The sequence below is a fragment of the Podarcis raffonei genome, chromosome 16 (assembly GCF_027172205.1).
Source record: "Podarcis raffonei isolate rPodRaf1 chromosome 16, rPodRaf1.pri, whole genome shotgun sequence".
Lineage (NCBI taxonomy): Eukaryota > Metazoa > Chordata > Lepidosauria > Squamata > Lacertidae > Podarcis > Podarcis raffonei.
Genome location: NC_070617.1, coordinates 41,960,034 through 42,101,651, shown reverse-complemented (window position 1 = coordinate 42,101,651; position 141,618 = coordinate 41,960,034). Strand labels below are relative to the sequence as shown.

The 141,618-nt window shown below is 47.6% G+C and overlaps 4 protein-coding genes across 5 annotated transcripts in view; 3 read left to right on the top strand and 1 right to left on the bottom strand.

The window, feature by feature from the left end:
* Nucleotides 1-4,197, bottom strand: part of CRYBB1 (crystallin beta B1) — an 8,262-nt gene extending 4,065 nt beyond the window's left edge. For both annotated transcript variants that reach the window (XM_053369163.1, XM_053369164.1), the window contains exons 1-3: nucleotides 4,015-4,197; nucleotides 2,898-3,051; nucleotides 884-1,002 (exon numbers count right to left, since the gene is read on the bottom strand). In XM_053369163.1, the coding sequence (XP_053225138.1) occupies nucleotides 884-1,002; nucleotides 2,898-3,032 (254 nt within the window). In that variant the 5' untranslated portion in view covers nucleotides 3,033-3,051; nucleotides 4,015-4,197. The remainder of the gene's footprint in view (nucleotides 1-883; nucleotides 1,003-2,897; nucleotides 3,052-4,014) is intronic.
* A 124-nt stretch (nucleotides 4,198-4,321) lies between these two features.
* Nucleotides 4,322-11,123, top strand: CRYBA4 (crystallin beta A4). Its single transcript, XM_053369165.1, has 6 exons — nucleotides 4,322-5,339; nucleotides 6,230-6,284; nucleotides 7,132-7,250; nucleotides 7,940-8,081; nucleotides 9,468-9,610; nucleotides 10,170-11,123. The coding sequence occupies exons 1-6, from the start codon at nucleotides 5,272-5,274 to the stop codon at nucleotides 10,315-10,317; spliced, it is 675 nt and encodes a 224-aa protein (XP_053225140.1). The 5' UTR covers nucleotides 4,322-5,271; the 3' UTR covers nucleotides 10,318-11,123.
* Nucleotides 11,124-20,035: 8,912 nt separating this feature from the next.
* PITPNB (phosphatidylinositol transfer protein beta) lies at nucleotides 20,036-48,165 on the top strand. The gene is made up of 11 exons (XM_053368242.1): nucleotides 20,036-20,152; nucleotides 23,956-23,986; nucleotides 25,514-25,659; nucleotides 26,079-26,170; nucleotides 27,884-27,891; nucleotides 28,890-28,964; nucleotides 29,865-29,948; nucleotides 41,912-41,989; nucleotides 43,434-43,544; nucleotides 43,780-43,902; nucleotides 46,611-48,165. Exons 1-11 carry the CDS (start codon nucleotides 20,133-20,135, stop codon nucleotides 46,659-46,661), a joined length of 819 nt encoding a protein of 272 aa, XP_053224217.1. The 5' UTR covers nucleotides 20,036-20,132; the 3' UTR covers nucleotides 46,662-48,165.
* Nucleotides 48,166-72,028: 23,863 nt separating this feature from the next.
* MN1 (MN1 proto-oncogene, transcriptional regulator) lies at nucleotides 72,029-108,264 on the top strand. Its single transcript, XM_053368180.1, has 2 exons — nucleotides 72,029-75,626; nucleotides 107,912-108,264. Exons 1-2 carry the CDS (start codon nucleotides 72,275-72,277, stop codon nucleotides 108,094-108,096), a joined length of 3,537 nt encoding a protein of 1,178 aa, XP_053224155.1. The 5' UTR covers nucleotides 72,029-72,274; the 3' UTR covers nucleotides 108,097-108,264.
* Nucleotides 108,265-141,618: the final 33,354 nt, after the last annotated feature.

Genomic DNA, 141,618 nt, shown 5'->3' with positions numbered 1-141,618 from the left:
CACCAGTCACTGGAAACTGTTGGAAGGAGACTGGTCTTGCACTTGGGCTCTGCTTGTGGGCTTCCCATAATAAGCATCTGGCTTGCTACTCTGAAAACAGGATGTTGGACCAGATGGGCCTTGGGCCTGATCCAGCAGGCTCTTCTTCTGGGCTTATGTTTGGAGGTATAAAATGGCTGTAAAAGGGGATTTATTGCTTGCTTTGGGGGCATCAATTTTTGCTTGCTTTAACCAAAGGCATTCATTTTGTTCTCCCTTTCACTCCCACCTGTAGATTTGCATGCCTCCAAGGCTTCATCCAATTTTGCATGATTACTGTGTATTTAGATGCATAATTCCCAATTGCATTCAAGTGAGTTTACTTCGAGGTTAGTGTGCACAATGGACCCTCTCACCATGAGCTCTTCTCTGCCGCTTCCTCACAAAAAAAGCCCAGGTTGCTGCAATCTGGCACCCACTTACCTGGGAGTAAGCCCTATAAACCACAAAGAGACTTACTTTTGAGCAAACATGTCTGCTGAGTAGTAGAATCTGCAGAAAATAGCTTACATGGAGTACTTTATCTCAAGCTGAGATTTCAAGGAGACCCTAACAAGAAAGGGAAGGGGGGTGTATCCAAAGAGCTCATTTGTCAACCCCAACTCTGATTTCATTCATTGACTAGAAACACGAAAACATAGCAGCCTGCCTGGCTCATCTCACATAAAATAGGGGAGAGGTCTTATGTTGCTTCCTTGTTTTCTTTCTAGGAGGGTAGAGATTTACTTTTTTAAAAAGAAGGAAGAAAGCGAATCACCTGGGACTCCTATTGGCTATGGAGCCTAGCACATCCCCATCTCCAGCACCTGCCTCTCGATAACCCTGTTTGGCTGAGATCACTTACGGTCCAGAGGTTGCCAGGACACTGCGCACCCGGTCAAATCCATGGTCCCCCAGGTTCAGGCATGCACTGGTGAACTCCATCTGCTTGCCCTGGAAGTTCTCCTGGTCAAACACAATGATCTGAAAGAAGCAATATGAAACGTCTCCTGGGGGCGTTGGGGGAGAAGCACAAGCAGCAGTTATTAGAGGATTTGTTTCTTTATTTGCTATGGACATTTATAGTCTCTCATTCCCTGAAAGGTCCCAGGGCAGGCAGCACATATAGATTAAAGCTCCAGTTTGGCAATGTAACACCAGAACAAAATGCATCAACAGCACAGATGCGATTACAAGAAGATCCAGCCAGAATAGGTCATTTTGCTGCCCCAAATCAAAATATGAACCCTGAGAAGTCTGTGCCACGTCAGACGGGGCCAGCTGCCAGAGGGCTACTTACTGCTCCATTGACACCTTAAGGAATGAGTGCTCAGGGAGGGTGGCTTGAATGTCCAGGGATGCGGCAGAGGTGAGCTCTGGAGCCACATGTACCAGATTCAAATCCTTCAGCAGGGATTAAGGAACAGCATAAATCCAATTTTCATACTTTGTAGCTCACAAACTCCCTGCTGGGTTAATACAAGAACACATGCGTGTTTGCACACATGCATGCACACCCAAACACATATATCCCTGGTGTGCTTGGTGAGGAAATGGCCATGTAGTGAACTTTCTCTGCCACCCTCTGTTCTTCCTGTGTTTCCGCCACCCAGCTGCCTTATCTTCTTTTATTCCTGTCAGTTGCCAGAGCCCCCTTTCAATTTCCCATTTAATTCAGATTCTGGTAAGATGTTTCAGGGCGCCACGTCCAGGGTTGGTGCCTTTGCCTTACAGAGGAAAGACTAGTATGGTGAAGCTATTTTGTAAGGTTTCTATACAGAAAAAGCAAGCAGAGCATACGGGGAGGTGAATGCCAACCCCTCTGATAAGACAGCAGACCCTGGAGAAAGATGCAGTTCTTTATGATTTTTTGCTTTTCTTTACATGCCACTTTTTCTCCACGGACCTCAAGATAGCTTGCATTCCCCCCATATACACCTTGATCCTCACAAGAACCTAGTGGGCCAGGCTAGGCTGAGAGCCAAACCCCCTCCTAGCAGGCATTGGGTAGGGGGAAGACGTTCTGGGCACAGAAGCAGAGCCTTAGCAGTGGGTTGATTCTGCCCTGGTTTGTTCTGTGATGCCAGCCCACTATTTCTGTCTGAGGGGGGATAAAAGATGACAAGAGCGAGGCGAAGCCAACCAGTATCTTTGTGGTACAAGAAGTTACAGGATTTCAGCAGGAATTGTGGGCTAGGCACTGACTGAAAGTGAAGCAGTGTGACCAGCCCAAATCTTGTGAGGGTGCAAACAGTATTGGAAATGGGATTGCCCATGGCTCCCCCTGAGCATTGTGAATACAAATCACCCTGCATGCCCCATAGGAAGGATATCTAGAGGGGTCCCCAGGGGTGGAACCTGGGTCCCCCGTGGCTTCCCCAGTCCGAGGGGGGCATGTCATGGGCTCTTCCCCACGGCTGCCTGCTGTTTCTTTCAAGAGGTCAGGTGTGTTTGTCTGGGTGGAGAGAGTGAGCAGCCCTGCATAGGGAAGCTTTTTAAGGTTTCATGTTTCACTATGTTTTGATATATGCTGGAAGCTGCCCAGAGTGGCTGGGGCAACCCAGTCGGATGGGAGGGAGTACAAATCAATGGTTGTTGTTGTTATCACTTTCCTGAAGCTCTGGTGGCCATTCCATTGCAGCAGAGAGAAAGAGAGCTGCAAGTGTCTCCTCACCATTCTTTCCAGTTCTGGTCTACCAGCCACTGACCTAACCAAAGGATAGGGACTGGGCTTCCAGCAGGGCTCTCTTCCCTTCCCCTCCCAAGACAGGCCCAGACTGGATGCAGCACCGAAGGGACAGTCATGCGCCCTAAGGGATCAGGGCCTCCTCCCCATGTCCTGCCTCTCTACTCAGAATTGGCACCTTCTCCCAACTCACCCGGAAAGGTTCTGCAGAGGACTCTTCACCCTGACTGCTGGAATCGGGGGATGAGTTGGTGGATGGGGTGGGACTGTCTTTTTCCTTCCTGTCCATGTCATGGCTGGGAGGGGTGGTTCTTGTGCTTTCGGACATGGCCGTGTCTGGGTAAGACCTGAAATTGTAACACCTGTTCAGTTAGAAAGCACCTTTTCAGGTGCCTACCCTACATATCTGGAGCAGTCTCATGCCACCTCCTGCCCTTTCCTGCTGACTCCCTCTGGTTTCTCAAAAGAAAAGCACTTTTTGCATACTTTTCCACACAACTAATCATAAGCTGCAAATTAAAATACGACTGCTATCGTCCTGGGACACACTTCCTTACTGCAGGAGCATTCTGGTGAAATATGCTGTTACTTCTCCTTCCAATATCTAACTTGTGGGGCAGAGTTTGTCGCTTCCCAAAATTCATCTTGTCCTTTTGGTACTATTCTGTTTTCCACCCCTGCCTTTTGCTGCCAGTTCCTTTCTGCCCTTTCTTCAGGGCAGTGTGTGCTTTTCATCAATGCTCAGAGGAAAGAACCTAGGAAGGGCCTGCTGGATCAGGGCAATGGGGGACCACCTCACACAGCCTCCTGTTCTCGCAGTGGCCAACCAGAGGCGTCATTGGGAAACCCACAAGCAATGGAGTCCCAGAGCTCTCTGCCCTCCTGTGCTTTCTAGCAACTGGCATTCTGAAGCACAGCTGTCTGCAGCTGGGGACACAGCCATGATGGGTGCAGCCATTGATAGCCTTCCCTGCCTCCATGAATCTGCCCGGCACTCTTTCAAAGCCATCGAGGTTGGTGGCCATCACTGCCTCCTGCGGGAAGAACAACTTTCTGCTCCCTGTCCTGATAACATTTATTTGATCTGGTCCATCTTCCTGCTGCTCAGATCCTGAGCCATCTTTCCCGCTGCTTGAGGGACTGACGAGAAGGTTTCCATGGTGAAGGAAGTGAGCAAGAAAAGGGCTCTCCCCGGGAAATGAAGGCAGATCTCGTGCCTTGATGGGGTGGGACACACACACACACACACACAGTAGCCAGAAGCCCCCAGATGTCTCCAGGATGCAGGGCACCTTCCCTCCACCTCTTACCTGGGTTGCTGGTGCTTCGTGGTGGAGTGATTGGGCTGGTGTCGTGACTCCCCTGCATTTTATACACTCTCGTTTTATGCCCTAGCCAGGGCAAAGCCCAGGAGGACACAATGGAGATGCTTGGTCATCGGAGTCCTCCTCAAAGGCCACAGTCATCACATCTTGCAATGAGGGCACTCAGCTGGAAAACCACCAGATATCCACCCCAGCCCTGCCCTCTGCTCCACAATACCCGCCACCCCCACCCCCACCCCCGCCGCCGCCGCCACCAGACTGGTCCTCCCTCCCAAGCAGAGCAGTTGCTGATGAAGCAGCTTCCATTGTGGAGCTTGTGAAAAGGCCTTCCTGGGCTGAGGAATATTTTGCAACTCGGTCTGTATGCCAGGCTATAAATAGCATCCCAAGCAGGGCATGCAGCCCCAAGACCACCTACCCAACCTCCAGGCCTCCTGGACCAGCCAAGAGAGCCACGCAGTGAGGGAGACCCAGGTTCAAACCTTCATTGGCACCCTGGGTGGTTCTGAGCAGGTCCCCATCCCAGTTTCCCCTTTGTCCCACTCCACAGGGTTGTTGTGGCTTGTCAGTGCCATGAGGGAGGCATCCACAGAAGAACATAGGAAGAGTCCTGCTGGATCAGGCCAAAGGCCCATCTAGTCCACAATCCGCTCCTGCCTACGGTCAGTCAGACACCCACAAGGTGGGGGCTGATGGCAACTGGCATTGGAAAAGGTGCCCTGCCGCCAACAGTGGAGGCAGGACAAGCCATCGTGGCTGGTAGCCATTGATAGCCATTTCCTCCATGAATTTGTCTTGCCTCCTTCATAAGAGCTGGTGGCCGTTGCTACTTCCTGTGGGAAGGAGACCCAAAGTTTAACCAGGCGCTACTCCGTCTTGCACCTTCCAACATTCAGCTTCACCAGACCGCCCTGCTGGCTACTAGCATGATATAGGTGGCTTTCTCTCTATCCTCTTCCTCCACCTTACACACCATTTTGTAGGCATTCTGCTTATGCTCTGAGGCACTCCTCATCCCCTTGTTTCTGGGTCAAGCTTAGCATCAGGGAAATAGTAGTTCTGCACACAGGGGCTGCTCTGAACCCCACCATGTGCCCAGTGACTTTTTCCCTGTCTCCAGTTCCTGCGCTGAGAGGAAGAGAGGGAGAGTGACTGTGAGGGGTCGGGCTCTGGATGAGGCCAGCTTGATCCTCTGGGAGACAGACTTTTGTTCCGGCCTGTGCTGAGTCAGGGCATTTGGGGATGCACAGCGGATATAAAAATCCCTCTGGAGAAGAGCTGATGGGGAGAGTCTGGCTGGAGCTCACCAGGTAAGTGCGGTTGGAAGTCCCATGGGGGGCAGGCAGGCATGGCGCCGTTCGCTTCAACCCTAGAACAGGTTCAGGCAGACTTGGGTACAATCCTGGAACTAGCAACCCCAGGCAATGGGTGTGAACTATTGACTCGAGGAAGGATTGGATGTCATTTTCCGAGGGCAACGTGCCCTGATAGGTGTCTTAGTGGCAAGAAAGGGGAACCATACTCTGCACATGCTCTGTGGCAAACTCATCCGTAAGTGCTGTCTAGTGGTGAAAGAATCTGTCAATGTCGGTTCTCTTAGTTCCTCATTTTTTCCAACCTTAAATTTGGTTCTTCACATTTCTATAACAATTTGAAGGTTATCCTTTTTTTAAATCTTCATGTGTATTCTTAAGCATTTTAGTGCAAATTTCTTCTGCTAAAGATATTTATGTGAACAATTTTGACCAACGTACACATTTTGCAAGCAGTTTGCTCTAATAGAATACAACTGTGTATGCTATTTTCACAAATATATCCATTTTTAATGCACATTTCACCCTAATATTTGAATGTTTGAAAACTTTGGTTGGTTGGAAAACTTCATTGCAAAAATTCATATATGTGCAATTTCAAAGGGTAGGTCTGCGTTTGGTTCTCATCTTGTTAAGGAAAGTGTAAATGTGATAAAATGTGGTTTAAATGTGTCCTGAATTGAGTGTCTTCCCTGCCCTAGTCCTGGCTGAAGGCAGGTCCATTGAGTAATCGCTACTCTTGCCCTTTCCACATGTTTCTCCTTTATCCCAGCTTTTCCGTATTGGAAGGATGAGTGGTGTGGCCTGGAAAAGAGGTTTCCAGCGTTAACCTTAGTTCCCCAAGATGTCCTGTAACACCTTTGGCCCTGCACTTTTCTCCCCTACAGGGAAGCAGAGTCTACCATGAGTCATCACAGCGGAAAAGTCTCTGGACTTTGGAAGGTATGGAGCAATGAGCCATGTGTATAGCAGGGTTGTAGAGGAGTCCCAGGGAACAAACTTTTTTGCAAGGGGGGGGGCGGTATCAAGAAACTTTGAAGGCAGAGAACAGAAATTTGGGGCAGGTTGCTTGAAACCAATTAACAGAAGCAAATCATGTTATTTATCTTACACTTCCGATCTGCCAGGTGCTTCACTGCATTCATTGTGCTCTCCCCCCAAGTACCCTGTCAGTTAGGCTTGCAGCCGTCCCATTTTGCAGATGGAGAGCTGAGGCTTAGAGTGAGTGAATTCTTCAAGGCTAAACAAGGAGTCCAGGACAGGGAAGGACTTGAGCTCAGATGTTTCTGCACTAAGGAGGGATCATATGGTGTAGTGATTTGGGAGCACTTGGCTCAGGCCTGTATTCAAATCCCCTCAAAATCTCCCTTCCCCTCCCTCCTACTTCACTGGCTCTTCTGGGGATAAGATGAGGTCATTTGCATTCATGTGCTTCCTCGTGTTTGCTCACGCAGGCAGGTGCTTCTCCCCAGAGGTGCTGCTTGTGGGGTTGAATGCGGACGCATGCCTTCATATACGACTGTGGCGGGCATTGAGTGTGTGGCTTCTTCCACTCACCCCTGCACTCTGGTAAAGGGGGTCAGGGTCACTTCTGGCTGCTCCTGACCCTTCTCTCGACCAAGCCTTCAACCCTCCAGTGAGGAATGAGAGACCCTCACCCACCAGTGCCCCTTCAATCCTGCCAGTCTGAGGGCAGATCTCTGAGCAGCGACAGCAGGTTCTCTGGTGGGCTTTCCTCCCTGCTCCCCCCTCCCCAGGACCCTGAGCCCCCACCCTCGTCTCTTCTCAGATTGTGGCCTGGGACGAGCCCGCCTTCCAGGGCCGGAAGCATGAGTTCACCTCTGAGTGCTACGACATCACATTGTGTGGCTTCGACAATGTCTGCTCAGCCCGCGTTGAGAGCGGCACGTGAGTTGGCTCCCTACTGCTTCCCAGAACCCTTGCCCACTTTCTTGCTTTTCCTGGGACCCCTTCACCCCACTGCCCCTGCCTCGTCCTCACCTTCGCTCTGGTGGTGAATGCCTCACTCACACGTCGTTTGTGGACCTTGCTGAGCTTCAGAGCCTGACTCCTTTCCTCAGAGTTCCTAGCAGGTAAATCCCTGAGGCTTGCAACCCTAGACCTGCTCAGATGGGGAGTGTTGTGCAGTGGTTAGTGCTGAGCTGGGACGTTGGGAGACCAGGGTTCAAGTCTCTGCTCAGCCACAAGGCTCCGCTGGGTGACCATGGGTCCATCACAGTCTCTCAGCCTAACCTACCTCACAGGGTTGTTGTGAGGATGGTATGGGGAGCGCTTTGGAGGAAAGAAGGAGGGATATAAATGTAGTGAATCAATAAAATAGCTCCAGCTGCCTTGGAGAGTGAATGTGCACAGGACTATGCTGTGTGCAGCGGGGAGAGAGTGCGCCTGGCCTGTCTTGTGCATTCACGCCAATGTCTGCACACAAACATTCCGGCACCATGCAGGGCGCAGCCGGATGATGCTTTTCTAGCCTGCTGGGGCCAAGCTTTGTTTGCAGAATGTTCCTTCCCCCCTCATCCCCCAAGCTAAGCCTGCACCTTCCTGGCTACAGAGGCCCACCTCCTTTCTCCCCACAGGTGGGTCGGCTTTGAGCACCCCGGTTTCCAGGGGCAGCAGTTTGTGCTGGAGCAAGGCGACTACCCCTGCTGGGAAGCCTGGAGCGGAAGCAATGCCTACCATGCCCACCGGCTGAGCTCCTTCCGGCCCGTCTCCTGTGCGGTGAGCAACTGGGGTGGGCCAGCAGGAGGCTGCCTGGAGGGAGTTGTAGCCCAGGCTGCCTGAGGGTGGCAGGGTGCCGGCCTTGCATGCAGACGGTCCCAGGCTCAGTCCCTGGCAGCATCTCTAGGGAGGGCCAGCGAAAGACCCTGCCTGAAACCTGCAGAGCCTCTGCCTGCCTGCGCATGCAATACTGAGCAGGCGGACCAAGGTTTAGACTCCAAATTATGTTCCTCGGTGAGAATAGGGTTGCTCTGCTGAGGAATCATAGAAATGTAGAGTTGGAAGGGGCCCCAAGGGCCATCTAGTCCAACCCCCTGGAATGCAGGAATCTCAGCTAAAGCCTCCATGACAGGTGGCCATACATCCTTTGCTTAGAAACCGCAAAGAAAGGAGAGTCCACCACCTTCCCTGGGAGACTGTTCCACTGTCAACCAGCTCTTACAGTCAAACAGTTATTCCTGGTGTTTAGTCAGAATCTCCTTTCTTGGAACCTGAAGCCAGGGGTCCAAGTCCTCCCCTCTGACTTGCTAAGCTCAGCTTTTTTATTTTGCTAACAAACTTAAGATGAGCCAGGCAGAATCAGACTCAGGTGGGTCCATCTAGCTGAGCATCCTACATCCCGCAGTGGCTGAGCCAAGGAGCCTACCCAGCAGCCCTGAAGGTAGCATCCTCTTCATCTTGTTTAGTCCCAGCAGCTGTTACTCAGAGATAGACTGCTTCTAAACCTGGGGGTTAAGAATGTTGCTTCTCCATGAATTTCCCTCATTCCCTTTGAAAGCCTTCTGGACCAGCAGGCATCACCATGTCTCAGACAGGAGCTAATGGTTGAAGTAAATCACTGAGAAGTCCCTCCTGTGGTCTGCCCTGGGTCTACTGCCAAAGAACTTCATAGCTTTGTGCCAACAAGCCCACTGGAACCCAGCTGTCAGCCACACTGCCTTAGAGGTCACAGGGAAAGTCAAAACCGACCAAGTTTGTCTGGTGGCTTTAGAAACCAAGCCCTGCACTACTGACATCTGGAGAGGCAGGAGGTAGCTCAGCCAAGCCTCTCATCCCTCCAGGAGAAGCGTCAGTAGGAGGAAGCAGCCAGCATCTCCTTGACACAGGAACGCAGCCCTTGGGGTGCCAGTGGGCTGCCGGGCTTTCGTCATTCCTGACTAAGGGCCACACTGGCCTGGCGGGAATTGTTCACATCCAGCATCTGAAGGACTGTAGGTTGCCCACCTGCGCCTTGACAGATTTGGCTCCTTGGCTGTAGAGGCCCAAGAGCTGCAGGACAGACATGGTGGCTGGTATTATTATTGATATTGATATTGTTGTTATTTGCATTTATTAATAATGAGGAGTCCAGGCCAGTGCATAAGATGATGTTTTTGCCCTGCACAGAATCACCAGGAGAGCAAGATGACCATATTTGAGCAGGAAAATTTTATGGGACGCAAAGGGGAGCTGAGTGATGACTACCCATCTCTCAAGGCGATGGGCTGGGGCAGCAATGAGGTGGGGTCCCTCCGTGCGAGTTCTGGAGCGTAAGTACTTTTTGGGGGCCCTGCCAAGTACTCCTCTTCCATTTGTTTCTCAGGGCTGGAACTGAGGGTCACATTTCTCAGGGCGAGTTTCAAAGGAGAGCTGAGCTAGCATATTGCAACGTTTTCATGTCCCTGGACTTGTCTTTGGTAGAGAAAGGGCTTCCTCCTCCTTTCTGCAAGGGATTGATTGATTGATAGCAATAGGATGGAGCCAATACGACTTTGCACAACAAGGCCTGGTGGCCTGGCCTGTGACATTACCTTCTGGTGTTTCTGTGGGCCCTCTGGTCTGAAGAAGGCAGCTCCCTGAACCCAGCAGAGCGGAGGCCTTGCCATTCTTAGGGGCCTCTGCTCCCTAAGAATAAACAGCAGCAGGGAATTCTATGCGGATGAGGATGGTGTGTGGCCTTGCAAAATCAGAGTTTTCTCGCAGCCTCCAAACACCCCCTGCCCTCCGAGCACTTTGAGGGAGTCCTGAGCCCCTGGCTGCCCTGCTCTGTGCTGGCTTGAGCTCCCCACAAATCAGCTGATTTATCCCCCCTCCTTTCTGTCTCCTCAGATGGGTATGCTTCCAGTTCCCTGGGTACCGGGGCTTCCAGTACGTCGTGGAGAGCGATTGCCATGGGGGCGAATACAAGCATGTCCGGGAACTGGGATCTCATGCTCAGACCTCCCAGGTGCAATCCATTCGCCGAGTGCAGCACTGAGCAAGCCCCATGCAGCGTCTGCCACTTGCCTGGCCCCTGGGTGGGTCTGCCAAGCCGAGGGTTACTTCATCCTGTGCTCCCCTTGCCTTGCGCTGGCACAGTGGAATAATTAACTGCCAGGCCACAGCAAGGATTTCCTCCGATGGTGTGTTGTCAAGTGCATTTGTTTAAACTCTTCTGAATATCTGGCTGTCACAGGCAGAGAGAAAAAGCCAAGGATCTCTACCCATCTAATGTTGTAACCCAAGGCATCTGGAAGGCTCTCAGAAGGCATTGCCTACTCCCACCTCCCCCAAACCCTTGAACACCACAACTCTCAGGAGGCTGCAGTCTCCCTTTCATGCCAGTGGTGTGGCATCTTCCCTAGGGAGCACTTCTCCCTCCCTTCCCACCCCTATTCCATCACCAGGCCAAGGAAAGTTTCACATATAAGCCAGAGAGATGCCAGCCAGCAATGGCTCTGAAGCAATTATAGGGCTGCTCCTTCAACTCAGACAACTGTCAAATATTCGCAAAGGGGTGGTAGAAGCATTGTGCTGATAAGAGTTTCACTCTTTGGGGTGGCGTGGGGGGTAGGAAAGGGGTGCGTGGGAGAGAAATTTTGCACAGTGAAATTGCTTGGTTTGTGCATGAACTTCACTGCTTTAAGGTCGGATTCCACTGCAGTAATCAGGAGACATTTCCTTACAAGAGAGATTGGGGTGGGAGTTGGAGATGATCCCTGGGGAATGGCTGAGGGAACTCCATCAGGAAATGAGTGTTGGCTGAAACTGCTAATAAAGTCACCATACTAACGACTGTCTCAATACATTGACCTCAAACTTATTGCTGCCACAAGCATGGATGGATCGGAATGGGGTGCTTGTAGAAGAGAAGGGAGGGTCCTGAGCGTGAGGCCTGAATGTGTTCAGAGGCAGTCTACCTGTGAAGAACAGCATGGGCATACTACACACCATACCTGCTTGGGAGGGGACACAGCATGAAATAGGATCTCCCATTGTCTTGATCCAGCTGCGGGACTTTTTTATTATAACATTTTTATTAAATTTTCAAGAAAAATAACAAAAACAAAAAACACACAATAAGAAATACAATAACCAAAATATATACAAAACAATATCAAATCGATAAAATGGGATTCTCCGAATCCCGTGACTCCCCTCTCCCCCCACCCACTGCATATCATTTCTACTCCAAATTATTATTATTTACCTCAGATTTTCTGTACTATTTCTAAAATTACAAGTGTTTTTAAAATCCTGCCAATGTATTAACCTGTTTACAATACTTTTGCAAAAGCATAATAAACATTTCCCATTCTTTTTAAAATTTCTTGTCATCTTGATTTCTGAGCTTTCCAGTTAGTTTCTAGTCCAGTAACTTGGTTTGCCAATCTTCTTTGGTTGGGACCGCTTCCTCTTTCCATCTTTGGGCTAACAGTATCCGGGCAGCCGTCGTAGCATACAGAAACTTTTTTTTTCTGGTCTTTTGGAATTTCTGCTCCTACAATACCTAATAAAAAGACTTCTGGTTTTTTTTAACAAAGGTTACTCTAAACATTTATTTCATTTCATTATAAATCATTTCCCAAAAGTTTTTAACCTTCCTACATTCCCACCACATGTATAACGTACCCTCTGTTTCTTTACATTAACAACACTTATTAGATCTTTTTGCTAATTTAACCGGGGTTAGATACCACCGATACATAATTTTCATATAATTCTCTTTCAGCAGAGTACATGCAGTAAATTTCATATCTGTCTTCCAAAGCCTTTCCCAATCCGCCATTAATATATTATGTCCCACATCTTTCACTCATTTTATCATAACACATTTGACCTGTTCCTCTTTGGTGTCCAACTCCCAAGAGCAGATTGTAGATTTTTGACAGCACTTTTGTACTACCTTCTACTATTTCTCTTTGAAGTCTTGACACTTCATAACTAAATTCTTTCTTTTTATCATTTTAAAGTGTTTCATTTAATTTAAAATATTGTAACCATCTGTTACTTTTTCTCTAACGTCTTCAAAATCTTTTAATTTTAATTGGTTGTCCTCATATTCACTTTTTTCATAGATATTACTTCTAATGGGGAAAGCCACCATGGTGTTTTCTGTTCTAATAGATCTTTGTATTTCTCCCAGACTTAAAGAATCAAGTTTATTATTATATGATTATAAAAACTTTTGTGGCCTTATGATACCATAGATACGCAGCAGCAAGAGATTAAGCCAGCAGCAAGAGATTTCACAAAGGCTGCTGGGGAGTTCTGTTGCCACCCATCTTGAGTCTGGGCCCCTCCAGCCACTCCTGAGTTGAGGTGCTTCTTCAGACCTTGGAGGCACCTGATCTTCCACCTGCCAGCTTGCAGAGTGTGGGCAGCCCAGTCAGAAAACAGGTCCATTTAGCTTAGTGTTGCCGACACTGGCCGGCAACAAAGGCTCTCCAGGGTTTCAGGGAAGAGTCTCTCCTTGTTCTACCTGGAGCTGCTGCTGGGGACCAACCTTAGGAACTTTGCTTTCTTCCCAGGTGGCAAACGCTTCCATCTGCTAGCCTTTGTGGGCTGTCGAGCTTCCCAATGATATAGCTGCTGGCCCCCTCTGATAAGGGCGAGGCCAACATGCCCACCCCCATCCCATAACCACACTGGCCAATTTCCAGCTGGACTGTGACTATACTTGGCCATGATGAGGCCAGAGGGGGCTGAAGACTTGGAGTCTGCTGCCGACAGCTCCCTGCACAGTGCAAGTTGCTAGTCACCCTGACCTCTGGTGGGAGTGGATTCCACGGTTCATTGATGCCATGTGTGAAGAAGTCCTTCTTCTTGCCTGTCCTGAATTGTCCAAGATTCTGCTCCATTGGATGACTCCTTGGGGTTCTAGCATTACAAGTAAGCAGAGAAAGGTTTTTCTCTGCTCACATTCTCCACTCTGTGCATCATTTTACACATCTGTCATGCCCACAATTTACTTTTTCTAAACTAAAAGGGCCAAATGTTGTAACCTTGCCATACAAGGGATCTGCTCTAGTTCCTCAAGCATATCAGCTACCCTTTTCTGAACCTTTCCTAGCTCTTTCCCATGTGCTATTATACATTTTAAAGCACTGTCCCTCCAGTAAGCCTGACATTTGGTTTCTTTTTAAATCATCAAGCTTTATGCCCTCAAGTGCACATGTGTGGTCCAGTGCTGGAGGGCTTTGATGTTCCAAGGATCTCTGTCACCCTTTTCTCTTTGGGGGTGTTGGGTAAGGTTTAAAGGGGAGGTGGATGGAGAGCTCTTACCAACAGTGTGCTGCTCACTTCTAGCTTGGCTCAACGCTTGCGATGCAGACATCAGCTACAGGCACAGAAACTATGATGGCGACTTCAGAACTATGGTTTCTGCCCATACATACAAATTTGATTTGATTGCTTGATTAGTCCAGCTCATGAGATTAATCAGCTAAGGATTCTTTCATCATGCAATTGCCTTACTTCTAGCTTTCCACAAGTGATTTTGGGGACAGAAGTTGTGGGAGGCAAAAGAGTTGCAGGGTGGGGAATGGTGGAAGAATCTCTACAGATGCAAAAGGCCAGTCATGTAGGGGAAGGACCAGTTGAGGTTAAAAAGCCAAGCTGTGAGCCAGGAAGCTCCCAGTTCCAATCTTGCAATGGTCCTCTTTCCTTGGAAGTTTTTAAGCAGACGGCCATGTCACAGATGCTTTAGCTGAGATTCCTGCATTGCAGGTGACTAGATGACTCTTGTGGTCCCTTCCAGCTCTACAATTCTATGATTCTATGCTGTTTCCCCAACAATCCCACAAACATTTCAGGACAAATCCTCCTCTTCATCACTGCTGCAATGCAACCTGCCACCTTGGCATTCTGTTAGTTTCGCAGTCTGTTTACTCACCCCTGATAAATTTGTCTTCAGCACTCATGGGGGGGGAGTGAGGGGGTGTGTATCTTCCCTGGGCTGAATGACATGATTTTGACCCAACCCATTAATTAATAGCTCATTAGGAGCCCAAATTTGTGATAGATCAGCAGTGGACTTGGCACACTGGCTTAATTTAATGATTTCTTGCATTACTTTGCTAATCATCTTTAGTCTGATTCAATTCATCTCAATGTGACCACGCTAATTTCTAATTAGGGCTGAAATGCCAATGCTGCATATGAACTGCAGGCAACCGTCTTAAGGCAACGGCCGAGGACCCTCTTTTGCCGGCCAAGTTCCTCTCTGGCAAGGTGTATTTGCATGCTGATGGTGCAAGCAGCCCCCTCTGGCCGCTTCCTTCTTTTCGCTCCTTGCTTGCCGCTTGTCTTGGGAGGGGGGGAAATGTGCAAATGGGTCTCAGCTGCTGAGCTTCTCAGGGAAGGCAGGAAACTTTGCGAGAAAAGTACGCCTGCTAATTCAAAACATTTATGTTAGCCGATATAAATTTATTTAGTGCCATAAATTACATAATTGAATTTTTATTTCCTTCATATATTTGAGTGAAATAACTAATATTTTGAGTCGGCTTGGCCTGCAGATGTCTTTCACAGATGTCTTTCCTGTAATATTATGCCTGTATAAAGCTGACATTTAAACGGTTTAATAAATGAGCAGTTGTTTGACTTGTTTCAGATTCAATACATTCTGGAATATTAATAAAATACATTTCATAAGGCAGCTCAATAGACCATTGCCATACAAAGACCATGATTTATTAGTGATACTTTTGCTATTAGGGAGGGACAGATACTCAAAATGTCATTAAGGTTAAAATAATAATCAATCACACTAATTAGACTCTATTTTTCATATGCAAATATAATTAAGCATACACTTCCCAATAACTTTAAAGAGAATTATTGGAGCGGCGGAAAGGGTGCTGGAGAGAGGGAAGGAGAGAGGGGTCCCCTTTTGCACTAATGGAGCAACCGTTTCCCCACTTGAACATGCAAACAAAACCACTTTGTGTTTTTCCCATAACTCAAAAAAATTCAGGCAGCATCAGGGAATAACGAGGCCTTCAGGGGAAGCTGCTTTGGGGAAGCAGAGGTAAATTCTGAAGTGCAGGAGCCATAATGAGAGGCCCCGACAGCAGCCACAGAACCATGGAGAATGCAAAAATGTAGCCAGCTGCTCCGATCATGTGTATAAGACCCACACACCCTAAACAGCAGCAACGCCATAACATCCCAAGATCACAACCCTACACATTGTTTCCGGGGAGGAAGCTCAACAGACCTCAGATACATCGACTTCTGACTGCTAAAGTGCAGCTTGTAAAGCACAGTGAGCTTTAGCAAAAGATCTTCAGCTAGCTGAAATGTAACCTTTAGCTTTTAATTAGAAGTGCAAACAACCCAGCGAACATGTGTTAATCATTAAAACTGCAAGCATGAAGTAGGAACCCCTTCAAAGAAAAGAGGGGTCCAGCCTCTATCTGACTGTCTTCCTCATCCTCCTTCCATGCTAATCAGTCATAAACAATAGTAAAGCTTAAAAGCCTCATCAAGACCTGATTCACAGAGCCAGGAGGGTCTGCGAGGCAGCATGGCACTCCAGCAGATGACACCATTACCCCCGCGCTGAAAAAAATCCCAGACCTGCTCTCCTGCTCTGCACAACAACATGACAGAGGTGGCTAAAAATCAACAGGGAGAGATAGAGGACCGCAGAGGAGGAAGCTGCAAGTGATTTATTTGCCCTAACAAATGAACCAATCCACGTTACTGTTCTTCAGGGGCAAAATGGTTTATTTGCCAGTTATGTAAAAAAATGCTGTTTTAATGCAGGTCCTGCCTCTGAGGACTGCTAAAGGCAGGAGAGCAACTCTCTGCCACTGTTGTGAGCTTGGGTAGTTGGAATGTAGGACAATTGATGAAAGCCTTCCTTGTATTGTTTTGAAATACATTCATATGTTAGCAACATAACTACCCTTCTACCTCTTCTGTGCTGTCCAAAACTGTCTCACTGCCACATGCGCCAGAGCAGCCTGTGCTACTTTGGACCGTGTCCCTATTTGAATTCCCCTGCGAGGATGGAGGAGTGTTCCTCATAGTCAACAAAAGAGTGGCGAATTCAGTTCGGATGACCATCATATCTACTACTGTGGCCAAGAAACCCGTAAAAGAAATGGAGTGGTCCTCATAGTCAACAAAAGAGTGACAAAAGCTGTACTGGGATGCAATCTCAAAAATGATAGAATGATCTCGATATGAATCCAAGGCAGACCTTTTAACATCACAGTAATCCAAGTTTATGCACCAACTACTGGTGCTGAAGAAACTGAAATTGACCAATTCTATGAAGACTTACAACACCTTATAGAAATGACACCAAAGAAGGATGTGCTTCTCATTATAGGGGATTGGAATGCTAAAGTAGGGAATCAAGAGATAAAAGGAACAACTGGCAAGTTTGGAGTTCAAAACGAAGCAGGGCAAAGGCTAATTGAGTTTTGCCAAGAGAACAAGCTGGTCATCACAAACACGCTTTTCCAACAACACAAGAGACGACTCTACACATGGACATCACCAGATGGGCAGCATCAAAATCAGATTGATTATATTCTCTGCAGCCAAAAATGGAGCTCTATACAGCCAGCAAAAACAAGACTTGGAGATGACTGTGGCTCAGATCATCAGCTCCTTACAGCAAAATTCAAGCTTAAACTGAAGAAAGTAGGAAAAATCACTGTGCCGGTAAGATACAATCTAAATCAAATCCCTTATGAATACACAGTGGAAGTGAGGAACAGGTTTAAGGATTTAGATTTGGTGGACAGAGTGCCTGAAGAACTATGGATGGAGGCTCACAACATTATACAGGAGGCAGCAACGAAAACCATCCCAATGAAAAGGAAATGCAAGAAAGCAAAGTGGCTGTCCATCGAGGCCTTACAAATAGCAGGGGAGAGAAGGCAAGCAAAATGCGAGGGAGATAGTGAAAGATACAGGAAATTGAATGCAGATTTCCAAAAAATAGCAAGGAGAGACAAGAAGGCCTTCTTAAACGAGCAATGCAAAGAAATAGAGGAAAACAATAGAATGGGAAGAACCAGAGATCTGTTCAAGAAAATTGGAGATATGAAAGGAACATTTCATACAAAGATTACCATAATAAAGGACAAAAGTGGTAAGGACCTAACAGAAGCAGAAGACATCAAGAAGAGGTGGCAAGAATACAAAGAGGAATTATACCAGAAAGATATGGATGGCTCGTACACCCCAGGTAGTGTGGTTGCTGACCTTGAGCCAGACATCCTGGAGAGTGAAGTCAAATGGGCCTTAGAAAGCACTGCTAATAACAAGGCCAGTGGAAGTGATGATATTCCAGCTGAACTATTTAAAATTTTAAACGATGATGCTGTTAAGGTGCTACACTCAATATGCCAGCAAGTTTGGAAAACTCAGCAGTGGCCAGAGGATTGGAGAAGATCAGTCTACATCCCAATCCCAAAGAAGGGCAGTTCCAAAGAATGCACCAACTACTGCACAATTGCACTCATTTCACACGCTAGCAAGGTTATGCTTAAAATTCTACAAGGCAGGCTTAAGAAGTATGTGGACCAAGAACTCCCAGAAGTGCAAGCTGGATTTCGAAGGGGCAGAGGAACCAGAGACCAAATTGCAAACATACGCTGGAATATGGAGAAAGCTGCAGAGTTCCAGAAAGACGTCTACTTCTGTTTCATTGACTATGCAAAAGCCTTTGACTGTGTCGACCACAGCAAACTATGGCAAGTTCTTAAAGAAATGGGAGTGCCTGATCACCACATCTGTCTCCCAAGAAATCTCTATGTGGGACAAGAAGCTACAGTTAGAACTGGATATGGAACAACTGATTGATTCAAAATTGGGAAAGGAGTATGACAAGGCTGTATATTGTCTCCCTGCTTATTTAACTTATATGCAGAATTCATCATGCGAAAGGCTGGGCTGGATGAATCCGAAGCCGGAATTAAGATTGCCGGAAGAAATATCAACAACCTCAGATATGCTGATGACACAATCATGATGGCAGAAAGTGAGGAGGAATTAAAGAACCTTTTATTGACGGTGAAAGAGGAGAGCGCAAAATATGGTTTGAAGCTCAACATCAAAAAAACTAAGATCATGGCCACTGGTCCCATCACCTACTGGCAAATAGAAGGGGAAGAAATGGAGGCAGTGAGAGAATTTACTTTCTTGGGCTCCATGATCACGGCAGATGGTGACAGCAGCCACGAAATTAAAAGACGCCTGCTTCTGGGGAGAAAAGCAATGACAAACCTAGACAGCATCTTAAAAAGCAGAGACATCATCTTGCCAACAAAGGTCCGTATAGTAAAAGCTATGGTTTTCCCAGTAGTGATGTATGGAAGTGAGAGCTGGACCATAAAGAAGGCTGATCGCTGAAGAATTGATGCTTTTGTATTCTGGTGCTGGAGGAGACTCTTGAGAGTCCCATGGACTGCAAGAAGATCAAACGTATCCATTCTTCAGGAAATCAGCCCTGAGTGCTCACTGGAAGGACAGATCCTGAAGCTGAGGCTCCAATACTTTGGCCACCTCATGAGAAGAGAAGACTCCCTGGAAAAGACCCGGATGTTGGGAAAGATGGAGGGCACAAGGAGAAGGGGACAGAGGATGAGATGATTGGTGTTCTTGAAGCTACCAGCATGAGTTTGATCAAACTGCGGGAGGCAGTGGAGGACAGAAGTGCCTGGCGTGCTCTGGTCCATGGGGTCACGAAGAGTCGGACACGACTAAACAGCAACAAGCGAGGAAGGAGGACTCTGCATTTCTCGGTCCAAATCCCACAGATCAGTATTCTGCGGGTAATCAGAGAGCCCTGTTTAGTTATGCTATAAAAATGTGGGGTTGTTCTTTGGGTCTATATATTCTCCGTGGGTGTATATATTCCATATATTCTCCGTGAGTGGCCTATATATTCCCGGTGTGTGTCGCTTGTTTCTGGGGCGATGCTCAGCGCCCTTTGGCTTGGCAAAGGTCTTTATGAAGCGTCTCTGAAGGGACTCGCGGCATAGAAGCAAAGAACGGTAGAGCTGGAAGGGACCCCAAGTATCTTCTAGTCCAACCTCCTGCAGTGCAGGAATAGGCAGGCGTCCCAGGCGGGGAGTCGACCGACAACCGGCGTGTTCTCAGCTTTAGCCAGCGGAGGAGGCCAAGGCAGCAAAGACTCGGAAGCGCCAAAGCTGCTTCGTGTAAATCACAGAAACCATGACGACTACTACGAATTATTATTCTTATTATTATGATTTCCATCCGCGGTCCCGTTCTCCGCCCACCGCCGGGACGCCTCTCCCCCGAGAGCCGCCTCCCGCCGGGGCCGGAGGGCTCCGCCCGCTGGGAGGAAGCGAGGGCGGAGAGGGGCTCAGCGCCACCCGGGCCTCCAGCCGCCTGCTCCCCGGCGCCCCGGCAGGGCTGGCCCGGACGGGGCCCGGAAGCCGCTCCGTTGGGCGGCCGGATGTCCGCCTCGGCTCGCTGCGAGTCACTTCCGGCCGCGCTCCGCTCCCCGCCCGGCCTCCGGGCGCCGGGTGGCGCTGGTTGGCTAGAACCGGGGCGCCCTTGTCATTGGCTGGAGACAACGGCCCGTCCGCTCGCGCGTTCCGCCAATGAGCGAATGCGTCGGGACGCTGTGGGGCGGGCGGACACTCCCGGCCCTCGTGCCTTCCCAAGTCCCGCTCCTATTGGTGGGTCAGCTCGGCAAGGTCACGACGGCGATTGGCTGCTCTCTTCGGGGCGGGGAGCAACTCCCGGAAGGTGCGCGGTGCGCTATGGGCAGGAGGCGCCGGTCGCGCCTGCGCGTTGGCCTCCTGTCTGCGGGGGAAGATGGTGCTCATCAAGGAATTGTGAGTGGCCGGAGCGGGGAGGGGGAGGGGGGTCCTTCCTCCGGCCTCGCCCCCCCAGCGCCGCCCCCGCCCGACTCCCTCCCGGCGAAGCCCCGAGGCGCTCAGGGGAGCCAGGCGGAGGGAGGCGAGGGCGGCGGCGGCCGGCCCTGGGGCGCCTCCTGCGCTTCTCGGTGGCTTCTGCGCGGTTGGGGGGGAGAGCGCTAGTCTTGAAGTCCAGGCCGGGCCGGCTTGTATTTTGCTAGCTGGCCGGGTTTCGTATGGGCTTCTCCGTGAGAGAGAAACTCGGTCGAGCAGAAGGGGAAGATCGCTGGGAAGGCAAGTCGCCTCCACTCCTGGCGAGCCCAGGGGCCGCACCTGCGGGGATGGGTTGATGCCAGTTCCCCTAAGAAAAGCAACAGCTTCAATTCCAGACAATGTCAGATGGTATTTAACTAGAAGAAACGCGAACTTTCTGTCTGGAGGCAGGGATATTATTTTCCTATCCATGTGGAGCTTTGCTCACTCATAAGGAACTTGGGGAGGGCGTTTAAGACCCATTTTGAAACGTATGTTGAGTGGGATACATAAAGTTAAGCAGAATTTAGATCCTTCTGAGCCTTGCTGGACACATTATCCTGTAGAGTGAGCTGCTTTGGGTTGTTCCTATTTTATTTCAGGGAATACAGGATCCAGTGAGCATCTTGTGCTATTGACTGGGCAGCACTTGCGTTATAGAATTCCTGTAATGTACCTGAATGTTTTGTATTGGAGCCAAACTTCATTACAGGGTTGCAGTCACAAACACTTTTGTTTACAGAAAGGTAGCCGTGTTGGTCTGCCATAGTCAAAACAAAAATTTTTTTCCCTTCCAGTAGCCCCTTAAAGACCAACTAAGTTAGTTCTTGGTATGAGCTTTCGTGTGCATGCACACTTCTTCAGATACACTTCTTCAGATACACACTTCTTCAGATAAACACTTTTGTGGAAAGGTTTATCCACAGGGATGATAGTTGATTCCAAACCCCAGTGGTGAAATGTGAAGTTATCATCTAGGTTTAATCAGTGATACTGAAGAAATGAGCCCTTAGGCATGCTTCACTAAGTTCATTGATGCAATCCAGTGTTTGGATCTGTGCAGGAGAGAGTTTTGCATCCTGCTGAACCTATTACTTTAGCTAGGAGTTGTCTTTTTTTAGTCTCTGCTGTTCAATGATGCGTGGGGGAAGGGGGAAAGAGGTGGAGGGGGAATGGGGGTTGGGGTTGGGTGGCAAGGCTTCTACAGTCATACCTCAGGTTGAAGTAGCTTCGGGTTGAGCTTTTTTGGGTTGAGCTTTTTCAGGTTGCGCTCCGCGGCGACCCAGAAGTAACGGAATGCGCTACTTCCGGGTTTCGCCGCTTGCACATGCGCAGACACTCAAAATGACGTCATGCGCGGAAGCAGCAAATCGCGACCCAAGCAGACGCGGGCTGCATTCGCTTCAGGATGCGAACGGGGCTCCGGAACGGAACGCATTCGTATCCAGAGGTACCACTGTATTCTACTTAGTGAATGTGGGGGTTTTGTGTCAGCATCAGTTGTGTGGGTTCTCTTTACTATTCGCTTGTGGTGAGAGAGTTTAGGGGTGGCCCAGGGTGTGGTTGTCTTTGATTGACTGTAGTGAAATCTGTTTTTGTGTGTGAGTGGGGTGTGTGTGTGTGGTTTTGGATCAGGTTAGCCAGATTGATTTGTATGCTGTTGGTGGGTTCTTGCTGTTATCTTGTTGTGTATGTGATAAAGGGTAACTATGCCGGGGTGAAGACGTCTTCTTCGATTTGTCCCCATGGCAGTTTCAGTTTGTTGGTTAGTTTTTCTAATAAGACTGTTTTGCATACTATTTGATACCATTACTCCTGACAGGTCTCTCCAGTGTCAGGGTTTGATGCTTCTGGCTGCTGAGAGTAGGTGGGTTATGAGCTCCTTGTGATGTGAGTGGGCATTGTCTTGGAAGATGTTTAGTAGGGCCAGTTCTGGGGTGACTTGTAATACTTGCTTAGTTATTTTGCATATTTCTTGTATGATTGATGTCCATAAGAGTTGGATTTTAGGACGTTCCCATCACATGTGGAGGTATGTGCCTGTGGAGGTGCATCCTCTCCAGCATTTTGGTGAGGCTCCGGGGCGTATTATTGTTCGTGGTTTTAGGTACCACCTATAAGTGAGTTTCAGAGTGAGTTCTTTTCTTTTCACTGATACAGATTTAAAGGGAAGTTTAGACCACATTCTGGTCCATTGGGTGGGGTTAATCTCAAAGCCTATGTCATCCCCCCATTGTTTTTTAATTACATTTAGGGGTTTTGTGGGATTTTGGAGTAGTATTTTGTATATTGCGGATACCATCCCTTTGCCATGTTTTCGAAGGTTGTCAGGGGCCTAGTTGCTGCTGGCTTTACTACTGGATTGTTTAAGAGGGCATGTAATTGGTGGTGTGTTAGCCAGGCCATTTGGGTGTCCCCTAGTTTGTCTTGTATTTTTTGTGTTGATATGGGTTTATTTTTGTAGAAATCTGTTAGGTGGTATAAGCTTTGGTTTGCCAGGTTTTTATCTGGAGGTTTTGTGCCTTCCCATCTCTAGGTATCCTAAACTGGATCGGTTGAGTGGGCATGGTTTATAGTGTTTCCACTCCTACCTCCAGATATTTAGTGGCACATTTTCACAAGCCCACCATTAAAGTGGAACTAAATAGCTGTAGAAAAAATAACCTGGTGCCCAGGCAATCAGATCCAGTGTTGCCTCTGGTGGAGGGGAAGGGAGAAAAACCCAGGAAAGAAGATCGCCCATATCCTTGCAGTTCTCTGAAGGGGTGTCTGCCTTTGGTGCTTCCCCTTATGAGGACCTGGCATTAGTGACAAGCCCAGTCAAAATCCCTGGAAGTCAGAGGGTGGGGGGACTGAAGTGGCAGATTAAGCTGAAAAGGGCTGAAGGGAAAAGGAGCCAGGGGAGTCTTTCCCCACAACCCTGCTGCTTATCTCTTTCTCAGACATGTGAGAAAAACAGCACCCCCATAAAATTGCATATTTACTTATATGTATATATCTGTATATATAATTAACTATATTGGGACGCGGGTGGCACTGTGGGTTAAACCACAGAGCCTAGGACTTGCCAATCAGAAGGTTGACGGTTCGAATCCCCATGACGGGGTGAACTCCCGTTGCTCGGTCCCTGCTCCTGCCGACCTAGCAGTTCGAAAGCACACAGTGCAAGTAGATAAATAAGTGCTGCTCCGGCAGGAAGGTAAACGGCATTTCCATGTGCTGCTCTGGTTTGCCAGAAGCGGCTTAGTCATTGCTGGCTACATGACCCAGAAGCTGTCTGCGGACAAATGCCGGCTCCCTCGGCCAGTAAAGCGAGATGAGCGCCGCAACCCCAGAGTCCGCGACTGGACCTAACAGTCATGGGTCCCTTTACCTTTAATTAACTATATTAATAGTATATATTAAATATATTGAACACTTTAATTTACAGTATGAAAATTTAATTCAGTATATGGCCCACAGGTTCTGTGTCAAAGTCCTCTCGCAGCCCACTTGGTATGAAAAGTTGGATAGCCCTTTTCTAGAACAAAAAACACTGCAAAGCTTATTAGCCAATTCTTGTTTGTTTTCAGGGCAGGATTTGAGCTTTCTTGTAGTTGAGTGAAACTGTTCCACCCCTTGCACCAAGAAACTGTTTTATCTGCAAACATAAATCCTTAGCCAGCCTTGTACTGTTGTGGACTCTTCCTCTTGCCAGCCCTCTTTCGAAGTTGTCTTACATGCATGGCCTCTTCTCTTTTGTCTTTCAGCCGTGTGGTCCTGCCCTGCTCTGTCCAAGAGGTACGTGTGTCCCTGCCCCGTTCCCCTGGTGATCAAATTTTTATTTGGATTGAATCAAGTTAGAAGCTGCCTGCTGCTTTTCCTGGCAATGGTTGCCCCATCCTTCCGAAAATGGATCGGCTGTCACCGCCCAGAGAAGTGTCACCAATCCTTTGCTTCTCACAAGGGCCTGGCAGCTGCTTCCTTGTTATTTGGGATTATGTGACTCTGGTTACTGGTGAAGATATGAGTTTCCAGCCAGCTCTCGACTCCCCTTCAGCCCAGGAAGATGAGGGTGTGAAAAGGGGCTGTGGTTCCTCCTGGCCCTGTGCTTGGATGGGCAAGGCAGTTCGACAGGCAAACATTTATCTGCCTTTGAAGATGGTTCAGCTGCCTGCCTGGATGTTTGTGTTCAGAGGACATGAAACTGGTTCTGTGTCAGATACTTTGGCTACCTGCTTTCTTCTGTGATAAATTGAGCCTTAAAGCCGCAAGCCAGGAGTGCCAGTCCTGCAGCCTGTGGGCCAGATTTAGCCAACCATATCATAGGAAGTGGCTGGCAAATGCCAGCTTTATACTCAGAGTAGAAATAGTCCTCTGTCTGCTTGTTAATAGTGAAATGCAGTATTGCTAGCCACCTCATCTCTTAAGTGGGTGTGTGGAGAAAGGCTTCTTTTTAATTTGCACAGAATGATTTACAAAACAAAAGGCAGCGTTTCCAGACATACCCAAGTGCTGGATTGGGGTGGGCTAGAAATGCCCGTTGGGGTTGGGAGTGGGTGCTTTGCTCCTGCATAACTGGTGAGTTTATATATTTGTGTGTGTATATGCATTTATATTGGCTGTGTCTGCCACTGGGGTGTGGCCCTTTAAAAAATGACTGGCTGTCAGTGCCACCCTTGGGCCCCCATTCCTCCCTGAATGCCTTGGGGTCAGAGTGCTTAAGGCTCACCTGCCCAAGTGCCAAGCACCATCACAGAGGCTCTGCTACTAGGTCGGTTACCATTGGTGGATACAAAAGACAGAGTCCTTTTCAGTGGAGGCTACAGATCTGTGCATGTCCCTCCCTCCCAGAAGGAGGTCTGTCTCTGACTTCTTCCCTGACTGCTTCTAAGTGGGCTTTAAACATGATATTTTAACCTGCCTTTAGCTGAAGCTTTAAACTAACATGTTCATTGATCTTTGTTGGGAATTGTTTTGCTTTTTTAAAAATTAGACATGTTGTAAAATGTTCTTAAGAACGAGTGTAAGCCGTCTTGGGAAACAGTTTTCTCTTGAGCCTTAGCAGAGATCTCTTGGTGAATGGTAGTCCTGTATGTGGGGTGCCAGGAGAACCTCTGGCCGTATTGGAGCATGGGGTTTTATTGGCCAAAGAACAGAGCATTGTGGGGACAACAGCAAGGGGAACTCTTGTGGGGTTTCCCTTATGCTGGGCTTTCCCAGCTGTTCCATAAATATCACAGTTATGTGTGGTGGGCTGCTGAAAGATACGAGGCACTTCACAAAAAAAGAATCTTAACATTCCTTTCTCCTCCCCCCCCCCCTTAGTATCAAGTTGGACAACTTTATTCTGTGGCTGAAGCCAGTAAAAATGAAACTGGTGGTGGTGAAGGGATCCAAGTCTTAACCAACGAGCCTTATGAGAAGGATGGCGAAAAAGGACAGTATACGCACAAGATTTACCACCTGAAGAGGTAAGAGAAGGGGCTGCTTGCAGAGAGGTGTGCCTGAAAGAGTGGGGACTCAGCCTTAATCCCTGATAGGCAGCCTGGGGGCTACAGGAGCTTCCCTTTCTGAGTGCCCCCCTCAGCTTCCACTCTTGAGGGCACGACAGATATCAGCAGCTGGGGTGGGCTGGAGAGACATCCTCCTTCGGACTTGATGACCTTTCCTTGTCCACCATACCTCCCTCCCTCCGACCTTGTTGGCAATGCGACACTCTTGGAAAGAGGCAGAGCTGAGCCCCTGACTTTAGTACAACTGTATTTGCCATTGCTGAGGCTGTGCATGCCATAGAATGTGTTTGTGTAAGGGATGCCTCTTGGAGCAGGTGCCTGGACCATACTTCACTTGGCAAGGCTCACATCTGACATCCCACTTTGGTTTGTTGCAGCAAAGTTCCTGGGTTTGTGCGGATGTTTGCTCCAGAAGGTTCGTTGGTCTTCCATGAAAAGGCCTGGAATGCCTATCCTTACTGCAGGACGAGTGAGTCTCCTTTCCCCATTCTTTGGCTATGTGGTTTCAAAGGTATTCAAGCAAAACACCACTGTGGGGCCGGGCCAGGCAGGAAAATAATCTGCCACTTCGGTCCCCCACCTCCACCCTCTGACTTCCAGGGATTTTGACTGGGCTTGTCACTAATGCCAGGTCCTCATAAGGGGAAGCGCCAAAGGCCTGAACCCTTCATAGAACTGCAAGGATATGGGCGATCTCAAACTCTTCAGAGTTGTCTGCAACTGGGATTGCTTTCATTGGAGTTGTGGCTCAGTTCTGACCTGTCTGAAGTTATAAAGAGCTGCTTTCTCGGGCGGGGGGCAGGTTGCTTGTGACCGTGGCTCATGCAGTGTGTGCCTTAGCCTGGACCTGATGCTGCAGGAGCCACATGTGTCTGTGAGAGATCGCACCAAGCACCAATCAAACAAGGGGTTCTTAAGCTGTGGTGTCCAGAGGGGCTTTTTTGCAGTTTGCAGTGCTTTGTTTTATTTGTTTTTAGCTCATATCTTTTCATGATGCCTGCTTTGATGCTGTTTGTATTTTAGTATTTCACAAGTAACCTTGAATACGGTTTTTTTAGAGTGGCCAACCTGCCTTTTCACAATGCAGCCACCAGAATTGAACACAGTATTCCAAGTTCACCATAACAGCATTATGATGTGGTGGTGGTTGTTTTTTAAGTTAAATCACTCTCATTTATTAAGTTAAAAAGCACCAACATTTCATTGAGGCCTAAGCTCTTCCTCCATCACAAACTCAAATCTGGCTGCAATTTTTGAAAAGGATCTTGACTTCTAAAAAAGGATCCAGCATTTAGGGAATTCCAAGATGCAGGATAGAGACACGTTCAGAGCAGGCTAACAACCTCAAGGGATCCCTCTCTGACGTTTGGGAGATCTCTCCTCTCCCAGGGTTCTCTTCTTGCAAGCCTAAGAGGGGGAATGAGCAGCAGGGGTGGCTGCCCCAGCGATGGGAGAGAGGGTGGGGATGGACTGGGGGTGTCAAGGGCCATGGCAATCCAGCTGAGGATGAGGAGGGAACCACCATAAGGTGCTGCCTTGGTCAGGACCAGGTCCCCTGTCACTGTGTAGTAATACAGGGCGCCGGAGAACATGCCCAGGGGTAGGGGGCTGCCAGCCATCAAGGGATAGCGGCTGTGGGGCACAGCCAGGAGACCAGGCTGTGGAGGAAGTGATATTTGTTGGCTGTCTCATAGAGCTCTTTTAAGTAGACATCCTGGTCACTCTGAGGGAAACCATGAGCCCTGTAGGTGGCTGCCCTGACTGCCGCAGTCCCACTCAGTGCTCCAAGCCATCGGGAAAAAACCCCAGCGCCTACAGCCATTCTTATCCCCAAGTGAAAATGTATCCACAGCATTATGATGTTGACGTTATTTTAGATCTCTATCACATCAAGTTTTATTTATGTAGGTTGTATACTGCCCTATACCCGTAGAGCGCAGGGTGGTTCACAACATAAAATTGCAATACAAAAAAAAATACATAATAAAAACAAAGACAACCTAATAACCCCCCTAGTACTTTCTAGCCCTCAGGTACAGAAGCTGTTCTTAGGCAAAAGTTACTTATATTTGTTGTGAGACCAGCAATTTCACCCTTGAGTTCTGTAAATAAGAATGTTGAGATACATTCATACCTGTTTGTCTCCCTTTTCTTTTTCTTTCCATGTCTTGGTGGGCTTCAGTTGTAACGGTGAGTACTATGTTTCTCTTGGCTTGTGAATAGGCTGAACTGTTGGCACCTTTGAAGCTTTTTAGCTCTTCTCGGTTGAATGTAGGCACCTGGGTCCTCAGTGTGAGGTCCCTCTATGAGGGGTTCAATCTTTCAGGTGCAGTCCTGCTTCTATGATAGTACTCAGCAGTAGAGTACCACCCCTCCCCATGACAGCCATTTTGTGCTGGTGCCCACAATGCTTTTATCAAGGTATGAGTACAGGCACCTCATTTTTTTAAAAAAAAAAACAGCACTCTTACCTTTCTCTGAAAATGGTTTCCCTCCTTCACAGCCTTCAATCAGCAACACATGCCACATTCAGCTCTGTGAGAGCTAAACTGGGGGGTGGGGTGGGTCAGACAAAAGTTTTAGTCTGTGGTGTGTTTAACACTTCCCCACTTGCCATCACAATACAGCTAAAATAATAAAGTGGGGTGACGTTCTGGAGCTTGCCTGTTTGGGCATTGCTCATGGAGTTCCATGTTTATTTTATGTAGGTATTGCCCAATAGTTAGGCAGCTTACAGTAACAATAATATAAAATGCTAAACAGTAAAATAAAAAGCAGGGAATTTAATTAGGCCAACCTCAAAACAAAACACTCCATTGGTGGTCTGCCTACAAATGTTTGCCTGCCCTGTTACGCAGGAGGGTTAGGGAGGGTGGAGAAAGGTGCTTTGCCCTACCTGCTCTGGGCAGTGCTCTCCTGTGAATCTGCTGTTGTGGGGTATAGGGAGGGGACATTTGCAGGAAAGAATCTGGTTGGTTGGAAGCTTCAAGCATTCTCCTGCTTCCTGACAGTTCTCTTCCTCCACCACACATGTACTTGCCTTTGAGTTGGGGGTGGGAATCAGGTTTGCCTCCCCCCATCCCTGATTGCCTCTCTAAAGACCAGATGGATATATTGCAAAAGACTGGAAGAGGATTTACAAATGAACCACATTAGTTACTGCCTTATTTATCTTTTATCTTTGATAGAATGAATATATGAAAGATGACTTCTTCATCAAAATTGAGACTTGGCATAAATCAGATTTGGGAACATCTAACAATGTAAGTTGGAGAGCCACATTTTGCCACCACCTTGTTTGGGCAAGGCCTTTACTGCTGCTGCTTCTTTGCCAGACAGCAGACTCCAGAGCTTGACAGCCACTAAGCAACGCTAGGGGTGGGGAGCACGGGGGTTCATACCAAAGCAAATGTTTCTCCCCTACCCTGAGTGCTCAGACTGTACTTCAGCCTCTGGCTCCATCCAACTCTGGTACAGTGGTACCTCGGGTTAAATACTTAATTTGTTCCAGAGGTCCGTACTTAACCTGAAACTGTTCTTAACCTGAAGCACCACTTTAGCTAATGGGGCCTCCTGCTGCTGCCGCGCCACCGGAGCATGATTTCTGTTCTCATCCTGAAGCAAAGTTCTTAACCTGAACCACTATTTCTGGGTTAGCGGAGTCTGTAACCTGAAGCGTATGTAACCTGAGGTCCTACTGTATTTTAAACGTGTATGTATACTGACGTTTAGCAATTAGTTCAAGGTAGTTAAGAAATCTCTAAAACAAGCACATCAACAATAAATACATGCAAAAAACCCAGCAGATAAATGCTCGTTCAGTTTAAAATACTAAAGTTAATTTTTAAAATGTTTTTAAATGCTCAGGGTGAAAGAAAGTTACATTAAATGTGAAACTAACTCCCTTTAAAATGAGACATGCATGTTCCTCTCAAAATGGTCTCACGCCCTCCTTTTGCCTTGTTGTGTTTGCAGCCAGTGGTCCATATTGGGTGGGTGAGCTGCAGCCTGACAGTGGCCCCAGTCAGAGGGAAATGGATTCACATTGACTCTACCCTCAAGGCCACATTGTAGGATCTCTTCCTCCTTTGAGCCAGGAGGGCATTATTGGGGAAACTCTTAGTTGCTGCCCAGGTTGACCCCATTTCCTCTCCTCCCTGCAGGTGCACGACTTAGATCCAAATACATGGAAGAACGTGGAAGTTGTCCACATTGACATTGCTGACAGTAGCCAAGTCGAGCCTGGAGTAAGTGGCCTCATGCAGCTGCGGATCACACAACTCAGGGTGCTGCAGACACTTCTGGTGGGGTTAATCACATGGGCCTGTGGAAGGCTTTTTTTCCCTGGATCAGTGCCTTCATTGAAACTTTTTGCTGTTTTTGTGCTAGTCCACCTGCCCTGCTTGGCTTGGCATCTGCTGTATCTGAAGGGCAGAAGCACCTCTAGCCTTGTTTCTGCCCCTTCCTCCCCCAGGCCTCACAGTGACCAGCAGTGGGGTGGGGGTGGAGATTCTCCAGCATTTTCCCTCCACGTCCTTGCACTGTGTTGGGGGGGGGGGAATGCATTCAGGTGCCTTCTTAGCTTGCAAATGTGCCTCTTCCCTCCCCCCCCCCATGCCCATTGTAATATGGGCTGAGGGAAGGGGAAGGAGTGTTCCTTTCTGAGTGCCAAGGACAATGTCACCACAGCAGACGAAGAAGAGAGGCCATTAAAGGCGAGGTAAATGGAGGCAGAAGCAGCCAGGTTTTTTTGGGGGGGGGCTGCTGGGACACCCACAGCACCAAAGGTGGGAACACCTCTGCAGAACAGATTTTTTAAAAAATTTAATTGTTGAAATGTTGGGAGTGCACAAGAGCTCTTCGGCGAGGGGATCCAGGCTGCAGGTTAGCTGCTTCAGCTGTAGAGAGTGAATGATCCATGTGCAGAACAACGTAGTACAGTTGTACCTTGGTTTTTGAACAGCTTAGTTCACAAACCACTTGGAATTCAAACACCGCAAACCTGGAAGTAGGTGTTCCGGTTTGCAAACTTTGCCTTGGAAGCCGAATGTCCGGCGCGGCTTCCAATTGGCTGCAGGACGTTCCTGCACCCAATCGGAAGCCGCACTTTGGTTTCCGAACATTTCGGAAGTCAAACGGACTTCAGGAATGCATTCTTTTTGAAAACCAAGGTTCGACTGTACTGTAATCCTGAACAGCTCTCCCCACTCTCCTCCTCCTCGCTCTGTGTTGCATTTAACACAGTTAACTCCTTTCTCTCCAAATGAATTATAGGAACCGCTCGCAAAAGTGAGGAATGATGACAGCCCCCATTTTCCCTCTGCAATTTGTCCCTACTTGGTAGTTGGAGGACTCGTGCATCCCAGTTGTGCTGTCCTAGCTCTACTTCAAGGTCTGGAAGCATTTGACCTTGGAAGGGCTTGCAGTTCCTGCACAGAATTGGGCCCTCACACCCCACTGCTCAGACCTCCCTTTGCTGGGCTTCTCTCTCCTCTTTTCATCAGGCTTAACCTTTGAAGCGACTTTTTTGTTCTTTTTGTTTCAGCACGGTCCGTGGAATGTTTTGCAACACTTGTCATATTTTGCCTTTCAAGTTCCTATGTTGGTTTGGAAAGGGGATCTCTCAGCAGTAAAGGCCCTTCCTGTTGCTTCCCCCCCTCCCCGGCCCCGGAGTGTTTTGTAGTAGAAAGAGCTCTTTGCTATCCTCTTCGAATCAGGCTGCAGCCTGGCTATTCTTGGTGCTGCAGACTTGGCTGAAAAGTGAGCAGCTAACCCTGTGAGGGGAGCACAGGGATTTTTTTTGCTCTCCAGCTGCTCATGTGCTGCTCACGTTATGCTTAGCATTCGGCCTTCGACTTGAGTGAACCTTGGCCAAACCATCTTTGCAAGGCGGTGCCTTTTGTTCCAAGGCTCTAATCAATGAGCAGCTGGCCCCAAGCTCTGTGCTCTTGAAGGTCCTAATGAAACTCAGATGCCAGCTCTTTGCCTCTCCAAATGTATACAAATGGTTCATTTGACATCTGCTGCTTTCTTAAGGTATAAATGGAAAGCTGGCCCCTTCTAATCATCTCCAGAGGTTTGTCTAAGCAGTTTTACGTGATTTGTATACAAAAGTCACTTCCCAAGAGAGGAGGAATCTTTTAAAGTGTAAGCAGAAGGAGACACACAATTAACTACAGAAAGGCCTCTGCTTTTGGAAGTGATTTGGAAGAAAATGAGCAGAGTGAAAACCCAGAAATTGAAATCAGCTTCTTGCCTTTCCTCTGTGCCCAGGGGCTGGGGGTTCTCTTGCTTGCCCCCTCTTCTGCCCAGGCCCAGGCCAGCTTCCCGGCACCATCTCCTTGGCTTTCCGTCTGGCAAGGGACCTGGGCCACAAGTTCAGGCCCATCCATGATGGTTCAGTCACTTGCATCACCTCCCTGTCAGTTGTCTTGGCTTCCCTCGCCATCCTAGGGCTGCCATCCTGATTGGATGGAGGAGGACCTCTGAGGAAGCTCTGCCCTCAGGGCCCTGTCATCTTAGCTAGCCTTTTTATCTGGACCACCCCTTTGGGTCTTCATTCAGCAAGCCAGCCTCATTGCGTCTTGCATGTGAACCATGAGCTACTGCTGCAGCTTCCAGGGTGTGGGGGTTCAAATGCACAAAGTGGGGAGCGTCTTCCAACAGTTTCCTCCCCTTGGCAATAGGCTTGTGGAGAGGAAGAAGGAGCAGCAGCAGCAGCACCCCCAGACACCAGAGCACGAACCACTGCCTGCCTTTCCTGAACTCCCTCCTGGGCAGTTGGCTAAAGGGCTAGCAAGGATCACCTTGATCCCTGCAGGGCTCCTTCCTTGGTGGTCTCTACAGCTCCTGGGAACCCCCTTGGCAGGACGGTCAAGAGCCCTGGCTGTTGTTCCACCTCCATGTGCTGCCCCTGCTGTTTTCCCCACGCAGACACACGCTGTGACAGGATCCTCCATCTGCCTCCCTCCACGCTGACTTGCATATTGAGTGAATCTTTTGAATGTGCTTCCTCTTGTTTTAACATTCCTGCTAATTTAGTTTTAATACATGAAATTAGGTTAAGAGAAGTGAGGAGCTGCAATCTTGCTGGAGGCGCCTGCTGTGGTTTGACATGAAGCCACGGCTGACTCTGGTTCCAGCACTTTTTAATGCTGTTCTTGAAAGGGCTCATTAGCATACATACATATATATATATATATATATATAATCCAGTGGTTGTTGTGGAAAGTGCTTCTGAGTGAATTGACAGTCTCTCTAACAATATGAAGAGCAGGATTTTTAACATTAAATGAAAACATATTGGAGAGAACAAGCCATTCCCATAACCTTGAAATACCACTGGGGCTCACCAGAGTTGCTCAGTATGCTTTTGGTTGTAAAAATGTTTTGCCAGCAGTTGGGAATCACCATCCTAGAGAAAAGGTGAATCCAACTGTGACAGCCTTCCAAAGGATCTGTAAAACTGCAGCAAGTCAAGCCCACTCCCCTTTCTAGGGAGCAGAAGCAAAGGGCAGCCGATTGACTCACGTTCCTGCCTGTCACGCCACAAAGGGGATAGTGTCCCCATTCTGCCCACCTGCCTACACACCAACACCCCCCCAAAGCTGCCTGTGGGTGGGGTTTCCCCTTTCTTCCTTGCTCCCCTTCTCCTTGTGCCCTCCATCTTTCCCAACATCAGGGTCTTTTCCAGGGAGTCTTCTCTTCTCATGAGGTGGCCAAAGTATAGGAGCCTCAGCTTCACAATCTGTCCTTCCAGTGAGCCCTCAGGGCTGATTTCCTGAAGAATGGATACGTTTGATCTTCTTGCAGTCCATGGGACTCTCCAGAGTCTCCTCCAGCACCATAATTCAAAAGCATCAATTCTTCGGCGATCAGCCTTCTTTATGGTCCAGCTCTCACTTCCATACATCACTACTGGGAAAACCATAGCTTTTACTATACGGACCTTTGTTGGCAAGGTGACGTCTCTACTTCTCAAGATGCTGTCTAGGCCTGTCATTGCCCTTCTCCCAAGAAGCAGGCGTCTTTTAATTTCGTGACTGCTGTCACCATCTGCCGTGATCATGGAGCCCAAGAAAGTAAAATCTCTCACTACCTCCATTTCTTCCCCTTCTATTTGCCAGTAGGTGATGGGACCAGTGGCCATGATCTTCGTTTTTTTGATGTTGAGCTTCAAACCATATTTTGTGCTCTCCTCTTTCACCCTCAATAAAAGGTTCTTTACTTCCTCCTCACTTTCTGCCATCAAGGTTGTGTCATCTGCATATCTGAGGTTGTTGATATTTCTTCCGGCAATCTTAATTCCAGCTTGGGATTCATCCAGCCCAGCCTTTCGCATGATGAATTCTACATATACGTTAAATAAGCAGGGAGACAATATACAGCCTTGTCGTACTCCTTTCCCAATTTTGATTTTTTTAAATTTTTTTTAATAAATATTTATTGAAATTTTCAAAAAATAAAGAAAAAAAAAACAATTAAAAACACATAAAATTTACATTTCTTACTATCAATAACCAATTTCCTTGACTTCCCCACACCTCCCCTTCTTGTATTCCAGTTCCAATTTTTACCTCAGCAAGTTCTTGTCCCCAAACTTTACCTTATTTTCTTTAATTCAAGTTAACCAATTTTAACTTATAAACCTCAATCTTTATGCATTAGTACTTATTCTTAAAAATCTTTTTCTAAGGTCGACCCCAATTCCCTTCCACGAATTCCCCATTTTTATGTTAGTGGCAAAACAAAATTAAATAAAACAGAATATAATTGTACACCCTTTGGATTCCCAAAGCCCCACCCCCCCTTTCCCGGTTTCGAACCCCAACAAAAGTCCATCAGTCCATCTGCTGTCAGCCTGGCGACCTCACGTCCGAGGCTCTTAATTCTCTCTCAATTCCTCTCTGCCGGTTTTTTTGATAGTCCTTTATATTGAACAACAAATCTCGAAGAAGCTCTGTCCCAATAAGGTCCATGTTTCTTCCAGCCAGGCCTCCATATTTAAAAGTGGAGCCAAAATCTTGTTTCTTGCTTCTCTTAAGTCCAAATGTCCCAAAAGCTCCAGTTTCCACTTTAGCCAGGTTTGTATTCCATAGGTCTTCAGATCTCCACATAAGGAGATCTCTCCATTCTCCATTCTTCAATTCAAACCAGATTTTCATCATCCTGATCTTATTTTCCTTTGTATCCATCTTAACCGGCCTCTGGCTCTCCTCAATCATCTGTGGCATTATAGCTCCTCCTTCCTTTTCCTTCAAATCATCATGTTTCTCTTTCATCACATTCTCAAATTTCTCAGATTTCTTTTCTTGTTCAGCTGCAGAAATTTTTAGTTCAACTGCAAAACTTTTTTGTTCAGCTGCAAAGACTTGAGTCAAGTCCCTCCCAGGCTCAGTAACCTTATTTACTGTTCCATTCAATATTGTAACATTTGTAGCCAAAACATCACTTTGTTCTTGTAACTTTCCCAAGAGAAAAAAAGTCCTCTCCAGTTCAGCCAGTGTTTTTCCACTTACAGCCATTCTTGTAATGTCCTGAACCCCCTCTAGAGGGGTTCTGGTTTCTTAGTATCTTCCAGTTCCAACCCAAAAGTCAAGTTAGCCTTTTCTTCTTTATTTTTAACAATTTGTTACCAAATTGTAACAAATATAACCAGCAAAGACAACAGAAACAAAGTTCTCCTTTTTCCCCAACTTTGACAGCTAGTTTGACAGCTGTCAAAGTCTTCTATGTCTCTTCCGCAGGCTCTCTCACCGATCGCTCCCGGGTCCTGGGGGAGGGGTGACAATTCCGCTCTCAATATTAGCTCTTATCCTCCAGCACAATCACTTATATTGCCAAAACGTGGAATTAATTGCTTTTATCCACAAAAGAGAAAGGTGTTCTCTCAACCTTAGTTATAAAATCCTTGCTTTAAGATGTTTACAAGGCGGGTAGGCGGACTTCCTCTTTGCACCTTACCCGGTCGTACCTAATTCCCCCCCCCAAAATTTCTCTTTTTAAGTCCAATTTCCGTATTACTCACGGGTTGTTACTTTTAGTCCAAATATTCAGAGAAAGAAGTCAGCGCTCTCCGTCCATGGCATGCGGCTTCACTCAGTAGGGGAAGCAGTCGACTCACAGCACCGCACCGCTCTCCGTCCCCCGTTCCGGAGCCTTTAAAAAGGCTCCTTTGCGGGTCGGGGGGGCGCAAATGGTGCCCGCCGAGTCACCAGGTCCACAGGCTTCAGCGCCTGTGGTTTCTGAGGGTCCCCGCGTCGCCGCCGCGGCAGTACCCGACCCCTGCTGAGCCGATTCCCTCCGGAGCTCGGAGGGAATCCGCCATTAGGCGATGGCGCTAACCCGGAAGTCCCTCCTTTCCCAATTTTGAACCAATCAGTTGTTCCATATCCAGTTCTAACTGTAGCTTCTTGTCCCACATAGAGATTTCTCAGGAGACAGATGAGGTGATCAGGCACTCCCATTTCTTTAAGAACTTGCCATAGTTTGCTGTGGTCGACATAGTCAATGAAGCAGAAGTAGACGTCTTTCTGGAACTCTCTAGCTTTCTCCATAATCCAGCGCATGTTTGCAATTTGGTCTCTGGTTCCTCTGCCCCTTCGAAATCCAGCTTGCACTTCTGGGAGTTCTTGGTCCACATACTTCTTAAGCCTGCCTTGTAGAATTTTAAGCATAACCTTGCTAGCGTGTGAAATGAGTGCAATTGTGCGGTAGTTGGTGCATTCTTTGGAACTGCCCTTCTTTGGGATTGGGATGTAGACTGATCTTCTCCAATCCTCTGGCCACTGCTGAGTTTTCCAAACTTGCTGGCATATTGAGTGTAGCACCTTAACAGCATCATCGTTTAAAATTTTAAATAGTTCAGCTGGAATACCATCATTTCCACTGGCCTTGTTATTAGCAGTGCTTTCTAAGGCCCATTTGACTTCACTCTCCAGGATGTCAGTATGTCAAGGATGTCAAGGTCAGCAACCACACTACCTGGGGTGTACGAGCCATCCATATCTTTCTGGTATAATTCCTCTTTGTATTCTTGCCACCTCTTCTTGATGTCTTCTGCTTCTGTTCGGTCCTTTCCACTTTTGTCTTTTATTATGGTAATCTTTGTACGAAATGTTCCTTTCATATTTCCAATTTTCTTGAACAGATCTCTGGTTTTTCCTTTCTATTGTTTTCCTTTATTTCTTTGCATTGCTCGTTTAAGAAGGCCTTCTTGTCTCTCCTTGCTATTCTTTGGAAATCTGCATTCAATTTCCTGTATCTTTCACTATCTCCCTCGCACTTTGCTTGCCTTCTCTCCCCTGCTATTTGTAAGGCCTCGTTGGACAGCCACTTTGCTTTTTTGCATTTCCTTTTCGTTGGGATGGTTTTCGTTGCTGCCTCCTGTATAATGTTACGAGCCTCCATCCATAGTTCTTCAGGCACTCTGTCCACCAAATCTAAATTCTTAAACCTGTTCCTCACTTCTACTGTGTATTCATAAGGGATTTGACATAGATTGTATCTTACTGGCCCAGTGGTTTTTCCTACTTTCTTCAGTTTAAGCTTCTATTTTGCTATAAGAAGCTGATGATCTGAGCCACAGTCAGCTCCAGGTTTTGTTTTTGCTTCTCCATCTTTGGCTGCAGAGAATATAATCAATCTGATTTCGATGCTGCCCACCTGGTGATGTCCATATGTAGAGTCGTCTCTTGTGTTGTTGGAAAAGAGTGTTTGTGATGACCAGCTTGTTCTCTTGGCAGAACTCTCTTAGCCTTTGCCCTGCTTCGTTTTGAACTCCAAGGCCAAACTTGCCAGTTGTTCCTTTTATCTCTTGATTCCCTACTTTAGCATTCCAATCCCCTATCATAAGCAGAACATCATTCTTTGGTGTCATTTCTATAAGGTGTTGTAAGTCTTCATAGAATTGGTCAATTTCAGTTCCTTCAGCACCAGTGGTTGGTGCATAAACTTGGATTACTGTGATGTTAAAAGGTCTGCCTTGGATTCATATCGAGATCATTCTATCATTTTTGAGATTGCGTCCCAGTACAGCTTTTGTCACTCTTTTGTTGACTATGAGGGCCACTCCATTTCTTTTACGGGTTTCTTGCCCACAGTAGTAGATATGATGGTCATCCGAACTGAATTCGCCCATTCCTGTCCATTTTAGTTCACTGATGCCCAGGATGTCAATATTTATTCTTGTCATCTCATTTTTGACCACATCCAACTTACCAAGGTTCATGGTTCTTACATTCCAGGTTCCTATGCAATATTTTTCTTTACAGCATTGGACTTTCCTTTCGCTTCCAGGCATATCCGCAACTGAGCGTCCTTTCGGCTTTGGCCCAGCCGCTTCATCAGCTCTGGATCTACTTGTACTTGTCCTCCGCTCTTCCTCAGTAGCATGTTGGATGCCTTCCGACCTGAGGGGCTCATCTTCCAGCGTCATAACTTTTATATGCCTGTTGCCTTTGTCCATGGAGTTTTCTTGGCAGGGATACTGGAGTGGCTTGCCGGTTCCTGCTCCAGGTGGATCACATTTGGTCAAAACTCTCCACTATGACCTGTCCATCTTGGGTGGCCCTGCACGGCATAGCTCATAGCTTCTCTGAGTTATTCAAGCCCCTTCGCCACGGCAAGGCAGTGATCCATGAAGGGGACAACAACAGTTAAAGGCCTTTTTTGCCACAAAAATGGCCTTCAAAATAGCTGCAAAACAAATCAGAATTGTAGAGTTGGAGGGGACCCCAAGGGTCATCTAGTCCAACCCCCTGCAATGCAGGAATCTCAACTAAAGCATCCATGACAGACAACCCTCCAACCTCTGATTAAAAACCCCCAAGGAAGGAGAGTCCACCACCTCTTGTGGACGTCCGTTCCACTGTCAAACAGATCTTAGTTTCAGAAAGTTTTTCCTGATGTTTAGTGAGAATCTCCTTTCTTGTACCTTGAAGGCATTGGTTCGAGTCCTCCCCTCTAGAGCAGGAGAAAACAAGCTTGCTCCCTCTTCCATGTGACAGCCCTTGACATATTTGAAGATGACTATCATGTTTCCTCAGTTTCCTCTTTACCAGGCTAAATATACCCAATTCCCTCAAGTGTTCCTCATAAAACTTGGTTTCCAGACCCTTGATCATCTTGGTCACCCTCCTCTGCACACCTTCCGGCTTTTTAAATTGTGGTGCCCAGAACTGGATACAGTCCTCCAGGTGTGGTCTGACTAAGGCAGAATAGAGTCAAACTATTAGTTCTCTTCATTTGGACACTATACTTCTGCTGATACACCAAAGAATGACATTAGTTTTTTCCACTGTTGCATCACACTGTTGGCTCATGTTAATCTTGTGGTCCACCAAAACCCCTAGATTCTTTCCACATATACTATTGACAATCCAGGTGTCCCCCATCTTATATTTGTGCAGATAGTTCTTCTCGCTTCAGTGTAAAACCTTACATTTGTTTCTATTGGAATTAATTTTGTTAGTTTGGGCCCAGTTCTCCAATCTGTTAAAGTCATATTGAATCCAGATTCTGCTTTCTGCGACATTAGCTAACCCTCCCAACTTGGTGTCATCTGCACATTTGATGTGCATTCCCTGAATTCCTTTCTCCAAGTTGTTGAACAACAAAGGGCCCAGAATTGAACCCTATGTCACCCCACCTGTCCCTTTTTTCCAGAATGATGAGGAACCATTAGTGAACACGCCTTAGGTTTGGTCAGCCAACCAGATACAAATTGAGGTATCATGGGGGACTTGTCAGAAGCTTTACTAAAATCAAGATGCATTAGGCCCTCAGCATTCCCCTGATCCACCAAGCTTCTAACTCATCAAAAGAAGAAATGAGATTCGCCTGGCATGATTTGTTCTTGAGAAACCCATGCTGGGTCTTAGTAATCACAGGGCTCACAGATCAACTGTTGAATTATCGGTTCTAGGACCTTTCCTGGTATCTGCATCAAGCTGACTGGTTGGTACTTACCTGTGTCTTCCTCCACCACCACCCCCTTTTGAAGATGGGGGCAACATTTACTCGTTTTCAGTCCACAGGGACCTCACCTGTTCTCCAAGAATTCTAAATAATTATAGACAGAAGCTCTGAGATTACATCTGCAAGCTCTTTTAGTACCTGTGGGTGCACCTCATTAGGCCCCGGAGATTTGAGTTCATTTAAAGAAGCCTAGTGTTTCCTTAGCACCTCTTTTCCTATCTTGGGCTGCAGCTCCCTCCTGGCATCGTTTACTCTGTTATCTCCAGGCATAGGTGCAACTCCTAGGGGCCATTGGAAGTGGCTTAAGTGCTGCTCTGCTGCCCAGGAGGGAGGCCTGCCCACAAGATGGTGCTCTCGTTGCCGGGCAAAGGAGGAGAAATCTGAAGCAACCAGCCATTGAAGATTTGCCTGGGCTGCACTGGTTTGATAATGAGATGAAGAGTCTGTAGTTGGTGGCAAGGAGAAGGCAACTGCTCAGCCACGTCTCTCTCCCATTCCCCAATAGCCTCCGAGTTGGCTCTGCTGGTCAGTTGCTTCTCTGTAACTCAGAATTAGGGCTGAGGTGATGTTTGCTCTGTGCTGTAGTTGTTGGACGCAGAAGGAAAAAATACATACCAAGAGTGATTGTGGCAATTGCACAGGAATCCCTTGGCTTCAAATGACTTAAGGCCAAGGTCCCAACTTGCACCTGGCCAGAGCCTGGCGTGTGCACCTAGAGCTGGGAGCAAATGCTGAGGGGGGGGGGGCAGCAGAACTCCCATCTTCCAAAACTGCTAATAGAGCATTTTGCTTTCTCTGGTATCCATGGGATTGATTCTTGCATACCTGTTCATCATCCTGATGGGGGCAGGGCGGTGGGGGGTCCCAGAGGCTGGACAGTCTTCCATTCTGTTGGTCATATGTTTGGACATGGATTTTTAAAGCCTGCTCACCCACTGGCATAAACAAGTCCAAAATGCTCTCCCTCAACAACAGATGTGACCATCTGTGATTCTGCAGTGTCGGGGGTGGGGGGACAAGACTTTTTTTGGAATGTGTTCACTTGCTGCCATCCTTGCTATCCTTCAGGCATCAAGTGAAGTCCAAACTTTTAAATGAACTTAGGATTCCTTAATGAGGCTTCCTAAATAAATAAATAACACCTGTGTGTAGAGATATTGATGGAAGATGCATTGGGAAGTCAGCTTAAGGGCGAGTCTTCTGGAAAAGTGGCCAGTATTGTGTTAAATTCCCCTTTTTAGGGGAATTAGTAAAGGTAAAGGTAAAGGTACCCCTGCCCGTACGGGCCAGTCTTGACAGACTCTAGGGTTGTGCGCCCATCTCACTCAAGAGGCCGGGGGCCAGCGCTGTCCGGAGACACTTCCGGGTCACGTGGGAGCGCACCCCGCCGCGGGGATTCGAACCGCCAACCTTTCGATCGGCAAGCCCTAGGCGCTGAGGCTTTTACCCACAGCGCCACCCGCGTCCCTGTTAGGGGAATTTAGGGGAATTAGCTGCTGCTAAATCAGGGGTCAGCAACCTTTTTCAGCTGTGGACTGAAATGTAGCTAAAGTGGGCCTCTGGAATTGGCCCATTCTGGGGTGGCATCACAGTTACACCAGGAAGGTGTTGATTCCCAGCAGTGTGTGAGGCTTTCTTCTTCTCTTCCCCTTGCAAGTTCAACACAATTTCCCCAGCTGTATTTTTTTATTGTTAGGCAAGGCGGTGCTAATGTTCTAACGAGATTTCACACCTTGGCTGGTAAAGTGGCCAGTTAGATGTGGGGGTTGCATGCTTAACCCTACACCCCAACCAAGTGGGCTCAGTTTTGAAATCATCTTCATGATGTTGTCCAGGGGTCAGCAAACTTTTTAGCAAGGGGCCGATCCGCTGTCCCTCAGACCTTGTGGGGGGGCTGGACTATTTTTTTGGGGGGGGAGAATGAATTCCTATGCCCCACAAATAACCCAGAGATGCATTTTAAGTAAAAGGACACATTCTACTCATGTAAAAACACCCTGATTCCCCGGACCCGTCTGCGGGCCGGATTTAGAAGGCAGTTGGGCCACATCTGGCCCCCGGACCTTAGGTTGCCTACCCCTGTACTAAATGAACAGAACACAGCTATACTCTCCTTTATTCTACAGCTTCTGTGGCTCCTACTTGATTGTTTTTTGGCAATGAAAAATGTTGCCTGAGTGCCCCCCCCAAAAAAACCCCATTCTAATTCCTCATTGGGCTTTTGATTTCACAGGACTACAAAGCTGATGAGGACCCAGCCTTGTTCCAGTCAGTCAAGACCAAGAGAGGCCCTTTGGGACCTAACTGGAAGGTAATACTATTTGACTTTTCTGTCCTAATCAACAGAAAAAGTCAACACGGAATAGCTCTTGAGCAGGGATTGCCAACCCAGCACCCACAAGTGCTATGGTCCTTTGGTGCCCCCAGGATGAACCATAATTCGTAAATTCCCAGCTTTTGTTTTAAAAAAGTTTCTAGCCTTTTTTAGAACCAGATATATGAAATAAAACATATAGACTATTACTGTTTTGGGGGGTTGAGAATCTAGCCTGCTGTACCTTTTCAGTGTTTTGCTTTGTGCCCCTCCCTCTGAGTCACCCCCTTTGGCCACGAGTGTGAGAGAGGGAGAGGTGTGCATCTGTTTGGTGTGTGTGAGAGAAGGACAAGAGCAAGTGTCTGGGTAGTTGGGGGGGGCATGGGGGGAGGTATGTCTGAATAGGTGGACTGTGAGAGTGAGGCACAGGTGTACAGGTGAAGCATTTGCCCTTGAGTGAGAGGCATGTTTGCCTGTGGTCTGTGTCTGGGCGAGGGAGGGAGGGAGGGATTTTTCTCCTGGCTGTGGCTTGAGGCCTGAATTGGGGGGTTGTAGGCATAGATCTCTTAAAGCTCCCTTCTCCTGTGAATGGATGAGAGTCAAGGCAAAACTGGCATGTTAGTTTTCTATCATGGTGCCGGATTTTTGAAGCATTCAGCATCCTAATTAATCCTAACTGCTTCCTATTAATCTGCAGCCACAGCAGGTAAACATGCTGGTTGCCTTTAAACTATTTAAACCTTGAATCTTCTGTGCATGTGGAATGTCTGACGTTTGATGCCCAGGGGCATCTCAAGGCGGGCGGGGGAGAGACTCCCTCCTCGGAAACCCTGGAGAACCATGGCTGCCGTTCCGTGGAGGCAATACTGAGCTAGAAGGGTCTGACTTGGCACAAGGCAGCTTCCTGTGTTCCTATGGGAACAGGGGTACTGTGAATATTAAATCTCTTTTGAGCCTTCTTTTGATATGAAATGGCACACCTGCTCTTGAACTGAATGTAGCATTGATAAAATATCGGTTCATTTATTCTGACTCTTTGCTGCCCTCACCTCTTCCGGGGCACCAGCATTTCTTGCTGTGTGGTAGGATATTGCCCAGCCTCCCCCAGCCTCCCTATCAGCCCTTTTCTCTGAGGAGGGTGACTGGCCTGTGTGTGAAAATGTGCACCAGCTAGAACTGCATTGCACAGCCATGTTGGAAGGAAGACTGCCCACTGGGACAGAGGCCTCCTGGGTGCATCTTAATCAGCCATCGAAAAGCACTGACAGTGAGGGCCCAAAGCAGCCTTGGAGAGGAAGTCCTGTTCCATAGAATTGTGGCTTGATTTTTTAGTAGGGATGACTTCAAGGTAAGACACTTCAATTCAGTTCCCAGAGTCTGCCTGATGCCTGTCAAACAGAAACGCCCCACTCACCTTCTTCTTTTGCTTCTCTGCAAACAGAAGGAGTTGTCTGCTGATGGAGACTGTCCGAAAATGTGTGCTTACAAGCTGGTGACAATCAAGTTTAAGTGGTGGGGACTGCAGAACAAAATAGAGAATTTTATTCAGAAGGTGAGAAGCTGGGAATGTTTGTCAGAGCTTGGAGGAGACAAGCTTCTCGCGTGTTGATTTGAATTGCTTGGTTTGACTTTGGAAGAATTGCCTTCTTGGGGGTAGATCTGCTTCTGGACTGTTCCCTTAGTCCTGTGAGAGAGGCAGCTATGAAGGCTGCAGGAGAAATAGAACAGCAGTTGCTTAGTGAACCTGAGGGACTGTGGCCTCAGCCTGCTTTTTTTTCTCTCTAAAGCAAGAAAAAAGGATATTTACCAACTTCCATCGCCAGCTCTTCTGCTGGATTGACAGGTGGATTGACCTCACGATGGAGGACATCCGGCGGATGGAGGATGAAACGCAGAGAGAGCTGGAAGCGGTAAGAGTGCTCTTGCAGAGGTTTCAGACTTGGCGCAGCTGCCATGTTCTGCTGCATTCAGGCCTTCTGGGAAATGCAGGACTGCACTTTGTTGGAGCATTACTGTGGTGGGAGAGACTGCTCAGCCCTCTGGAGGCTCACTCTTGAAGCAAAAAAGACAAGAGTGGCAAACAGAGCTTGTAGGCAGGCTGCTCACTTGAGCCAGCCCCCCTTTTTAAAAGGGCAAACCACAGATTGATGGGCTAGCTGCCTCTTTGACCAGGACATCCTGGCCAGTCTGCAGGGCTTTCCTTTCCCCTGTATGAAGTTTGGCTATTAAAACTTGCCTTGGCTTTTTGCTGGATATGTGTGCTTGTTCTGTACGCTTCTGAATTACTGCTGATGCTACTAACGCTACAAGGGACATCTCCCCATAGAGCAGAGTGGCTGAGAAACCTGAGGAAAGAGTCAGAGCAGGAAGGAAGATCCCCAAGAGAGCAAGGGGCTACTTGTTTCATGCCCCCTGGTGTCTGCCACATTCTTCTCCTGCTGCTCATTTGTTCAATCCTCCAGCGAACAAGGATTTTACAGTACATGTACATCATGGAGACTGTCCTGTGTTTCCTTTCTGTCCTTCCCTGTCATGTTGTTGCTGCCTGTCTCCTCTTGCGTGTCGCTTTGTGGGGCTCCCTCCATGGAGGTAAATGCAGGTTGCTCTTGGGCTCTGCACCGGGACCTCCAGCAGCCCATCCAGCCCTTGCTGCGGTGCTCCTTGAAGCTGCTGCCCTCTTCACAAGCATCTCTGTGTCTCTGGGCAGCCCACTTGCACAGATGCTTCCTCATGTGATCAGAGGCACGGGGGTGCTGAGGGGTGACAAGACTGCCTAGCCTGGAGGGAGGGGGGATGGGCTTTACGGACCTCTTGCCCCCTCAGGACCCGGTTTCTTGCCTTGCGCTCTTCTGGCCTTCCTCCTTCCTTGAAGGTCTCTGGCTGCCTTGGCTCATCTTTTCTTCAGCCAGCTTTTCTGTTTCTTCTTGACATCTTGTTGTGTGTGCTCCTTCTCTGATTCATCTCACCTCCTGCATCCCACCTTCTTTCTGTCCGTTGTGACTAACATCTTGCATCTGGTGGTTGTTTGCCCTTCATAGGAGGCCCCAGCAGGGGAGAGATGTTGCAGGACAGGTGTTTTCAACTGTTTTAGACCCAGGGACCACTTTTAACCCTAACATACATTTGGGGATCCATTTCTTAACCTTTTAATATATATTTGCTTGGTGGTAGTTCCTCCTCTTCTTTTTCCATTTCTCCTCCCCTGGGCAACTCGGAGTTTGCCGTTTGCTTGAACTGTGTGCTGTTGGTTGCAAATGGAGCGCTCTTCCTTCCTCTCACTTGCTTCAGGGCACAAGGCTATTTGATACTGGCTACCAGAGGCTTTTCTCTGACCAGTGTAATCCTTTCCAACTAAATCCTCCTCTGTTAACTGCCTAGTGGCTGACAGTTTTATTTTGCATCTAGATGCGTAAGAAGGGTTCCGTCCGAGGTACGTTGGCTGCCGATGTCTAGAGGAATCTTCTGTAGGGTCAGAGGCCAAATGAAGCTGTGTAAGTGACTTGGGTGCTGAGGATCTCACGCCTCTCCTGCCAAAGGACATTTCCTGCCAAGGGGAGTTACTGTATCACTCAAATGATGCCACAGTGCTCCTCTAGCCTCCTTTTCCACCTTTCCCAGCTCAGGCGCTGGCACCTCAATGCAGGCATTTCATTTGTTATTTACTTTACTTAAAAGAGTTATAGCCCACCTTTCATGATGATGAGGTACAGCATAATATAAATGATAAAGAACTGATCAGTAAAACAAAAAAATAATTCTTTAAGATGCCAGTAAACAAAAGGTGATGAAAACAGTTGCAGAAAAGAAGAAGCTAAAAACCTAAAAAGCCTTGGTAAGGAGGCGCATTTTCACTTGGGGATCTGGTGTGCCTGTCAGGGGAGGGCATTTCGCCAGCCAACATGGCGACACACTCCAGGGCAAAGGCATCTCCTCAGAGCGACACACTCTGGGTCCTTGCTTCACCCCAACAGTGAGTGGCTTTTCTTGTGAACGTGACAGCTGTGGTTTTATATCAGAATGTTAAAAAACAAACAAACCCCACCCTCACCCCAGTAGCAGATACTTTCCTGCCACACCCTAGATATACCCTAGACAGAGCTATCTGGGTCGCTCAGGACTTTGCTCTGAAGTAGGAGCAGCACTAAAAACTTGGTGGTTAAACTGGAAAAGAAGTAACAGGCTGCAGGCCTTTCCTCATTTTGCAAGGTGTATCTGAGCCATAGTCACACTCTAGGCTGTTTCTCTCAAGTTAGCATGTTTGGGCTCCCGAGGAATTCCAGGAAGGCCAGATCTTCCTACTGAATGAACTACAGCCTCTTGAGCCCCAAAGTTTGGCCTTCATACCTAAATGCACAACATCAGGATCTCTTATTCTGAGTGGGACACCCTGCAAATCGCTGAATGCTGCTTCAATTGTAAATTGACATTCACATCAGCTTCACAACATTCCTTTATCTTGGTGGTTTAGCTGCACGATGTAAAGATGGCTTCCCTGGAGAAATGTTCAAGAGCATTTGTCTGTCTCTCTGTCTGTCTGTCTGTCTGCCTGTCTATCTGTCTATCAGTGAAAACTGGTCACTGACTGACGGACTCTTTCCCCCCCTCTCCCCCCATACAGTTGCGTAACCAAGGTGAAGTGAGAGGGACAAGTGCTGCCAATGACGAATGAAGACCGATCTGTGCTCAAGTCGCATACATGGCGTGTTGATACAACTGTGTGTGTGTGCATGTGGGTGCATGATTTTTGCACGTGCAATCATGCATGCACATGCACACGCTCACACACACATATGGTGTGCATTTGTACAGAGAGACCGCTGCAGTTTCTCCAAGGTACTGAATCTCTTCCAAAAAAGACAGAAGCTGCTTTCATTATGTATACCCAAAGCAAATAAAGCCACCTAGTGTCATTTAAGAGAGGAAGAGATTGTTGAATTATGCTAATTGGTATGTTTCAAGACTGTTGATGCTGGACCAATTCTTTCCCTCTTGTTTTATGCCTGTCTTGAGTGTCTCTTCCTGCTAGGACATGCCTTGTCTTTTATGCTTAGGTTTGGATCAGAAGTTAATTCCCCATTTTGTGTTTCCTTCATGATTTTGTAATAGGAACTCTGAATGTATTTATAGCTATTTATTTCTAGATTGTCACTATCTTGGAATCAAATCAGAACTGTTTATTGGCAGTAAGGATCATTTCCCCCTCTATTGAGTGAAAAATACAAACACAACTTTTATCTGTCTGCTGCAAAAGGATCTGTCTTATTGGAGTTTTCTACATTGGAAAATCAAGTGTTTCTTCATTATAATTGGCAAAATAAGAAAATGCTTATAAGTCATAAGTATCAGGAGTAAAGGCATTACTGAAACCTTGTCAGTTCTGTCCTTAAGCATAAATTACCATAAAAGCAAAGCGCCCAAAAAGAGCCAAAGCGGCTGCTTTCTGGAAAGGTTGCCTTTTCCAACAGTTTCGTTCGGAAGCTATGCAGAAGTTCAGGAGTTTTGCACCAAGCACATGATCACATAAAGCTGGCACTCCATAGAAATTTCTTAAAGCTGTTTTCAGTTGAGGAAGGTGAATTGTATCTTGGATATAACTATCACAGTGCTTAGTAGCTCAGCAGCAAATATTCCAGGACCCCAAGCAAGCTTAGAGTTTGGGTTTGGCTTTCTGTTTGAGAACTAATGGACTTTTGTTTGTTTGGTCGAAAGGCGCTGAGGTCTGATGAGCTCACCCTCTTTTTGAATGAGGCAAGCATGCCACTGGCTTGTGCGGGGGGAGGCACTTAAAGTGCAATAGAAGCTTGCTGCATTTTCATCTGGAGCCTGACCTTTCCAGAATTATGGTGCTTCTTCATCACCCCACCAGATGATTAGCTTTGTAAATATATAAATACTGTTTTTAAGAGACTTGCTCCTCTAGGCTTGTTGCTCATAAAATAATCCAAGGGCTGGCTTTTCCCATGCAAGAGTCTGCTCCCACCAATACAAAGGAGAGCCCCAATACCTGCCCCAAACAGCAAGTTACACAATGCATCAGTTGTGTGGGTTTGGTTGGGGGGGGGCGGTTCATAATAAACAAAGAGGGGGAACTTTGTAGCGAATGTAAAACTTAGTTTACTTCTGCAGTTTCTAAACTGTATTAAGAAAATTTAAATAAATTTGCTCAGAAAATACTCCTTGTCTGTTGTGTTCGGCTCTGGTGAAGAAGGGCAGAATTAGAAGCATTGGAGGGCGTAGAACTGGTTCAGAGGAAGGGTCAGGCAGAGCCTTCAGTCTGGAAGGTCGCTTTGCCTGAAAGCTCACAGAATGGCCATTTTATCAGCCAAAGAGCAGCAGCCGATAGTCCTTTAGGAATTGCCCTCATCTGATGCTCAAAGAAGGCAATATCCACACAGGCTAAGAAAAAGCAACGGTTTGGTTAGAGTCCCTCCCACCCACCCCAATTATGCCACCAAGGCCCTGGGACAGGCAAAACTGAGTATGCAGCTGCTCGATTATAGGAAGATGCTCCTGTGATCGTGAAATTTGGCCATCTTAACTTTGCTATCCATTAGTGTTTATGGCCGGGGCTGGGGGGTTATGTCACTTTATCATATATGAATACATTTTTTGGCCTCTTTCTGAGATTTGGTTCCCCTCTCCCTTCTTCTCTGATTCTTTTCATCCTCTGTTGTAGTGAGTGTGGCTCAGTAGTCAGTCTGCGTTGCCTCTTATTTGGGATCAAAAGAGACAGAGGCCACTTAGCAGGTGAAGGGAGCAGGAAAGAGACTGTGCACCAAAGAAGGCAAAGATTGCAAGCCTGCAAGACTTTATTGTATGTGAGCTGCTCTGGGAGCTTTTTGCCTGAATAATAGGTACAAATGCTCTAAATAAATTAATAATGGTGGTGATGAAATAATAGAAGAAGCTGCCTTGGCATGAGCACCAGATCCACAATGGCATCCTGATCTTAGTTGGTTGTGCATCCTTTGATGGAGTCCCTTCAGGAAAGGGCTTGTGTGCCATTTTGAGCCGGATTCCCTGTCATATGAGGGATCCATGAAGGTGCCATTTTGGTGCTCAGTTCTAGAGAAGGCTCTGCCAGGCAGCGCATCCCAGTGGATCTGCAGCCTCTCTGGTGATTGAGCTCAAGCTGCCTAGTTGTCCCAAAGGCATCCTGGCTGCCTGCTGGGCCGAGGGTGAGGAAAGCAATGCTTGCCGTCTCGAGCAATGCAGCTTTGTCCTTTTTAATATGTCCAAGTGACAAAGTTGAAAGGTGGGCCTGGGGCGCTAATGAGTTTGAAGTTATTATGATCTGCCCATTAAGTGTTAGCCTTCACCATCATGTTCATTGTCCCCACAAAGTGAGAGTGTAGGAAGTGCTCTGCAGTGTCTCCTTCCTGGGCCTGGAGGTGATTTAACACTCTTATTTATTGATTCTCTTGATTAAACTCTAATTTTATCTCCTATAAGTGTGGAAGATTTACATGAAGTATGTTCCATGAAGCCTGTGGCACATTAGAATAATTGAGTTCATTCTCTCTAGAGTCCTCATCTGCACTTGGAATGCATTATTTTTATTTTATGTATCCTACTTAGTTTTTTCAGGCTTTGGTTTGCTAGGGCACGATTATTTCTAAAGTATCTTGTGTTCCAGATATCATTCATCTGTATTGCTTTCTGCTTAACAACAACAACAAAAATCCACTCCAGTACAGACATCACCCCACCCCTAAAGAAGAGTCAAGCAATAGAGGAACTTCAAATTACTGCAACCTATTAACTACAAATTCTAAAGATACTAAATTCTGTCAGCTGCGACTTGAACCAAGACAAAGGACAAGTGTTAAATGGCTTACCAATGCCAATATATTTGTGTTATTGCCAGCTCTGTTGCCAACTGCCACTGTTAATAGCATGCTTGTCACTGTCCATGCCAGTTGGTTGGGGATCACCATCTGATGAAGGCTATGGACCTTCTTCCCAGAAAAGGACACACACACACACACACACACACACACACACACAAAGATTTGCATACAACTGATTTTATCACGTTGGAAAAATAAATGTTTGTGCCAGATTAATGGACCCTTGGTTAAGAACCCTTGCTCACTACATTTCATTTCCCTTTGACCTTAGTATTTATAATTCTACCTGCATCCCAAAAACAACTTATGTGTACTTACATATACCAGCAACTCACAGCAACACTTCATGCATTTGGTGACATAGGCTAGTGTCCATAAAAGCTTATGCTATAATAAATGTGTTAATACTTAAGGTGTCATCAGATGCTAAGTTGCTTCAGACACACGAGTGGCCTTTTCAGTAAGATGCCCAGAGACCAAGAACTGATAATTGCCTAGCTATTCTCATACTTGATTTAAGTGGCTGGATTTCAAGTTCTCGTGTGAAGGAAAAAAAATCACCTTTCTGTACAACATTCAGAATCATACAAGCCTCCACTATCCTCCCTCTTTCTTAGGTGTTGATTTGGGGTTGTGTCTAATGTTATTTACTCAGTGTAAACAAACTTAATGGGCACGATCAACTTAGGCCCATTAATTTCAATGGGTCTACATTGAGGACAACTAGCATTGGCTTACAACCCATTTTTTGTAACCAAAAGCCCCAGATGCCATCAGAACAATTCTCCCGACTCCTTGATCATTTCCTGCAGCTGAGATGGGACAACACAAGCTGAACACTGCACTCCAAAGGTGGCCACACCATGGGTCAAAGCATTTTTATTTTCCTGATGATCCCTAACATGGAATTGGCCATTCACCTGGTATATAGAGAGTGGCTTGGGCTGAGGGACCCCACTGTCTTTGGGCTCTCAGCATTCTGCTGAATCTCCACAGCCTTGGCCGCTTCTCGGGACGTGCCTAACTCCAGATCATTTTTATATTAAATAACACCAGTTGCATTACAGCTGTGTGGAACTCCACTGCTAACATCCCTTGGCTGTAAGGACCATATGTTGCTAATCCTCGCCTTCCTCTTCCTAATTACCAATACATCAGAGGACTTTGCGTTGGCTCCAGGTTTTGGGGGGCCTCTGGGCCCTCTTGCTTCAGGTCTAGCCAACAGAACCTCAGCAGATGCCTGGCTGTGCAAAGGACTGTGTCAGAAGATTTTTAGAATTAAAATGATGCCTGCAGTCTTGCCACCACGCTCAGGGGTTGGCAAGGGTGGCACAAGTTTTCAGGAGGCCCTAAGTGCCCTCACAGCCCAGCGACAGGATTACCAGGTAACAATGAGTAGCCTTCAGTCTGCAGCAGTGACCGTGAATAGCCAGGATTGAGCAGCTGAACTTGCCATGGTCTGCCCCACTTTAATTTCCTCATGATCCAGTTCCACTGGGCCTGGTATTCTTAAAGCACCAGACGCCTCTCAGTTTTTCTATAGGGGACTCAGATGGCCAGGCATCAACAATAGTGGGCTCTGCTGGGACCCTAGCAATTGCACAAGGATGCTGGTGCCATACAATGAGGCAGGATTTTCCTTTGTACAGAGAATACTGATTTTGTGTGTGTGTGTGATTCTTCTGTAGCTTTCAATAATTTAATCCCTCAGTGTGTCCTTGTTTCACATGACACTCCATGCTTTCCAAAGACACCAGACTACTGGATGACACAAGCCCACCTGGGCACAGGAGCAAATCCCTGTTTATAGAACCATAGAATCATAGATTTGGAAGGAACTGCTCGCCCAGCCCCCTGCAATGCAGGAATCCTTTGCCCAGTGTGACCCTGGGAGGAAGCATCTCATGCTTTCCCGACGGAGCTAGATAACCAGTTAAGAATTCATTGCATGACGTCATCCATCTATCAAACAGGCTAAGGGTTAGCGGCTGTCTCAGACATAGGAAGCTGCCTGGTCATTGGTCCAAGCAGCTCAGGATTGTGGGCAACGTGAATGTCTTTCCCAGCCCTATCTAGAGGTGTTGTCAGGGCAGGACCCTACTGCTGAACTATGCAAGGTAAGTAATAGTTAAAGTGTGGAAGGGAACATGGGGTTTTGGGGCATCTCTCTTTGCTCCTGTCACCTTCCCAGAGTCATTCCTTGGATGGTCTTTCCTCTATCTGTGTGAGAGTCGTGTGTATTTGAGTCCAATGACCAGTAGGTGGTGGTGAAGGATGTGAGAATAGGCCTGACTTCCTCTGATAGTTTTTTTTCTCTTCACTGTGCAAGATCACCACTCCTTGTAGGACGGAGGGGCGAGGAAGACTGCTGCTGCTGCTTTTACACAAACTACTCAAGCCAGCTACACATATTGAAGGACTTTAACCAAAAGCAGCTGTTCATGGAGTGAAAATGCAGACTGCATGTTTATAAAATGGAAAGCAATTAGATTGTATATAATATCCTAGGACTCTGCTTGCAGAGAGTTGGGTGCATGTAGTGCACAGGGAATTGTGATTGCTTCCTCTCCTCACCCCTTCCTGTACTGAATGATTAGGATTTAAAAGAGACAGGCGGCAATTTCAGAACTATATGCATGGAAGCAGCTGTTTTTGAAAGCTACATTGCCTGTGTTGGCTGTTTGAATCCTTAGTTGTGGTTATATTGAATGTCTGGGAGTCCCCAGTGCCTGGAAGAGCTACCAAGCTTGGGGTGTGTTTTTGTGTGTGTTGGGGGAGAGCAGTTTTCCCCAAGGGATCCCAGTGACATTGTCCAATTCCCTGCACTACTGGAGTTAACATTTTCTGGATGGCCTCCTGGTTGTTCCCCAGCCTCCTTCCTTTCACGTTCTGCTCTAGGAACACTCCCCTCAGCTCAAGAGAATTCAGAAGCTGTGGGTGACCAGTTGGAAGAAAGTTAATCAGTTTATGAGAGCTCTCGCCTGGCTTTTGCCATTGACACATCATGTGTGCTGAGGGGGCTATGTACTTCTGGCTAACTCTGTCTTGCCCCTCATCAGAGCACACCCAAGAACAAAAGTAAGGAGGGCGATTAGCTCTGCACAGGGAATAATCACCACCTAAAATGTTTGCAAAGCACAATCAAGAGGACTGAGTGAAATGGGGAGAAGAGGGCAAAGGGAAGGCTGCCTGCTCCCAGAGTTCTTAGTGATGAAGGAGAGTGGATAAGGAAGGAGCAAGTGAGGGACTTCCTCCCTCAGAGAGCTTCTGCATCTGGATTCTGCAGTTTTGTGCCCTTTCCTAGCAATCCGTTAAGGCTTCAGTGCAAATAAAGAGCTGCTCATGTTAAAGGACTTTTGTGTGTACTTCAACAGAGAAGCCTGGAGGCCAACTGAGCAAGTGGAGAATATTTTTCTGAGCTGGTCAAGAATTTCCAGGGGAACGTGGACTCCATTTATACTACATGGAGAGAGTCTGTGAATGGAGCATATTCCGAACCACTTCACTAAGAGGAACTTTGGTATCCACTCTAATAACTACCCCCCATTCCACTTCAGCAATATTAACCCCTCGCCTTCCCCAATCGTGACTTGGGCTTCACAGGCAGAGGTGACACATCAAAGGAGATGGTCAGAGAAGGTGGGCACAGGCTTCTTGTGTGACTGGTCAACAAAACATCCCATCCATTAATTGAGAGAGAGAGGCAAAAACTCCACACTTACGGATAGGAGAGGCTGTGCCATTTACAGTATATACCAGGTAACTTTGAAAGGGTTGTCGGGTAGGGGGGGTCCATGTTCTCCACTGACCAACCTCAGTATTACCTATTAGGTCAGGGAAAGGAAGCATGTGGTGCCTATAGATTGTTGGGCTGCAGTTCCCATCATCCCTGGCTGTCGCCCACACTGGCTGGAGCTGGTGGGATCCAATGGCATCTGAAAGCCCACAGGGTCTCCATCCCTTCATTTGAGGACACCTTGGTTGCTCCTCGGATAGATTTCCTGTTGGCGCTAGAAGCCAAAGCTGGCCAGGATTCTCATTTGTGCAACAAATCACCCTTTTGCTTTCTTTTCTGTATTCTGTATTAAAAGGCAAGTCGTCTGAATAAAGAAGTTTTAATCTCACAAGAACTGAAATGCTTGTATAAAAAAGTCTTCCTGAGCCAGGAAGTCCGTGGCTCAAACTGAGCCTTCTCAGGGTGCCCTTAGGGAAGCCTCCTGGCCTGCGTTACATGGTTGCTGCAAGGATCACTGGGATGGTGCATTTGAACACTTAAGTGAAAACTAAAGATGATAGCAAGGCTGTAACACTGAACCGATTAGAAAAGCCTTTTGCTTGAGGAAAAGGTGCTTCTGACTAATTGGGTGGAACATTTTAAAAAGAGCCTTCTTACTTATAAAACACATAGATGGCATTCTTCCCATCTGGGGGGCTGAAGTGGGGGGGGGGTTAGTGCTACAGAAAAGGTGGCTGTTGTGCTCAGGTCCTGCAAGTGAGCTTCCTCCCATGGGGCATCTGTGAAAACAGGATCATAGAATCATAGAATCATAGAGTTGGAAGAGACCACAAGGGCCATCGAGTCCAACCCCCTGCCAAGCAGGAAACACCATCAGAGCACTCCTGACATATGGTTGTCAAGCCTCTGCTTAAAGACCTCCAAAGAAGGAGACTCCACAACACTCTTTGGCAGGAAATTCCATTTTTTTAAAAAGATATTTATTAAAGTTTTACCAAAAGAAGAAAATTACAGAATAAAAAAGAAAAAAAATGCAAAAAGTACAAAAATACATAGAAAAAAAGATACAAAATACAGAAAAAATAAGTAGAAAATAGTTAAAAACAAATCAATCTTTTCATATCTTAGATTTTGTTTACTTATTTCCCCGACCTCCTCACACCTCCCTTTTTTGTATTCCCGTTCACATGGTTAATTCAGCAAATCCTTACCCTCTTTCTTTTTATCTTAATTCTATATCTCAACATATTATAACTATATATTTTCATCCGTTATCAATCCATTTTTACATATTCTTATTAACCTTGTTGCTAAGGCCGCTTGATTTCAATCCAGCATCATTTTAACATTCATTAATTTTACAATGTTTCTGCAAATAGTCTTTGAATTTCTTCCAATCTTCTTCCACCGACTCTTCTCCCTGGTCTCGGATTCTGCCAGTCATTTCCGCCAGTTCCATATAGTCTATCACTTTCATCTGCCATTCTTCCAGGGTGGGTAAATCTTGTGTCTTCCAATACTTTGCGATGAGTATTCTTGCTGCTGTTGTAGCATACATAAAGAAAGTTCTATCCTTCTTTGGCACCAATTGGCCGACCATGCCCAGGAGAAAGGCCTCTGGTTTCTTCAAGAAGGTATATTTAAATACCTTTTTCATTTCATTATATATCATCTCCCAGAAAGCCTTAATCCTTGGGCACGTCCACCAAAGGTGAAAGAATGTACCTTGATTTTCTTTACATTTCCAACATTTATTATCGGGCAAATGATAGATTTTTGCAAGCTTGACTGGTGTCATGTACCACCTGTATATCATTTTCATAATATTCTCTCTTAAGGCATTACATGCCGTAAATTTCATACCCAGACCACAAGGGCCATCGAGTCCAACCCCCTGCCAAGCAGGAAACACCATCAGAGCACTCCTGACATATGGTTGTCAAGCCTCTGCTTAAAGACCTCCAAAGAAGGAGACTCCACCACACTCCTTGGCAGCAAATTCCACTGTTGAACAGCTCTTACTGTCAGGAAGTTCTTCCTAATGTTTAGGTGGAATCTTCTTTCTTGTAGTTTGGATCCATTGCTCCGTGTCCGCTTCTCTGGAGCAGCAGAAAGCAACCTTTCTCTCTCTCTTTTTTTTAAAAAAATATATTTATTGAGTTTTTCCACCTTTATACATTAAAAAATCAAAAAGAAAAAAACAAAAAAGTTAAAAACACATAAAGTTTACAATCCTTATTTTCAATAACATATTTCCCTGACTTCCCCACACCTCCCCTTCTTATATTCCAATTCAAATTGTTAATTCAACAAGTTCTTGTCCCCAATTTTTGACCTTTTTATATTTAATTCATTTTTTTTAAAAAACAACCAATTTTAACTTATAAACACCAGTATTTAAACATCAGTACTCATTCTTAAAACTTTTTTCTAAAGTCGACCCAAATTCCCTTCCACAAATTCCCCAATTTTCATACTAATAACAAAACAAAATAAAAAAAACAGATTATAATTCTGCACCCTTTGGATTCCCAAACCCCACCCCCCCTTTCCCGGTTTCAATCCCCAACAAATGTCCATCAGTCTTAGTCTACTATCAGCCTGGAGACCTAACGTCTGAGGCTCTTAATTCTCTCTCAATTCCTCTCTGCCGGTTTTTTTGGTAGTCCTTAATATTAAACACCAGATCTCGGAGAAGCTCTGTCCCGATAGGGTCCATATTTCTTCCAGCCAGACCTCCATACTTAAAAGTGGAGCCTGAATCTTGTTTCTTACTCCTTTTAAGTCCAAATGTCCCAAAAGCTCCAACTTTCACCTTAATCAAATTTGTAATCCATAGGTCTTCAGATCTCCACATAAGGAGATCTCTCCATTCTTCAATCTTCAATTCAAAACAGTTTTTCATCATCCAGTACTTATTTTCCTTTGTAGCCATCATGTCAGGCCTCTGGCTCTCCTTTGTCATCTGCAACATTACATCTCCTCCTTCCTTTTCCTCAGAAACAACATATATCTCTTTCTCCACACTCTCAAATCTTTCAAGTTTCTCTTCTTGTCCAGCTGCATGGACTTCATGAGTCGAGTCCTTATCAAATTCAATGGATTTGTTTACTGTTAAGTCCAGAGTTGCAACATTTGTAGCCAAAACATCAATTTGGCCTTGTAACTTTCCCAAGAGAAGAAACACTCTGTCCAATTTAGCTTGAATTTTTCCTCCTTCAGCCATTCTTGTAATGTCCCAAAATCCCCTCTAGAGGGATTTTGGTTACTTTATCTTCCTTCCAGTTCAAATCCAAAAATCAAGTTAGTTTGTATCAGTTCTTCCTTGTTTTCAACAAAATATAACCAAATTGTAGCAAATATATCCAGCAGAGATAGCAGAAACAAAGTTCTCTTTTTCCTTCTTGACAGCTAATTTGACAGCTGTCAAACTCTTCTATATCTCCTCAACAGGCTCTCTCATGGATCACTCCCGGGTCCGGGGGGGTGGCACTTCAGCTCTCAAAATTAGCTCTTATCCTCCAGTGAAATTACTTATACTGCCAAATCGTGAAATTAATGTCTTTTACCCAATAAAGAAGAAGAAATTCTCTCGACCTTAGTTAGCTAGTCCTTGCTTTAGATTATTTATAAGACGGGGAGATGGACTTCCTGTTTGCGCCTTCCCCGATCGTGCCTAATTCAAAAAAAAATTTTTCTTTACAAATCCAATTTCTGTATTACTCACGGGTTGTTGCTTTTAGAGTCCAATTGTTCACAAGAAGAAGTCAGCGCTCTCCGACCATGGCATGCAGCTTCACTCCGCAGGAGAAGCAGTCGACTCTCAGCACCGCGCCGCTCACCCCGTCCCCCGTTCCGAAGCCTTTAAAAAGGCTCCTTCGCGGGTCAGGGGGGCGCAAATGGTGCCCGCCGAGACACCAAGTTCACAGGCTTCAGCGCCTGTGATTTCTGAGGGTCCCCGCGTCGCCGCAGCGGCAAGACCCGGATCCTGCGGAGCCGATTCCCTCCGGAGCTCGGAGGGAATCCGCCATTAGCCGATGGCACTAACCCGGAAGTCCAGAAAGCAACCTTTCTCCCTCCTCTATGTGACATCCTTTTATATATTTGAACATGGCTATCATATCACCCCTTAACCTCCTCTTCTCCAGGCTAAACATGCCCAGCTCCCTTAGCCGTTCCTCATAAGGCATCGTTTCCAGGCCTTTGACCATTTTGGTTGCCCTCCTCTGGACACGTTCCAGTTTGTCAGTGTCCTTCTTGAACTGTGGTGCCCAGAACTGGACACAGTACTCCAGGTGAGGTCTGACCAGAGCAGAATACAGTGGCACTAGGATGCTGGACAAGATGAGCCCCTTTGGCCTCATCCAGCTGCTGCAAGGCTCTCCTGCTACAAGAGGGAATCCCTTATCCAGGATGGTGTCTCCTGGGACATTGCCTGAGAACAAAGTATGTTGCTGTTTCCCCTTCAAACATGAAATGAAATAATGAAATAATTGATTCAACAATGTGATCATATATGTGTCCTGAGAAGTAATCCCATTGAATTCACTGAATTCCCAAAATCAGTCAGTTTAGGATAGCCTTAACTTTTTAGGATTACAGTGTTTATTTTTTATTAGATGACAGCTGTAATAAAAATATGCAAAATATGTTCCAGAAATGCTAAGTATTAACAGAGGAATCGCTTCAACCCTTGCACTCCAGCTCAGTCATTGAGATCATCTGCAGGAGCATTGCTGGTCATTCCCTGAGCTGGCAAGGCTGAGCTGGAAAAGAAACGGAGGGAGAGAGAGCCCATCGCAACACCCCCTCCCAGGAAGAGCAGCCAGCCCCCCCCTTTTGGGGATTAAATGGGGGGGGGGCTGGGGGAAGATGGAGCCCTAAAGGCAGGAGTCAGTTCACCAGAGCAGGCCAAGGCCAAGACCTGGAGAGGGATCTAAGAGAAGGGGTGCAGGGAGAGGGTCTGCTCAGCCCCTCCTTTGGCTGTCCTTTGCAGCACCCTGAATCTTGCAGGGGGCTGGTGGGAGGGGGAGTTCTGCCAGAATGATGCTGTGCAAGGGGGAGAAGGGCTCCATCCTGGCTGAGGGGGGAGGGGCCCCTCCAAATCTGTCTCATTTCCCCTTGTTGTTATGGTGTATATTACAAAATGAAGGAAGCGTTGCGCCATCTTCCCCCAGCCCTTACAGGCCCTCTGTGAAAGCATATTTGTGGAACTTTTGTTTCTCAAGGCTTCTCAGGTCAATGTGTCAAAAGAAGTCCGCTCACTCATTGGGTTTCTATTTTCTTCTGCATAAGTTTTCAGGGCCAGCCCTGCAGTTAGGCAGAGGGAGGCAGCTGCCTTAGGCAGCTCATTTTGAGTGTTATGAAAGGGCAGCAGATTGTTAACGATTTGATCTGTTCCTTCATGCATTTTTACTGCTAGGAGGGGAGAGAAGCACTTGTGAGTTCCCCCCACCCCTCCAAAATACTACGGCTGGCCTTGGATACTCTGCATCTTGATCTGACGCCATTTGTTGCTCTGCCAACACTCGGCCAAGTGTCATGTGCCTACGCTGGTGATTCTCCAGCCCTCTTTTATGGGAAGAAGCAAGCCTTTCCCTCAGCAGCTTTCCTACAAAGGTAAATGGGCCAATTCTCTCACTAGGTGAGCTAAATTATGGAAACCCCCTGTGAATATGTGTAGAATCATTCTTTTAGTGTGGCAGCACTATCACTCCGTGCCTATTGTCACCTGGTAGGTGCCTTTGGTGTGTTCTCTTTAGGCCTTCTTGAAACATTTTGTTTAGACAAGCCTATCCAGACACAAAAATGCTGATGTATTTTAATTTCTTTTTAGTTTACTGCTAATTTTAATGGTTTTTTATTCCTTGCTTTTAACTATTTTTACTGATAATTTTCATATTTCTTAAAAAAACAACACTTAAATGTTTTGTTACAATCTAGTGGTAAAATGTTGTTAAATAAATAAATTAGATGTTTTAACTTCTTCTACCATTGATATCAGCTGCTGAGCCCCAAAATTCTGCACAATGCATTTAAAAATGGGCCAATCATTTTATGTTTGAAATCTGTACAATTGTTAATTATATGGAGACTGCAAGCAGTCTGAAATAATTTTCTCTCTGTGTGTCATAAACACTAGAATTTAGAACGTCTCAATGAATTTAATTTGTTCAAATCAAAATGAAATACTTTTTTCATGCAGTACAGAAGTAGCCTGTGGAATTCATTGCTACAAGATGTTAAGATGGCCATTGATACAGAAGAATTAAAAAATACTGTGCACCCATTCACCTTTATTAGGGCTGCTCCTCATTACAGTTTCATGCATGCTGTTTTATAGTGTCAGCGCCATCGATTAATGGCGGATTCCCTCTGAACTTCGGAGGGACTAGCTCCGTGGGATGGGGTCTTGCTGCTGCGGCAAAGCGGAGACCCTTTAAAAATCACAGGCGGGGGAAGCCTGTGAACGGGGGACTCGGCGGGCACCATTTGCGCACCCCCAATCTGCAAAGGAACCCCTTTAAGGGCTCCGGAGCGGGACGGGAGCAGCGTGGTGCTGAGAGTCGACTGCTTCTTCTGCGGAGCGAAGCCGCACAGCCGTGATCGGAGAGCGCTGACTTTTTCCTGGGACAATTGGATTTCAAAGTAACTACTCGTGAGTAGGATTAAAAATTGGATTTAAAAGGACTAAAATAAGCTAATTTGAGACCGAAGCGGGAAGGTATAAACAGGAAGTCTGCCTTCCTTTCTTGTAAATAGATCAAAGCAAAGAGACTGTAAAGCGGAAGCCTGGAAAGACGTTTTAAAAAAGGCTCAAATCCTAACATCAAGAAAGTGGTCTCCCCTCCAAATTGCAGGAGTGGAGGGGGGAAAGTCTGTGGCTTAATTACCTGCAAAATAAGAGGAAAGGGAAGCTAAAATCCGCTGCCTTAAACCTGGGAACGGACTGCCCCTAGATAAGGAAGCTGCTCAGTGGAAAGCCTATTGGTAAGCAGAGGACTTTTGACAGCTAGCTCTGCAAAAGAGATACAGTGTTTCTGGACTTCTCCTGGTTTTAAAGTAACTTTTTAAGTGGACTGAAACTGTTCTTTTCTTTTTAAGTGAATTGGGGGACTTATTAAACTCTTGCATTTCCTTGCTAATTGTGTATGGTTGGTGATGTTTTATGTATGGTGCATTCATTTTGTTTTAAAGGACATGTATTTTGCTGTGCAGCAACTTTTCTCAGCAAGTTGAATTGGCCTTCATTTGTACAGTGCCTGTATAACATCCAATCATGTGGCTCAGCCTTGGCATGTTTGAAACAGCAGCCGGACCTCACATGTCAGAAGCCCCCCACCCTTCCCGGTTCCACATGGATACGGCAGCAATAACTCTGTTGTATTCTTTTCTGCACTATAAAATTGAGTTGGAGAATTTTCAGTTTGGATGCCACTGGCACTGGTGGTCTCAAAGTGAGGTGCAAGTCTCATGAATTGCAGTGGAATTTATTTCCAAACCTGGCACTGTGATCTGAAACATTCTTGTTGGAGCAGTCGCTATTTCCAGTGACAGGGTAATATTGAATAGTATTTCTGGATCTGTGAATAGCAAGTTTGGGTTAGGCTTGGCAAGTAACATGGATTTATTGTACGGCCTTGAACAAATCTATATAAGAGCAGCCTGTATGGAATGAGGTCAAATCCAGCACCCTGTTTCTAGATTACCAGAGGTTTTTAGGAAGGCCACAAGCATAGCATGAAAACAATGGCTCTCTCTAGCAATTGGTATTCATAGGTATACTACCTCTGAACATGGAAGTTTATTTAGTTATCATGGCCCACAGCAGTTGATGTTACGTATCTACTAACATACCTGTTACGTTGCCTCCCAGCTGCAACCCTTTACTGCAACCTGGGAGTAAGTAAATTGCACATACTAAACCTAACTTCCAAGTAAATGTATGGGGTTGCACCATAAGCATCTTTAATATCCATTTGAGCTATTGATCATCATCACATCTTGTTGCAACCAATTCCATAAAATGTGATTTGTTTAGAAGCTCATTGTTTTGTCTGCCCTTAGTCTACTGGCATTTTGTTTCATTAGAAGACCTTGAGTTTTGCTGTTTTCCAAGAGGAAAGGAGGCGGGGGACCCATAGATCTACTTTCTTCACACTTTAACATTATGTAACACTTAACATTAGAGGTCTCTTGTCAGGCCTGGTCTGTAGTTGACATGTTTCTGAGCTAAAAAGCCTCAGGCTGAGACAATTTAGCCGTTACTCATAAAAAAAGTTGCCCCAGTCCCTTGAAAAATTGGTTGCTCTTTTCTGCACCTTTTCTAGCTCCCACCTTGAAATGAGGCGATCAGGAGAGTACCCAATATGCCAGTATGGTTGTATTATAGATTACCAAGCATATAAAGATACTTTCAATCTCTAATCCCTAATACTTTCAATTTCCTAATCCTCTGTGGTGCCTTTTTCATTCATTGCACTACACAGGGAGCTGACATTGTCACTGAGCCATCCACACAAGCTAAATATTCCTTTTTAACTAGGCCTTTGGTTGACCTGATCAACATCCCATACCCTTTTAAAATGTGGCTCTTTTTTGGGGGGGGATATTATTGGGTCATTGCTTTTATTTTTATTTTATATACTGTTATCCTTTTATGTGAACCGCCCTGAGACCTCTGGGTATACAGTGGTACCTTGGGTTACATACGCTTCAGGTTACATATGCTTCAGGTTACAGACTCTCCTAACCCAGAAATATTACCTCGGGTTAAGAACTTTGCTTCAGGATGAGAACAGAAATCATGCTCCGGCGGCACGGCAGCAGCAGGAGGCCCCATTAGCTAAAGTGGTGCTTCAGGTTAAGAACAGTTTCAGGTTAAGAACAGACCTCCAGAACAAATTAAGTTCTTAACCAGAGGTACCACTGTATATAAACAAAACAAAACAAAACTAAACTAAAGTTATCTTCTTCCTGATTAGTCTTCTCACTACCAGTTCATGTCTCATCAGTATATATGTGAAGTTGGGTGGGGGGAGGTTGAATAATTTTACACTAACTGAAAATCTAATTGCCCATTCATCCAGTTTGAAGACAGCTGTGGGAAGCACTTATTAGCTTGCTTGGATTTTCAGTCCTGTAGTTGCTAGCTCTCAGATTTCATTGCATATCTGGAAAACAGGAATAACAATTATTGACTTCACTGGGCTCTTCTGGCAGACAGCACAGAACAATTCCAGAGATGTTGTACTGGTGTAGCACTTGGGAAATGTTATCCTAAGTACTTTTGTGCTAGTAACAGTTCTCCTGAGTTTTGCAGACTTCATACCACCATCCTAAACATAATTACTTAAAAAAGAAGTGAGTCTTCTAGACAACATTGGTCTCTGACACCAATGCCCGTAGAAGGAACAAGACAGGCCACTTTTTAATGGTCCCCTGCATAACAATCCTACAAATAGAAAAATAGCACAAGGAGAGAGTGCTTAAGCTACTCCTTCCATGTTTGTGATCTCGTCTTAAACTAGGGAGACACATGTCATAGCTGTGTATTTCTGGGTTCACATGCTGGTCCTTAATTAATTAACAGACTCTTAACTGTTACAGGGTCTACAAACCACAAGCCTTTTAAAGTGTCCACGTTGCACTTAAATTGTTTTCAAACCCATCAACTTCAGCAGCTCCAAGCCAGTTTAAGTGGCTTGTGGGAAGCAGCCAATTTTTCCATGTATAGGACTGTTTGGTCCTGTGATGCAATTAATTGCACCCTTCCAGGATGCAATTTTGTGATGTTGCAGGTGCTGAAAGGGAGAGATAGCAAATTATCTCAGCTTTTGTTTTTCAAATTGCTGCTTTCTTCCATGTATAACCTTGATGCACTGGAGCACTGAGCTGCAAACAGCAAAATTAAACAATTTAAAGGACTCCACACAGAGATGTAAACAAATTCAGAATGGTGGAAACTGCCAAGAACTGCACATCTGGGAAGAGTAAGGGGCTGCAGTAGATCATGGAGAGCTTCAACAGCAGTTTGGCATATGGTGTAAGAGGGGCATTTACTTAAAAAGGACAAAGTTCCTTCTGGTTACATGCTCTTACTAAAGGAGCTCTCTGGATCATGGCCAGAATGATTCTACTTCATGATGGAGTTCAGCTGGCATATGCACGTGAAAAGAGAATTATAAATGGGGGGTTCAGGCTGTCTAGTTATTTTCCCCCTTAGGGACCTTGATATTTAACCACTTTTAAAATTTTAAGGGGGCAGGGGGAGAAATATTTAGAATAATATTTTTCAGGTTTCTAAATTTTAACTTTAATAAAAACATACTTGCACATGCATTTCTTGCATACTGCTTACTCCAGCTCCAGTGTGCTCCCACCACTGTTGTTTAAAGCTTGAATACACATGACGTTAGCCACAATCCATCTGCATCCTGTAGTTTCTTGAGAAACACTGCTGTTTGATGCGTTTTCCCTGAAACCATTTTCCATCTGATTTGAAGACTTAAGACTCAGTTAAGCTGAGGTGCCTACATCTGCGGCAGCCGCTGTATATGTGCAGATGATGGCTTCGTGGAATAGGAGTTCTGGGGGCTGGGGAAAAAACAAGCCAGGCAATGTGCATTGGGCGAAGACATCTCCACCCCTCTTTAGCATGCACAGCAATGTGAAACTGTGACTTGAAATGCAGCAGGGGAAAAGGAGCCTGCTGTCTTTCAAGCTGCTAATGTCTACATAGCCCCACACCAGTCCATTCCTACCCCGGAATGCCTCTTTGTCATAGGTTGGTCAGATCACTTCCTGGTGCAACTGGACTTCTCCGCGACCCTTCCCCTCTGCAGGGAGATGGGACCAATTCGGATGGTTCACCCCCACCACTTAATGGATCCAAATGGTTTCCAGAGAGTGGTAGGGGATTCTTTATCCCATGTTGATGGCCTTTCAGCTGATTCCCTGGTGGCCCGCTGGAATGCGGAGCTAACCAGGGCTATTGACTGTCTGGCTCCGAAGCGCCCTCTCCGATTGCTTGGAGCCCAGACAGCCCCATAGTTTTCTTCGGAGCTGAGGGTGAGGAAACAATCGCTGAGACAGCTAGAGCGTCGGTGGCAGAAAACTCTTTCTGAATCGGACTGGACACGGGTTAGAGCTCAACGTCAAACCTACCAAGTGGCGATAGTGACGGTGAAGAAGACTTTTCTTCACCGCCTCTATTGCATCTGCAGAAAATAGTAGCAGGAGACTCTTTCAGGTGGTTCGCAATTTAACAGAACCACCTTTACCACCGGGGCCTTGTAAAGACCCCAAGATCTCCTGCAACGATTTTGCAAAGTTTTTTGCAGATAAAGTCGATCATATTCGGAAGGAGGTAGACACCACCGTGGGAGTATTGCCGGGGCGGGAGAGTGCTAGAGCCCTGTCTAGTCAAATTGCATGGGATCAATTCCAATCTGTTACCTCCAAGGATGTGGACAGGCTGCTTTGGACTCATGAAACCAACCACCTGTCTCCTTGATCCTTGCCCATCCTGGCTAATAAAAGCAAGCTGGGAAGGGATGGGCAATGGGCTCTGCAGGGTGGTGAATGCTTCCCTCTGTGAGGGAACATTCCCAGATCTGCTGAAAGAGGCGGTCATTAAACCGCTTCTTAAAAAAACATTTTTAGACCCGGCCAGTATGGCCAACTATCGCCCAGTCTCAAATCTTCCATTCTTGGGCAAGGTGATTGAGTGGGTGGTTGCTGAACAACTCCAGGCATGCCTGGAGGATGCAGACCATTTGGATCCCTTCCAATTGGGATTCAGGCCTCACCACGGGACTGAAACTGCCTTGGTTGTGCTGGTTGATGATCTCTGGCAGGCTAGGGACAAAGGTGAGAGCTGTTTCCTAGTTCTGCTGGATCTGTCAGCGGCCTTTGATACAATTGACCATAACATCCTTCTGGACCACTAGTGACTAGTGGGGTGCCACAGGGTTCTGTCTTGGGCCCGGTCTTATTCAACATCTTTATCAACGACTTGGATGATGCACTCAAGGGCATCCTGATCAAATTTGCAGATGACACCAAACTGGGAGGGGTGGCTAACACCCCAGAGGACAGGATCACACTTCAAAACGACCTTGACAGATTAGAGAACTGGGCCAAAACAAACAAGATGAATTTTAACAGGGAGAAATGTAAAGTATTGCACTCGGGCAAAAAAAATGAGAGGCACAAATACAAGATGGGTGACACCTGGCTTGAGAGCAGTACATGTGAAAAGGATCTAGGAGTCTTGGTTGACCACAAACTTGACATGAGCCAACAGTGTGACGTGGCAGCTAAAAAAGCCAATGCAATTCTGGGCTGCATCAATAGGAGTATAGCATCTAGATCAAGGGAAGTAATAGTGCCACTGTATTCTGCTCTGGTCAGACCTCACCTGGAGTACTGTGTCCAGTTCTGGGCACCACAGTTCAAGAAGGACACTGACAAACTGGAACGTGTCCAGAGGAGGGCAACCAAAATGGTCAAAGGCCTGGAAACGATGCCTTATGAGGAACGGCTAAGGGAGCTGGGCATGTTTAGCCTGGAGAAGAGGTTAAGGGGTGATATGATAGCCATGTTCAAATATATAAAATATATAGAGGAGGGAGAAAGGTTCTTTTCTGCTGCTCCAGAGAAGCGGACACGGAGCAATGGTTCCAAACTACAAGAAAGAAGATTCCACCTAAACATTAGGAAGAACTTCCTGACAGTAAGAGCTGTTCGACAGTGGAATTTGCTGCCAAGGAGTGTGGTGGAGTCTCCTTCTTTGGAGGTCTTTAAGCAGAGGCTTGACAACCATATGTCAGGAGTGCTCTGATGGTGTTTCCTGCTTGGCAGGGGGTTGGACTCGATGGCCCTTGTGGTCTCTTCCAACTCTATGATTCTATGATTCTATGACCATCTAGAGCGGCTGGGAGCTGGGGGCACTGTTACAGTGGTTCCTCTCCTTCCTCCTGGGCCGTGTTCAGAATGTGGTGGTGGGGGATGAGTGTTCAGACCTGTGGGCCCTTACTTGTGGGGTGTCTCAGGGTTCCGTCCTCTCCCCCATGCTTTTTAACATCTACATGAAGCTGCTGGGAGAGATCATCAGGGGGTTTGGGCTGGGTGTCCATCAATATGCAGATGATACCCAGCTCTACCTCTCTTTCAAATCAGAACCAGTGAAGGCGATGAAGGTCCTGTGTGAGTGTCTGGAGGCAGTTGGAGGATGGATGGTGGCTAACAGATTGAGGTTGAATCCTGATAAGACAGAAGTACTGTTCTTGGGGGACAGGGGGTGGGCGGGTGTGGAGGACTCCCTGATCCTGAATTGGGTAACTTTGCCCCTGAAGGACCAGGTGCACAGCCTGGGAGTCATTTTGGACTCACAGCTGTCCATGGAGGCGCAGGTCAATTCTGTAGCCAGGGCAGCTGTCTACCAGCTCCACCTGGTACGCAGGCTGAGACCCTACCTGCCCGCGGACTGTCTCGCCAGAGTGGAAACCCAGCCAGATGGGCGGGGTACAAATAATAAATTATTATTATTATTATTATTATTATTAGTGATCTGGGGGCTTAAATTACAACTTGCAAGAGCCCAGTTTAACACACGTACCCTTTTCCTGAGTTCGCCTTCTACCTGACTGAGCCTAGTTAGTCTTCCATGTTATTTGAGACTCAAAAGCAAAACACAGCTGCAAACCAATTGATGATCACAGTTGCATGATGGAAACTCACAAATGGAAGCACACCTTTCCCCTCAAAGCACTGGTTTTCAACCAGTGTGCTGTGGCACCTGGGGTGACCGTTCCTCAAAATGTTCAGGAGAGCCCTGGGAGGGGGGCATCCTTTCATTAACTTGCGACCCATATCTTCCTGCATTCTCTCTCTCCCTCTCTCTGAGGAACATTCAAGGGAGCTGGCAGCTATAACTTGCAGCTCATTATCTTCCCGAAATAAAATACTGGGAAGAAAAGTGGAAAACCCTTTTGCACAACTGCTTACTGTATCTTCTTAAAATCTTTTCTCCCCCTCCCACAAACAAAAATCCTCCCCAGCTTCAGTAACTAACAGTTCCTCAGTTTTACACAGAGGGCTTGAGAAATGCAAGAAAATAGTAAACTAGCTTGAGGGTGTGTGTGTTCTCTATAAGGAGGGATTTAAAAATAACCCTGAAAGTTTCTCTTCTACCCCCAACATCCCTCCCCCTGCAGGCACCCCTCTCCTCCTTAATGGTCACCCAGCTTTGTGGAGACAGGGAGAATGTTGTAAGAAAGGACCACGTCTGCCTGTGTGTCTTGTGCTGTGTGTCTCGCTTTCCTTCCCCACAGTAACAAAATATGTCTGCTTCTGATCTTCATCTTGTTTTGCTCTCTCCACCCCCCACCCATGTGCACACTAATTTTGGGAAAGGCAGGCTGGGGCTGCCATGTGGGGTGTGTCAGCTCGGCCCTGTAAAGCAGTGGTGTTGCTTGGGATCCCATTGACACATGCACTTCCACTTATATGCGCGTCAAAAAGGGTGGAATGGGGTGGGGTGGGGACAGTAGAGGGAAATTCCTGTAACGGAACCCCAGGGTAAGTGGCTCCCACAGGGGAGCTGCAGAAAGAATGAGGTTGGTCAAGGGAGCCACGGACTCAGAAAGGCTGAAAACCTCTGCCTCAGAAATTGTAGGCACTGTAGCTTACTCCTCACAGTTACAGTTCCCTGCATTCTACCCCTACAAATGACAGTGTGCAGAATTCTTTTTTGGGCGGTGTGTGTGTCTGTGTGCTTTGAATGTGCTTTTTAGGGTAGTGTGTGTCCACAGCCTGAGTGAGGAAAGCTTTGGAGCACATTTTATGTAGGGAAAGCGAAAAGGGATTGTGCTGCTTTAGCTTGCATGAAAAAAGCGCTAGGAGACAGCACAGAGGAAAGAGGGAGGACCACTGAGAGGAGGAGGACACAGAGAAGCAGCAGGTACACATTTCAGCCAAGGTGTTTCCTGCATGTTTCTTTGGGAGCTGTCTGGTATACAAATGTGTCCATACCGCATTGTTCCGCCAACAGGCTTGGTGACTAGACAGCTGCGCAGTCTCTGGAGGTGACTACCTCTTATCACCTCTTAAAACTTTACACAGATCTTTATTTGAATGCTTCTTGGTCATTTCCCTTCCTCTCTGCAATCAATTGAACTCATCTGGTAGGGCAGTGAACAAATGTTAATCTCACCTTCCTATAAAGTCCAAGTGTCTTCTGAAATGTTTTTTGGGGGGTGGGGGGCTGAGGTTACAAATGGCTGTCTTCACATTTACAGCAGCCACCTCTGGAATCAGTGCTAGATGTTAAAGGTGTGGTAGCGGAAGAGGAAACTGTATTCCTGTGTGTGAGGAACGGCATCCTGGAGAGTCTCCTCCTGGGCTAGAGCTGGGTGCCCAATTCACTTTGGTATGTATCCGGTCTCCCGATACAGTGCTGCTGGCTTCTGCTTCACGGGCGGCCCACTGGGAGGCTGGGTGAACAGACTGAAACTGCCTTGGTCACGCTGGTTGATGATCTCCGGCAAGCTAGGGACAAAGGTGAGAGTTGTTTCCTAGTTCTGCTGGATCTCTCAGCGGCCTTTGATACAATTGACCATAACATCCTTCTGGACCGTCTAGAGGGGCTGGGAGCTGGGGGCACTGTTATACAGTGGTTTCGCTCCTTCCTCCTGGGCCATGTTCAGAAAGTGGTGGTGGGGGATGAGTGTTCAGAACCCTGGGCTCTCACTTGTGGGGTGCCTCAGGGTTCCGTCCTCTCCCCCATGCTTTTTAACATCTATATGAAGCCGCTGGGAGAGATCATCAGGGGATTTGGGCTACCTGCCCGCGGACTGTCTCGCCAGAGTGGTGCATGCTCTAGTTATCTCCCGCTTGGACTACTGCAATGCGCTCTACGTGGGGCTACCTTTGAAGGTGACTCGGAAACTACAACTAATCCAGAATGCGGCAGCTAGACTGGTGACTGGGGGCGGCCGCCGAGACCACATAACACCGGTCTTGAAAGACCTACATTGGCTCCCAGTACATTTCCGAGCACAATTCAAAGTGCTGGTGTTGACCTTTAAAGCCCTAAACGGCCTCGGTCCAATATACCTGAAGGAGCGTATCCACCCCCATCGCTCTGCCCGGACGCTGAGGTACAGCGCCGAGGGCCTTCTGGCGGTTCCCTCATTGCGAGAAGCAAAGCTACAGGGAACCAGGCAGAGGGCCTTCTCGGTAGTGGCGCCCGCCCTGTGGAATGCCCTCCCATCAGATGTCAAAGCAATAAATAACTACCTGACATTCAGAAGACATCTTAAGGCAGCCCTGTTCAGGGAAGTTTTTAATCTGTGATATTTTAGTGTATTTTTGGTTTCTATGGAAGCCGCCCAGAGTGGCTGGGGAAACCCAGCCAGATGGGCGGGGTACAAATAAATAATAATAATAATAATAATAATAATAATAATAATAATTATTATTATTATTATTATTATTATCCCCAAGCCCCAGTCAAGGGGAAAGAGATACTACTCAGAAGGATATTTGAAATGGAGAGATGGCACAGTCTTTTGAGAAGCAATGACTTCCAAGAATGGTTTGACCAAACAAAACAAAAAGAAGAGTCAATCAGTTCATTTTGGAAAACCGTTATAAGGACATGCAATGAAATTCAACCAAGGGGAAGCGAGGAAGTCACTTAACAATGTGAACAAGTGTAATTTTCAATAAGGCTATGATTTATGTTTGTTTTTGTTTATAATGTTGTGAAAACCAATATTTTTAAAAAATATATATAAATAAAAAATCAGTTCCTTTCACTGTGTCACTTCAGATTGAAATGATTAGGGTTGGGATATTAAAAAACAACGAGAAAAGGCAAACAATGCCTGGGCATAAACTAGAGACTTATACACATGTATCAGTCCACAGGATTGATGATCAGGCTGGGCTGTCACTGCTCCACCACACGTCAGGATTGTATCTCACGTGAAAATGTAAAGGTGGTCTCTCTCTCTCTGAGTGTTTTCCTTTCCGCAAAACATTTTGCTCTTTAACTTAAATTTCATTTAAAAGAATGGCATCCAATGATTTAATAATATGTTGTCTTCCTTATATGTGGCATGGGGCAGAAAGAGATGCAGAAGAAAGTCTCCTTATACTAGCACAGCAGGGGAGCACTGACTTGCGATGCGCCCGTGGAAGGTGGGTTATTACTGTTCCAGGATCCCGGAGGGCCTTCTATTGACGCCCATTTCTCAGCTTTGGCACTGACTTGGCTTCCAAGGTACGGCTTTGGAAAGAGAGCGTGTGCAGAGCGCCTAACTTACACGCGCCGGCGCACGTACAGAGGGCGGAGAAAGCCTCGGCGGGGTTCGCCAGAGCGCCCTCGGGCTGGCGAGAGGAGGCGGTGCTGCGGATGCCCCGTCGGAGGCGCGTCGCCGGCTTGAGCGGGGAGCGGAGAGCGGAGAGCGCGCGGGCTCGGCGGCCAGGCAGGGTGGGCTGGGACCCGGAGCCCGGCGGTGGGCGACCGGCGAGCTGCTGCAGGAGCCCCTCCCGTTGCTGCCGCTCTCTCCAGCGCCCGTCACTTGCTAAGTAATAATTTCCCTGTCCAATTCCATTCCTTTTCTAGTTCTGAAATCTCGAAGCCATCAGCAAGGAGGATAGTTCACATGAAAACTAATTACACAAAATCAATATTTAATCACAGCCCAGCATCCTGATCCTGCAGAAAAATCCTTTAAAAACTCTCCTGCCATATACAAAGACTTCTTCGGGGCCGCTTATTTATAGATCTCCTGGGGGAGGCGGGGGAAGCGCCTGCGGTGCACTGGAAGGGCGGGGAGGTGCTCCCCTTCTTCCCGGGGACCCCGAGTGGCCCCGAAGGAGCAGGCCGCGCGCTGGTCTCTGCTGCGGGGCGCGCGCGTAAACAAGTTGCATGCTCGGGGCTCCGGCGCGGGACGGGGCGGGAGAGAAATCTGTGCTGGGAGGGTGGAGTTCAGCCCCCGCGGAGGTCAGCGGGCGAGGCGCGCTCGCACCAGGCGACGGGGATAAATATTTCAGAAAGAGCCGCGCGGCTATTAAATGACACCCGATTGATTCGGGGCTGCCGGCCCCTTCGCCCCCCGCCGGCCCACTAATTGCTCTCTTAAGGAGGCGCCGGCAGCAGGCGCTGGAGATGCTCGGCGGCGGCTCCCTTTGGCGGGGGGGGGGGGGGGGCGCCGTGCGAGCGCGCGGCCGGGAGAGCCACCTTAAGGAGGAGCCCCGCCCCGCCGGGCGCTCATTGGCGCAGCCCGGATGGCTGGACGCGGCTGCTGAAATGCAAAACTTGTTGCTGTTTCTTGGGCGCGGGCGGAGAGCGAGCGAGCGAGCGAGCGAGCGCAAAAGAGGCAGGCGGGTGAGCGAGCGGGCGGGCGCCTGGCAGCGGCAACGCGACGCGGACGACGAGCCCGCCCGGCTCAGCCTCCGCGGGCCATGAGGCGGAGCGCGCCTCCCGGCCAGCCGAGTCCGTGAGCTCCGGCGCCGGGCAGCAACTTTCCCGCAAGATGTGAGCCGGGCGCGCGGGGCGTCCTCCCTCCTCGCGTCGCTGCAGCAGCAGCAGCAGCAGCCCCCGGCTGGCTGGCCGGCCGCCCGTCATGGCCCCCCAGTGACGGACCGACCCGGCCGGCCAGGGACCGAGGCAGCAGCGGCGGGATGTTCGGGCTGGAGCAGTTCGAGCCGCAGGGCAGCGGGCGGAGCGGCGAGCGCGGCGGCGGCTTCGGGCCGGGCATGGGCTCGCACTTCAAGCCGCCCCCCTTCCACGGCGGGACCCCCGGAGGCGAGGCGGGGACCCTGGGCGCCCTGAGCGAGCCCGCCTCGGCCATGCTGGCCATGAACTTGAACTTGCCCGGGGAGGCGTACGGCTTCCACGCCTCCCGTGGGGGCCACGCGGACCTGCAGCAGGCCCAGCCGGTGCACGGCTTCTTCGGCGGCCAGCAGCCTTCGCACGGCGCCCACCAGCAGCCGCCGCCGCCGTCGCACTTCGGAAGTGGCGGCTTCGGGGCCGAGCCCAGCGCCTCCTGCCTTCACGGCGGCCGGCTCCTCAGCTACCCAGGCGGCCAGCAAAGCTTCGCTGCCGACGGCTACGAGCAGCATCTGGCGGAGGGCCAGGCAGGCGCGGACGGCTTCGGGCAGCAGAGGGCAGGGCCCCTCCAGGACTTCCAGCCGCCGCAGCAGCACCACAATCCCGGCGTGCCGGCGCCCTGCCTGCCGCTGGATCAGTCGCCCAACCGCGCGGCCTCCTTCCACGGCCTGCCAGGAGCCGCCACCTCGGAGTCGCACGGCCTCGACTCGCAGAGGCGCCTCCCCAGCCAAGCAGCGGCCGCCGTGGAGTCCCTGGAGTACAGTTACCCGAGCGGCGAGAGTCATTTCGACCTGCCCGTCTTCTCGCCGTCGGAGGCCGACGGGCAGCTGCCCCACTACGGGGCCAGTAGGCAGCAAGTGCCGCCAGGCGGGGGGAACTTCCCCGGGCCCTCCTCGGCCTTGACCCGAGGGCCCGGCGGCCTCGGCAAGGTGCACCCCCAGCAGCAGCAGCAGCAGCAGCACGGCGGCGGCGTGTTTTTCGAGAGATTTGGGGGCGCTCGCAAGATGTCGGTGGGCCTGGAGCCGAGCCTGGGCGCAGGCAGGCACCCTTTAATGCAGCAGCCCCCGCCGCCGGGGGCCCTGCTGGCCAGACAGAACTCGTGCCCGCCGGCGCTGCCCCGGCAGCAGCTGTGCCCCGAGGGCAACGCGGCCAACCCCGGCCTTCAGGACGGCGGCCCCCTCCTGCAAGGCCAGCACGCGCAGTTCGAGTACCCCATCCACCGGCTGGAGAACAGGAGCCTGCAGCATCCGTACGGGCCGGGCGAGCCGGTCTTCAGCGTTCACCACCACCCGCCGGCTCAGCAGCCTCCCAGCCAGCGGCTGCAACACTTCGACGCCCCCCCCTACATGAACGTGGCCAAGCGGCCCCGCTTCGACTCCTGGAGCGGCGGCGGCAGCGGCGCGGGCATGCACAGCGCCAGCCTGGACAGCCACCTCTCGCCCTCGGCCGCCTACCCGGGTCTGCCGGGAGACTTCACGCCGCCGGGGCCCGAGAGCTTCCAGCCGCCGGGCGCCGACCACCAGGCGGCTCTCCAGCAGCAGCAGCAGCAGCGCCAGAACGCCGCCCTGATGATCAAGCAGATGGCGGCCTCTCGCAGCCAGCAGCAGCAGCAGCAGCGCCTCCGCCAGCCCAGCCTGCAGCAGCTGAGCCACCACCACGCGGGCCACCACCACCACCACGCGGGCCACCACCACGGCGAGCCCGCCTTCGAGGCGCAGGAGGGCGCCTGGTTCCCGGCGCCGCATCCTCCCTCGGCTGCGCCGGGCGCAGGGGACTTGCTCTTCCGGCCAGGCGCGGGCGGCATGCCGGGCTTGCAGGAGCCGCCGCCGCCGCCGCTGCGGATTCCGTCGGGGGGCGAAGGACACGTGCCCTCGCCGGGCAGCCTGCACGGTCAGTTTGGCCTGAGCCCGCCCTCGGAGCGCAGCAGGCCGGGCCCGCCGGACTTCGCGACCCAGCAGGGCTTCCCCTTCGGCGCCGCCAGCCGCCAGGCCACCCCGCACAGCGCCTCGCCCGCCTCCTACGGGCCCCCGACGGACTTCCAGCCCTCTGGGCCGCCGCCGCCGCCCCGGCCGCCGCAGTCCAGCAGCAAGCTGGGCGCGTTGTCTCTCGGCTCCTTCTCGAAAGGGAGCGTGGCGGGCGGGGTGGCGGGGCCTCCCGGCAGCGGCGGCGGCGGGGCGCCGGGCCCCAAGGAGAGCAGCGGCCTCTTCGGGCAGAGCTGCCTGGCGGCCCTCTCGACAGCGTGCCAGAACATGATCGCCAGCCTGGGCGCGCCCAACCTCAACGTCACCTTCGGCAAGAAGGGCGCTCCGGCCGCGGGGAGCGGAGGCGTCGGGGCGGGGAGCGAAGGCCCCAAGCGGAGCAAGCTCGGCCCGGCCGAGCCTCCCGAGCCGGGCAGCGGCGGACCTCAGCCGCCCGCGCCGGCCCCGCCGGCCCCGGGCGAGAGCGGCCTGTCCCCCAATTACTCGCCCGGCCCGGGCCCCGACGCCAAGGCAGGAGGCGGGCGCGGTCGGGGGCGCAGGAAACGGGACAGCGGGCACGTCAGCCCGGCCGCCGGAGGGGGCGGCGGCAGCAGCTTCTTTGACAAGTACGGCCCCACGGCCGGGGTGGAAGGCGGGAGTCCCGGGCAGGGGGCAGAAAGAGGGGGCGGCACTCCGCATCTCCACGAGCCCCACAAGGCGCTGAGCTCGCCCCCGTCGGCTTGGGCCAAGGGAGGCGGCGGCGGCGACCTCCTCCTGCCTCCTCCGCCGCCGCCTCTTTCCGAGCAGCCCGAGCTGCTGCCCTCCCTGGAGAAGGCGGACTCCTGCTCGCCCCGCGGCGCAGGCGACTTCCCCGACGAGGCCGGCAACGAGGACCAGGTGTCTTCGAGTTCCGACAACCAGCTGGCCAAGGGCTGCCCGGCGGGGCGCAGCCCGGTGCAGCCCCGTCCGGGGGACCACGCACTACTGAACGGACAGAAGGCCTCCCTGGCCCAGCTCAGCCTCCACGCCGGCAGCAACTCTACCTCCAGCCCCGACAGCTACGGCGGCGGCCCCCCCGCCGGCGCCCCGGTGCAGGACGAGATCCACCCTCTGGAGATCCTGCAGGCGCAGATCCAGCTGCAGCGGCAGCAGTTCAGCATCTCCGAGGACCAGCCGCTGGGCCTCAAGAGCGCCAAGAAGCCCCCCGACGGCCCTGCCGGAGCCGCGGGCGGCGGCAGCCAGAGCGGCGACAGCGCCGAGCTGAGCAGCTGCTGCGCCGCCGCCAGCGCCGCCGTCGAGAGCGGCAAGGGCGCCATGAGCACCATCGACCTGGACTCGCTGATGGCCGAGCACTCGGCCGCCTGGTACCTGCCCAGCGACAAGGCCCTCCTGGAGGGGCAGGACGACGACGACAAGGCCCTGGCGCCCTGGGAGAAGGCCAAGCCGCCCAACCCCAGCAAAGAAGGTACGGGGCGCGCGGAGGTGGGGGGGGGGGGCTTCTGGGGCGCCCCTTCCAGGCAGATGCTGTGCAGAAAGGGGGCGGCAGGAACCCCCTTGCAAGGCTAGGCCAGCACAACCCGAAGGCAGGTGGGAAGTGGACTCCAGCCCCTTGGCGGCCGTGGCCTTCCTGGGTCCCGGGCAGGTGGAGGAGGAAGCAGGCTGCGGGAGGATCAGCCGCAAAAACCTGCGCCAACTAACGTCGGCCCCGTTCCCTCCGACCCCCCCCCCCAATGCCTTTCCTTGTGCTTGAGAAATGGGGGAGGAGCGGCGGAAGGCCGAGCTAGTATTTTTGTGTCTCTGCCGCACTGCCTGTGTGATGTGCAGGGTAAGTTTCCAACAATGGGATATATCTTCTTGCCAGGATAGCTGCGTTAGGAAAAGCCAGCTTCTTGGAGGCTCATGTGTGAATGATCCCTTTGAGGTGTCCCACATGTGCCCTTTGCTGTGCTGGGGTTTTGCTCCCTCCGCCCCTTATCAAAAGGTACTCATGGCGACATCACGTAGAGCAGGCTCTTCCAGCATATTTTCCTGACTTTCAAATAAGCGCATACAGAAATTGCATACACAAATGCACTTCAGTAGCATTTAAGTAAGAGAGGAAAGGAACTGTGTGCCTGGTTAAATTTCTTCATTCATCTTAGGAATCTCTGGTTTTCTTGTTGTTCCTAAGGTGCATTTGATTTATTCCAATTCAGGTGTTGCGTTGAAGTAATTAAATATAGTAATAAATAAAAAAGTTAGAGGAGCAGACATTGCTTAGTTAGAGGAGCAGACATTGCATTTTTAGGTCAGACTTAGAATGTGTTGAGGGCTAAAGCTAGGCAGTTACAATGCTCTTCTTCATTTGGTGGAACTCTCTGTTAGTGGGTGGAAAGGCAGGGCAGCAGGACCTGGTGAATTGTGACCAGGCACTTCTTCATTCCCTCGTTAGTATGTGGAATTCAGTAGATGGGTAGGATCCCTGTGAAACATGATAAGGAGCTGACTACTGGGGAATACTAGCCATCGGTCTTCCTTTTTTGTGGTTGTTTTTCCAGCATCTGCTCAGAAAAAGGTTTTGTGTTGTTTTGCTTTGTTTTGAGCCTTGTGTTTTTAGGGTATGTGGAAAGGTTTCTAGGAGGCTGTTTGAGAAACTCCCCGCTCCCGCTCCGCTGTCGTCTCTTTGGCTTTGTCGAATCTGAATGCTGCCTTTGCTGTTTGTCTCTTTGTTCCCTGGCAATGCCAGTGCAGGGAGCTTCTTTTTCTGAGCCAGAGAGTGCTTAGCATGCGCGGCAGATGCCGGGAAGCCCATCAGCATTCTTCAGGCTTCATCCAGGCAAGGACATAAATTGGTTTGTTTGGGGGGCTGCCTTTTCCATTTTTAAATGGAGTTTCACACAGCATCCTTCCTGGCTCCTTCTTTTATTGTTTCTTGTACACAACATCTAGATCTGACTGGATCAATAGCTAGTTAGCACAAATCACAGCTCCCGTCACCTCTACCTTGCCAGACGCACACCTAAGTGCAGACATGCACACACTTGTTCCCTATAAGTACAATCAGATTGGAAAGGAGAGAAATAACTTGACCATCTTAATTTGTTTCTAAGAAACACACAGGTGAAAAACTTCTGAGCTCTGCTTTGCTTCATATCAGTGATGTTTTGAGGTCACACATTGGCCACAATCCAGCAAAAGAGTTAGGCGGGTTTAAGCCTGATATTTGCATGATTTTCATTTCCAATGATTCCTGCCATTGTTATGTGATTTATAACAACTTTAAAGGCAGCAGCCCTTATTGTTCATACCATGCTAAAAAAAGGCACTGTCACTTAATCTGCCAGCTTTCTGAGCAGAAAGCTACCATCGTATTACTGGGTCTAAAGTTAAACGTAAGATACTGATCTAACTTTGCCAATGGTATGAGTAGAAAAACGTAGCCAATTTCTGAAAATTTGTCCTTAAGAAGGCTAACAGAGGTATGTAGAGAATTACAGTAGGTGTTCTTGCCAAAGGTTACCAAATATTTCAGGATTTATGCAGCTGAACAAATGAACCATCTACAGGAGGAAAAGGGGCACTCTTTACATCTTTTTTTTAAAAAAATCTGCCAAATATAATATATTTATTTTGGTCCAAAGACCCACAAAAACATTTTCAAAAGCAAAATAAAACAGAAAATCAGGGAAAGGATTCAGAGGCAGTCACTCTGCTTTATCCAGAGCATGTAGGTTTCTATTTCTTATTGCTTCCAAGAGGACAAATATATATTAGATGTCAACCAGGACCTTTAAAACAGAGCCTATTCACACTTTGCTGCTGCATCATTTTTTAAAAAAATGATACATAAAATGAAACAAAGCTAAACATTTATTTTGAAGTGTTCATGCAGTGCAGTGCTGCTATTCAGTGAGTTTGTGAGTGAAGAATAATGGGATTGGAACTTTGGAAGTTAGGCTGTGCCTTGTTCCTGAGGATTTCTTGGAAACACTTGGTCATTAAGAACTTCAGACATAAGCATCTTCCTTTTTTCCAAGCTTAGCTGCAGTTTAACATCGACTGCAGTGTAAGAATTCATCCCCACCCCCTTCTCTCTCTCTGTGTGTGTCATATATCCCATAGCTATTCTAATTATAGCAGTTAACAATCTGTGAAGACCTTTTCTTACTGGAGAAATCCACTGTTGAAATCAACTACCATATCTCATTTTTGTTTATTTTATTTGTATAGATGTGTTTTTAGGTTTCTATTGGTTTTGTTATAATTGGCTTTAATGTTTATGCTCTTTATGTAAGTAGTTTTGGGTCAGTTTTGTGAGAAAAGTGCTTAGTAAATATAAATAATGTTATATATCTGAAGGCAGCCCTGTTCAGGGAAGTTTTTAATATTTAACGCTGTACTGTTTTTAGCACTTGATTGGGAGCCGCCCAGAGTGGCTGGGGAAACTCAGCCTCATGGGCGCGGTATAAATAAATAATAATAATTATTATTATAGTTTAAAATTAGTTTGTGTAGATATAACACATGGATCTATATTTATGAATAACCTTGGTGAATTTGTGTATGTCAGAAATTTAATACAGATCTGATACAGGTTTAAAACTCTAGGAAGCCAAAATAAGCAAAACCCATACCTTTTTTTAAAGACTGGACTAGAATCTTCCATAGTGACTCCTAGCAGCAAAGGGTGACATTTCAGTAGCAAACAACTGATAGGGCCATTTACAGTTAAAACAAACTTGGAAAGGCAGTATCAGTTCATCTATCTGTCCTTTGCTCTGGAACAGTTCCACAAAACTCAATGGGAGTGTTTCTGAGATGAATGGAGTGAGGAGGTATTCTGGGTTACAGTCTCAGGGCTGTTTCCCATGTGGCAGCTGGGAGAATTCTGTATATTTTGCTCCTACTACTCACATTTAGAAAGTATCGTAGAGCAGAATGAGACCTTTGTACCATTTATATGCATGGCGGTGTACACATTTTATTTCTAAGTGGAATTTATCTTTGAGTATAAAAATACCAGTATGGAGTGATGCTAGATTCTGTCTAGAAATAAGCTCCCCTGCATTCGGATCCTAGACACCTTCCTGAGAAGGAAGTTTCCTCTTATTTACTTGGGAGTATATTGCCAACTTAAATCAAGGTGACATTTTCCCTTGTTTGGGTATATAGAGTCACGTTTGTTGCACACGCTATTTCTTTCATGGATAAGCAAGAAAAGTGCTACAAAGCCCATTCTTTCTGTTCAATTTCTTCTGTCCTCGATTTCTTCATTATAACTTCTTAAGATCCATTGCAGTTGGACACACACCCCTGACGCCGTCCCATAGGAGCAGGCAACCTTAAACAACTTAGGTGGCTGTCAGACAAAATGTAAATAGATGTGGTTACGCTCTGCAGCCGTTGCATTTTTATTCACAGGCCTTTGCAGTGCATTTATCTCCTGTTTGTTGGTCTGGAAGCATGTCATAGCTCTCATAAACCTGTCCTTGTAACTAGCCAGTACATGGAGCAGACAGAACTCTGAACGGGACAACCTGCTTAGCATGAAACGTTTATTTGTGCCCTGAATGACGGGCTGGATGAGTCTGTTGGGTCAAAGCTGTGGCCTCTTTCATCTCCTAGTGTAGTCTTGGGTAGTCTTTATTTTTAAAGTTTCTGATCTGCATGAGGGAATAGCTTCGCTTGTTGAGACTTGTTTATAGCTTGCAGAAAATTCCAAGCACCCTCAAAAAACAGTACCGTATTTAGGTTGAAATTGATTTACGATGTAAGAGCTATTATAAACAGGTAACCTGACTAAATACTGCCATTGTCATAAAACTCTGAATCCCAATTATTTGGTTTCAAAGCGGTATTTAAACCTACGTGATGTATTTTAATAGCATTGACAATGTAGCTTCCATCACCAAGTTGTTACATGATACAGTCCATTGATATGAAATATGCATCATTAATAAATGATCCGGTTTAGTAGTGTGATTTATGATAAAAGCTCACTTGTGGAAAGAGATTAAGATAGTCATGTAGTTCGAGTTTCACATTTAACAAGCTTTAAAAAAAAATATTTGTGCATTTTTTTAAAAAAATGAAATAAACCAAACTTCTTTTACGTGATTTGATTTAATTCATTTGTTAGCCAGCATCATACTTTTGTCTCTCAACAGTGAAGTATTTCACAGTCATTTGATGGGGAAAATACTTCTGGTCAGTCTTTTCATTTGTCTTTCCTGTCTTCTGTTTTCTGCATTTCTGGACGCTTCTCAGGAGAAAATGTGCATAGTTTTATAAAACAGCTGGTGCTGAAGAATTGGGGCTGTAAGTATAGAACGGTTAAAACCTTTCTCCATGTTTATCTGTGAGAATAACTGGAGGTAGCTTACATCTGCTGACTGACATAAGCACAAATAGCTTTGCATTGAGTTTAGGGCCCCCCCCCCTTTTTAAAAAAACGTTAAATCTCAGTTTGTGGCACATTTGTGGTGCTACATGTAAACTGGAATTTTAATTTGCACGTCAAATTGGAGCAAGCAGGAGAATTTCCCCCATGTTCTCAACATGCTGTGTGAAAGTATGTTCTGTTGCCTTGAATTGTTGGGCGTTAAATTTGAGTAGCATATTCCAGATTAACACAGGGAATGTGTTGCATAGTGAAATCAGGTTTAGGAGAAATGGTTTATGTTTAGAATTGAGTTTTTCTGAAATGCAAATACTAGGTGTCATTTAAATGTACTGATTTACTATTTACTTATACAGTACGATTTTGTAAGAATCTTACAATATAAATGGTTTGCAAGAACTGCAGAGGAGGAGGAGGATAATGAGGATGTGGGTAACGTTTTAATACAACCCAGTGACACTTTAGTGCTTCTCCCGTACGTACAGAAGTATTCATAGACATATGAATTTACACGCTAATAATAATAATAATAATAATAATAATAATAATAATAATAATAATAAAAAATTATTTCTACCCCACCTACCCAGCTGGGTCTCCCCAGCCACTCTGGGCTGCTTCCAACAGGTTAAAAATATATTAAAGGTACAAATACTGAGCAACCACTATCTTACTGGAGTGCAGCCTGTGTTTCCACATAACCCAAATCACATTTCATAAAATGAGCCTTGCCTTCCCCCTCCCCCCCCTTTCTACAGAATAATTTATTTGAGTTCCCACTGTAGATTTTTGAAACTGCATTGGACATTTAGAATATCTTGTGTGGGAAACTTGGCTTTCTTGCACCCTTTGTAGTGCTCCTCCTGTAGCTCATCTTAAAGCAGGAAAGCAGTATTTGCCTAACGGTGTAAATGTGTGTTGACTGTGACAATCTATAGTTTATTTTGGTGAGCAGGAGCAAGCCTTCCACTAGCCTTCTCTAGTTATTTTTGCACATTACAGGAATCTTTGGAAGAGTGTTAACTTAAAAAAAAATCCTGCTTAAAATTGGAAGGTGGGCAAAAGCTTCTTCAGTGATATTCTAAGAATATTTTTCTTTGATTAGCAATACATTTGGAACCTGACTTGATTACCTGCTATTTATAGTCTGTATTTTAAAATTAAGTATTAATTGGGGCACAGGCAGTTTAGAAATGTGATGTAATTATACTGCCTAATAAAGTTCTAGGCATTGGTCTATTGTTGTATTACGGCCGCTAGTTTTCATTAAAAATGGGTGGACAACCTCAGTTGTTTTTAGTGGTGTAAAGCATGTGGGAGAAAAGCCCGTTGCAATATCCAGTTTGCGCATGAATGGGACAACTGGGATGAGGTGCTCCCTTCCGCTGGTCCCTCTCTCCCCCTCGGGCCCTTTCTGCTCCAATGTGGCAGTCACATTTCTTTCAGCACGACATACATTTCAAGATTACGTGGCAGAGATCGTCAGATTCCTCTTAAATCTTGGGCTGTGTGAATTTTACTAGCTGGAGGGATAATCCATTAATTTTAACTAGCTGATTTTCTTAATTCTTCAAAGGGAGCAACTTAGATGATACTGCAGTGCAAAAATTATTAGCCAAAAGCCTCTAATTGTTAGCTCCTTGGCTTTCAAATGATGGAAGTGATGTTTAGTTTTTATGCGGAACTGAGTCGCCTGGACCTACTCAGTGGAATTTACTATGTGGAGGCGCCAGTTGGATGTTACAAGGGATTGTGTAAGTTAATGCTCAAGAGTTTGATGCTGAGAAGGATTTGTTCCCTACATTTTCTTTTTAGAGCTTTTGGGTCTGTGTGAGTTCTAGAGGTCATGTGTGGCTGGTGGGTGTGTATCTTGTGTTGATTTGGGAGCCTTTTAAACCTGTTTGTAGCCGGCAATAATTGCACCTAAGATAAATTTGCAATGTGGGTTCTCTCAGCTTTGTTTAGGGACAAAAGCACTACTTGGAATAATCTGTAGATTTATTGGTTTTTAATAAATAAATTATAACAACTTCCGTTAGCTTTTGGACTAACCTGAGATATTAAGTGCTGAAGACTTTTGCACAAAGAAGACTTTGTCTGAATAATTTATTTTTATGTGGGACCATTGTTTGTCTCAAAAAGCTGAGAACACTCCTTAAATAGCATCAAATGTTGCCGACATTGAGACCCTAATATATTACCTGGTTGAGTATAGTTCCAATAGGTTGAAGATGTAGTGGTTAGAGTAATTATTGCTCAAGGAGAGCTCATATGCTGTTTTAGCTTGGTTTTTTTTTTTATGTAAATAGCTTCTTTGTGCCTTGGACACATTAAGTTTTGCAAGAGTAGAAATTTTAAGGGTATCTTCCCACTAGAAATCCATTTAAAAACATAGCTTAAAAACACAGTAATCAGATTTATTTGGTATTGTGGCTTTTTTTTAATTAAAAAAATAAAATCCAGTTCAGCACAGAAAATTGCTCCTGCTCTGAGTGTCACAACGCTTTCCCCTCTCAAAGTGCAACAGTTCATTTGAGGTTATATGCAAAAGCAACAAACCTCAAGGCTCTGGATAACTGCAGAGGTTCTCGCCAGAAGATCACTTTCATTCAGAACGTAGCTCTTCTGCGCTGCGCTCCTTGTGCTGGATTTGTGGCCCTTGTGTGGGATTCTCGGTAGCCCTTGAGCCCCAGTGCACAACATCAGAGCTCCAGACCTCACAGGGCCCAACTAGATGTGACATGATAGGATATTTATTAAGTGATTTCCTGACCTCTTTTTCTTTGGCAGATGCAGTCACGTTGACCCCAATTTGGATTGGGGTCCACAGCAAGGGGCTTTTAAATCCTTCCCTTGCCTCAGTTTTCAAATTTCATCCCTTCCTAGAGTTGCTAGTAGCAGTGGAGGGGAAAATATGCAGGCACAGACCTCTTGGCACCTGTTTCTTCTACTTGCCTGGGCTCAATTGCCTGAAAAGGGAAACTGATGCAAAATCTGGTTTTTCTTTTAAAAGAATGGGGATTTGATAATTGAAATGCTTTCTTGCACTCCAGTCAATGGCAAAGCATCTTTAGAAATTTCAGGCCAATTTTAGGTAAATTTTAATTGCTGAAGAAAAATGGCTTGGAGTAAAACATCAACCTTTCTAAATAATAATAATAATAATAAAAATCTTGTAACTGCTTCATCTAAGGCTAAGCAAACAAAAAATGGAGATATACCTTCGATTTGGGAGAATTTGTTGTCATTTAATGTTTAAATAAAAGATGGGGGTGGTGTCAGCCCCTTTGCTAATGTGAATATATTGAAAGGAACATGAACTATTAACACATGTAGAGGAGAACTAAATTAAGTTTTGGAGTGCCTGAGGCTCTGGCGATTCTCCCATCTCCATTTTTCCCAGTGTGTTCTATGATATGACACCCCCCCCCGCCCCGCCCCAATGCAATTTACATTTTCACACTGGAATGAAGAGGAGAACAGATAATCTCCTTCATCGCACAGAATCCGGAGCATGCGGTGGACGGGTGGGGGGCAGAATGGCTACCTAGAGCCTCTTGACATGTTAGTCTTTAACATTTCTTTGTGACTTTAAAGATGACCCACAGCTCAGTTAAAGCAGCCTCCTTTTTAATTTATTCTCTGGCACTTTTGACCTCCAGGGTTATATCTCAAGGCAGAGGACTGGGCTGTAAGCTGTTTTGGTCCCATAACAGTGATATCTGTGTTGAATTTTATGGACAAGGTGGCTCAAGAGAGGTTGTTTTAGCCCAAGTCAGTCCCTCAGCCGCCCCGTATATTTTCCCAGTGATCAGTTGTTCTGCAGCTGATGTTGGCATTGTGAGGTGAACTGCAAATCAGAGAGAGATGCAATTATGTCCCAACAGGAAAGAGAGAGACTGTTGGGCACCAGAGCAATCTGCATACTTTTGGTATTGATGTTCACACCATGCAGTGCTTCAGACTAAAGCACTGCCCTGCCTCTACTTTGACAGTTGCAGATTGATCATGCCACCATGAGTAAGTTTTCATGGGGTGACATTTCCCTCTTGGAGGTGCCATCCCATCTTTCTCCCTCTATGTAAAAGAGAAAAGTGTACTAGACCAGCAATCTGAACCTAAGCAAGGGAGCGGGGAACAGAATCAGCTAGGCAATGTTTTGAACTCAGAATTCTGGTTGCAAAAATGGATCCAAAATGGACTCTTTCACTTCTTTCTGGAGTAGCTGAAAGGCAAAGTTCAAATTCCCAATATCTCCTTCAGACAGGTTCTCACTCCTTTATTTCTGAAACTACCAATTCTTTGTTTGCTTGATCACAGCTAACGCACGGTTGTACGTATTGGTGATACGGTATGCTGGAAGTGTAAGTAATGCAGAAGTGTAACAGCGGGTATCTAAACTGGGCAGTTCCAATTTATATTAACTGGTTCTTAGTGAAGATTTCTGTATGTGTGCTTGGGGAAGGCAGGGAGTTAGGCTATTTCCATCCAACTAAGACAAATATATAAGCCAGAGAATGACTTTGAAAACACTGGGAGCTCCATGACTCTCACTTCATGAAAGCAGCAGAGGGAATCTAATTACTGCTAGTCGCCAACTCTTGAATGCTGGCCTCATGTTTGATCAATGAAAGAAAACCCAATCCATTACCCGCACTTCCCCATAGATGTGCTCCGTCTGACTGTTCTTTCAGATTCCAGCCACAGCCACTGAACCAGTGCTGCTTATGTCATAACTTTTCCAAACGGTGGAATTTCAGGAAATATGAGACATTCTGATATTCCATGCATGGGGTGGTGTGCCAGCAAGAATGGTAACTCATTCAACCCAAGTTTGATCATAGCTCTTCTGAAAAGGTGATGCTTGAAAACTCAAATAAATGCCACTGTGCTCCTTCATTCTTTTCTTCCAGCCTGCCTTCAGTTCTGGCGGTGGGGGCAATATTTAATTCATTTCAGCTGTTTGCAGAATGAACAGCGTCAGGCCAGATTATGAGATGATGGCAGTTGGCATTTCTAAAGTTTGGAAATGAAGCTTTCTTGACCCACCCACCTTCACGCATATGCACTTTTAGGGTTGCAACTGATATATCTAGATGAATTGTCTGAAGGATGCTTCTTTGCTTTTCTATCTCTATTTATTTATTTTATCTATTTATCTATCATCTATATCTATCTATCTATCTATCTATCTATCTATCTATCTATCTATCTATCTATCTATATCTATTTATTTATTTCTGGGTATTTCTAGCCCTTTACTAACTGGTCCTAAGGCAGAAATAAAACAATAAAGCAAGAACAAATGAATAAACAATAACTGTGTGCACATCATAATTAAAACATCCTTATTTGGATATAATCTGGAGCGGCAGCCTTCTTCAGAAAGAGTCTCTTGGTTGAAGGTTGTCTGTACACACGTAAATATATCTGAGTTTTGCCAAGTCTAAATTTATCCTGACCTGTCGTCCTTTGATTGTTTCTTTGAAATCCATTTGTGTAAATGACTCAAATTTTTTGGTTGCAAATTGGCAGAACTCGGAAGAGAGTGGCCGGCGAGGGTGGGGAGTGTCACTTGAGGTTGGTTTGGATGGATCCTGCAGTTTAATTTTTATGTTTGCCTGTGCGGAAGGGTTTGGCGGCTGAAGGGCCTTAAACTTCAAAGGGCTTCCAAGTGGAAGTTGGGATTGTACACAATAGCCCAGCTAGGGAACGGCAAATAGAAGATGGCTGCCTGTCTGATGCAGCAGTGGTGCGAGACTGGTGCTTGCGGTTACAGAGCTTATTACCATGCTTTAGTTACAGGTTTCCTCCACCACCACCAGGACTCTTCTATGGTGGCACCTGGTTGAGGTGGGCTCCTAACCAGCGCTGTTTTTCTAGAAGGAGATGCTGGAACTCACCATGAACACCTCCCTTGTTCTATCATAACGGCAATGGCGCCTGCCTGAGAGGTGGCGGAACTGAGTTTTGGTGAGTTCCAGCTGAAAAAAAGTCCTGTTCCTCACCATTTCTTGGTATGCCTGGGGACTGTGCTGGTGTCTTTCTCGTGCCAGGGTTAGGGGAATACATTTCTGTTCACCTGGGCTTTTAACTTTGTATTTACAGTGCTGTTGTTTTCTTAGTGGGGCTTTTGCGCTCTGTGTTCTGCTGTTGTGTTCCCTATTTCTGAATCTGATTTATTTGGTTTTAATGGAGCTGTGGGGTGTGCAATTAGGAAATGAGAGAGAGAGAGAGAGAGAGAGAGAGAGAGAGAGAGAGAGAGAGAGAATTTGAAAGACGGTTGAATTTAAAAATCTGGACAATATCATTATTGATTTTAAATGATATGGAAAAGGCTGTAGTCCTTAATTCAGCTCTGGGATGATAGTGTTATTTCAGAAAGATTAATTGCCACAGTTAGGTAAAGGTAAAGGGACCCCTGACCATTAGGTCCAGTCGTGGCCGACTCTGGGGTTGCGGCGCTCACCTCGCTTTATTGGCCGAGGGAGCCGGCATACAGTTTCTGGGTCATGTGGCCAGCATGACTAAGCCACTTCTGGCGAACCAGAGCAGCGCACGGAAACGCCGTTTACCTTCCCGCCGGAGCAGTACCTATTTATCTACTTGCACTTTGACGTGCTTTCGAACTGCTAGGTGGGCAGGAGCAGGGACAGAGCTATGACAGCTCACCCCGTTGCAGGGATTCGAACCGTCGACCTTCTAATCGGCAAGCCCTAGGCTCTGTGGTTTAACCCACAGTTCTGGGATGATAGTGTTATTTCAGAAAGATTAATTGCTACAGTTAAAGGTAAAGGTACCCCTGCCCGTATGGGCCAGTCTTGACAGACTCTGGGGTTGTGCGCCCATCTCACTTAAGAGGCCAGGGGCCAGCACTGTCCGGAGACACTTCCGGGTCACGTGGCCAGCGTGACATCGCTGCTCTGGCGAGCCAGACCCGCACACGGAAACGCCGTTTACCTTCCCGCTAGAAAGCGGTCCCTATTTATCTACTTGCACCCGGAGGTGCTTTCGAACTGCTAGGTTGGCAGGCGCTGGGACCGAGCAACGGGAGCACACCCCGCCGCGGGGATTCGAACCACCGACCTTTCGATCGGCAAGCCCTAGGCGCTGAGGCTTTTACCCACAGCGCCACCCGCGTCCGTTGCTACAGTTACTTTCAGCTAAATACGACATGTGGAATACCCAAACTGTGATTATGAATTTAAATGGCATTGCTGAAGGCACTTGCCGCCCATCCAGGCTGCGATCTTGCTCCCCGAAAGCAGCGTCTGCCGGGCAAAGTGCCTGTACAGGTGGCTCCATCATGTGGAGGCAGAAATCCAGGCTCAGCCAGAAGGGGGGGGGCGCTTTGCTGAGCTTTTGTGAAGTTTCTGTTAATCTTGCTGCTTCTCATTCTGCCTCTTGGACCTGATGTTTAACTGGACATCCCACTGTCAATCGCTCTGTAGGATTGCCACAGTAGAGCATCTCTGCAGTCTTTGATCTTGGCGGAAGCGGCCTGTGTGTGAAAACAAGAATTTGCTTCTGGCACTAACTTGCATGGCCTCCGTTTAGCCCTTTTCCAGAGGATGGGTCATGGGGAGGAGAGCATTATTCATTTATTTAAAATCTTTAATACTCTGCCCTTCAGTTTGACAACTTGCACAGCAATTTGCAGCTGGCATTTAAAAGCAAATACCTCCCCCCCGAAAAACACACATTTGATTTAAAAAATAAATAAAATGCAGTGAATACAGTGAAAGAGCAGAACACCGGAGCAAAAGCAGCAAGGACAATCCCATACAAATAATAAAAGTGTTGGATAATTAAACAAAAAACCAAAGTCTTCAGCAGGAGGGCCTAATATACAGCGGCACCTGCCAGTCCCCCTGCTCAGAGCCTTCCACCAAGGAGGTCTCCTCAGCCTGGAAAAAGGACCTTTCTCTGTCTGCTACCCACCTAACCTCTGAAGGTGGAGGCGCCCAGGCCAAGCCCTCAGAAGGTAGCATTCCTGTTCGGGCCTTTTTGCATGGGAGCCTGTAGTCCTGCTTCTCCAAGGGAAGGAAGAAGGAAAAAAGAGCCTTGTTGCCATTGTTATTATTGCGGGCTTGTTTTTTGTTGGTATGGTGAAATGAGAAGGCCTCGCAGGAGGGCTGTGGTGAGGGAGAGGAAAGCTGCAAAGACTCCCTGCTTCTCCCCAGTGTCTCTTGAACTACATATCTTCCAAATTTCAGACTGGCTCCTGAAATGCTATGGCCCTGATTGCATGGGTGTGTTTTTAAATCCTTGTAAGGGAGCTTAGTCTCAGGAGTCCGTTATTTCCAAGAGTGGGAGGTAGAAACAGGGGAGAAATTTGAACCACTTCACATTTCAAGGTGCTTCTATGTAATTTGCACTTTCCCAAACAAGACACAAACAGAAAGATTAGCCACCCTTCAAAATTCCACACTTCTTCAAATTTTGTGGTGCAGTACTCCAAGTGATGTGTACAAAAATGCATATGCTAGGGTAAAGTGGGCATAAAATGCATATATTAGTGAAAATAACATACAAAAATGAATTAGAAAAAAATTGCACTAAATGCTGATGAGTTTGACTCAACCCAACAGGGACTCCTTGTGACATTTGCCCAACCACCCATAGTCAATGCAGCTTTTCAGATTGCAAGATTCCCCTCTTCTGTGGGGAAAGGCCGGAGCCAGCTGCAGATCCAGTCACCAGCATCTTTGAAAAGGACCAGGAGGCTGCTTAGCCTGAGACTCTGCAGAGCTGCTGCCAGTCAGAATCTATAGGGTGTTGCAATAGAATGGACTATGGTCCATTTCAGTATAAGACCGCTTTGTATGTGTTCAAAGAGCTGCATTTTCCCTGCAGCAGTTATATTGCAGTTTTGAACCCTGGAAATCTTTATATCCTCGAGACAGAAGCGTTTCATGAATCTTGGAAATGCATATTTGGAACCTGAGTAGCAAATGTATGATCGCTGTCTATAAACAGATTGTTTTAGAAAGCCTTTCTTTTGTGTGAGGTGGTTATGGGCAAACACTGTGTTGTGTGCAGAAGTATGAGCCTTTGTTTCTGTGTGCTTGTTATTTCTTATTTTGTAAGTGACTGCAGGGAGTGGGGGAGTGCATGGCTATTGGCTTTCCTGCCATTTACTTGTTCCCAAACTTTCTTTGGGGGAAAGTTCTTTTGCAAAGTTCAAAATGCCCATTTTCCTACTTCCTTAATGTGAATCGCAGCTGAAATGCAACATATAGTTGGCCTTTGATTTGTCCACATCTCCCTTTGCACCAGCTCCCAATGCTTTGCTTATATACACTTTATGTGATGCTTCTGCTGGAATAGATGTCATGGGCTATTTTCCCAAATATTTGACACTGTTTCTGCTGTCAGGCGTGGTCCACAAACCACCTGTTACAGCCTTATTTTTTTTAGAAGTATAAATAGGGGGAATGTAACTCTTGCTTCCTGGCTCTAGGAACTAATTTCACATTCTTCCTAAATAAATATGCTTTCAAGTTGTATTATTGCTATCTCTAGTCACATTTGGAGAGCAGGCAGGTCTGAAGTGGCATGCAGTCACTTGTGTGAGAATTAGTAGAAAAGGTTATCAGTGAGTTGACTGTTTTATGTTCTTTCCTAACCTGCTCAGCAAAATGTGGGGAATAGCCCAACATCTGGTTAATCTAGAGTACTGTACTTGAGCATCCCACCTCTTGGGGGATTCACAGCAAATCTCTTATACCAACCAAGTTAAAGCTATAGCTGAATACAAGAGATTTTGTAAGTACATGGTGAAGATGACACTTTATTGATTGCACAGTATAGATAAATTGGCCCAGATTCACAGCTCTTTGCTTGAGTTGATATATTGTTGTTTTTAAACATACATATGAGAGTGCCATAAACACCAGGCCCCTTTTGCTGGGAGCATGTCTGTATAACATTGAATTTAAAATTCACTTTTGAATTTGCCATTGCTGAATGAATAAATTAATCCATGCCTGGAGCTTTTTACTCTACAAATCCTGCCAAATATCATAAGGAGACTCTTCTACTGCTGGGTCCTTTTGCCAAGAGGCTTATCTGACCCTGGAGAAGTGCTTTTGTTGTGTCATGTTCCTCAGGCTGAAAAGATTTGTTTTGTCTCAAGGCTTTTAGTGCAGAATATGGACACAGTATTTCTGCAAGGAGGCTCAGCACTAAAAATCTGCTTAGCAGGTGAGCATTGGCTGGTGGATGCTGGTGGTAGTTGGTTTATATAGAATTTTTACACGGAGTGCTTTATGTTGCCTGTTCCTGTGCTTAACTACAAGACATCCATACTGAATGTTCCAGATGCGGAGGCCGAGAGTGCTTGATTCACTTGAGATAGGTCAGGGAGCCAGTAGGTGGCTGAGGTTTGAACACATCAGGTCCATGTCCCAAGTTCTTCTCCCCTAAATCCCCCTGGTGTTTGGTTATGGCTCACTCTCACCAGTGAGTCTGGGTGTGGGTATTTTCGGACACCTCAGCATAGTGCGCCAGGGTTGTTGACTCTGGTGTCATGCCATCCTGGGTTATTAGCTGGCTTTTGTAGAGATGAATATAGATTCTTCTGTTCCATAGCTTTCCTGTAAGATTGGAAGGAACAGTTCCCTGCTTTGTGTAATGGCCCTTCTTCTACTGACGTCCGTGTTTGTAAGATAAAGAAACCTATTTGGCTTACAGTAAGCAAATGCAAAGGACTCAAACAAGCACCTCCTGGCACACAAAAAAAATCAAATTTTGACTTTAATGTGCCTGTGTTTATCATTAATAAATAAACCTCCCTAGCCTTGTCATAGGGTAAAGAAGACTTAGGAAAAGCCCCTGCTTTTAAGTAGATATTTATTTGCTTCAATTTATGGGGAAAACCTGTATTGACTGTCTCACAGTTTGCCAGAGAGAGAGAGAGAGAGAGAGAGAGAGAGAGAGATGCAATAAATTGTTTTTTCTTAAGTAGCTAAGCTACTGAAACAAAAGTTTTTCAGTGCTGAGAGCAGATGTGTTGAGGGTAGGCTATCTTCTCCTGACGTTTCCTTATTACCAATGATTTCTCTTGCAAAATCCCCCTTGGTTTTGCAGATATTTCCATCTTACTCCATTTAAATGGCAAACGCCGTTTATGTTTCTGATAGTGCTCGCAAGTCACATCCTTGTGTGCTCATTTGAATGTGCTCTTGTGCAGAGGTGTTCTTCAGCATTTCTAACTCCCATTATGTGAGTTCTCCACTGTGTTTTACCCTCAAGCAGAGATGGGCACACATTTTGTTCAAGCTTGAACAAAAATCAGATCAGTTCCCAGCAACTTAAGTATGTGCATAGTGGGGTTGAGGGCTACTTCATTAAGCTTTAAATTATTTCAACGGACAACAGTTTATCCATAAAGTCCCCGATTTTGCTTGGTTTAGAGAACAAAAGATGTTGCCCTGACGACAGAGGAGCCATTTACAAAAATAATTGACAAAAGTTGGCCAAACAGTAGATGAGCAGCTGAACCTGGGAAGTAGGGATATAATTTAATTAATTAATACTTTCCCCAGTGTCTTCTGTTTGCTTTTATGCCCAGTGGCAAATGCTTTTTGACATAGACTAACTCAGAAACTAGCCCTTTTCCAACTACAGAGCTTGTCAGAGTGGAGGAACATTCTTAAGTCTTGTCTTGTAGCCAGTGAAATGTATTTTTGTTCCACACCCAATAAGGACTTGTTTTTATTAATTGAAAACTGCAGATCAGGTAATCTTAAAAATAAAAATAAAATTTACATATAAAAGTATTAATAATGAAAGCAGGAATTTTGGTTCTGCAGTTTTGCCTGATTTATAATGAATATCTTCATCGCATAGCTGAATATGCTTCATTTATTTATTGCATATCCACATAATTTGCATACCTAGCCAACTCAGTTTTTAACCTTCCTGTTTTCTGGATAGAGTTCATACTGCTGACGTCTTACACAAGGCATCCCAGTAATAAGGTGCAAAAATAAAATAAAATAATCTTTCTTGCAACTTATATAATATAGACTGACGTACACACTGTGGCTGGGATCCAAAAGAGCAACTTTAGGCATGCCTATTGATGGATGTGCATGCCTGAAGAGGGAGGTTTCCACCGGCAATGCTACGTCAGGCCACAAACTGTTCTCAAAACTCTCATGGCATTAATAATTTTATATAAACTGTTCTCTGAAGTCTGGCTGGAAAGTGGAATATGAACACCTTATCAATAAATATTGCCTATTTCTCACCAGTCACCAGTTCTCTTCCCAGGTTGTGCTGTTGCACTGAGGGTAGCTTTTTTCTAAGAATCCTCCTTCCTGTTACAGTAGTTCCAGATCCTACGGCACCTTATGCACCTTATATTGTTGAAGTCTAGCTTCTTTCTTTTAGCTTTCTTAGTTTAGATACGTCCTTGATTTCATTGTGCGATGGCACAGTAACAAACAAGGGCTTCCAAGGATTCAAGCTGACTGGTGAGAAATAGGCAATATTTATTGATAAGGTGTTCATATTCCACTTTCCAGCAAGACCTCAGAGAACAGTTTATATAAAATTATTAAAACAATAAGCATCAGAATACAAAGCAATAAAACAGAGAAGACGAGCAACTCTTTGCCATTGGAGTAGCTCTCCTCTGTGGCACCATGTTCTTTAGAAGCTGCTCTGGTGGCAGCTGCAGGAAGTGAGGGGTCAGTGCTGGGCACTGGGTGGTGGCACCTCACAAAGGGTTTCTATTCCATTCCCCACACATCCTTCTGCTCTACATTGATCTGGAATAGGTACCACTCCCTCAATCTGTATTTGCACAAATTGAATTTTCATTCCACCCATGCATATGCATTGAAAGAACCAATAAAATCCAGGGACGACTTCTCCTCTTTTTCAGCCGTTGATATTGTGAATTGTGGCAGGATAGTTAAGAAGTAGCCAACCCACTAGTGCTGGATGCAGGTGTAGTTGATGTTGGCACAAAAGGTTCCTCACAGACACTGATTTGTTCTGCTCTCTCAGGTCCCTCCTTTTGGATTGGTTTCTTACAATTTGCTTTTGACTGAAGCTGTATACACACCATAATTTTAAAATGGATAAAAAGCACACCGCTCCCAGAGAATCCTGGAAACTGTAGTTTCCTCTCACAGATCTTCACTTCCCAGCATCCTTAATAAACTACTGTTCCTGGGATTCTTTGAGGAAAGCCATGTGCATTAGATGTGTTTTATTTAAATGTATCTTGTGTATGCAGCCAGCAGCAGCTCAACTCATTTGCTGCTACGCAATTTGTGCCGCTCCACAGCCCAGTTTCATCTCTGTGTTGCTTAGCTAATAGAGGAGCAGGGGCCACAGTTCAGGTGCCTGGGACATTCGGTGGCACACACCTGTTTCTACCCCGTTAGGGTTAGGTTCTTGTGACACAGCAACCTCCTGGTCTTTTTAGGGCCTTTGTGAAAAGTCTTAAGGATGCAGCATCACATACGTGTTTAGTGACAGCCTCCAAACCTTTGAGCCCCCTCTGCTTGCTTCTTCCTGGTATATCACATTGACCCACGTGCGTCTGTCTTCGTCTAGCTATTTTTGGCAGGCGCCTCTGCATAGAGGGCAAGGACTTTGCAGGGCATAGTTGAGTGAGCTGCTGGGAAGGGGTGAAGCGTTCAGGCCACACACCTGTTTGTGACTTGGTTGATCTGTCTTAAATGTCCTCTGGCCGTGGGAGGGAGACAGGCCCGAGCTTTGCTTTAGAGCCACAGAGAATGGGTCCTCGGGAAAGCGGCAGGAGCACCGTGGATGGAGAGACTGCTGGGTAACGTATGCAAGATAGTAAAAGTAAATAAGGGGGGGGTCTATCCCTAGCCCTGACCAAACCGTGGGAGGCAGTGGAAGACAGGAGTGCCTGGCATGCTCTGGTCCATGGGGTCACAAAGAGTCGGACACGACTAAACGACTAAACAACAATCCCTAGCCCTTAAGACCATGGGTCCAGTCCAGGGCTTCAGCCAGCCTGGAACAGGAACCTTGGAGCCATGTTTGGGGCATTTCTGTTTTAAAATAGCAAAATGTGACTGAGGAAGGATAATGCCAGTTCTGCATATTTTTCTGAGGGGACTGCGTCTTAATGTTGCTGTGTAGATTTACGTCATTAAATCAGAAAATAATTTGAGCGTTTGGTATCTCTTTGTAAATTTGTCTGTCGCCTATAGAGACATTTCCGAGCAGATCTTTTCGCACTGATAATTGTGCAGAGGAAGATGTGGTCGGCCTTCCAAGAGTATGGAAATTTGGGCCTCCAGTTACAGGTTTTGCGGTTAACAGATAGACCTCGCCCAGCTGCAGCAGCCAGACCCTGATGATATTGCTTTTGCATCTGAACTGTTAGGAAATGGAGCCCTGGCTGTGCCTGCCTCCTCCTGTCTGCCCAGCCTGTTCCCGTGGCCTTGGGCAGCTTGTGTGTGCCAATGAGAGACGAGTGGAAATGTCAGGGGTCAAGCTGCAGACAGGCAGGTCAGCTTCAGCCACAGCCTTGCATAGTGCAGAAACAGGGAGTTCTCTCTGGGGAAGATTAACTCTTTCCAGCACTGCTGCTTACTAAAGAACGGCAAGCTGCTGAGCGCGAGTGAAGGACAGGCTTCGCCTTGCGCTGCACTCTCTTGGTTTGCACAGTAACTGGAATCAAAGTTTTGCTGCATCTCCACATTGGACTTGAAAGACCCCAGGATGTGACCATCTAGGGAGCCTTGTAGCTTTGGGCTTATGCACCTTTCCTATGCACTTTAAAGCTCAGTCGGAGCAAACAGCATTCTGTGGAAAACCGAAATTGACGTTTGCTCTAACTGAGCGCTAAGAGCAGGTTTTCATGGGGAAAGCTCCAGAGTGAAAAAAGCCCACCACTTGGACATGGAGCTTTAAAGCACGGACCTGTGCCTGGAAAGAGCAGAGCAAAAGTGTAAGTGTGGACAAGCCCTTAGTGGATCCCGAGACACAGGAGCTGATGTTGCACCTTTGTCCCAGGGGTGTTAGCAGATGCTGGGATAAATCTCCATTGACCCTCTTTGTACAGCCCATTTAGAGGAATTTATTCGGAGGCCTGGATGCAAGTCCTGCCTTTGCTATGTCCTTGCGAAGTTTCCTCCTTCCAGTTTTTCTAAGAGTTGTCACAGCAGTTGCAATAAAGATTCTGACATAGAATCATAGAGTTGGAAGAGACCACAAGGGCCATCGAGTCCAACCCCCTGCCAAGCAGGAAACACCATCAGAGCACTCCTGACATATGGTTGTCAAGCCTCAAGGTGACCGTCGTGTGGATCACAGTGGCCAGGTCGGGATTCTAAAGCATGTTGCAAATGCTAATGGCAAATAATCTATAGGAGTCCTTTGGCCCTCACGTTGAATGCACTTTTGGAGGAGAGGAGAAAAGTGGGGACAGCTCTCTCTCTTCATATGGTTTTTACCTTGCTGTTTGGGGGATCTTAAAGCATGCTATGAGACCATATGACTTTCACAAGATGGGCAAAGCCTCACTTGAACCATCCTGACTGACTTAGGGATTTTAAAGATGCTTTCTGTAGGAAATGCACAATGGTCTTGTGTAACTGGAAACACAAATACCTTACTCAAAAAATAATAATACTTTGGCTGAATCCGTATTGCCTGTTTCTTTTTAAAGCCCTCATGCAGCAGCAGTCCCTTGTGGGGGCAATGTCTGATGCTGCAGCTACAGTTGCATTTGAAAGGTGCATGAGTGTCATGGGCATCTACTGGATAGTACCCCTGATACCTCTGTCCACTTACCCAGAAAATGCTGGTAAATAATTCATTTTGTAATAAAATGAAACCTTTTATAAATTGACTATATTTAGAAGCTGCACCACTGGAAGCGGGGAGTGTTCCTTTTCCTTCGCCCTCTCCACCCCACCTGCCTTGATCCCTGTTCCAGGTTCTTAGGGTATGATTGGGGCATGGAGGGTAGTCCCACAGGCTGATACCTTGCAACTCTAAACCTCTTCTTAGCAAAGATTCCCTGCCTGGATGGCGCCAGCCAAAGTGGAGGGCTGATTCTTACGTGTTGCTTGAGGGAATTGACGTTTCCTACATAGTTGTAGTTTTTCTTGTTCATTTGTTTCAATCTAGGCATCTCTTCCCATAAACGTCTCAAAGTGACTTAACAAAAAATTGGAAGTAGAGTACAAAATACAGCGTTAAAATCTGACATGCTGTTTGTCCTCTGATGGGCTTCACTTCCGAGGGCTCATCCGCAATGAATGCAAGTCCTGAGCCTCGAAAGCATGAGTCCAAGAGGTTTTCCACTTGTCTCATGCTTTCTAGGCACAGGTCTGAGCAGTTTTGCCTTTGCCCTGCCACTTTCCCCAGGAAAACCCGCTCTTCAGTGATAAACTGGAACAAACAGCAATCTGCAGAAAACCTCATTGCTATTTGCTCAGATTCAGGGCTAAACTGCAGGTTTTTCCAGGGGAAAATGACGAGACAGACAGTGTGGATGAGCCCTGATATCATACAGACAGATGAGAAGGTTTTCAAAATCATAAAACAAATCCCTCTAAACCCCCATAGACTCAGTCACCAAACAAATGCCCCCCAATACCTTCAACTGCTTCAGAAGGGTGAGGGGAGAGTCTCCATCGGGCAAGGCCTCCTTCCACCTGCCTTGCCTTACCCTCTAGTCTCTGCTTCTCAATTTGTATTGTATCATTTTATGCACTGTGGCTTGCCGTTGTTTTATTGATTATATTTTAGAAATTATTTATTGTAACTGTGGAGTGGATTTCTCTTTAACTTTTATATGTTATTATTATTTAATACTTTTCTAATGATTGTTGAATGTTACTTTTTTGATGTAGGTTGCCTATTTTAAAGTTTTATTATCACATTTTTGTATTGCATTAGATTGTCATAAGTTGTACATTTTTTGTTTCTTCAGCATGTAAACCGCCTTGAGTATTGCAAGATAGAAAGGCGGTATACAAATTAAAAGATGATGATGATGATGATGATGATGATGAAAATGAACACTCCTATGTCTGGGAGAAAGGTCTTTTGCTTGATGCCAAAAAGATGTCTGTGTTGGCACCACTTCATCAGGATTCCTACAGAAGGCATTTCATAGGTGGAGGACAAGGCCTGTCCTCTTGTAGCCAGCCTCTGAATTGCTACCAAAATGAAGGGCTTCTGAAAATGACAATTTAGTCAACTTAGTCACTTTACACAGAGGATGACCTCAGATGTTCCACAAGATGTTGGTCCTTAGCTATACAAATCAGAAGTTTGAGTTGGACCCACAAATGAATTGGCAGCTGATGCAATTGAACTAGAATCGGATGTTATGTACTCCAATCATGTGGCCTGTTAGGAATCTTGTCACTGAATTCTGCACCAGCTGCAGTCCCTGAATAGTCTTCAGAGGCAGCCCCTCATACAACGCATTGTTGTAATCCATCCTAAAGGTTGCCAAGGCACAGGCAACGGAGGTCACTTGTTCAGAGTGCTTCCTAATGGCTGCCATTACCTGGCTTTCTCCCCATGTATTCAGTTTTCTGGACTTTCATTTTCCCTCCAAGGTCCATAATATTCTGCTTCTCAGTGTGAGAGGCTGACAGGAGCAGTCGGTAATATACTTGAGTAGTGTACCCTATTCACTATTTAGGTAAGGGGAAGCATTGGAAAGAGTAAATAGGACAGAAACATGACAGGGAAAATGTTGCCCTATGGCAGTGCAGTTCAGAGGCTCCGGCTTTGTTTTGGAATGCTGTGGTTATGGTTAAAATATTTTTTAAATTGGCGGAATACAATTTCAAACTGATATAAGTTGGTGAGAGATTTGTTTGCCAAGGAGTGTGGTGGAGTCTCCTTCTTTGGAGGTCTTTAAGCAGAGGCTTGACAACCATATGTCAGGAGTGCTCTGATGGTGTTTCCTGCTTGGCAGGGGGTTGGACTCGATGGCCCTTGTGGTCTCTTCCAACTCTATGATTCTATGATTCTATATGAAACCATCTTTAATTAGGAGGAGATACTGATAGCAAAGGAGTAGGGTGGCTCCAACATCCTCACACTTCCCAGGTTGCACCGCATAGCCTCTTGTTAAGTTGGCACGTGCTAATCTCACTGGCTAAGTGCACTGGGAGCCCCTGGAGGAGTCTGTGTCCATTCTGCTCTTCTTGAGCATGTGGCTGTCTCTTTGCTTTAGGCAAGCCAGGTTGGCAAGCTTCACTCTCTGTTTATGAAGGGAGTCCCATGTGAGGGGCCTTTTTCATGTTTGAATTGAAAGCTGCCTTTGAACTCCACGTTACTCTGCAGGGAATTGTCTCTTTCACCTAAAAGGCACCACGGGAGAGATTTCTATGGGAAAACGTCTTTGGGGTGTTGTGGTGACCAGACGTTAGCCATACCCTGCTTTTCAAGCAACATCCAGCCTCTTCTTTTGCAGTACACGAATCTGTGGCTAGGGCAATGTCCCACCTGCAAGATGATGTTCTTAAAAGTTGCTGAAGGTTTTCAATGACTAGCTCTCCAGTGGCTGGGATGGGGGGATGTTGGGGCAGCAAAAAGTCAAGCATGAGAATGGAGGTTGCTGCTGTCCATCCTCTTTGATGGGCTTCCCTTCTTATGGCTCACCCACACTTCTGCCTGTCCCCTGGCTAGAAAGTACAGGGCCATGTGTGCTTTTCGTTTGGCCTGCCACTTTCCCTGGGAAAACCCGCTGTTTACTGCTAAATCTGAACAAACCTCAATCTGCAGAAAAATCAATGGGCGTTTGTTCCGATTCAGCAGTAAACAGCAGGTTCCCCTGAGGGAAAGTGGCGGAAGAAGCAGAAATGTGGACAAGACTTCAATGTCAAGAAGATGGCAGTTTATTTCAGGTGGGCTGGATATTTAAACAGACGCAAATGCTGTCCCAAACCAGTAGATACAAAGTTGAGAATTGGAGGTTGTTTAGGTAACCAGTGCTGAATAGTTTTTGGTTTAGACAAAATACTTGCAGGCCACTGGAGTGCCTCCTTTCAATTTCTGCTATGGGGTGTGAGAGTAGCTGATTGGCCAGAATGTGAGGAAATGGGTGTGGTCTGCTGGGGGCACCCAGTGCACTCTGGGTGGTGGCTGCTTCTGAAATGCTGAACGTGGCCACAGAGCCTGAAAGACAAATGTTGCCCCATCACAATAGAGGCTCCAGGCACCTTTCCATGGCATTGATTCATGAGCCTTGGGTTGATGGTGTGTATGCTCTGACCAAGAAACCGTTGGGGGGGGGGGAAGGTCCTGAGCCAGATTGCGAGGGAGGCTGGGTGGTTGTGTTCATCTTTTGCCCTCTTGGTCATCCTATTCAGAGCTGCTTTCGCTGCACCTTCTATTTGCACTGGGTAGAAAGCTTCTCTGGGGGGACATTTCTGATGGGAGCAAAAGACTAAAACTCCCTTCCTCCATGGCCATGGCCCCAATACAGCCACCAAAAGGCTATACATACAATGTGACGAATCATCACACACAGCTTTTCCTTTAGCTTTGCCTGTTGAGCACGAAAGAACTGTTGCCTCCTTTTGTGTGTGCAGATGTTGGCCTCTGCCTGGAGGGACAGCCGGTGCTTTTCCACTGCTGCCTGAAGGTGGACGTGCGAGAGCCAGTAAAGAGCTCCTTCCTCTGTGCCCTTCTCTGCATTGTAAGCCTGTGGGAAGTATCGGGTTTTCTTCTTTTTCCTTCTGGCTGGTAAATGGAAGAGCAGCAGCTGTGCCTTTTTGGCCCTGGGTGATGGGGATGAGGTCAGCCACTGCTGGTTTGGGTGCAAATGTAGCCTGTCTTCATGGCACCCTCCCTTTCTTCAGTGTCACAGGCTCTTCCTTTCCAGACCTTGTCAGTCCTCCTCGGTGGAGTCAGTGAGGTTGCCTCCCACCTTTGCTCCTTCCTTTGCCTCCTCCATGCAGAGTCTCCAGCAGCAGTGCCAGCAGGAGAAATTCGCTCTTCGCCCTCCCACCGCTGTTAGGCCAGCCTTCCACTCTGGGTGGAAATACAAACCAAAACGACTTAGTAGGAACATACTCCCAAGGTGTCTTAGTTTCCAGCAGGTCCCTGCTATTTGCTGGTATCTGGTTTTCTCGGCAAAAGCCAAGGGTCAGCAGCTCCTTTCCAGCTTTTGGAGCCTGAGAAGCAAAACAAACATCCTTGCAACATGGCCTGATACATGCTCTCTTTAGAATCTCAGGCAGCACCTCCATTAATCATCCTGTCGGTGAAGGAAGAGCCTTTGAAGATTAGAGGACACTTGCCAGGGCTGACAAGAGCTGCTGCAGGAAGGGCCAGGCACAGAGGAGGCGGCATTAAGGATAAATGGGCTCCTTCCCAATGCAAGTGTGTGCATTCATGTGGAGGGGGGGATCCCACCCAGGTTTCCCTCCCTCTCCCGTCTCCATAGTGAGTGATGATGACTGCTAATACTTCAATGACTGGAGCAGGGGAGAATGTCCCACTATGCATCACCACAGCATCTGCTAAAGAGCCTTTTGCTTTCTCTAGAAAAAGTGGTTTTTGCAGAGTGAGTGGCATGGCTATAAAAATGCTTCTTCCTGGCCTTTGGAGTGCAGCCAGTTCCTAGGCAAGCCAAGTGTCTCATGCCATGATGCTACTGTTTCAGATGTGTCTCTCGTTGTGGGCTTAAGACATGCTGAGCATACGGGAGGATCAGAAACCCAGATTTTGAAGCAAGCACTTACTTAGGAGCTGTGTGTGCCTCCTTGAGCACTGGCCAGAGGTGCAGCAAAAGCATCTCCATCCAGCAGCGGGAGGCTGAACAACTGGAGGGGGGAAATGACCCCATGCAAAATGGTTTTGAATGGCTACAAGTCACGCTGACTGTATGCCACCTCCAAGAGTCATGGTCTGCCTCTGAAGACCAGTCGCTGAGGAACATGGGGGGGGGCTGTTGCACTGCTGTCCTGCTTGTGGGCTTCTCAGAGGCCTCTGGGTGGCTGCTGTAGGAGCAGAAGGTTGGGCTCCTCGGGCCTTGAGTCCATTCCTTCAGGGAGGGAGCGAGGAGAGCCTCTTGGAAGGAGCTTGTGGGAAGGAATGTAGTTTCTGCTGCTGTTGTAAATGGAGAGGAGTGTAAGCTTCTGCTTCTAGTTTTTAAAATGGTGTGGTCATTTCAGAAAGTGCTGTGTGGGACAGTGGTGGGTGCGCATGGCGCATCTCCTTTGCCTGGCATTGACCGTGACCCCTTTGCGGATGAGCCTTTCTGTTCAGTTGCAAGAGCAGATTGCTCCGTTGGTGTGAAAGGCAGCGTGTAGCTTGTGTCGGTGTTCTGTCCTCTGAGTATTCTGTGGTGTGCACAGATGCACAGTTAGGTGTCCAAACCAATATGTCAAACTGTCACGGGGGAGACTTAGTGAAAAAGATCTTGTCCTAAGGCAGTAATTTTAATAGCGAGATGCAGCAGCAGCAGCAACAGCAGCAGCAGCAACAGCCCTGGAAGCCACTCCCACTGGGGAGCGCTTGGCCTTGTGCACCAAAGCGCATGACGGGGGGAGGAGGAGGAGGGAGTCTCCCAGAAGATGGGGCTTGAGCCTTCAGCCTTAACCTTAATCAAGGAGCTTCACGGTTGGCTGGCCACAGAGGGCCGAGTGCCATCGGCCAGCCCCACGCTGGGCTGGGAGGATGCAACTCTGGCTCAGCCGGCGACTGCCTGTAGCTGCAGGGCTTTGTCAGAGCCTTCTGAGAGGTGCAAGGGATGAGCCTTGAGGCAGGTCTCTTCCTCCTGCGAGAGCAAATTGACAGCGCTGGATGGCCAGACCTTGACCAGGCTCACAGTTGCTCCTTGGTTGTGTGTGTGTCATGCGCCTGTGCTTCTGCCGCCTCCCCCCCCCCCATCGCTTCAGAAGAAAGAGACGGCTTCTGGCCTTCCTGCCATGTCTCCTGTTGCCTTCATTAAGCTGCTGGTAGGCTCATAATTCAACATTCCTTGCAGGTGGTGATGTGTGAGATGCCTTCTTTGCTGGCAGGTGATATTTCTGAGGACTCGTGGCCTTGTGTGCTGCTTCTTCCTGCTCCTTGCAGAAGCAGAAGGATGCGTGTGCCTGAGGCTCCTTCTGAGGGCAGGTGCTCTGAAGAGAGAGGCAAGGCCTGGCTCTCTCCTGCACCCTGTCCAGTTACCCTCCTGGTAGCGGCAGCACTGCCTCTTGACTGCTGCCACAAAGAGTGCTAAAGCAGAGCCCCCGTCCCCCTCCCCACTGAGCATCCTGGCCCAGGGTGTGCCTGGACTCTTTGTCCCCACGTCCTTCTCTGTGCCGCTCTGCCTTAGCAGACCCCACCCTGAGAAGAAAGGCTTTGTGGGCTTGTCTTTGGCCCCATGTTCTCCTTTGCAGCCCCGGGGCCCCAGCATTTCCTTGGCTCCTTGCTTTCCCGCCTCCTGCCTCATTGCTCCGCTTTTTTTGGGCTCCCTGATCCTCAGCCAGCATTCTGGCCCCTCCCTGGAGCTCCCCCTTGCTCCCCCTCTGTGGCTGCCTTCTGGCTTCCTGGAACGTCTTCTCACCTCCCTTTCAGCCTCCTCTGCTGATGCTGCTTGTCTTCACCTGCCTAAGCCTCTGTGAGAGTTTTCTCCAGCCCAGCTGACCTTTCATTCTCTTACAGAAGCTGGCTGTTGGCAGTCTCATGTTTTTAGAAATCTTCACTGAGCATGTCAAAATATCTCTAAGAACGTAGGAAGAATCCTGTTTGGATCAGGCCAAAGGGGGCCCATGTATTCCAATGTCCTGCTTCCCACTCAGACCCCCTGATGTCTCTTGGGGGGGGGACCCCTGCCCTGCCCACAAGCAGGATATGAGTGCACTAGGCATCTCCCAGGTTCAGTCCCCAGCAGCTAATATTCAGGGCCTGTGGGAAGGTAATACGCAGCCATCGTGACTGGTCATCTTTGCCTCTGATATACCTTGTGTGACATCGCACCTGCTCAGCTCCTTGCTACTACAGGCATTCCTGCCACAGAACCCTTCAGTGCACTAAAAGAGGTGGCAGGGAAAGGAGAGTGCAGGTGCTGTTTAGAAATGCCACAGAGCTGCTTGCTGTGTGGAGAAGAAGGCAGAGAGGATACTGAGAATCATAAAGTCCGTTATGATTCACTGGGCTAGAGATGTGGGCCATAGTATACAATTTGAAGATTGGGAAAAACTGTGGAAAGATGGATTAAACTTTACAGCATGTACAACAATAAAAGAAAATGTCATGAAGATGTTTTATAGGTGGTATATAACACCTATAAAATTATCGAAAATGTACAAGGTTTGTAATAAGTGCTGGAAATGCAAAGACAAGGAAGGCTCCTTTTACCACATGTGGTGGGAGTGCAGAAAAGTGAAAGAATTCTGGGAAAAAATATATATTGAACTCAAGAAGATTCTAAAATATACATTTTTAAAGAAACCAGAAATCTTCCTATTGGGGATACTAGGGAACGAGATACAAAAGAAGGATTGTAAATTTGTGTACTACGCGGTTACAGCAGCAAGGGTAACGCTAGCCCAGAAGTGGAAACAGCAGGAAATACCAACGGTGGATGAGTGGAGAGCAAAATTATTAGATTACGCGGAGTTGGATAAATTGACAGGAAAGATTAGATATTTAAGAGACCAAAAGTTCATTAAGAATTGGGGAAAATATGTAGATTACCTGGAATATATAAGTGAGGGACAAACAACGTTAAGGGGATTTAAAGAAGCATTGTGAAAGACGAAGAGTTATTGACTAAAGGGAATAGAAGAGAGAGAGATATATATTGTCAATACAAGCTAGGAAATGCGTAATTTTAATTATTACCACGAATGATTTACGGACAAGCTGAAGGAAGTCTTATAAGAGATGGAAATGTGAAATTTTTGATGTGAAATATGTAACGTGTATTTTTTTTCTTTTTTTTCTTCTTATTTTTTGTTTATCTTTTATTTGTAAATCAATAAAAAATTTAAAATGCAAAAAAAAAAAAGAGAGGATACTGAGAAGGCCGACAGATGGACCTCCTTCCCCTTTGCCATTGATGTGGCCAGACTTTCATGAGGACACATTTTTGGTGGGATCTTTGGCTTGAGCGGCACAATCAGCGTGGATCCTTTCACTATAGTCTGCCAGCACTGATGGAGGCAGTTTTGTGTTTATGTGGGACCAAAAGCTCCATGGGAGGATCAGATGGGAGGTTTGCACAATCCCCAGTGAGATCAGGGCATAAGGTTTGTTAATAGCAAAACTTGCTGCCGCCGCCGTTTTCAGCCATCTGGTTAGTGAGTCTGAATAGGCACCCCTAGTTTGTGGATTTCTCTATCAAGGAGGGGAGAGGCCTAGATTTGGTGGAGTGGTGGGATGGAAATATTAAAAGAAAATAGTAAATAATAGCTGCCAGTGTTGAGCAGACTCCAAGGCTTAACCTCCCTATCTCCCGTTCTCTGGGAAACCCTCATACAAATATCCACCAAGCCAATTCACTTAAAACCCAAGACAGGATTGTGCCGTCAAATTTGGCACAGTCTGATGTTCTTGTGATCTCCTGAGCTCCAATTAGGACCATGAAGGAAAGGAGGAATGGACTAGACCAGTTGGGGCCCACGTGTGTTCCTTGGCTGTACAACTTGTGCTCATTTGAACTCAACTCTCACTCATGAGACTCGGGCAGGGTGGGATGGTATTTTAAAAGGTACAATATATAATAATGAAAAATGACCTGTGTTTATTTAACTTTGTCACCAAGACAGAAGTGTCTGCTTAGAAAACTCTTGCATTGTGCTCAGGCTAATCTCTTCAAGGCTGTAGGGAGCTCTGGAACTGCAAAGCGGCCTTCAAGGGGTGCTTTCCTGCTTTTTGAATCTGATGACAGTGTGAACTGCGCTGTGTGTGCGTGTGTGCGCGCGCGCGCAAAAGAGTCTGCATTTCTAGGTCTGGGTCCAGGAACTTTTATTTTTGCCCTAGTGCTTTCCCTGCAAAAGCCCACTCTTTAGTGGCGAAAACAATTCCATGGAAAACCTGAATTGATGTTTGCTCTGATTCAGCAATAAATACTGGGTTTTCCTGGGGAAACCAGTGGGGCAAAAAGAAAAAGTGGACAAAGAAGGTGTGTGGATGCGCCCTTAGTTTTGATAAAGGGAGGCAGTTCCTAAACTCCACAGGAACCAGGTTTGTTATTTTAGAGGCTGGATTCTGGGGGGAAAACAGCAATAGAAAAAATAGCTTCTTGGGAACCTCAACTTTTCCTTTCCAAGTTTCTATCCCTTATGGCTAAAAATGTATGCTTGAAATTGTGTGCACAGTCCTTGGGGGAATTCTAGAAGCCAGAAGCCCAAACTTGATGTTACCTATATTGTGCAACTGTCACCATTCACATCCGTTCACCATCTCCCCTGGGAATGTCTAGTTGAAGCTGACATGCAGCGTGATGCCATTGTGTTCAGCTTTTCCCTGCCCTTGCACCACTTAATTGGCTACTGCTGCCTATGTATTTGGATGGGGGGGGATGCTGAATGCTGAACTCTGCGACATCATGTCATGAGTCTGATTCAGCTGTTGGAAGTTCCCAGGAGAGGTAGGGGAGAAATGCAGATTGGCCATCTGCACCAGGGAAAGTCCCATTTGGCCCAAGGTGGCAGCTGCATAAGATTTCCAGTAGTTTGGGGATAGAGGCAAAGACACACACACACACACACACACACACACACACACCCGCCACAAGACAATAAAGCAAGAATAAATTATGTAGAGAGAAAACAAAATAAGTTATGCAAAGTAAGAGAAATTTACTCTTTCCTTGGCACAGAGTTTGGTTTTTCTGGGTGTGGCAGTTGCCATTGTTTGTGTGGTGAGTGTGCAGCCTGTGGCTTAGGGTGACATTCATTATTTGGAACCCCAAGAGACTTTGGATTTCCCATCTTGAGGGGAGAATAGAGGCAGGGCAGGACCTGCAGGTGCTTTCAAAGGCAACCTGGGATGCAGGCAGCTTCTTTCTCGTGACCATGTGCTCCAGGTAGGGATAAGGGAGAAATCTGATTGGTTTGCATTTAAAGTTTGATCTGTGGAACTGCTACTGTTACAGATGCAACATAATGCTCATTCTGCACTTGCAATAAATCAATCTTTTACTGTGGCAGCACCTACACTTTAGAACTCCCTGCCTGCTCATAGGCATGTGTCTTTGCTGCATTCTTTCAGACCCTGCTTAAAACCTTTTTGTTTAGTGAAGCCTATCCAGACATGTAGTCAAATGCATTTTGTCTTTCTTTACCCATTGCAGATTTTAAACGCTTTCATATATGCTTGTTTAAAACTTCTTCTCTTTTTACTGAGAATTTTAATATTTTATTTATATTATAATAAACTGCTTAAAGGGGTTTTCCCTGCACAATCAAGCGGCATATAAATTATGTTGTTAAAATAAAGGTGAACCTACCAAATTCACATGAAACAGCCATCCTTTTACATCCACACTTCTCCAAATTTTGCAATGCAGTTCTCTGGTCAAGTAATGTGAACAAAAATGAGTAATGCTAGCCTGCATAGGAATGCATGTATTAGTGAAAATGGCTTTGCAGAAATGTACATATGGTAAAGTTCCATACAAACATTAGCTGAAATCTACTGATGAATTTTCATGAGGACTTTTTTTAAAAAAGTAAACTAATGAGAAAATATGGAGAAATGGACAAATTAGAAAGTGAAATTGGCAGATTTGCCCATCCCTCATTTCCAGTACCGTCTGAGTTTGGTCTTCAGAGCAGGGGTGGTGGTGGATTAGGCTGGGTGGGGAGCGGATGGGCACCCGTGTTTCTGCTTCTCTCTGACCCAGAAAGTGCCGTAATTCATCACTGCTAGCATAGCCTTTTGCATAATAATGCCAGGTTGTGAAATGTTTGCTTTTTACTTTGATACCTTCAGGGTTTGCTGCCTTGAGATATGGGTATTATTGTCAAGTGTGTAACTTCCTTTAATAAAGAGATTAAAGATACAGTGCAAGTGATTCAGATTTCTTTAGTTTTAGGGACAAAAGGCTAAGCAGAACCTTGCTGCATAAATGCAGCTTCTGATTTATTTGATTTCTATAAATTTCTATAGCACTGTACCAAATGATGCACAGCTTGGGGTGACAGAACAACTCCTGTGGACCCTTTGGCTCCCTCCCTCCCACTCCTGCCACACTCCCCTTCCACCCTTCCTTCCTGACAGATGTCATTGACTCCCCTCCTCCTCCTCCTCCCACATTCCTTTCCCTTCTTCTTCCGAGAACATCCCAACTGCTTGAGGCTGCCATCAGAAGCCTGAGAACATTGTGCATTGAGTTATTTCTGTTGTTGCTGCTGCTGCTACACTGAGCTGACCATAACCTCTCTGTCTACCCTCTGCAGCCCACGACCTCCCCTCAAGCAAGTCCTCGGCCGCGGCACAGAGTGGCAGCCATTTGCAGTGCCTTTCTGTCCACTGCACGGACGACATGAGCGAAGCGAAGGGCCGGACTGCGGTGCCAACGTGGAGATCCCTGCACTCGGACATCTCTAACAGATTTGGGACTTTTGTGGCTGCCCTGACTTGAAGAAGAAGTGGGGGGGGGAGGATCTTTTCTTCTTTTCTTTTCTTTCTTTTTTTGTTTAAAGGGCCACTCCTGCGAGTCGGACTCTTTTTCTAGGTTGGTACCTGCTTAGCGGCATAGAGACTGGAAAGGGTTAATTTAAAATAAAGCTCACCTTGATTTTTAAAAAAACATCTCTCACCATGGTATGTTCCTACTGCTAGCCCATCTGTAAGATGCGCCTGCCTGAAAGATGGGTGGCCACCCACAGGAGGACTGCTCTCGGCTGCCTGGCTGGCTGAGGCCTTCCTTGTCTCTCGGTATGTTGTGATGAGGCAAGACCGTTTTACTTTGTACACATTCCCCCGCCATGCTTTGTTCTGTCCTGATTAAAATGCCACCCTAAAGCCACCGAATGGATGGTGAGCTTTTGTGCATCTCCTGCAAGCCAAACCTGTAATGCTCAGTCCAGGGTTCAGCCTGTGCTGTTTCTTTCCAGAGAGCGAAACTAGGAGGAGAGGGGGAAGGGGGGATGCAAGCTGCTCCCCCCCATTCCTGCTGCCTGTCTGCTTTTCTGTCGCAGAGTCTCATCCCCATTCTTGGAGCAGCCAGAGGGCCAGGCAGAGCCACTTGCCCAAGCAGGGGACAGAGCCGTGCGTCTCCATGGCAGCTTCCCTCCAAGGGCACCGATTCTCACCCAAGGCCTGTGAGCAAGCAGAGGGTGCTTTTCCTTCTTCCTCGCTCCTGATGCTGCTGGCCACCTTGGGGAGGGACAGAGTTTGTCTCGGCTGAGCTCAGTGTTGTTCCTGGTTGTGTGACAAGTGTATGCTTCCTTACAGGCTTGCATTGTTAAAGCAATTGAAACAGGGATTTATTAAATTTCATTTTAAAAACCTATTGTCATCCTGTGGAACTGGGTTGAGGCAGCTGAGGGCAGGAGTGGCTGCTGAATCCTTTGGGCTCTTCTAGGGCAGGGCTAAGCTGTGACCCTGTGGCAGAGCGGAAAAGCTCGGCAGGCCCCACTCTCTACTGTGCTGCTGGAAAGTGCTAGTTTCATTGGTGGTCCCCCCCCCCACGTCTCTGTCCAATGAAACTAGCATTTGCTGGAATCCACTGGCCATCATCGTTTGGGGCAGATTTAGCACAGGCCAACCAACCATTGGCTGGAGTCTAATGGAGCCCCCGGTTTTTCGAGGAGTGTTTCAGAGGAGCGCATCCTGTGCCATTAACCCAGGGAACCCTAAAAAGAGATGTCACGCAAGTTGTGTCCCTCCCATCACTTTTAAGTAGCATTGGCACTACTGAGTGGCTTTTTCCAGTCCCTCTGCCTCTAGGGTTTGAGCAAGGCCAGCGCAAGACATTCTGCCCCCTGAGGCAAAGGGGCTTTTGAAAGAAGCAGGTAGTCTGAGGTTCTGCAGAACCTCCCAGCTGACCATGCCTTGCTCTGGTGAAGAATCCTGGGGAACCAAGGTAATTTGGCAGACGGGGGCATTTGGGACCAGGGGATCCAAATATTTTCTGTGCCTCTGCCATTTTCCAGTGTCCAAAAATAGCTCTTAAATTTTAAGAGTAGCACAAGCGCTCTCTGGGGCCACCTCACTAGAATATATCACTGCAGAAGGACCTTGCTCATAGCAAGTCCTGGGTGGTCCAGTGCTACCAGCAAGACCTATGGGAGCACTGCTGGTCCATTTGCTCCTGGGGCACTAGGTGGTGGGCATGTGCAGGGCAGACTGGCATAGGGTGTGCACATTTGCCACCCCTCCCAGTCCACTGCCTGAGGCAACAGTTGCTGGGTGGTTAACAAATGGACTGGCCTTATTTGGGCAAGTGTGTGTGTGAGAGAATTTGGAAAGGCCCTTAGAAAATGCCAAAAATGTGTTGGTAAGGCCACATGAGATTTAGAAAGCTGCTTGAGTGATGTGGGTGTCTGCCACAGTCTGCAGTTCCTTTTGTGATCCAGTTCCTGCTGCTTCCATCTGTGCACTTCAAGGGCTCTCCTGTCTGTCTGTGCCTCCCACCCTCCTCTCTCTCTCTCATGCCCACATGAGACCCCTTCTCCCCTCCCATGGCGCTAATACTGCATGGGCCAGAAGAGGCAGGCTGAGCATGATTCGCAGGCTGAACACATTTTGGATTCAGAAGGGTTAATTCCATAGCCAGCTTTAAAGCAGGGTGCCTGTCGTCTTAGCTACTTGAAGCTGTATGGGCAAGTGGTCACTGGCTGGCATTGCCTTGATTCTCTGAAGGGACGATCACAGCAAAGGGAAATCCTAAGGTGTCAAGGACTTGTTGGTCTTCAGATCAGCTGTCCCCAGAAAGAGCCTGTTAGCTTCCACCTGTCTGGGCCGTTGCTTTTCAGGCACAGGCTGTTGTTGCAGCAGCTTGATCTCCTCCCAAGCCCTTGGGGGCCCCCCAACCATAATACTGTAAAGCCGTGTAAATGGTGAGGTAATGGGAATGGAAAGTTGTGGAGTGGGAAGGCACCTCCTCTGCCTGCTTTTGGGCAGGGTGTATTGCAGCTAGGAAGCAGCAGTCCCCAGCAAGTCTATGTTCTTTGCTGTTGGCCTTTCCTGGGATGAAGGAAAGGCCCTTTTGGGCTCTGGGCAAGGCAGTTCTTTCAACCTTTGCCTCACTGACTGCATTTTCCTAACTTTCTGTTCTTCTTCTGGTTAGTTTCCTTTAATTGGAGGAGGCCACCTCCTCCTCTTTCTTAAACCCAAGAAATTCAAATGAAGGCATTTTAAATGTCTACTCAGATTTGTGTGAAATTATTTTCATGTAGCTAAAGCTAGATTTTACACTTTCTTCTTTTCTCCCTGCGAGATTTGCAACTCCAGGCCAGCCGGAGAGTCTTTGGTCCCTTCCACATGACCTGTTCACTGAGCCTTCGTTCTGACTTGTGTCCAGGATGGGTAATGGACATGGTGTCATCCAGCAATCACCCCATGCTCTCCTGTGTCTTTGGCCATCATGCTCCTTCTCCTGAAAAGTCTGGTTTTAAGGGCAGTGGGAATTTGGTTTGTGACTGAATCCCCCCCGCTCTGTTGCAGGAGGCAGATCAAAACACTGCCTTACAGGAATGAACTTGTCCCTCCTTGCTGCAGGCACATTGAAGAGAAGGAAGCAAGGCCTGTGGGGCAGGAGATCTGCTACTCAGAAGGGCTTGGGTTTCCACCCTTTGGCGCCTGCCACCTCTGGGCGATGGGCCTGGGGAGCAGAGCTGGAGGAGCCTCCCCCCCCTTGAGACCTGCAGATGAGCTGCTGCCTGGAGTCCCAGTCTAGGAGCACTGTTGGCCTGGGACATTCCCATCAAACCACAAAAGATTATTTTAAACAACATTAATATGTTTTCTTTTTAAAATTATGCTTTCTTGAACAATCAACACAACTGAAATTTTAAGTGTTTAAAGAATACAAAAATTATTAAAGAATAAGAAATTAATAATGATAACAAAACAGGAACTTTAAAAACCATCCAGTAGATTAAACTCTGATTCAGGCAATTTGGTGGGGGGGGGGAGAAAGTTTCCAAATTGAAATCTTTTTCATTGCCAGAAAGTACTTTTGCAGCTAAGTAAATGGATCTCAGCAAACCCCTGCTGACAGCTTCCTGTTGGGTACCCACCCCATGCAAGTTGGAAATCACAAGAAACTGGCTGTAGACCCTCGTATTGGGGAGAGATGGCTGATAGGTTGCTTGCCCTAATTGGCACTTGGGCAGGGAGGATAGTCTGCTTTCATGGCAGCCAGAAATCCTCTCCAAAGCTGGATGCTCCACCGACCAGCCTGGCTGTGCCTTCTGAAAAGCAGGGCTTCTGTCAGAACCGTAATCAGGTTAATTTGCTCTGACATTGGTCTGAGTCTCTGCACACGCAGAACCCTCTTTCCTTGAATTCTTAGATTTCGCCTCACTTCAATAGGAAGTCCAGAACTGTTCAGCAGAATTCTTTCTCTTACGATGAAAACTGACCTACAATAAACATTGGACAACTCATTTCTGCAGAGAGATTCTAAGATGAAATTTCAGGGGACTCCCACTTTGCTGCTTTGTCTGTGTTCACCACCCCTAAAACAACTGCAGCTTTAAAAACGTTTTTTAAAGACAAAATGATGCTATTACTTTGTATTGAATCTAATTCCTTAAAAAGAAATCCCTTCCCCAATCCCTGACAAATCCTTACTGCATAGCAAATTCAGCCTGACAAACATTATTGCACATGTAAGATATGAATGTGGAGGGCAATCTGTAATCTACCCTTTCCCCTCCCTCCTCTCGCCCCCCTCCCCTTTCTGGAATTTTTGTTTAAATTCATTTCTCAATGCTTGGTTGGAAGACTGTGACAAAAGCTCATGAAAAGTGAGTGTTATTTTTTCTTTTTTAAAATATGTAAAGTGCAGTCTTCTGTATTCATGCATATTGTATATATCTGTATATGTTTTACTGAGCAACTAAATAACAATAAATATGATGTTAATGGTGACTATTGGATATTTTTGCCTTAAATTGTGTATATCTTCTCTCCTCCTCCGATGTTTTGGAGTGCTGCAGGGAGCGTGTTTCTTTGTCCTCTTCTCTGCTTGTTGGCTAGCTTTGCCAAAAGAGAGGGGCAAGGGCAACATGCACTCGCTTATCCAGAAGGGCTGGGTGGGTCTGGCCAAAGCTCATCTCTGCCTCTTGTGGCCCACAAGGGGGGTGGGGCCTCCTCCCGCCCAGCTGTAACATCTCAACACCCTTTCATAATGTGCTTGTTTGAGACCAAATGTTTCCAGCTTCTCCTCTCTAAATGGGGCATCCCCCCATCTTTTTCACTGCCACCCACATCTGTGCCAATCAAGGAATGCCATTTTGATGATTTTAACCTTTCCTTTCCGCAGATCTCCAAGAGTTAGAATCATAGAATCATAGAGTTGGAAGAGACCACAAGGGCCATCGAGTCCAACCCCCTGCCAAGCAGGAAACACCATCAGAGCACTCCTGACATATGGTTGTCAAGCCTCTGCTTAAAGACCTCCAAAGAAGGAGACTCCACCACACTCCTTGGCAGCAAATTCCACTGTCGAACAGCTCTTACTGTCAGGAAGTTCTTCCTAATGTTTAGGTGGAATCTTCTTTCTTGTAGTTTGGATCCATTGCTCCGTGTCCGCTTCTCTGGAGCAGCAGAAAACAACCTTTCTCCCTCCTCTATGTGACATCCTTTTATATATTTGAACATGGCTTTCATATCACCCCTTAACCTCCTCTTCTCCAGGCTAAACATGCCCAGCTCCCTTAGCCGTTCCTCATAAGGCATCGTTTCCAGGCCTTTGACCATTTTGGTTGCCCTCCTCTGGACACGTTCCAGTTTGTCAATGTCCTTCTTGAACTGTGGTGCCCAGAACTGGACACAGTACTCCAGGTGAGGTCTGACCAGAGCAGAATACAGTGGCACTATTACTTCCCTTGATCTAGATGCTATACTCCTATTGATGCAGCCCAGAATTGCATTGGCTTTTTTAGCTGCCGCGTCACACTGTTGGCTCATGTCAAGTTTGTGGTCAACCAAGACTCCTAGATCCTTTTCACATGTAGTGCTCTCAAGCCAGGTGTCACCCATCTTGTATTTGTGCCTCTCATTTTTTTTGCCCAAGTGCAATACTTTACATTTCTCCCTGTTAAAATTCATCTTGTTTGTTTTGGCCCAGTTCTCTAATCTGTCAAGGTCGTTTTGAAGTGTGATCCTGTCCTCTGGGGTGTTAGCCACCCCTCCCAGTTTGGTGTCATCTGCAAATTTGATCAGGATGCCCTTGAGTCCATCATCCAAGTCGTTGATAAAGATGTTGAATAAGACCGGGCCCAAGACAGAACCCTGTGGCACCCCACTAGTCACTCTTCTCCAGGATGAAGAGGAACCATTGATGAGCACCCTTTGGGTTCGGTCAGTCAGCCAGTTACAAATCCACTGAGTGGTAGCATAGTCAAGACCGCATTTTACCAGCTTCTTTACAAGAATATCATGGGGCACCTTGTCAAATGCCTTGCTGAAATCAAGGTAGGCTACATCCACTGCGTTCCCTTCATCTACCAGGCTTGTAATTCTGTCAAAAAACGAGATCAGGTTAGTCTGACATGACTTATTTTTCAGAAATCCATGCTGACTATTGGTGATCACAGCATTCCTTTCTAGGTGCTCACAGACTGTTTGCTTAATGATCTGCTCCAGAATCTTCCCTGGTATTGATGTCAGACTGACTGGGCGGTAATTATTTGGGTCCTCTCTTTTCCCCTTTTTGAAAATAGGGACAACATTTGCCCTCCTCCAGTCTGCCGGGACTTCGCCTGTTCTCCAGGAATTCTCAAAGATGACTGCCAGTGGTTCTGAAATCACATCTGCCAGTTCTTTTAATACTCTTGGATGCAGTTCATCTGGCCCTGGAGACTTGAATACATCTAGACTAGCCAAGTATTCTTGTACTATCTCCTTAGTTATTCTGGGCTGTGTTTCCTCTGCTGAATCATTTGCTCCAAATTCTTCAAGTCGGGCATTGTTTTCTTTATCGGAGAAGACTGAGGCAAAGAAGGCATTGAGGAGTTCAGCCCTTTCTGTGTCCCCTGTTTGCATTTCACCATCTTCTCCTCTGAGTGACCCCACTGTTTCTTTGTTCTTCCTTTTGCTACGAACATACCCATAAAAGCCTTTTTTGTTGCTTTTAACCTCTCTAGCAAGCCTGAGTTCATTCTGTGCTTTAGCTTTTCTGACTTTGTGTCTACACGTGTTGGCTATTTGTTTGAATTCCTCTTTGGTGGTTTCCCCCCTTTTCCATTTTTTGTACACATCCTTTTTTAATCTTAACTCAGTTAAAAGTTCTTTAGATAGCCACCCTGGCTTCTTTAGGCACCTTCCATGTTTCCGTCTCATTGGTATTGCCTGAAGTTGTGCTTTTACTATCTCCCTCTTAACAAACTCCCAGCCATCATGAACTCCCTTTCCTTTTAGTATTACTGTCCATGGGATCTCACCAAGCACTTCCCTAAGTTTTATGAAGTCGGCTTTCTTAAAGTCGAGAAATTGAGTCCTAGTATGCTTGGCTGCTCCTTTCCGCTGTATAGTAAACTTCAGAAGAGCATGATCACTCGCGCCTAATGATCCTTCCACTTCTACCCCACTAACCAGGTCATCAACATTGGTTAGGACCAGATCTAAAATGGCTGTTCCTCTTGTTGCTTCTCCCACTTTCTGGACAATGAAGTTGTCTGCAAGGCCAGTGAGGAATCTGTTTGACCTTATGCTCTTGGCTGAGTTTGACATCCAACAAATATCCGGGTAATTGAAGTCCCCCATTACTACTATCTCCCTTCCTTTTGCATGCTTGGCCATCTGTTCCAGGAAGGCATCATCTATGTCCTCCGTTTGGCTTGGGGATCTATAGTAAACTCCCACAATGAGGTCACTGTTATTCTTCTCTCCCTTAATTTTGACCCAAATGCTCTCACTTTGGCTTTGAGGTTCTAAATCTTGGATCTCTTCACAGGTATACACATCCCTGACATATAACGCCACTCCTCCTCCTTTCTTGTCTGGTCTGTTTCTCTGAAATAGATTGTATCCCTCCATTATTACATTCCAATCGTGGGACTTATCCCACCAGGTTTCAGTGATTCCTATTATGTCATATTTAGTTTGCTGTACCAAGAGGTCAAGCTCATCTTGTTTATTTCCCATACTTTGCGCATTAGTGTACAGACATTGAAGTCCATTAATCATTCCCCCGTGTCTCTTATTTAAGGATTTTTTCCTCCCACCACTAGGTCTGCGTGCTGTTTGCTCCATTCGGTCTATGACATTTGGATGATCATCTTCATCAATTGATAGACTCCTACCTTCAGGAGCACTGTCTCCCTCCCCCACATTAGTCAGTTTAAAGCCCTCCTGATGAGGTTTCTGAGATTTTTTGCAAAAACATTCCTCCCAACCGTTGTGAGGTGCAGCCCATCGCTTGCCAGAAGTCCATCTTCAAGAAACTGCATTCCGTGATCTAAGAATCCTAACCGTTCCTGTTTACACCATTTGCGAAGCCAGTTGTTCACTTCCACTATTTTTCCCTCTCTCCCTGGGCCACGTCGTTCAACTGGGAGGACAGATGAGATGACAATTTGTGCATTTAATTGCTTCAATTTCCTGCCCAGAGCCTCGTAATCTCTTTTGATCTTCTGGAGGCTATTGCTTGCAGTGTCATTGGTTCCCACATGAACCAAGAGGAAGGGGTATTTGTCAGTGGGTTTTATGATTCCTTGCAGTCGTTCAGTTACATCTTGGATCTTAGCCCCGGGGAGACAGCACACTTCCCGAGACATCTTGTCAGGCCCACAGATCACTGCTTCTGTTCCCCTCAGTAGGGAATCCCCTATATAGTTATAGCGATGCCATTGCTGTTAGCATAGCAGGCGGGCCAAATAAAGTAAAATCTGCAGGGCAGGTGTTTGCAGATACTGGGATCCATTGAGATCAAAGTGGTGAGGCAGAGTGGGAGCAGGAAAGTAGAGATAAGACGTGTCTCCGATAGTTTCTCTTGCAGCAGCACCTGCATCCCTCCTAGATCAGACTAAAGGTGTGTCCAGCCTCCACTTCCCTACAGTGGTCAAGCACATGCTGTCAGCAAACCTACAGACAAGACATGAGCACTATCGCCCCCTTGGGCCTGATCCAGCAGGCCTTTCTTCCGTTCTGGAAGTAGCGCACAGCAGTCACAACTGTAGCCTTGGAGAGGCTTATTGCCCATGAAGTTGTCTAATTGCCTTTTGAAAAGCCAACTTAAGTTGGTAGCCACCATTACAAAGCAAGCAGGTTCCATCATACTTCCTCTCAGTCTTGAATATCCCTCCACATACTTTCATGGGATGACCTCAGCTTCTAGTATTGGGATGGAGAAACCCAAAATGTCTCCATCCACCTTCTCCACACTATGCATTGCTTTATGGACCTCTATCATGTGCCCCCTTCGTTGCCTTTGAGGAAAGAAACAAAAAACTAAAAAATGTTGTTGCTTTTGCTGCTGTCTTGGACCAGGAGGATCTCCAAAATGTCTGATTCAGTTGGACAGGCTCCTCTCTGGAGGAGAGGAGGACAAAAGAGGCCCTTTTGTCTGGGCTATTCGGCCTCTTTAGCCTTTATTAGAAGACCTAGAACCTCTTTAGTACAGTGTGTTTGATAAAGGGTGGAACTCCTTTTAATATGCAGTAACTAGCAAAATGCAGACATTGTGTAAATTTGGGGGCTAAGAGCTAATCCTTTTGTTTTCCTCCTGAAAAACCTATGGGATTTCCGCGGATTGACGTTTGTGCCAATTTAGCACTAGAGAGCAGGTTTTCCATGGACAGCGGCACGGCAAAGGGGACACTGCTCAGACAGGTGCTTTCTAGCAGACAAGCAGAAGTGTGGCTGAGCCCTGAGTCTGTCTACAATTTCCCTCACATCCCTCCAAGTCCCAACCAGTTTTGGAGGCAATCCAGGCAGGCATGTCAGTGGGATGGATGGGGTCCAGTGGCTTGATAGGCATGCAGGTCATGATCTGCACGGATCAGCGGAGGAGAAGGCCCTCTGTCTCTGTGTGAACACCTGCCAGCGAGTGAGCCAGCTGGTGTGAGGGGGCCTGGATTGAAACATTTTAAAAAGAAATGCCCCATGGAAATCTCCCCCTAATAGTCGTGAAGAGCAGGTTTGCTCTGTGCCTGTTTGGTCCCCTGTTTCACGTGCTGCTAATTCAGGATGGGCATCTAGTCTCCTTCCTCCCAGGGGCATAGGTAAAGGGACCCCTGACCATTAGGTTCAGTTGTGGCCGCTCATCTTGCTTTATTGGCCGAGGGAGCCGGCGTACAGCTTCCGGGTCATGTGGCCAGCATGACTAAGCATGGCAAACCAGAGCAGCGCACGGAAACGCCATTTACCTTCCCGCCGGAGCGGTACCTATTTATCTACTTGCACTTTGACGTGCTTTCGAACTGCCAGGTTGGCAGGAGCAGGGACTGAGCAACAGGAGCTCACCCCGTCGTGGGGATTTGAACCGCTGACCTTCTGATCGGCAAATCCTAGGCTCTGTGGCTTAACCCACAGCGCCACCAGGATTTATTTTAGGGGGCAGGCTTTGTGTTGGAGGGGGCAGAACTGAGTTATTTACAATGCAATTGGATAGTTAAGTGTTTTTATTTAGGGGGGGCAGCTGCCCCACCCCCCTGCTACACCCACGCCTCCTCCCTACCAACCATCTCTTCTTTGAGTGGGACTGCCTTCCTTCTGCAGAGCGGGGGTCGGGGCAGGCAGCTGGCCTTCACACCACCGTTGGTCTATTGGGCGGCTGGTGCCTCCATGTTGTTTATGCACAGTCAGGTACATATTGGTGTGTATCTAATGTGGGTCTCCTGAGGGTCCGTTAAGGGCCCTGATGTAATTGTGCCTCCTGTTTGCTGATGGGATGATAATTTCACTGCCTGCCTTTTTGCAAACAACCCCGGTTTCCCAGTGCACGACCCCTGCCACGGAATCCTACCTTCTGAACAAAAAGTCCCCTATTCCCAGAGAGGCTGTGCTTTGGTGAGGAGCCTGTGGGGATTTAATAGGCTGAGGTTAACTGACACAGGATCTTCTGCTCTGAGGTTGGGGGGGGGGCAGCTGCTCTCCATGCCCTTTTATCCTCTGCAAAATGCACCCCCACCCCACCCCCACTTTCCCCATTATAATGCTGGGATTCTTCTAGCCTGCAAGAAAACTTTGCTGTGTAAATTTGCTCTTTGTGAAGAGCTCTTTGTTTAACCGCATTGTGAGAATTTTCTGGGGACAGAGAGGAGCTCTAGCCCCTGCTCCCCCACTGAATAAAATCCAGCACATTACCACATTCTTCAATAAGTGCAAGGCTGCAGGGAGTTGGACGGCCCTACCCTGCAGCCCTCCTCCTTCTTGGTGGGGCTTTTTTCATTAACCCCCTGCTGCCTAACCCAAACACACAGCAATGTTTTGTTAGCGCCCCAGGACAAGCAGAGGCCTTTTGTGGCTGGAGGAGGGAGCTGGGTCTGGAGGAGGCAGCAGCTACAAAATGCGACCCTGTGTTTTTGAACAATCTGCTTTTGGTGGGCCTGATGAGAATACAAGAGAGGGGCAAAGGCTAGAACTGAGGGGCTCACCAAAGCCAAGTCACAGCTTCTGAATCGCAGCAAAGGGAGGCCCAGGGGTGCAACTTAGGGAGCAAAATGGCTTTCTGCAGAGGTGAACCCAGTGGTCCCATAGGTGGTTGGACCTTGCATTTTTACACTGCTGTACACGCCAGAGAGCGGGCAGGGATGCATTTGCTTAATGTGCACTCCCTGATTCCTCATTCTGTGCCTGAAACCTCCCCCTCACAATGCTTACTCTGTGAAGGTGTCATTTGCACATGCGCTGTTCCCTCCTCAAATGTCCCCAGCGCAGTTTCACCGCAGGATGGAAGCTGCTTTGAGGGAAAACTCATCAAATAGCAGTATTTCTCAAGGATGTACACAATTTGTGTGGATGGGGCTACCTTCATGCATACACTGAGTTTGGTGTGGTGGAGCCGTAGTACAGTGGTACCTCGGGTTACGTACTTAATTCATTCTGGAGGTCCGTTCTTAACCTGAAACTGTTCTTAACCTGAAGCACCACTTTAGCTAATGGGGCCTCCCACTGCCGGCACGCGGTTTCTGTTCTCATCCTGAAGCAAAGTTCTTAACCCGAGGTACTATTTCTGGGTTAGCGGAGTCTGTAACCTGAAGTGTACGTAACCCGAGGTGCCACTGTAAATGTTTGTGTATACACAGCCTACAAGTATCCATTGGCAGCTGAGGGCTGACTGGGTGAAGACCTGCAGAAGATGGGCAAATTTCCCCTCGGACCATGGCTTGGTCAAGGCGAAATGCCCTTCTCCCTGGTTCAGTCTGCTTTAGGACCAGAAGGATCAATGGCCCCAGCAGCTTTGCTTCTCATAGGAGGGGGGGGGCACCCTGGGAAGCTGTCAACCAATGAGGAGCCTTATAGCATCACCTGCCTTTCAAGTGCTCACATTTGCACATGTACTCACAAGGTGCCTTTTTGAGGCAGTGGAGGTGGGAGATCCCTCATCCGCCTTATGGATGAAGCTTGCCTGTTCCCCATTAGGAGGAGAGGCTGGCTCTCTTTCAGGGACTTAAGAGGAGAGCATTGGGTGGAGTTGTCAGGCGGGCAGAGGGTCCTCTTCCTGTGAGCAATGCATGGCTTCTCTACTTGAGCCACCTGCTCCCTGCCATAAGGGGCTCCAGGCACCAGAATATCCTGGCCTGTGGAGGGTGCATGCCTGGGGTGCACCATTGAGGAAACAGGGTTGCCTGTGCTTGGGGTATGTGCAGAGCACCAGGCGAAGGAATGTTCCCTAAATTGAGGTCCCCATGGAAGATGCTTCTGCTCTTGCTTCTTAAGGGGGAGGAAGAGGTATGCGAGGCAAGGCTTCTTCCAGGATAGGTGGGGAGCTTGACCCCTCTGTGCCCTCCTGTACGAAGCCCCCTTTTTGCATCTATAGGAGAAGCAAGCAGTGGCCCTTCAGGGTTCCTGATCCCACAGTAGCCCTTTCGCTCTGGCCCAGCTTGGTGCGGAGTCAACAGGGCTCAGCCGCAAGGCTAAACTGGGAACAAGGAGCCCTTCTGGGGGGGGGGGGCAGAGAGGCCCTTCCTGGGAGGTGAGGTGGACAGTTTGACCTCTCTCATGTATCCTGGTTCCTTGTGAGGTTCGCCTTCAGGACTTGAAATATGCAAATATGGGATTCGTTTGAAGTGGAAAGCTGCCTGGCCATTTTCATCAGAGAAGGGGGATCTAAGAGAGGAGTTTAGAAACTCCCGTTGTGCTGTGATCCCTGTTCAATTGGTCTGAGACCCCATTTGTAGGTCTCTGGTGTCCTGTCTGCTTCTCGAGAATGCCTTACCTCCAGACCGCAAAACTTGGAAAGAAAGACAGTGAGTAGTTAAGCTATGGAACTCACCTCCACAAGAGGCAGCAGTGATGGCCCCCAACTTGGATGGCTTTTGAAGAGGATTAGGCAAATTCATGGAGGAGAGGGCTTTTGAAAGCTACTAGCCGCAATGGCTATACTCTGCCTCTGTGTATCTGAAGAAGTGTGCATGCACACGAAAGCTCATACCAAGAACTAACTTAGTTGGTCTTTAAGGTGCTACTGGAAGGAAAAAAAAATTTTGTTTTGACTATGGCAGACCAACACGGCTACCTATCTGTAACTGGATCCATGGTCAGAGGCAGTGATGCTTCTGAATACCAGTTCCTGGAAACCTCAAGAGGGGAGAGGGCTCATGTGCTGGGAGCCTGCTTGTGGGCATCTGGTTGGCCACTGGGAGAACAGGATGCTGGACTAGATGGGCTGTTGACTGATGAAGTGTGAGGGGCTGGTGCTGAGCATTTACCACCCTCCCTCTATCTGTGGTCCTTTTTCCAAGGAGCAAAATGGGTGGTTTGTTTTTTCAGCCAGGGATTGCTGGTCTACTCCAGAGAGATGATTTCAGTACAGCACCTGCTGCATCTTAGATGATTTAGGCGAGGGTAGGGGTGGGATATGTTGTCCATCTAGCCCAAAGATCTTCAGTTGTGTCCAGAATAGCAAAGGAAGATGATACTCCAGTGCCCCCCTCCTCCAGCCTCTTTGACCTTCTAGTATCAAAAAATCATGACAATAATTGGCCTATTGACTTTAGTTTAGTGTTATTTATTTTGTCATAAAGAATTCTAGGTCACTTTTCATTAAAAAAAAAGGGGGGGGAGCTCCCAAAATGGTTTACTACAATAAAATGATATCATAGTAATAAGAAACCATAAAACAATAAAAGCTTTCATTACAGTACTGTACTGGAATCAAAAGCTGGAATTACTGGTCAGGGGCACAGGCCCTTGTAACAACTTTCCTCAGGGTCATCTCTACTGGAAATAGCCTACCCCCCACTGTGATGCTGTCTATAGGTCTCTGGGGCCAGAACTGATGACCGCTCAGCCCCACCCAACTCTGCCTCCTGACAGCTTTTGCAGCAGGTGTTGCAGATCAAGGTAAGGACCAGTGGGAGGCAAGGTGGACAGCCATTTCTGAGATCCTCATGCCTGCTCTCCTGGTGGGCCCAAGTCCCTGTGCTGGCATCCTTAGTAATGTCCATGGCCAAACTGTGGTGGCTGTTCCCTGATATACATGGCTGATCTCCAAGCAGGCGGGTGGACAGACATGCCCCCCCCCCCCGTCCCAAGCCCCCTCTCAGCTGCTTGGGCTGCCTCATTGAAGCTGGGCCTGGAAGCAACCCAATAGTGCCAGGTACCTGTTGTACTGATAACCCAGGCATTTTTGTCTTCTTTTCAGTAGTTAAGGAGCTTCCCTTGCTCAGTGACATTGGGCTCCAAACCTGGCCAAAGGTCTTCTCTAAGGTCACACACTCCTAGCCCAGAATGCCTGTGTGAAGACCCTCAGGGGCTGATTCCATGTGCAATAGTGAGCTGGCGAAAGCACCCAGCACTTGGAAGCCACTTTTGCATTTGACATGCCTCAGGCAGTGCAGGGTCACACCCACCCTGCTGCTTCCCACCAGACCCCAGTGGAAGGCAGTCCTTCCCCTGAACTTGCAAATACGAATGTTTCCTGGCCACACAGAGCCTCTTGCTGTTAGGCTCCCACACTCCTTAGCCCTCCTGGAAGGAGCAAGAGAGCAGGGCTGGGGAAGTGGGCTACATCAGCAGCAGCAGCAGCTGTTGGGCAGACAGGGCTCCACCCACCATGGCATCACCAGGAATTGGCCCCTCAGTCTTCCAGGGCATGAGCCCCAGTAACAGGGGAGAGGAAGGGCCGTTGTAGCTCAGCAGGAGAGGCACTGGGCTTTGCAGGCCCAGACAGCATCTCCAAGCAGACCTGGGAAAGGCTTCTGCCCCAGAAAGTCCTGGCTGCCCATCAGTGTGGACGAAGTGAACCTCGCTTGATGGGCCAAAGGTCTGGCTTGGGAGAAGGCAGCTCCTACGTTCTTACAGAGATCTGAAGAAGTGTATCTGAAGAAGTGTGCATGCACACGAAAGCTCATACCAATAACTAACTTAGTTGGTCTCTAAAGTGCTACTGGAAGGAATTTTTACATTTTTTTTCTTACAGAGAATGTCATCTTGGAGAGCCGCATGATCTCCCTCCCTGGCTGGGCACTTTCTACTCATTCCTGTGGGGTGTGTTATTACTAGAGCAGTTGAGTACAACATTTTCCTGTTGCCTAGAACGGAGACAGAGGGGAATGTGGCTCCAGACAAGGAGGACTTCCTGTCCTACCTGCTCTGGAGCTTCCTCCCCTTGTGTGTGACCAGGTAGATGGGCATGACCCTAGCTGACCACATCAAGGGCTGGCCACGCAACCATCTCTCCCTTGGTCTCTTGCTCTCCTGGCTCTTAGCCAGCGCATGGCTCAACCTTCACATAGGATGGAGCCCACAGGCAGAAAGTCTGAGATGTAGCCCAGGCTTCTTTTCACTGTAGCCACAAGTTAGAGCCTGTCTTCAGAGTTACTACTGTGAACTGAAGGTGAGTAAAACTTGATTCTTACTTTTAAAGAAGACTGTGTTGTGTTATTATTATTTTAAGAGGGAAATAAAGGGGAAACTTACCAGGAACAAGCCAGACTGGATTGCTTAATTAAAGGATTCTAACGAATCATCATGGGGTCATGAAGAGTTGGACACAACTAAACAACAACAACGAATCATCAACTTGCTTCCAATAAGTTGCAAAGGGAATGTGCTCTGCTGTTTACTCACTAGAGTGAGTGAGGAGGAATAATATCAAAACAATATATCCTCTCCTACCTTCCTTAACATTCCCACAATTCCTGGGCTTAAGCACACACTGAGGTATTTATAGAGGCTTCAAGCTCAGCTCTTTCAGTGAAACAGTTGGACAAGATCCAGTGCCAAAGTCACCATATAAATAAGTCCCCTGAGCAGATGGCTCCTAATTGGGAAGACTTGGGAGAAGGACCCTGGAAGGTATTTTGGGCTCCAGCCTGGCTTGGCCTCTCTGCCCCTCTGGAACAGGAGGAGATGAGGCAGACGGATCCAAAGGCAACTTGCCCCAACCCTGGATCACCTTCCGTTTCCCAAGCTTTGTTGGGTGGCTTCCAAGGGTCACGTTACAAGAGAAGAGCCCTGGCAGGTCAGCGCAAAGAAGAAGCCGCAACTGGCAGGACAGGAGTGTGGCTCTCTCGGCTTGTGGGTCCAGGGGTGGGGGTGGGGGTGGGAGGGAGGGCATGTTGCCTCCTCTGAACCTCACAGCTCACCACGTGATGTGACTCACCAGCCTGTGGTGACGAGCTCATGGAAGCATCCTTTCCTGGCTCCTTCAGTGACGGAGACATATATATATGTAAAGAGAGGGACTAAGGTGCTGAACCGCAACCAAAGTTTATGAGGCAGACATGCAAGAATGGCTTAAAGTTAAGGAAAATGTATTTATTACAACACTTTTCATGAGCAAGTTATCATTTTGTCAAACTTTATTAGGGAAAGTAATTAATGGGCTGTAAAAGGTGCCAGTGCGTAGCCAGGGAAAGAGCAAGCCCCATGCAAATTGACACTTGCGAGATTTATGGCCCCCTGTCCCCCATTTATTAATATGGAGAATGCACATGAAGTTGGCTGTAGCCAAGAGGTGACCTCAGGAAGAGCCGCTTGCAGTGCCTTCATGCGAGGGATGCCCCAAAGGCTCCTCCTCTTCCTCCTTGGGGCCTCTCTGCACACACACTCTGGCCCAGAGTCCTCTTCCTCAGGCAGGCCAAAGCGTCAAAATTGACACTGTGTTGCTCCCTGCACTGTCCTTTCCCTGCCTCGCAACCAGTGGGTCTGTTGCTGTTGTGATAGCAAACATGGCCATGTGAGCATCACTGCAGAGAACATGAGCAATGTTGTGCATTGCTCAAACATGCCACACTTTGCCCTTCTGGCAATCTTTCGAAACGTTTGGGGTCCTGAGCTCCCTGCTTCACCACCGCCATGCATGCAAGGAAGTGGGCCCACCTCATCAAGGGGTTTGAAACAGTTTCTGAAATACATTTTGGCACTTTACTGGCATGTTTCCCTGCTGCACAGGTAGCTGGACTTAAAAAGAAATGCACAGTGAAGACGAGATGCAAGAGTGAAGCCACTCCCAAATGCTCCTGCTTGCCTTTTGTGCTCACCTGTGCAGACCAGGCAGAGGCTGAGCACTGAAAGGGACCACTATATAAACAGCTCCTGGGCAAAGGTAAAGGTAAAGGACCCATGGACGGTTAAGTCCGGTGAAAGGCGACAATGGGGTGTGGCGCTCATATCGCTTTTCAGGCTGAGGGAGCCGGCGTTTGTCCACAGACAGCTTTCTGGGTCGTGCCAGCAGGACTAAACTGCTTCTGGCGCAATGGAACACCATGACAGAAATCAGAGCGCACAGAAACACTGTTTAGCTTCCTGCCGCAGCGGTACCTATTTATCTACTTGCGCTGGTGTACTTTCAAACTGCTAGGTTGGCAGGAGCTGAGACACAGCAACAGGAGCTCACCCCATTGCAAGGATTTGAATCACCAACCTTCCAATCGGCAAGCCTGAGGCTCGGTGGTTTTAGAGCACCCCTTTAGTCTCTCATGAGGACTGATGGGACAAGAAGCCTGAGTGAAACTGAATCTGCTTCTGCAACACTGACTGGGCTGCATTTGGAAAATTCTCTCCCAGGCATCCAGCAAAGGATGCCTCAGCATTAGCCATTGCTGGATTCCTGGTGAATTACAGAGCACAAAAGCAAAGCCCTGCAGCCTGGCTTTTTTATTCTTCAATTAGGGAACGCAGTGGATGTAGCTTACCTTGATTTCAGCAAGGCATTTGACAAGGTGCCCCATGATATTCTTGTAAAGAAGCTGGTAAAATGCGGTCTTGACTATGCTACCACTCTGTGGATTTGTAACTGGCTGACTGACCGAACCCAAAGGGTGCTCATCAATGGTTCCTCTTCATCCTGGAGAAGAGTGACTAGTGGGTGCCACAGGTTCTGTCTTGGGCCCGGTCTTATTCAACATCTTTATCAATGACTTGGATGATGGACTCAAGGACATCCTGATCAAATTTGCAGATGACACCAAACTGGGAGGGGTGGCTAACACCCCAGAGGACAGGAACACACTTCAAAACGACCTTGACAGATTAGAGAACTGGGCCAAAACAAACAAGATGAATTTTAACAGGGAGAAATGTAAAGTATAGCACTTGGGCAAAAAAAATGAGAGGCACAAATACAAGATGGGTGACACCTGGGTTGAGAGCAGTACATGTGAAAAGGATCTAGGAGTCTTGGTTGACCACAAACTTGACATGAGCCAACAGTGTGACGCGGCAGCTAAAAAAGCCAATGCAATTCTGGGCTGCATCAATAGGAGTATAGCATCTAGATCAAGGGAAGTAATAGTGCCACTGTATTCTGCTCTGGTCAGACCTCACCTGGAGTACTGTGTCCAGTTCTGGGCACCACAGTTCAAGAAGGACACTGACAAACTGGAACGTGTCCAGAGGAGGGCAACCAAAATGGTCAAAGGCCTGGAAACAATGCCTTATGAGGAACGGCTAAGGGAGCTGGGCATGTTTAGCCTGGAGAAGAGGAGGTTAAGGGGTGATATGAAAGCCATGTTCAAATATATAAAAGGATGTCACATAGAGGAGGGAGAAAGGTTATTTTCTGCTGCTCCAGAGAAGCGGACACGGAGCAATGGATCCAAACTACAAGAAAGAAGATTCCACCTAAACATTCTTGGTAGGGGTTTCGTCAGGATGTCAGCAGTCATCTCTTGGGTGCTGCAGTAGGATAGCTCCACAAGTCCATCCTGGATCATCTGGCGTATGTAGTGGTATTTAACCCCAATGTGTTTTGTTCTGGCCAGGAACTTCTCACTCTGCGTCAGCTTCAGGCAACTTTGATTGTCCTCCAGCAAGCTGACAGGCCCTTTTCTCACCAACCCAAAGTCCTTTATGAGTTGATCAAGCCAGGCGATCTCTCTGCAGGCTTCTGTTGCTGCAACGTATTCTGATTCTGTGGAAGATAATGCTACACAGCTCTGTTTATAACTGCCCCATGCAACAGGTCCGTCCCCAAACATGAAAACATGACCACTTGTTGATTTATAATCAGCATTATCCCCAGCCCAATCCGCATCAGTATACCCAACCAACTTAGGGTCTCTGACGGCTGGTAACCTTAATTTACAATTCATGGTACCCTTCAAATATCGCACCACCCTCTTTACACCTGCCCAATCATGCTCAGTGGGAGAATTCACTTTTCTGCTAAGAATCCCCACAGCATTAGCTAAGTCAGGTCTACATGTGGTAACTAAATACAAAAGTTTACCAATCGCCGACCTGTAGTCATTGTTGTCTGGCAACTGCTTCGAATCCTGCTGATTCTTCAGGAAGTCAGTGGCCATCGGTGTAGCAACTGGATGTGCGTCTTGCATCTGCATGTGCTCAATTAGCTCGTGGATCTTCTGTCTTTGGCTGAGAAGAAATGAGCCGTCCTCTTCTCTTTCCACCTGGATCCCGAGGTAGTACTGGACATCTCCTAGCTCCTTGACCTCCACCTCTTTGCTAAGGTGCTTTACTATCTGTGTATAGTCTTTCTCACTTGCTGTGGCAATAATCAGGTCATCAACAAATGCTAGGATATATGAGAATTGTCCATTATTTGACTTACTGTACAAGCACTTGTCAGCGTCACCTTGCTTGTACCCAAGTTGCGTCAGCATTTTATGCAACTTCTGGTTCCAGGCTCTGGCAGCCTGTTTAAGTCCATAAAGTCCTTTCTGGAGTTTGCACACTAAATGTGCCTCATGTGGTTTTACAAAACCTTTGGGCTGTTTCATGTAAATTTCTTCAGAAATCTGCCCATGTAGAAAAGCGGTAGCAATGTCTATGTGTTTCACTCTCATTTTCTTGGAGGCCGCAATGCTTAAAAGCATTCTTACGCTGCTGTACCTCACGGTTGGTGCAAAAACTTCATCATAATCTTCACCAAAACGCTGTGAAAATCCCTGTGCTACAAGTCTAGCTTTGTAGCGCTGCACTTCTCCTTCTGACCCCTTCTTAACCTTGAAAACTCATTTACTGCCAATGGCCTTCTTACCGGGAGGCAGCTCAGTGAGTGTCCAGGTCTTGTTCTGATGCAGTGCATCCATCTCCTCCTGTGCGGCCTTCCTCCAGAGACTGGCTTCTGCAGCTGGCATCTCCTGTATCTCTTCCCAAGTGGAAGGTTCCTGTGGAAACGCCGACCCTGCAAAGTAGGACAACCGTAATGGTGGGACACCTTTGTTGGTTCTGGACGAGCGCCTGACCTCTGGTTCTGCGACCGCATCAGCTTCCTCATCCTCCTCCAGCGCAGGCATGTCCCCATCTGAGTCCTCATCTTCGTCTCTGGTGCCGCCAGGGTTCTGGTCCTCTGCGTCTTCTGGTGCATCGCCTGTAGGGGGCGCTGTAACACTCGAAGGCAGATTATTACTTTGTGGGGTATCAAAAGGGAAATATACAAACTCTTGAGTCCTTTCTGACTCATCGGAAGAGTCCACAACAGTGTTCTTAGTGTCTACTTTTCCATATTCATCAAAATAAACCGCATGGTATGCATTTGTCTTACCAGTTTGTAAGTCCATAATTCTGTATCCTTTGCCTCCAGAGGCGTATCCCACAAGGATACCTGCTTTTGCCCTGGAGTCAAGCTTGTGTCTGTGTTCCTTGGGCACGTGGAAGTAACACGGACTTCCAAACACACGTATGTGCGACAGATTGGGAGCTTTCCCATGCCAAAGTTCAAATGGTGTGCGCTCTGCACCTTTAGTTGGCAGTCTATTCTGCAAATAGACTGATGTGTATACTCCTTCGGCCCACAGCTTCTGTGGCAAACATGCATCCTTTAGCATGCACCTTGTCATGTCCATAATGGACCTAAACTTTCTCTCAGCTATGGCATTCTGCTGTGGTGTGTAAGGAATTGTGGTTATGTGTGCAATTCCTTCCTTGGCGAGGAGAGCCTGCATTTCATTTGAGCAGTACTCACCTCCATTGTCGCTCATTAGCACAGCTGGAGCTCTTTGGAATTTGTTCTGGACCATGGCAATGTATTCCTGGAGTTTGTCCACTGTCTCACTCTTCTCTTTGAGGAAATATACAACACAAAATCTTGAAAAGTCATCCAGAAATATTAAAATATATCTATTCTTTCCCAGTGAGGGAACATTCATGGGTCCACATATGTCAGTGTGCACTATGTCAAGCACTTTGTTGCTTCTTTGTTCTGCACAACGTGGAAATGAAGGTTTTACAGCCTTCTCAGTAATACAGCTTATGCACTTTGTTGGAGCTTTGTTGCTCTGCTTTACCTGCAAACCTCTTACGAGATCTCTTTTCTGTAGATCCAGAATGACGTTGGTGTCCCTGTGTCCAAGCCTTCTGTGCCATAGGTCCAGATCTGCTTCATCCTTCTGGCTGGAATGTGCCACTTTTGCAGACTGGTTCTCTGAAAGATCAAGCTCATATACACCATTTATTAGCTTTGCTTGAGCAAACACTTTGCCATTTCTAGTCACTTTACATTCTCCATTTCCAAATGTGATCTGGAAACCTTTCTTGTCCAATGTGGGCACGCTGATTAAATTGCAGCTCAGCTCTGGAACATACAAAACTCTAGAGATTGTGTTCTCAGTGCATTCATTGTTTATATTGCATTTCAGACTCATGGAACCTGCACCTTTTGCTTTAACAATGTTTCCATCTGCAATTTCAATTTCAGATCCTTCTTCATCCTCTATCTCATTAAAATAGTCCTTTTTATGACAAAAATGGGAGGATGCACCTGAATCCAAAATCCATTTATTACGTTTATTTTCACGATTCTGGACAGTTAAATTCCTTTCTTGCAGTAGCCATGTGCATTCACATTTCCCCTTCTTTTCCCCTTTTGGCTGAAAGGGGTGGGGTTTCTTCGCTTTAGGAGCTCTGCAATTCTTTGCAATGTGTCCTTCTTTGTTACAATTGAAACAAATCACTTTCTTGGGCATCTCTTTGGACTTTGTAAATTGCCTAGATGCATAACTGCTGTCTTTGCTTCTAGCATTTCTCACTGGAGATTCAGCTCTATCTCTGCATTCTTCTTTTAAATAACCAATCAAGTCTTTAAAAGTCAGACCTTGTCTATGTTCCATCAAACTTACAAATGCGCTAAAGCGTGGTCCAAGTGATGATAACAAAAATGCTATCTTTGTATCTTCATCAAAAGCTTTGGGAGTCAGATCAATTCTTTGAATAATCTCAGTAAACTTGTTGATGTGCTCTGTAAATTCCTCTTTTGAATTCATCCTCAATCTGGTTAATTTACACACCAAGTTTCTGAAGCAGTTTATGCTAGATTCTCCATACACTCGCTCAATATCTCTTAAGATTTGAGATGCATCATCTGTACTATTTATTAATGATAGCTGCTCATCACGAAGTCCACTCAAAATTATGTGTCTAGCTTCGCTGTTCATGTGTTTCCAAGCACTTATCTTGGCTAAATCCTCCTCAGACGATCCTGTAGGCTGAGGCTCTAAAGCTTCCAAAATGTGCTTATAATCTAAACATGCTATCAAGCGCTGCTTCCAGTGTATGAAATTGTATTCATTCAGCACAGGCATTCCTAGCTTTGCATCACTATCAAAAGCTGCTCTAGCCATCTTAAAATCCAAAATTTGAAAATTCTTCAAAATTCTCAAAATTTTAAAATCAAAATCTCAAAAATCTCAAAATACAAAACAATTCTTCACTGCCTTGGGTCACTGTGAACTCTGAGGGAAGGGGGGGGGGTTTGCTTAATCCCCACTGCACAATGGAACAAAGGACCATGTGCTTACCAGGAAGTTAACTCAGAAAAATACTACTCAACTTAAAATCACAATTCAACGCAATCCTTCAAAAATACGCAGAAATATGCAATACTGGGCCCATAACCCTTTGTGGGAATGTTCAGGGGTGCAGGAGAGGATATATTGTGAGATTATATCCTAATCCAACTTGTGCTAACAAGTTCCCAAAATATCAGCAGAGTTTATAGACATTCCCCTTTAAGTTCGCAACGGTAACGTGTGCACAGGTTCGCTAGAACCTCTATAATAATTACTCTGGTAATTTCCCCTTTGTTCCCTCTTAAAATACAAGACACAACACAGTCTTCATAAAAGTATAAAAGAGTTTACTCACGTTCTGTTCACAATATGATCCCAGAAGGCACACAGGCTTAAAAAGGTAAAATACATTTAGAATCTATCTTGTAGCAAGATAGTCCTTATCTCCTCTCTTGGCTGGGAGCCAAGAGAGCATCCTTAGATGTTTCCTCATGGAAGGAAGATGGCAGAGAGAGAGAGTGGCTGCCTGCCCTGTGCTTTTGTCATTACCTGCACAGGTGAGGCCACACCCACCTCTGGTCACATGCGGAGGAAGTCCGTCCCCAGGAAGTTTACCTGCTTGCTGGACAGACATCCCTCCCCATGTTCTAACATGTACACTCTAGGAATGTTGTCATTGACTGCTCCTGTGTTTACATCCCACAAACATTAGGAAGAACTTCCTGACAGTAAGAGCTGTTCGACAGTGGAATTTGCTGCCAAGGAGTGTGGTGGAGTCTCCTTCTTTGGAGGTCTTTAAGCAGAGGCTTGACAACCATATGTCAGGAGTGCACTGATGGTGTTTCCTGCTTGGCAGGGGGTTGGACTCGATGGCCCTTGTGGTCTCTTCCAACTCTATGATTCTATGATTCTATGATTCAATTATGTAACAGAATGCATATACCATTTGGTTGCAGCAAAACATAAGCACTTTACAAGAAATGTTAAAATGATGAATGAAAAAGGTTTTGTAATGGTTATAGGGGTTGCTCGTGCGTAAGTTGCTGCCACTCCTGGCTAGGTTGCCTAGTTAAACCTTTTCTGTCTGGACAGCCCTTCACTTCGTGGCTGCTTCAGTCGCTAGCAGAATCCATCAGTGGGCGTTTCTTGAACCTCTTCCAGCATAGAAGTTCTTTGACGCCAAGTCTCCGCCTACTCTCCCTGCGCGGAAGTCTTCTGCACAGGGTGGGTGTGGGCAGCGGAGGACCTGTGCTCTCCCCGCTGGTCTCCGGCGAGGAGTCCTGGAGCCCTCTCGCCGATTCCCCCATCTGCCCCCCTTTCTCCCTGGTGTCACGCTGATTTCCTTCCACAGCCGATGAGCTGCCTCTCTCCCTGCTGGGCCCTTCTCCAGCATCGCTTTGGAGCCTTGCCTCCGCCTCTAGCTCCGATGGCAGTTCCCTGACAGGTTTCAAACAATAATTAAAAACATTTTAAAAACAATTAAATCAGCAATAAACTAAAAAGAGATTAAAATGCACCAGCATCTATGTGTCCAAATGTCACAAGCCAGCACTGAAAAGAAAACAGTGATGTCAAGAGGCAGGGAGTTCCAAAGTATAAGTGCTGCCACACCAAAAGATCAGTTTTTTAACGGGTGGAATGGAGATCACGTGGCACTTGTAACAGTACCAGTTCTGCAGATGAAAGTGGTACCGCAATCCTGCAAACAAACTGGTCCCAAACTGGTCCCTCACAGCAACACCATGAACTTAGCCTGGTGGGTAGCAGCACGGGGCTCTGGAAAAAGGCATCATAAACGGGCAGCATTTCACTTTGCTGCAGTGAGTGCAAAATGCTGCAATTCAAGTGCAAGGGAAGCCCCACAGAGAGGGCATTGCAACAATTCAAGTTTGGTTTGGGGAGGAGAGGGGAGTGGGGCCACATGAATGGCTGATGAAATTATAAGGCAAGGAGAGTGCAAGGATAGGCTCAGGGCCAGAGGCTCACTAGACACAACCAGTGCTACAGAATGAGAGAGAGGAAGAAGGCAGAGAACTCCTTGCTTCTCATCTGGCACCACCATGACACAAGAGGCCATCCCTTGCCTCTGGTGTGTTGACTGGGATGGTGCTAAACCTTCGCCTCCCTGTCCAGCTGTCTGGCCGTGTCTCTCCCCGGTGTTGGTGCTGCCTTGTGGGGCTTGATTGCCCAGGCTGACAGGAAGGCTTCTGCCTCCACCGCTGGTGGATGAGAGGCTGAGCTCTCTGGGTTAAATGAAGAGGGGTCCTCTCCTCCTGCTCCTGCTCCTCTTCTCCCACAGCTGCTAGCAGGACTTGGTTTGCTGTGCTGATAGGATTTTTCAAATGGTGCTTCTGCAAAATGGAAAAATAAAAAATAAATCAATGCACTGCTGTTTGTGCCTGGAATGGCAGTTGATTAGGGAGGAAGCAGGAGCAGCTCTGGGGCTGGTGGGGGAGATGGACCATTGATTTTGCTGTCCTCCAGGGATTGGCCTGAACTCCTCTGGAGTGATGAGTGGCAGGGATATGGGGAGATCTTTCCCTGACAGGCCTCAAGAGGGAAAACCCCATTTCAGGGAATTGCTTGAAGATGTTCCATTGTCTTCCCACTTCTGACTTGCAGGGGGTGGGCAGTTGGTCAGCCAGCCAGGCCACCATGCAGCCAGCATTCTCTCCAGACTCCAAGTGGCCAAGAAAGCCTCCTCCTTCTGCTCCTCCTCTCCCATTCCATAAGAGCTCTGTGAACCATCCTGTGATCTTTGGTATACAAATTTAATAATAATAATAATAATACAGTGGTACCTCGGGTTAAGAACTTAATTCATTCTGGAGGTCCGTTCTTAACCCGAAACTGTTCTTAACCTGAGGTACCACTTTAGCTGATGGGGCCTCCTGCTGCCACTGCGCTGCCGGAGCACGATTTCTGTTCTCATCCTGAAGCAAAGTTCTTAACCCGAGGTGCTATTTCAGGGTTAGTGGAGTCTGTAACCTGAAGCGTATGTAACCTGAAGCGTATGTAACCCGAGGTACCACTGTAGTAGTAGTAGTAGTAGTAGTAGTAGTAATAATAATAATAATAATAATAATAATAATAATAATGTTACGGTAAAATCTGGGTGCGAGGCTGCTCTGCCAGCCAGCTCGTCGGACTAAGTCCGCGGGTCGCTGCGGAGGAAAATGAGCTCAGCTGGAGACAGGAGCAAGATGCAGAAGATCCAAGTTTATTGCACAACAGGTTCAAGGCGAGATTGAACCCCGAGGAAGGGGTGACATGAACTTTTAAAACTTCCCTCCATGTCCCAGGATACAGTGCAAAATACATCATGGTTACATCATGAATACATTAATAAGAGGTTGGGTTACACAGGTTACATCATGAATACATTAATAAGAGGTTGGTTACACAGGATTAACATATGGAGGAGGGAGGGGGGAATAAGCAGAGCTGGAGATATGCACAGATAAGTACATCCTGAGTACTGGTGATGAGAGGACAATAGTCCAGGTATGCAAAGTCTGTCACCTGGCACTGCCCGGAGGAAGGGCTTGGCAGAGTGATTTGACGGGATTAGGGTCTTCCTGTGTGTACGTGACACCTCGCTTGAGGGATTATGGAGGACAGAGGAGGTGTCATAGAGTCCTAGAGAAATGGAGTAAATTGGCACTGAAAGCAAGAAAATTGGTGCTTGTGTAACAGTGTGGGGGCTGAGGGGTCCATGTAGGGCCGGGTGCCCTTTAGGTCATTGCCTCAGACCCTCTGGTGACCGGCGGAAGGGGTGAAGAAGACATGTCCCCCCTTCCGTATCATAATAATATGTAAGCAATGGCAATTTGGCTTCCCATGTGGATCATCCCCAAATGCCTGCACATGCCCAGTCAGGGTGGTGAGCTGAACATGGGCTTGGGGACTTCCCAAAGGCTGAGGATGGAGGGGCCAGAGAGAAGGTCACCCTTGCAAGAGGGGCACACCATTGACACAGGAAGTCATTGCCTTTCTTTCCTTCTTCTTGGCCATTTCAGCTACTTGCTTGATGATGAAAGGGGTGTTGCCTCGTGTAGACTCCTCCCTCTCAGCTGCGTGAAACAAAAAGAGAGGGCCAAATTGCCAGAGTCACCTGCCAGGAATTCTCCTTCTCTGTCTCACTTCCAGCACCCCTACCCCCCAAGCAGGAGGGTTGGCTGCTTCTCCCAAGCATTTTGGTCATTGAATGCATGGCCATAAGCCCCACGGTCAGCCAGCTACTCTTCCTGTGTGATTGACAGCATTGCCGAGGAAGGGCAGGATGTGGCCGGCCTCTCCCCTGGCAAAGGCTTGTTCCCAAGTAAGCCCATTGTTGGGCAGGCCTTGCCAGAGGAGAAGCTAAGCATGCGTTGGCTGAACTGGTTGCCTTGGCAAGTGCTGGGTCAGCTGCCAGATTGCAGAAGCTGCCATCAGCTGAACCCAACCGGCCGGCTGAGTTGCCTGCAGGCCGACTGGCAAGAGGCATCTTGGCCAGGTCCTGGAGGCCACTTGGGCTCAGCATCCCCAGGACATGACCGCTGTCGCCTGGCTTCTTCAAACCAAAGGCCCAGCAGCTCCAGTGTTCTCTTTCTATCCTCTCAACCTAGGGACGCTTGCCTTGGAAGGTGGAGGCTCCAGCCAAGGCTTATCTTCACTGGTGGCCCCAAGCAGTTCCTCGTGCAGAGGAGAGATCATATTTTTCCTCTGAATTTCCTTCTCTCCATTCATATGCTTATAAATTTCTATCTTGCTTCCATCAGTTTACTTGAAGAATTTCCTTGCTCCCCGCCCCGCCATACGCCCCCTCAACTGCTTCAATCTATGGGGCTTGCACTCTTTGCTCCATGGCTGGGGGGAGGAGGAGCTTTGTTTTCTCCAGACCAGGCACCCTGCAGGGCTGGCACGCTTTGAGGTACCCATTAAAAATGTGTTTGTTTTGGGAAGCCTCCCTATCAGCACAGAAACAAGATATGTTTAGCTGTTTTCAATTTTTACTGACTTTTTGTGTATAGTGATAAATTGTTTTAAATCGTTCTGTGTGCACAGCTTAGGGATTCCTTGATTAAACAGTCTATGAATTCTTACCCGTCAATGGATCACAAATGTTCTCCTTCCCTCACTTCTTGTGCCTTTTCTCCTCGTGGTGATGACCTCTGCCTCTTTCCATTGCCCGCAATTTCTCTGCTGGGTCCTTAGACTTATCTGGAATGGGGGTGGCGGATGGGGTGTACCCCAGTTTGCATTTCCACATTGAACATCCCCTGAAGTTATTTTGTTCCTGGTGGGGGCTTCTGTGGGTCTCTTTGATCTCCCCAGTGATGAATGGGTGTCATGTACAAAGACAGCCGCCACACTGCTCACCCAAATGCTTCACGGATACAGTCAACAGTTCTGGTCCCAATTAAGGTATTTTGGTAGAGCTCCTTGCTCATACAGTTTCCCCCCAATGTTGCATCTCTTGGCTCTTTAGAGGGGCCAGCCCTCTTCCTGATCCCACAACTAGCGGGGCAGGGGCTTCCGCTCCAGGAAGGCTCTTCTGAGTTGAACAGCCCCCCCTGAAATCCTACTCAGAGGACCTGGTCCAGCCATTCCTTATTTCCCCCTTGCCTTCAGACAGCTCAAAGCTTCTGCTTTGCTGACTCTAATCCTAGCTGACAGATCTGGGGTTCACAGATCGCCATGTTTGCCTCGGGCCTAATTTAGGCTGGAGATCAGAAATGATCAGGAGCATCCGCACTCCACGGTGCCCTGACAGGACATCTGCACAGACACCAGCAAAAGTCCTGGCTAGCTGGGGAGGCTCCTCAGCAGATTTCTCCAGGGGGCTTTGCTTAGCTGCGAGTGGCCTGGCTGGCGAGGAGCGAAAGAGCTCCACCCCAGGTGGAAAGGGTTCCATCCAAGAGGAGAAGGAGCTGGGCATCTGGCAGCCCACCCAAGAAACTTGAGGTGTTCATGTGCAGCAGAGCCGCAGAAGTGCTGAGCACGTTATTGGGCTGGGTTTCGCCCAGGACATGAATCAGAAAGGCACCCTTCAGCTGGGTGCCACCCCAGGGGGTTCCCCACACTTCCCCCTGCTCTATGGAGGCGCAGTCTGCACTTGAGTCCTCAGACAGAGAGCTGTGCCAGGAATAAGCAGGGCAAAAGGTAAGTGTTGCTAATCCCATGCAGTTAGCACAAAGGCAGCCCAGCCTGCCTGCTTCCTGGTGGGTGTGGGATTTGCAGGGTGGGGCAATGACCTGACTACCGTGTGGAGGAAACTCTGTCCTACCTAATCCCACGTCCCTGGAGGGCTCAACCCTCTCTTGCCCTGAGGGGGCATATCGAAAAGGGCTCCAGCAGTGGTGGACCTTCAAGTGCTCTGCACGACACCAAAATTTGGTGCCCCCCTCCTGCTTCTCGTGCTCCATTCAAAGTCACTGTTGTGGCACCCCTGAGGCTCAATGTGACCCAACCAGTTCCTGCTCCCCTACATCTGCATCTGGTTCCAGCCCCCATGCTCACAGCTTGACTGTGGGGAAATGGGACCAAGCATTGGTCTGTCTCTCCAGGAGCCTTCCAAGCTCCAGGAAGGGTGAGCAGTTTGGCTCTGTGTCCAAAAGAGTTGGAGGCAGTGAGAAGCCACCAGCAGCAGCCATGCTGAAGTCACTGCCATCAGCAGCCTGGCTGGCTGAGTTTCTCTCCTGGCAGCATTGCCTCATCAGCCATCAGGCAAAGGGAAGGAAGCTTCCATCCCACTTGCTGTGGGGCAGGGGCAGCCGCAGCCACAGCTACAGCCACAGCCTGCTCTGTGGACTCATTGCAGTGACCAAATGATACCCTAAATCATGATGATGATGATGATGATAATAGTATTATTTATTTATTTACACACACACACACACACACACACACACACCCCACCCATCTGGCTGGGTTTCTCCAGCCACTCTGGGCGGCTTCCAACAAAATATTAAAATACAATAGTCTGTCAAACATTAAAAGCTTCCCTAAAGAGGGCTGCCTTCAGAGGCAGCCTCTCTGCTTGGACCCCCTCTCCACTGCCCCCCTCCATTGGGGAGGCACACAAAGGCCCTGCACTGTGGCCTCATAATGGACACTTCTTGGGTGGCTGAGCTCACCCAGCGCTGGCTGTGAGAGAGGCTGGCACTCTGCGGCAGCTGCTCAAGGCATGTCTTCATGAGGCTCGGCCAGCCTTCATGGTGGCAGGCATCTTGCTGGGGCTCTGGGTTCTCTCTGTGCCCCTGCTGCCACCCAGCAGGACCCAGACTAGGGCTGAGCTCAGGAAGCCACCTGGAGGGGCATCGTGTCACCAGGAAAGGCTGTGTTGCTTCAGGCTGGGGAGGGCAAGGTCGGGGTTTGGAGAGAGCTGCAGGGAGCACCTCAAAGGTGAGCAGGCAGGTGGGCAGGCGCAGCCATCGGAGAGCTCTCTGCAGCTTGGGTGGCACTAGAGTGGCATGGGCAGGCAGAGAAAGGTGGGCATTGCCAGCAGAGCCATACAGTCCTCGCCCATGAGGCGAGGTGGGGCAATGCACCTCAGGGTGGCAGGCCCGAAGCAGCTGGGAGGAGCGGCGGATGCCGGATGCAGCCCCCCAGGAGCGCTCTGCTCCCCGCCTCTTGCTCTTCTTGGCTGCCGCCTCCTCCTCCTCCTTTTAACTCCTGCGGGAGGTCATCCCACTGCCCCTCCTTGCTCCTTCCCGCACACATCTTCAAAGGAGCCCAACTCTCCCGCTTCCTGCTAGAGGCAGAGCTCCTTCCTTCGCAGCGAGAGGCAGCAGAGTGAGGGGTCCACCTGGGAAAGCCCTTTTCCTTGGCCTGCTTGGCGCAGAGGGAGGGCGACTTCCGCAGCAGCCCTTCAACAGCTCCAAGGTACTCAATGCAAGGCTCAGTCTTGACGGATGACATCTTCCTCCCCAGCGTCCTAAAAATGCCCCGCAAACTCTTTCTTCCCACCCCGCCCTCCCTGCCTCCCCAGCTGGCACGGAAGAACCACTTTGCAAGGATCCATGAAGTGGAGGCATCTCGCAAAAGAGCACAAGTCCAGCTCCAGGGAGCAAACTGAAGAGAGCCGGTGAGCCACTTTCACCGGGGTGACTCTGGCCAGCTTGTAGGTGGTGATGGGTGGAGAGCCCTCTCGCCTGTCTCACAGGGAGTGCAGGGGTGGGCAGAAGTCCCCCCGCTTGAAATCCTGCATTTGAAATGGAAAGACACCCCCCTCCCGCCACCACAGCAGCACCTCTCTCCGCCTCCTGTGTCACTCCGGGGTTCCCTCTTGTTCTCCCTCCCTCCGAGATGCCTGGAAGGTGCCGCAGGGAAGCAGCTGGCTGCTCCAGAGGGAGGACGGAGGTGCTGAGCATGACATGCTGAGCCTCCCGTTCAGACATGCACGGCAGCCGCCCGGCTTAACAGTATGTTTATTCCAGGTGGGGCCACTCCCTGCCCGGTTATGTAAGTTGCCAACAGCCTGGCTGCAAAGCGCCTGCGAGAGCAGAGCACTCTGGTGGCAGGACAGCTCCAGCCCAGCCCACCTCTGCCTTCTTCTCCTTCGACTGGAGGTGCCAAAGCCGCCACCTCCTGCTTCCCTCCCCAACCCTGCAGAGCACAACCTCGTTGCAGAAGGGGCACCTGGGCCCTTCCTGGCGGTGGGTGGGGATGCCTCTTGCTTGGGGTGGCACCTCCCGGCCACCTGCCATGCCTTGGAGGACGCAGCAGAGCTGGGTGGCTGGGCAGCTGCAGAGGACCCAAAGGAATGCATGTGGGTGATCCCTGCCCACCTGTCCACGTGCCTTGGGAAGGGCACTGAATGCTCAGCTTCCCAGGGAGTCTGCTGATTCCGTTCAGGTTGTGGCCTGAGATGGGAGCTCTTATCGCCCCCGCCCTGTAGGAAATGACTCAACAGTGACGGCAGCCAGGGCCTGGCACATTCCCCCTGCCTGACTTCTGATCCTGGGACTGCCTTGCCTTTCCTTTCCTGCCTGGGCTTATCAGAGGCCCCAGCCTGGGGGATGCCATGGCACCCACTACAGCCTCTGCCCTCCTGGGTAGGGGCAGCAGAGCTGGCCAAGAGCGGCCTCCGTGCCACTGGAGGAGGCTGGCTGTAGCAGGCAGGGAACCATTGTGGAAACCCCTCATGCGCATGCCCAACGCCAGAGCCCCTCAGCCCCTTTCTTAGCCACGTTCTCTTGCAAAGGGCTGGCAAGGGCCAAACATATCTTTCTGCTTATTTGCTCTAAGCTGGTGCGTGATAGTGACCATGAACTGCTGGTGGGGTTGGAAGGAGGCTACTGGCTGCCTGAGAAATCCTACTGGGTTCAGAGGAAGAGGCTGCCCCCCTCTTAGTGAACAGGAGGGCTCTGTCAGGCCACCCAGCACCTTGCCACGTGGGGGTACGTGTGGGGACACGTCTTTGTAGCAAATGGCTTCCTCCCCACCTGCAAGATGGCAAAGGTGCAGGTCAGATTCCCAAGTGCTGCTGCTTCTGCCCTTTGTGAAAATGCATCTAGCAGAGGAAGATTGTCAAGACTCATTTGCTTCTGCAGTATCTCTGCTGGATGATCCTCTTGTTAAAAGTGACAGGGAGGGAGCAGGACAGTCAGCCTTTGGCCAGGAATAAGGACACTGCCTTTCTTGATGTTGGTGAACAGAAGGCCTTGGGTGGGGGAGTGGAAGAGGCACCACAGCCAGTTTTTCTGGGGTGTCATCAGATCCTCCCTGCCCACCAGTGTCCTTTACAGGCTACAGAGACACAGCTCTTGTGCAGCTCCTCTCCTAAAGCCAGGAAACCCCAGCCAGGGATGCCCCAGCCTGTCTCCGAAACATTTCTAGCTCCTGGCAGCTTCACTCCCTGGACCTGGCAGGAATCCTCTTCCCTTTGAAAAACGGTGCGGGAGGGAGGACACAGCATCATCGGTGAGAATGTGGGAAGGGCCCCAGCTCCTTGGTAGGGCACATCCTTTGAATGCAGAAGATCCCAGGTTCTGTCTGCAGGTTGGGCTGAGAAAGACTGCTTGCTTGAAACCCTAGAAAGCTGCTGATGGACAATACAAAGCTAGATGGATGGTTGTTCTGACTTGGTATAAGACAGCTCCCTTGCTATGTTCCTTGCTATTAGAGGGGCATAGAATTTAGCAGGGTGTGGAGAAATTAGGAGTTTCTCTCCCTCTCGCTCCCCCCCCAGGTCATTGCAGCTTGTTATCTTTAAACTGGACTTGACTCAGAGAGTCCTTCAGATGGAGGACTGAACTCTCTAAAACCAGCCACTTAGCCACTGTACTTCCTTCCCCTTTGGGAATTCCAAGGATCCAGACAATCTTTCTTCTGGGTTCATTTACTGCCTTTCTCACCTCAGCCCTGTTAATCCCAGGACTGGGAATTCAATTAGGTTGGCACAACTCTTATGGGCCACCAGCCCCCCCTTCCTGCTGGTGCCAGAGGGAGGGGGCTTGGTAGGGCCGCATCCTGCCAATGGACAGTATTGTCTTTCCAAGCATGCAGGATTATCATTTTTCAAGGGCAGGTATTGCCACACATTTCACACGAACACCCTTCCCTGTGCAGCTCCTGTCAATGGGGGAGTAATAAATTGGCCTTTGAGCCAAGCAAAGGCATCTCCCTTCTTCCTGGATGGATCA

Bases quoted from the DNA above. Each gene is read 5' to 3' on its own strand.
- PITPNB (XM_053368242.1), top strand. From the start codon at position 20,133: ATGGTGCTCATCAAGGAATT. The intron at 23,987-25,513 runs GTACGTGTGTCC...CCCCCCCCTTAG, and splicing joins TGCCCTGCTCTGTCCAAGAG to TATCAAGTTGGACAACTTTA. The intron at 41,990-43,433 runs GTAATACTATTT...CTCTGCAAACAG, and splicing joins CTTTGGGACCTAACTGGAAG to AAGGAGTTGTCTGCTGATGG.
- MN1 (XM_053368180.1), top strand. From the start codon at position 72,275: ATGTTCGGGCTGGAGCAGTTCGAGCCGCAGGGCAGCGGGCGGAGCGGC. The intron at 75,627-107,911 runs GTACGGGGCGCG...TACCCTCTGCAG, and splicing joins GCCCAACCCCAGCAAAGAAG to CCCACGACCTCCCCTCAAGC.
- CRYBA4 (XM_053369165.1), top strand. From the start codon at position 5,272: ATGCACAGCGGATATAAAAATCCCTCTGGAGAAGAGCTGATGGGGAGA. The intron at 5,340-6,229 runs GTAAGTGCGGTT...TCTCCCCTACAG, and splicing joins GTCTGGCTGGAGCTCACCAG to GGAAGCAGAGTCTACCATGA. The intron at 9,611-10,169 runs GTAAGTACTTTT...CTGTCTCCTCAG, and splicing joins CTCCGTGCGAGTTCTGGAGC to ATGGGTATGCTTCCAGTTCC.